Genomic DNA, 112,844 nt, shown 5'->3' with positions numbered 1-112,844 from the left:
TAGCTGGGATTACAGGTGCCCGCCACCCCATGCCTGGCTAATTTTTACATTTTTAGTAGAGACAGGGTTTCACCATGTTGGCCAGGCTGGTCTTGAACTCCTGACCTCAGGTGATTCGCTCGCCTCGGCCTCCCAGAATGGTGCGATTACAGGTGTGAGCCACCATGCTGGCCTGAGTTTTGAACAATAGGAGAGCTCACTGCCTCCCAGAGGCCCTTGGGATGGCGGAGTTGGAGTTGTCCAGCTGGGACCAAGACCTCTGAGGGAGGAAGAGCCAGGGGGCTAATCCACATCCAAGTCATCCTCAGATGTTAGGAAGAGCACAGTATCTGTTGTCAGAGAGAGCCCTGGCACCATCACTGATTTGCCCTGTGGCCTCTGTGTCCTCGGTTTTCTCATCTGTGAAATGAGATAACCTGACCGGAGATGCTTCTGCTGTAAGCAGCACTAGCATTTTATGTACCACTTAGAAAAGACACTGCCAATTAATTGTGACAATGCCTCCTTATCACTTAGAATTTTTATTTTCTATTTATTAAAAGGCTCTTTGAGACTTAGACATAGTTTTTAAAATTATATATTGGCAGGGCACTGCAGCTTACACCTGTAATCCCAGCACTTTTGGAGACCGAGGCGGGAGGAGGTCAGGAATTTGAGACCAGCCTGGCCAACATGGTGAAAACCCATCTCTACTGAAAATACAAAACTTAGCCGGGTGTGGTGGCGGGCACCTTTTATCCCAGCTACTCGGGAGGCTGAGGCAGGAGAATCGCTGGAACCTGGGAGGTGGAGGCTGCAGTGAGCCAAGATCTTGCCACTGCACTCCAGCCTGGGTGACAGAGTGGAACTCCATCTAAAAAAAAAAAATTGCCAGGCATGGTGGCTCATATCTGTAATTCCAGCACTTTGGGAGGCCGAGGTGGGCAGATCACTTCAGGTCAGGAGTTTGAGACCAGCCTGGTCAACATGGTGAAACCCCATCTTCATTAAAAATACAAAAATTAGCCAGGTGTGGTGGTGCACACTTGTAGTTCCAGCTACTGGGGAGGCTGAGGCAGGAGAATTGCTTGAACCGGGAAGGTGGAGGTTGCAGTGAGCCGAGATCACACTATTACACTCCAGCCTGGGCGACAGGGCAAGATTCTGTCTCAAGAAAATAAAAAATCATATATCACCCTTGTGCACACACAAAAAGGAAAATCTGGGTAAGATAGATTAGGTAAGGAGTTTCAAAATCTCATAGTCAGCATCCAGCCCACTGAGGTCACTTTTCTGCCCAGAATCTTCATTGTCCATATTTTTCCATGCAATATCATCTTCCATCCCATTAAATGCTTTGTTCATACAGCATTTCTTTTTTTTTTTTCTTTTTTTCTTTTTTTTTTTTTTTTTGAGACGGAGTCTCACTCTGTTTCCCAGGCTGGAGTGCAGTGGTGTGATCTCGGCTCACTGCAAGCTCTGCCTCCTGGGTTCACACCATTCTCCTGCCTCAGCCTCCCGAGTAGCTGGGACTACGGGCGCCTGCCACCATGCTCGGATAATTTTTTGTATTTTTAGTAGAGACGAGGTTTCACCGTGTTAGCCAGGATGGTCTCGATCTCCTGACCTCGTGATCCACCCACCTTGGCCTCCCAAAGTACTGGGATTACAGGCGTGAGCCACCACACCCGGCCCATGCAGCATTTCTTGAAAGAACACTCCACTATTGTCTCCTGGATTTCCTCCCAACCCACTTCCTCCTATTCTGCAGGTTTTGCCCCAGGTGCTTTCTTGATCTTATCAGAAGGTGTTAATGGAAGGTTTTGGGAAACAAGCAGGACTCTGGTCCCTTCCTCAAATGGTCCTTAAGTCATTTTTGATGAAATACAAAGGGGGTGCAGTTGTCCAGTTAGGCCACTGGAAATAATGACCAGAACCAACTAGGTCAGGGCTACCACCTGATCAAACCCTTAGCAATTGTGGGACGCCATTGATTTAAAGATGCATCCTGATTTCAGAGATACCATAATGTGAAAAAAGGCATGTCATAGAATGTTTAAAAACATTGCAATAAGGCTAGACGCAGTGGCTCACACCTGCAGTCCCAGCACTTTGCAAACTGAAGTGGGGGGACCAGTTGAACCCAGGAGTTTGAGATCAGCCTGGGCAACATAGTGAGACCCTAAGTCTCCAAAAAATTTAAAAATTTGCCAAGCATGGTGGCATGTGTCTGTAGTCTCAGCTACTTAGGAGGGTGAGGCAGGAGGATCACTTGAGCCCAGGGGATCGAGGTTGCCGTGGGCCATGATTGAGCCACTGCACCCCAACCTGGGTGACAAAGCAAGATCTGTCTCAAAAAGAAAAAAACTCACAGGGTTTTATGTGAGGATGAAATGAGGTAAATGAATGATGGTCCCTGACCACAGGCCCCAGAATGCTCGGCTCAGCACGGCCCCTCCCTTGGCATTGCTCAACTCTCCCCTGACTCCTCTCAGCCCAGGCTATTGCCCTCCCTTGCAGGGCCAGCTCAAGTTTATAACGACAATCGCTGCCCCTTGCAGACGTGATCTCAAAGCCATAAAGGCTTTTACAGTTTCACTCTCCCCCCTAGATAAGACTGGGGAGCCCTTCCCAAGGCCGGGGAGCAATCTCAGAGCCACAGGGGGAGGGGCCGGGCGTTGCACAAGTTGGGAAATGGAACAAGTTTTATGGCCCCAACTTCGCTAAAAATATCACGTTCTCAGATCCTTGGCTGGAATCTGCTAGTGAAACCTCAGCACCTGCAGTGGTATTCACTCATTCATTCTTCCACTCATTTGATACAAAGGGAAGAGTGTGCAGGACACACCAGCATGGATATTCTCACTTCACCACTATTATGCTGTGTGTGGACCCAGGGCAAACCACTTTCCTCTCATCTGTATAGCAGGGCTAGTCCATTTCACCTCCCCAGCAATCTCAGTAAGGTGAGTGGGTAAGACCAGTATGTCAGCACACTTAGCACCTAGTAGGTCTGCAACAAATTTGCTTGAATCCCTTTCGTTCACCAACTATATTCATCTTTTTTGTTTTTATTTTTTACAACAGGGTCTCACTCTGTTTCCCAGGCTGGAGTGCAGTGACACAATTACGGTCACTGCAGCCTCGAACTCCTGGATTCAAGCAATCTTCCTGCCTCAGCCTCCCAAGTAGCTGGGGCTACAGGCACACACCACCATGCCTGGTTAATTTTTTTTATATTTGCAGACATTGCGGGGGGGGGGGTCTCACTAAGTTGCCCTGGTGGGTCTTGAACTCCTAGGGACCTGAGGATTGCTCCAAGCAATCCTCCCACCTCAGCCTTCCAAAGAGCTGGGATTACGGGCGTGAGCCACCATGCCCTATTCACCTCACTTGTTCTTTGCAGCTTTCCCTTTCCCCCTCTCCAACCTCCATGGTGGTGCAACCTAGAGTGAAGTCCTCACCTATTTTCTGTTTCCTCTCTTCACTCTTCAATAAGCCCAAGCAACTATTGGCTTTTCATTTCTTTCATTTGTTAAATTAAGGTATAATTTTCTTTCTTTTTTTTTTTGAGATGGAGTCTCACTCCTGTTGCACAGGCTGAAGTGTAGTGGTGCCATCTCGGCTTACTGCAACCTCTCCACCTCCCGGGTTCAAGCAATTCTCCTTCCTCAGCTTCCCGAATAGCTGGGATTACAGGTGTGCGCCACCATGCCCAGCTAATTTTTGTATTTTTAGTAGAGATGGGCTTTTGCCATATTGGCTAGGCTGGTCTCGAACTCCTGACCTCAGGTGATCCGCCTGCCTTGGCCTCCCAAAGTGCTAGGATTACAGGCGTGTGCCACCGCACCTGGCCAAATTAAGGTATAATTTCCATAGACTAAGATTTGCCCTTTTTAGTGTATGCTTTTGCACGTTTTGGCACATTTATGCAGTCATGTCACCACCATCACAATCAAGATTTTCTCAGAGCATTCCCATCACTCCAAACCCCCTCCCCTGTGTCCCTTGGTATTCAAACCCCTACCCCAGCCCTTGCCCCTGGCAGCCACATATCTGTGTCTATGGTTTTGCCTTCTCCAGAACATCACAGAGATGGAATCATATAGTATGTAGTCTTCTGAGCCTGGCTTCTTTCACCTAGTGTTATGAGTTTGAGTTCCATGGTTTTCTTTTTTTTCTTTTTTGAGACTAAGTCTCCCTCTGTCGCCTAGCCTGGAGTGCGGTGGCTCGATCTTAGCTCACTGCAACCTCCGCCTCCAGGGTTCAAGCAATTCTTCTGCTTCAGCCTCCTGAGTAGCTGGGATTACAGGCATGTGCCACCACACCCAGCTTATTTTTGTGTTTTTAATAGAGATGGGGTTTCACCATGTTGGCCAGGCTGGTCTTGACCTGTTGACCTCAAATGATCCACCCCCTCCTCCGCCTCCCGAAGTGCTGGGAATAGAGCCACCGCGACTGGCCCCATGTTGTTTGTATCAGTAGTTCGCTTCTTTTTATTGCTGAGCAATCTTCCTATTGACTTTTTTTTTCTTCAATAGAGACAGGGTCTTGCTCTATCATCTAGGCTAAAGTGCAGTGGTTTGATCATGGCTCACTGCAACCTCAAACTTTTGGGCTTAAACAATTCTCCTGCCTCAGCCTCCAGAGGAGCTGGGACTACAGGCATGTGCCAGCACACCTACCTTCTTTTTTTTTTTTTTTTTTAATTTTTTGTAGAGACGGGGGTTTTGCTGTGTTGCCGATGCTGGTCTCGAACTCCTGGCCTCAAGAGATTCTCCCTTTTTCGCCTCCCAAAGCTCTGGGATTACAGGAGTGAGCACCATGCTCAGCCCAGTTGATTATTAAACTTCTCATCTATGCTTATGACTTAGACTCTTTATCTCTAGCCCCAACTTTTCCCCAAGCTCTAGACTCACATCCAATGAGTCCCTGGATGTTTAATTGGGATCTCAAACAGCACATCCAAAACCAAGCTCTTTGTTTTCTAACCCAAATTTGCAGCTCCTCCAGTCTTCCTTTGTCAACAGACAGCACCACCTGGCCACAGTTACTTTTCTTCACATACCTTAGTAAGTTCTTGGCTGTTCTACTTCCAGAACACTCCACTCTGACCACCTCTCACCACCACCACCTGTATTCATTTTCTATTGCTGCATAACAAATTGCCACAAATGCAGATGCTTAAAACACTGCCCATTTGTCAGCTAGGCACAGTGGCTCACGCCTGTAATCCCAGCACTTTGGGAGGCCGAGGTGGGCAGATTACCTGAGGTCAAGAGTTCGAGACCAGCCTGGCCAACACAGTGAAACCCCATCTCTATTAAAAATACAAAATTAGCTGGGCGGGGTGGTGCATGCCTGTAATCCCAGCTACTTGGGAGGCTGAGGCAGGAGAATCACTTGAACCTGGGAGGTGGAGGTTGCAGTGAACCGAGATCACATCATTGCCCTCCAGCCTGGGCAAAAAGAGCGAAACTCTGTTTCCAAAGAAAAGAAAAGAAAAGAAAACACTGCCCATCTGTGATCTCACAGGTCTATAGTCCAGCAGTCCAGATGTGGTGTGATTGGGTTCCCTGCTCGGGTTCTTAAACGACTGGGCTGTGTACCTACCTGAGGGCTCTAGGAAAGGATCCAAGCTCATTCATGTTGTTGCCTGCATTCAGTTCCTCATGGTCGTTGGACTGTTACCCTGTCACCATTTTCTTGCTGGTTGTCAGCCAGGGGTCTCTCAGTTTCTAGAGGCCACTTGCATCCCTTGCCAAGTGGCCCCCTTGTCTTCAAAGCCAGCAACAGAGACTCTCCCTTATGTGGAATCACATTTCTAATTTCTCACGTTTCTAATTCTCACGTTTCTAATTTCATAGAAAGAGTTCAGCTCCCTTTATGGCCTCACCTGATTAGGCCAGGCCCACCAAAGAATATCTCTCTATCAAAAAGTCAGCTGGTTTGGGACTTAAATTACATCTGCAAAATCTCTTCACAGGAACACCTAGATTCATGTCTAATTGGATAACTGAAAGAAGGTGTGTATGCACCAAAGGCAGACGTCTTGGAGGGCATTTAAAAAATTCTGCCCACTCCACAACCCTAGTCCATGCTGCCATCATCTTTCACCTGGACCACTGCCCAGGCCACCTGTGGGCATCTCTGCTTCCACTGTTTTCCCACATAGTCCATTATCTATACAGCAGAGAGTGGCCTTTTAAGAACATCAAGCAGATCATATCACTTCTCTATTCAAAAATGAAGAGCTTCCAACTATACCAACAAGAAAATCCAGAATCTTTCTCATGGCCTAGAAGGCTACCTCTGGTCTCACCCCTGCCTACCTCTCAGACTCAGAAAAATGTTCAACAGATAGACACTCAATAAATATTTGTTGAATGAACGAATGAATGAATGAATGAAAGTCTCTTGGATTGGTGCTTTTCTCTACTCCACTGCCACCATCTTGTTATAGACATTACTACCTCTCACCTGATCCAGTGCACTTGTGTCTTCATTGGTCTCCCAGCTTACAGTTGCACCTCTTCGTCTGCCACAAAGCAGCCAGGGTGTTGTTTTAAAGATACAGATCTGGCCAGATGCAGTGGCTCACACCTGTAATTCCAACACTTTGTGAGGCCGAGGCGGGCGGACTGCTTGAGCTCAGGAGTTCAAGACAAGCCTGGACAGCATGGCAAGACCCCGTCTCTACTAAAAATACAAAAAAATAGTTGTTGGTGCCTGTGGTCCCAGCTATTCAGGAAGCTGAGGTAGGAGGATCACTTGAGCCCAGGGGGCAGAGGTTGCAGTGAGCTGTGATTGCGCCACTGCACTCCAGCCTGGGTGACAGAGGGAGACCCTGTCTCAAAAAAAAAAAAATATATATATATACACACACATATATGTATAAATATATATATACATATGTATAAGTATATAAACATACATACACACATATGTATATAAGTATGTAAACATACATATGCACATATGTATATATGTATGTAAACATACATATATAATATATAATATAAATATATAAGATATAAACATATATAATATAAATATATAAGATATAAACATATATAATATATAAATATATAATATATAAATATATAATATATAAATATATAAATATATAATATATAAATATATAAATATATAATATATAAATATATAATATATAAATATATAAATATATAATATATAAATATATAAATATATAATATATAAATATATAATATATAAATATATAATATATAATATATAAATATATAATATATAAATATATAAATATATAATATATAAATATATAAAATATATATAAAATATATAATATATAAATATATAAATATATAATATATAAATATATAAAATATATATAAAATATATAATATATAAATATATAAAAATATATAATATATAAATATATATAATATATAATATATAAATATATAATATATAATATATAAATATATAATATATAATATATAATATATAAATATATAATATATAATATATAAATATATAATATATAATATATAATATATAAATATATAATATATAATACATAATATATATAATATATAATATTATATAATTATTATATTATATATTATTATTATTATATATAATATATTATATTATTAATATAATATATATTATATTATATATTATTATTATATATAATATATATTATATTATTAATATAATATATATTATATTATTAATATAATATATATTATACTATATATTATTAATATAATATATATATTATATATAAATATATATAATAATTATTAATATATATATTATATTAATATATTATTATATATATAATATATAATTATTATATATATTATATAATATATATATAATAATTATATAATATTATATAATATATATTATATATAATATATAATATATATTATATAATATATAATATGTTATATAATATATTATATTTTATACAATATATATTATTATATATATTATATATTGTACAATATATAATATATTATATATTGTACAATATATAATATTATATATTATATAATATAATATATTATATATTGTATAATATAATATATTATATATTGTATAATATATAATATATTATATATTGTATAATATAATATATTATAGATTGTACAATATATAGATTGTACAATCTATAATATATTATAGATTGTACAATCTATAATATATTATATATTGTACAATCTATAATATATTATATATTGTACAATCTATAATATATTATATATTGTACAATATATAATATATTATATATTGTACAATCTATAATATATTATAGATTGTATAATATATAATATATTATATATTGTATAATATATAATATATTATAGATTGTATAATATATAATATATTATATATTGTATAATATATAATATATTATATATTGTACAATATATAATATATATAATATATATAAATATATGTATCTTTATATACATATATACAGATCTGCCTACAACCTTCACTGCTCTCAAACCTCCAGTGGGCCGGGTGTGGCGGCTCATGCCTGTAATCCTAGCATATTGGGAGGCCAAGGCGGGTGGATCACTTGAGGTCAGGGGTTCGAAACCAGCCTGGCCAACATGGCGAAACCCCATCTCTATTAAAAATACAAAAATTATCTGGGTGTGGTTGCGTGCTCCTGTAATCTCAGCTACTTGGGAGGCTGAGGCAGGAGACTTGCTAGAACCTGGGAGACAGAGATTGCAGCGAGCCAAGATCGCGCCATTGCACTCCAGCCTGGGTGACAGAGTGAGAACCCCTCTCAAAAAACAAACAGAAACCTCTAGTGGCTTCCTTTTCCCCGGAAGAAATTCCATACTCCTCTGTCCAGTATTTGAGGTCCTCACCACTTGTGTGCGGACCAGCTGTCCTAGTGAGTGAGCTTCCAGAAGTGGATGAGGGCTTCCAGTGGAACTGGGGGAAGTTTTAGAAACATACTGGAAGGTATTAAGTGATATTGTCCCCAAAGTCTGTCCTTTACAGGCCTTTTCTGAAAGCTTTAAGGAGAAAGTCTCCATTGGGTACGTGTATGCCTGTAACATCTCTGTAATATTTGTCAGTTTTCCTTTTTAATACGAAAACAAGAGCAGAGCTTTCCCTGGGGCGATTCCACCTGGCTGCAGCTGAAAAACATTGTTTTCTTTTCACTAATTTTGCAGTCACCTCTTATTTACGGCAAATGATGCTGGTTTCCTATTTATGTCACTGACCTGAAGTTTAAAGGGAATCATGATGAACTGATTTAATGAAAAATAAGTAATGGAAGTTACAGCGGTCCTTGGGCATGGAGAGGTCAAGGTGGCCTGTGCACGAAGGTTGGAAAATGCCAGCCCTCGTCTTGCCCCCATGCACAGAGTTCCCGCTGCCTCCTCCCACTTGCTGCTCAGTCCTCAGCCTTGAGCGCACTTCTGTCTTGCCTCATTATTGCCGCTGAATCGTCCTTCAAAGCATACACCACTCCCCGAGTGCAGTCACCTCTCCCTCCCTACCACCTCACCAGCTGTCACGTTCACCCCTTTGGCTCTTAACTGCTTCTAATTTTCCCCTGTCCGTATGAAAACTGAAAGCTCTGGGAGGGAGGCGCCTCATGCTATTGCTTCTCCATAATCCCAGGGTGCCCGGCACAGGGCTCTGCCCATCAACATTTGTCATGAGATGAGCTTTCCACCATTCACACTACTCCTGTGCCCACCACGCAGTGACGGAGTCACCAGTGTCTTCCTCGAGGCCTCATGTTGGCCCCTGGAGTCAGACAATGAGCATCAGATCAGCGGCCACACCAGGTATGGAGTGGTGAGCAGCTGTGTGTGGACCTTGGGCAAGTCCCTTCCTCTCTCCTCCTGAGCCTGTTTCCTCTTTGTTGTTGTTGTTGTGGCAGGGTCTCACGCTTTTGCCCACGCTGGAGTGCAGTGGCATGATCTCGGCTCACTGGAACCTCTGTCTCCCGGGTTCAAGCGATTCTGCTGCCTCAGCCTCCCGAGTAGTCGGGACTACTGGCACATGCCACCACGCCCGGCTATTTTTTTTTTTTTTTGTATTTTTAATGGAGATGAGGTTTCACCACGTTGGCCAGGCTGGTCTCAAACTCTTGACCTCAGGTGATCCACCTGCCTCAGCCTCCCAAAGTGCTGAGATTACAGGCGTGATCCACCATGACTGGCCTTGTTTCCTCATTTGTGAAACAGAACCACAAGAATGACAGCCTCAGAGGTTGTTGTGGGAATTAAATTATGTCCAGCCATGTTTGGCAAAGAGGAAGAGCCCAGTAAATGTCCTTGGCATCATGATTTGGTGTCTAACTCCACCATTGTCAAACAGCTGCCTGGGATCCTGTGATTCAGGCCTCTGAGATCACATCCTGGAATTTACGTATGATACGTGGATTTGAGAAGTGTAGATCAAAGGTTATCTGGGTTCCACAAATGAGGAAGTAGGACGATTTCACCAATTTGGGATGACAGGCCATTCACACTGCTTGAAACTTTCTTTGGGTCTTCAAGCAGCCTGTCACCCAGGGTCCCTTCTACTTCTGGTCCCCACTCTGAGCAATGATGGAATGATGGAATAAGAAGCTTCTAGTAGCATGGCTTGGGGAAACAACTTTTCAGAGGCGCTAAAAAGAAGTCAGCCTGGGCAACATAGCAAGACCTCATCTTTACTAAAAATAAAATAAAAAAATAGCCAGGTGTGCTGGCACACTGTACCCCAGCTACTCAAAAGGCTGAGGCAGGAGGATTGCTTGAACTCTGGAGGCAGAGGTTGCAGAGAGCTATGATGGCACCACTACACTCCAGCCTGGGTGACAGAGTGAGACCCTGACTCAAAAAAAAAAAAAAAAAAATGAGGAGCCTTAGAAATTCCAGTTTTTTTCCATTGTTTTGTAGCAGAGAAAGAGGTTTAATTGTAGGGCCACCAAACAAAGATGTAAGAGGAAACCTCAAATCTGTCTCCCCGAGAAGCTTGAGAATTGAGAATTCCATTTTTTTTTTTTTTTGAGATGGAGTCTCGCTCTGTCACCCAGGCTGGAGTGCAGTGGCATGATCTCGGCTCACTGCAGCCTCCGCCTCCTGGGTTCAAGCAACTCTCCTGGCTCAGCCTCCCGAGTAGCTGGGATTACAGGTGTGCACCACTGTGCCCGGCTAATTTTTGTATTTTTAGTAGAGATGGGGTTTCACCATGTTGGCCAGGCTAGTCTTGAACTCCTAATCTCAGGTGATCCGCCCACCTTGGCCTCCCAAAGTGCTGGGATTACAGGGGTGAACCACCGTGCTCAGCCAAGAATTCCCATTTCTTAATCAGGCTACTTGGGTGGTGGAAGCATGGGCTCAGGTCTCGGCTGGGGTCTCTAGCTGTGTGACCTTGGACAAGTTTCTTCACCTTTCTGAACCTCAGTTTCATCATCTCTAAAATGGGAATTTTACTGTCTGTCACCTGAGCTGATGCTGTTTAGCAACTGAAGTAGAAACCAAACCTAAAGCTCCGGCTGCCTGCGCTGAGATTTGAGATTAACCAGGGCAAAGGGCTGATGAGGTGGAGGATCCAAGGGTAGAGGAATTTATGGCAGCCAAGGGTTTATGGTTTTGATATGGGTTTATTAAGCACAATTTAGGACTGAAATAGTCTCCTCTGGCCCCCACCCCCCCATGTCCCCGATGGCGGCAGCATGAACAAGGCCTCCGTTGCAACGTTATCGAAAACATTTCCTGGTGCTGACTAGTGGAGGGAAGGCACAGGGGAAGGCGGGAGCGGCCCTAGGGATCAGGTAGACAGCGAATGGGTGCTCTGAAGCCTGGAGAGTTTAATGGTTAACCTGTTGCTAAAAAGGGGCGCATGAAGAGTTCACTTGTACTCCTCATGTAATGGGAGCTCTCACAGTTACTGTGATCTCATTCCATTGAATCCTGACATCTGCCCTGGAGGGAGATATCATTCCCACTTTACAGATGAGGCTCGGAGTGGTGGAGTGACCTGCCCATGGTTACACTGATCAGCAAAACGTGTGCTTCCCAGACCAGAACTTTTGTCCCCTCCCTTAAGGAAGAGGTGAAAGGATCACCCTGCTCTACCCTCATCCCCAAGGAGGATGTCCCCATATGTAGGCATCCCATGGTCCAGCCATTGCCGAATGCTGTAGTGTGCTGGTGAATGTTAACAACGGGCTCTCCAGGAACAAAAGCCCTGATTTTAGAGTTTGCTAGTCCTTGTGGTGTAAACACTCCGGCAATAACCAATTTCAAGCTATCAGTGTGGCACTGGCAAACATGGAGTTGGGAAGAGAAGCTAACAGTCAGTTCTCACGAGCCAGCTCCAGCACAACCCCGAGTGAATGGAACGCTGTGGTCTGTGGTGGCTGAGACACAAGGCCACCCTCCTGTAATAGTTTAGCCTTGGAGAGAAGCCCAGTGGCTACAGATCTGGCTGGAGATTCTCAAGTGCATCTCTTGCTTTTATTCTTTTTACTTATTATTTATGTTTTGAGACAGGGTCTTGTTCTTTCATCCAGGCTGTAGTGCAGTGTTGCATTCATAGCTCACTGCATCCTCGAACTCCTGGGCTGAAGCAATCTTCCCACCTCAGCCTTCAGAGTAGCTGGTACTATAGGCACACACCACTATACCTGGCTAATTTTTAAATTTTTTTGTAGAGATGGGGTCTCCTTATATTGCTCTGGCTGGTCTCGAACTCCTGAGCTCAAGTGATCCTCCCGCCTCAGCCTCCCAAAGTGCTGGGATTACAGAGGTGAGCCACTGTGCACAGCCCTGTTCTAGAAAAAAAAAACAAAAAACAAAACAAAACAAAACAAAAAAACCACTTGCTTTTATGAAATGTCCCCACAGCTACTCATCTTCCATTGCTGGCAGATTGAGGTGACGCAGCAAAAGGCTCTGTCTTGAACCTTGGTGGAGGATGACAGACCCTTGGACCCTCTTGCCATTCTTCCAGATCTTGCCATTGCACTCTCCCCTCATCATTCCCCTCTTCAAGAAGGGGGATCAACTTTCACTCTCTCGATATACTAAGTACTTGGAATCAAGAGACCAGGGTTAGATGTCCACGTCTGCCTTCCAAGAGAAGTCACTTCCCCCAAGCCTCAGTCTCCTCATCTGGAAAGTGGGAGTAATCATGTCTAACTGCTTACCTCTTGATGTGAAGACTGAAAAATTATAATGGATACAAAAACATTCTGCACATCACAAAGAACTATAAAACTATTCTCATTCTTCCTTTAAAAAATTTTTTTTAACCCCCAAGTAGAACCAGAAGATTCAGTCTTATTTCTGATACCTGAAAGAAAAGATACTTATCCAAGGACTTAGAAAACATATGCGCCATTTATTTTGTTTTATAAACTTTTGTTAAAACACAGAAGAGTAAGAAATGTTTTTTGTTTCTTTGCCCCATCAGGCGGCAGTGATGGGGGCTCAGGGGTCAGCGCAGGACCTAATGACATTCACAGCCACAGAAAGATGTGGGTCGTTCTGATGGGACCCAGTCCGCTTTGATAATTGCTTGATGTAAATTTCACAATTCATCTTAATCAGGGCAGATCACAGAAAAATTTGGCAAAAGTAATTGGCTTGTTAATGACAAGAAATAGAAGAGCGTTCATTTCTGACCCTCTCCTCTCCTCTGTCCACTCTCAGGAGAGCCATGCGGATTTTTAGAAGCTCCTGAGACCTGCCTGAAGATCAGGGTGTCTTGGTGGGGAAATTGTGCCCACGCTTGTCCCCCCAGCAACCCTCTGTCAGTCCATCAGATTTTATGTTTTAGGACCACAACTCAAGTAGCCAAAAAAAAAAAAAGAGAGCGAGAGATTTTCTAATATCATGTCAGCTTAGAGTCAAAAAAGTAAACTTTGTTTTGTGTTTCTCACATTACAATAAAGTTATTAAGGTGGAATGGGTTTCTCCTCCAGAAAGGGGTAGATTCCCAGCAGAGAACTGACCCCCTGCTCCAAAAGATTGTTCCCATGAAGGGCCACTGTTGCCCACAGCACTCCATGGGACATTCTTATCTCAACCTTTCTCCCAAGACAGAGGTCTGAGCAACGCTGGAGGGAGGAGGTGGAGGAACACAGCGGGAATGACCACAATGCCCAGAAATGGTTCCAGCCTCCCTGCCTTACCGCAGACCAGGCTGAGCTGTCTGGCAGGGATTTCAGGGGCACTTGAGTGAGGTGGTGGGGTAAGGCTTGGGAGCTCTGAGCAGGGTGCAGTCTCCACTGGGATTGGGGGCTTGGCTGGGACTGCCGTAGGGATGTGGTGATTCCTCCCTGACACATTGCCCCAGTACTTCTCCACGCCTCTTTCTCATAAAAAACAATCACTAATGGTGGGATTTCTGGGCACTGGGGCACTGCCTCCAACCACTCAGAGGGGTCAGTGTTGAGCAGGGGGCAGGAGTCGGTCCAACAGTTTTCCTCCTACCTAATCACACCTCCAGCCCCATAACACATCCCTTTTGTTCACACTGGTCAGTGGCATTTTCCAGAATGTCCTCAAAGCCACTAAGATTCCACATGGATGACATGCTGGTCGCTCCATCCTGGGGTCTAATGCTTCCAGAATGCACCTTGAGTGACGGTCTCTGGAGCAGCCCTCAAACCCAGGCCTGCTTAGCCCTCCCCTGCCCCCACACTGTGCACACTGTCCCACCCCCATGCCAACAGGCCAGATGAGCCTGACTTCCAGGAAACAGACCCCTGCCACCCCTCCCCTAGACTTGGGGAGTGAAGAGAGAAAAGCTGTCAAGAGTCATGAATTCTCCTTAATATTTATCAGCAAACAGGATGCTCGACCCTAAGTGAATTTTAGTGCAGCCTCAGGCCAATCTTGGTCCTGGGAGTGGGCAGGGTTCCCAGAAGAACGAGTCTGGTTTCTGAGGCTGTAGAAGGGAGCCGGAAGCCCCTCAACTTGATCACGGTGAGAACACAGGGAGCCTTTGGAGAAGCTATTCAGCCACTGTAGTTAAGAGCTCCTGTTCTGATCCAGGGAGACCTGGGTTCAAGTCCTGACTCAGCCACTTCCTAGTTGTGTGAGTTTCAGAAAAAGAATCACTTCACCTCTTAGAACGCAATTTCAGCGTCTGTAACAATCTCTAGGTTAGGAGGGAGTGGGGCGGGTGAGGGCGGGGAGGGAGGAGGAGAATAAAAAACAAAAACAATCTCTAGGTTAATAGGGAGGAAGGGAGGATTAAATGAGATGATGCATGTCAGATGCCTTAAGACAGTGCCTGGGAGTAAGGAAGAGCTTGAGACAGGGCCTGGGAGATTCTTCCTCCTGGATGTCACTCTGATGTGAGGGTTTACCCATCTTGTCCTCTCCAGCCCCAAGCCTCATTACTCTCACCCGCATTATATCATCCACCCCACCTGACCTCCCAGCTTCCAGCCTCCCATCCTCTGCAGAACTGCTGTGTTCATTTTCTGGAAGCCCAGCTCCCTGCATACTCCTTGAAGCTGATCAGGACCTCAGCCTGGTGTTCCAGACCCTATGCTCTCCAGCAGGCCCTCTCTCTTTTCATCTTCCCTCTCCCACACCATTCTTCCTCAATTCTTGCTAGATTCTTACTACCACGAGGCCTTGGCTCAGGCTGTTCTTTGGAATGTCCCATCTCACCTGCTCTACCAGCCAGAATTCTACCCTTTCTCAAAGGCCTGGTGGATGGTCTGCCTCTTTCTGATGCTTTTCCTCTCCACTCCAAGTTCCTGTTGCAGTCGCCAACCTGGGTTTGTTTTCTTTGGTTGAAGGCCTTCAGGGATCCTCACCCAAGTACCCACCCAAGTCCCTGAAGAAGGAGGATGCGGTTGGGTTGGAGGAGAAAGGCGTCTTCCCTCACCACAGCCTTCTAGACCCTGCCTGGTGCCTGGTCCCAGTCAGTGCTTACAACATGTTCCCAGAATGACTGGGGGAATCGTTTCCAAGGCCTCCTTGGCCTCTGGAGAGGTGGTGTTGGAGAAGATGGGATGGCTGAGCAAGGTGACAGCAGAGAGAGGCAGCAGAGGTGGGGGCAGCAGCAGAAGGAGGAGCAAGGTGCCCCAAGTGCCACAATTGGACCCAGCCTCACAGGGCTCTGTCTGGACACAGGGCTCTGTCTGGACACCATGACCGGGGCTAGGAGAGAAGAAGCACCAGGCTAGGGAAGAAGGGAGCTGGGTTTAAGTAAGGCCTCAAGTCATCTCCAGACGGCTGTCCTTTGGGGTGAAGTCGGGGGTTGGACATGGATGAAGGTGAAGGTGAAGGCAGTGGCTCCAACATGAGAAAAGTTGTCCAAGGCAGTAGAGGTCTCCCCAAGTCAAAGTCTCGTTATCCAGAGCAGGGCGTCAAGGGTGGCAGTGGGATGTGGCCCTTAGGCCATGTTCTCGGGCCTTCATCCTTCCCATTCCTGCTCTGGGACTGGTCCTGGCATCACGTCTTCCTTTGCCGTGACCACGTGATCACCAGGTGCTCTCTTAGGGGGCTGGGGGGAGCCAGTGGAGCCCCCAAGCCCCAGCGGCTTGCTAGATAACTTCCTGCTTGGTGATGGTCGGCTGGGGGATGGCAGAGAGGGGCTTGACGATTGTGGCGACGGCTCCCGGCAGGAGCTTATAGGGCTCAGACCCTGAGCCACCTGGCGGTGAGGGCTGTGGGGTCTCAGGGGTGGCTGGAAGGACAAACAGACAGACAGGGGCTGCTCAAAATTCCAGCCTTTGTGGGAGTAAATGAAGAGCCCCAGGAAAGTTCTCCCCTCCCACCCTGCCCCACCTTGACTTAATTTCTTCCTCTATAGAATGAGAGAATTAATTAAACCAGATAATCCCTAAGGTCTTTTATTGCTCAACCTTCTGTGAGTCCCAGCTCATAAAGCCTAAGTTTTATGAGGTCTGGAAGGTCCTACCACCCATCTCCTCCATCATTTATTTGATATGCAGACTTGGACTGCTTCTCCCAAACCAAAGCCCAGGCCTGGCTGTCCCCAGCGGCAATGGGATGGGTGACAGGGATATTCTTTCCTGGGAGAAGGAGCAGCAGTTGATGAAACCCCGGGCCAGCTGGCTCAAAAAATACCATTTCTTGGATATTTAGGAGATGAGTAATAGAAACTAATTGGCCTCACTCTCATGGCAGGTTTGGAAAGCAAATTTGACCCAATCGGCCATCTTTGTTCAATGGAAAACTTTCCCTGAGAACAATGTCAGTAAAATATCATCTTATCTCAGTGGATCACTTCATCCCATTGATAATCTTATCCTTTGAAGAGCTTTGCCCAATGACAAGTTTATACTTTGGAGGTTTCAGAGGATGGTCTAGCCCAGCAGACATCCTGACCCAATGGGTAGTCTCATCTAATTGTCTAATGGATAGCCTTACCCAACTGAGCAGCCGTACTTCAATGACCACTTTTACCTAATGAACAATGTCAACTAATGGAATTCTCACCCAAGAACATCTTCACCCAATGGGTTACCTCATCCAGTGGATTGCCTCATCCCAACAATGGCTTCATTCAGTAAAGGCTGTCAGTCACCTTACTGAATAAACAGCCTCAACAAATGGACAATCTTGCCCTTTATTCCCTACCCTGGAACCCAGAAAACTGTTGCATTCTGGTTCTACCTTCTAGACTCCACCTTCTCCTGCCTCCTCTCTTAAGCCCCATCCTCACCCTTTGCAAGGTAAAACCCCAGAGTTTGCCCACCTGCCTGTCCCCTGGGTCGGGGCCACTCACACATCTGTCCGTTGCTGAGGTGAGTGGGCATTGTGTTGGCAACGATGACGTTGGTTCCCATGTGTTCCTGCATCAGGTGAGGGTGCAGGGGGTGGTGGGCATGGGGTGCATCGCTGGAGGACCCTGCAGGTAGAGAAGGTCGATCAGGATGGAGAGTCTGGGATGCAGACCTCAGGCCTTGGGACGCCATCTTCCCCAGGCGTGGCCAATCAACCAGCCCATCCAATATTGGCAGTGCCTGTTGGGTACCTATTCCTGGGTTAGTAAACTAGGGTGTACCATTCCCATCTATAGACTTCATGAGGGTGTTAAGAGGACCCCAAAAAACCAAGAGAACAAAAGTGAGTTGAAAGGAACAAGGTGCATATAAGGAAGCTCTGAGATCACGTAAATGTTCTAATGAGTAGTGTATTGGTCACATAGTAACATAATGGATGTAATCAATGGCTCTCAAAGCTCCTTGGAGTGCAAGTCCTTCAACCATTTGGTCCCGCCTCACCTTTCAGCCTCATCCCCCACATCTCTGCTGCAGCCAACTGACCTACTTATAGCATCTATGTGTCCCCTGTGTTTTCCTATCTCTATGCTTCTGCTCACGTTGTTGCTTCTGTCAGAGATGATTTTTCCACCCCAAACCCGTTCCATGTCCATAAGCCCAAATCCCAGCTCATATATTTCCTCTCTTTAGAAGCCTCTCCTGATTCTCCTTCCTTGGATTTCTCATAGTAATTTGTCTGTAACACAACTTTTAGGAACAACCACTTCTTCTGTCTATGAGCATTACAATTTCAGAGGTATTTTTCTTCTTTCTTTGAGGGCCTAGCAGATTGTCTGGAGCACAGTAACCGCTTCAAACATATGTCAGGGAGTAAAAATACCACATGGGATATGGTTTAATAATAGCCTATGGTGAGTAATATGACGATGATGGAATTTCAACGCTTGCAAGAGATCTCTACAGTACATCTATTTCAGTGATAAATAACAATTGTTGATAATTAACAATTATCACGTGCCAGGTACTGTTGTATAGCACTTTCCATGTTTCACATAATTTAATCCTCACAGCAATCCTATAGGATGGATACTATTATTAGCCCATTCTACAGATGAGACAACTGAGCCCAGAGAGCTCTTAATTATTTGGTAACAGACCACAGGCTCCTGATCCTGATCTCAATGACACCTGATTCATAATAACCCCATGTTCACAGGGTCAAAGTGAGAATGAAATGAGCTATCACATAACAGCGATTCCCAACTGGGGATGATTTTGGCCCATCAGGAGACATTTGACAATATCTGAAGACATTTTTGGTTGTCACCACTGGAGAAGTGCTACTGGCACCTTATGGGTACAGGACAGAGATGCAGCTGAACAATGTACAGGACAGCCCCGCACAACAAAGAATTGTCCAGTTCCAAGTATCAATAGTACCAATGCTGAGAAACCTCACCCTCGCCTCGTCATCTTCAGTCACTGAAACACCTCCAAAATCTCGAATTCAACATCCCCACTTTGACTTCACCTCATGTCCTTCCAGCTCCCGTAATCTAATACCATCGCTGCAAAAATTCTTCAGCCCTACTGAGACTGTCAATTCACTGACACTCTCTTTTCACTATCACGCCATCCTTTTGTTGTTGTTGTTGAGACAGAGCCTTGTTCTGTCGCCCACGCTGGAGTGCAATGTCATGATCTCAGCTCACTTCAACCTCCATCTCCCGGGTTCAAGTGATTGTCCTGCCTCAGCCTCCCGAGTAGCTGGGATTACAGGTGCATGCCACCATGTCTGGCTAATTTTTTTTGTATTTTTAGTAGAGATGGTGTTTTGCTGTGTTGCCAGGTTGGTCTTGAACTCCTAGCCTCAAGTGATCCACCCGCCTCGGCCTCCCAAAGTGCTAGGATTACAGGTGTGAGCCACCGTGCCCGGCCTCTATCTTTATTTCTCTTTGAGTGCAGCCCAGACTCCATGACCTATCATTCTAATCACTCCTTTGCAGTCATCCTAACTCCTTCATACTCCCCTTCATAGTCAAACCATTTCAAAGGGTTATCTACTCTATCTGCACCTTCCCACTCACTCTCTTTGGAGCACTCTCCAATCTGGTTTCCATTCTCCCAGCTCTCTGACACTGCTTTCAACACAATTGCCAAGAGCCTCCAGCTGTCAATCCAATGGACCCTTTCCTCTCTCTTCACCTCTCCTTTCCTCCCCACTTCTTTCCGTCTCTCTGTAGAGTTTAACACCATTAAACACTCTGTCCTTCAAACACGCTCTTCTCTTGGATTCTGGAATTGCCCTGGTTTTCTCCTACCCCTCTGGCCAGTCTTCTTCCCTTCCCTCCATGGCTCCATCTTCCCCCTGATTCCACAGAGCTGCCTTTAATCTTGTGCTTGAGCAACAGACTCATACATTCAACTGCCTCCTTGATAACTTGCATTTGTAATAGACATCTCATGCTTAATGAAAGTCCACAATGAGGCTGGGCATGGTGGCTCACACCTGTAATCCCAGCACTTTGAGAGGCCAAGTCGGAAGGATTGCTTAAGGCTAGGAGTTCAAGACCAGCCTGGGCAACATAGTGAGACCTTGTCTCTATAAAAAATAAGAATGAAAAATTAGCTGGGTGTGGTGGCACGCACCTGTAGTCCCAGCTACTTGAAAGGCTGGGGTAGGAGGATCTCTTGAGCCTGGAAGGTTGAGGCTACAGTGAACTATGATTGTGCCACTGCACTCCAGCCTGGGTGGCAGAGAGAGATCTCGTCTCAAAAAAAAAAAAAAAAAAAGGAAAAAAGAAAAGAGGGTCCACAATGGATCTCTGAGGTCACCCCTCACTACCACCCCCAGACCCAGTGTCTTGTTGTTTATTTTCTCCTCCTCGTCTCAGTAAATTACTCCATCGTCATTTCTGCTACTCAAAGCAAAAATGTAGACTTTGTCCTTGACTCTTCCTCTTTCTCTCACTCCCTACGTCTGATCAATCAGCAAATCCTGTGGGTGTGGGCTCTTCCTCCAAATAGATGATCAGGTTTATCTTCACTGCTCCATTGCCATGGTCCAAGCCTCCATCATCCATCACATGATTGGAGACAGTGACATTCTCAGGAATCTGCAATTCACTCTCTACCCAACAGAGTGGTTTGTTTGAAGCATTAGTCTGGGATGGGTGTGGCGGCTCACACCTGTCATTCCAGCACTTTGGGAGACGGAGGTGGGTGATCACTTGAGGTCAGGAGTTTGAGACCATCTTGGCCAATAGGGTGAAACCCTGTCTTTACTAAAAATATAAAAAAATGAGCAGGGCATGGTGGCGGGCGCCTGTAATCCCAGCTACTCAGGAGGCTGTGGCAGGAGAATTGCTTGAACTCGGGAGGTGGAGGTTGCAGTCAGCCAAGATTGTGCCACTGCACTCCAGCCTGGATGATTGAGGGAGACTTTGTCTCAAAGAATAAAAATACTTAGTCTGGTTTTCACTCTCCTTACAATAGTTGCAATGAGAATAAAATCCAAATTTCTGAAAAGGCTGACAAAGCCATATGTTTATGATTTGGTTTCTGCCCAATCTCCATCTTCACCTCCTACACGTCCTCCATCTCACAACCTTGCCCTTCTTTCTCAAACACAACACTCTCTCCTATCCGCGGCGCTTGAAGTAGTTTCTTCTTCTTGGAATATTCCTCTCTTGTCTTTTAAGCCTTCCATTTCCTTTCAGCCATTAGGGTCTTAGCACAAGAGTCACCACTTCAGAGAAGTCTCCTGTGGCCTCCCCTATCTAAAGAGGATTCCTTTTCAGTTAAACTCTATCATATTACCTGTTTATTTCAAAATCATAAAATGTGAGGCTTTATATACACATGCACGCACATACGGGCATATACACAGATATCCACGCATCCATACATACTCACACACACACAGCCTCCCCGAGGGCAAAGATCTTGTTCTTTGCTGAATTGCCAGCACTTAGAACAGTGACTGGCACGTGCTAGGCTCTCGGTGCCTGAACAAATAGACCATTGCCTTGTTCCCATTTTTCTGGTGAGGAAACTGAGGCACAGACAGGTTAAGCAACTTGCCCAAAGCCGCACAGTGGGGAAGCCAAGGAGCTGAGGGGTGAGCTCACTGTGTGAGGCCTGTCTCCTGGGGAGTCCCCGCTCCAACCCCGCCCCTCCTGGGCTTGGCACGGACCTCCCAGCAGCATTTCCTGCAACAGGTTGTCAATCTTGGCCATGCCGAAGAGCTTGATGAACTGGATCTGCTCGATCATCTGCCAGGTGATGCTCTGCAAGGTGGGCAGCAGCAGCAGCAGCTCTCCAAAGCGGCCGCGCGAGTCATACTGGCGGTCGTTGATGTAGTCCTCCAAGCTCACCTGCACCTGGGAACGCAGCCGCTTGATCTTCCCTGGATCGCTCAGCCCCTTGGCATCTACAATGGAAGAGGGTGGGCAAGGGAGGGCAGCAGGGTCCAGCTGGAGCATCTGGGGAGTCAAGACCCAGATGTCCCCTGACTTGTGTCACACAAGGAGTCTTCAGCAGTGTGGGCACAAGGATTCAGGGACCTCAACAACCAGGGTACGCCAGCATGAATTATGATTTCCTAGACACAGGCAGAAAAAGATTTCTGCCACATTTCCTAAGGCACTAAACCAGAAGAGAGGGGAATAGGAGATGGAGGGCGGGACTTGAGGAATGCATCCAATAAGCACCTAGCAACCGCCTCATCTTACACACGGGGAAACCCAGACACGGTGCAAAGATAGGACTTGTCCTGGGTCGCACAGCCAGTTGTTGGCAGAGCCACAATGGGAACTTGGGGTTTTGGGCCACAGTTGAGGTCCCCTCATCCAGACCTCAGCAGTTGCTGCTTCTACTGTGTTAGAATAGGCTCCCCTTCCCTGGTTCCTGCTTCCTATCACCTTAGGGACTCAGGTTAGGTTTCACCTCCTCCAGGAAGTCTGCCTTCTACCCTCCTATATCTGTATCCTGTGTCCCTCCTGTTTCCAAATCTCTGTGGCCCCTCCATCACTGCTGACCACACAGGATGTAATTGTTGTGCCATTCAACTGTGAGTTCGGCAGGGGCACGCGTATGTCTTATTTGCCATTTTTATTTTATTTTATTTTATTTTGAGACTGAGTCTCCCTCTGACCCCCAGCCTGGAGTGCAGTGGCGTGATCTCGGCTCACCGCAACCTCTGCCTCCTGGGTTCAAGCGATTCTCCTGCCTCAGCCTCCCGAGTAGCTGGGATTACAGGCACACACCACCACACCCAGCTAATTTTTGTATTTTAGTAGAGACGGGGTTTCACCATGCTGGTCAGGCTCGTCTCAAACTTCTGACCTCAAGTAATCTGCCTGCCTCAGCCTCCCAAAATGTTGGGATTACAGGCGTGAGCCACTGCACCCGGCCTTTGCCTTTTCAAACCCACCACCTAGCACCATGCATAGTCAATATTTATTGAATAGGGCCAGGCATGGTGGCTCATGCCTGTAAGCCCAGCACTGTCAGAGGCCGAGGCAGGTGGGAGGATCACTTGAGGTCAGGAGTTTGAGACCAGCCTGGCCAATATGGTGAAACCCCATCTCTACTGATAATACAAAAATTCACCTGGCGTGGTGACACATGCCTGTAATCCCAGCTACTCAGTAGGTGAGGCGGGAAAATCGCTTGAAACTGGGAGGCAGAGGTCGCAGCGAGCCGAGATGGTGCCACTGCACTCCAGCCTGGGTGACAGACTATATATATATATATTTAAAAATATATATATTTATATATAAATATATATTTATTGATAACTATATGTATATTTTTTGTTAGATGGCTGGATGAATGAATGAAAAAAAAATCAGTGAATAAATTCTAGATCCTTAGCCTAGAAAGGAACTTAAGCGGTCATACAATATTTAATCTCAACCTTCATGGAGGTAATGCATTTATTTCCTCTTTCATGGACAAAGGAAGTGGCAGAAAGAACATTCACCCACATTTCTAGTGGGCTGTCTCCACTGAATCATGCTTATTCATTAGTTCATTTAGGCCACACATGTTTATTGAGCACCTCCTGCATGCCAGGCCTTGAACTAGGTCCCCCACCCCTTCAAATTGCTGGAGGCTGCTGCCTCTGACTCAGCATCAGTGATCCTGCCCATTTTGCAGAACAATTCTGCCAGTCCAGCCTCGTGCTGAGCACTACAGAGGATACAGGCTGGGCCAGGCTGTGGAGGGAACTAGAACTAGAAATCTCACCCTCTGGGATGTGTGGGATAGCAGGTGGTAGGTAAGAATGTGGGCTTGAGAGAGAGAGAAATTGGGATTGACAGGTGGTCTGAAGTTCAAATCCAAGCTCTGCCATTTTCCGGTTGTGTGACCTTGGGCAAGTTAATCATGCCTCAGTTTCCTTATCTGTGAAATGGAGATAATAATAATTCCTACTTCATAGGTACCATGTTGGTAAGTAAGACAATCCACATAAAGTGTTTAAAAACAGCTCTTTAGGGAGCATTCGATACATGGGGCTCATCTTCCACTTCATCACTCTCTCTCTATATAATATATATCACTATATATGTATAAAATATATATCACTATATATAATATATATTATATATAATATATCACTATACACTATATATCACTATATATTATATATAATATATATTATATATCACTATATATTATATATAATACATATTATAGATCACTATATATTATATATAATACATATTATATATTATATATAATATATATTATATCACTATATATTATATATAATATATATTATATATCACTATATTAAATATAATATATATCACTATATTATATATAATTATATACTATATTATATATAATACATAATATATATTATATAATATATAAAATATATATATATTATATATACACACATATATGTATTTTTTTGAGATGAAGTTTTGCTCTTGTTGCCCAGGCTGGAGTGCAATGGCATGATCTTGGCTCACTGCAACCCCCGCCTCCTGGGTTCAAGCGATTCTCCTGCCTCAGCCTCTTGAGTAGCTGGGATTACAGGCACGGACCACCACACACAACTGATTTTTGTATTTTTAGTAGAGACGGGGTTTCACCATGTTGGCCAGGCTGGTCTTGAACTCCTGACGTCAAGTAATCTGCCTGCCTCAGTCTCCCAAAGTGCTGGGATTACAGGCGTGAGCCACCACACCCAGCCTTTTCGTTACTCTTATTACTAGAGGTAATCTATTTGCAGCGTGAAGGACAGTGCCTGGCACACAGTAGGTCCCCTCTAACATGTAAGCAGGGAAGGCAAGCAAGCCTCCGGAGTTCAGGCACCTTTGACGCTGGGAAACAAAAGCAAGTTTTTTACAAAGACTGATGACAAATGCATTCTGTATAAATGCAGGTGCAAAAGTCAGTGGACAGAATGGGGAGAGGAGAGCCAAGAGCCACAGGAGAGGGTAGGAATGCTTTTTCTTCATCCTGCAATGTGAAGGGTTGGGAGATACCGTCTACAGTTGATAGAACAAGAAAGGAAAGACAAAAGCACATAACTTGCAACAGAGACAGAAAAATAGCAATAAAAATATATTGGGAAAAATGGGGAAGAAAAGATGGGAATGGTGATGGAGAAAAGCAAAATCCTCTGCCATCCTAGGAGGAACATTATGATCCAAAATGGATGCATCAACAAATATAAGGCTTTGTCTTTCATTTAGAATTGTTGAAGAAACTGCCAGAGGAAACAATTAAAATAATCAGACATGCTTCTCTTGGGGAGTAGACTTAGAGCTGGAAAAGTAGGATGGGGAGAAGTATTTGCATTTTAAGTATGTGTAGACTTATTTATTTATTTTTTATTATTTTTTAGATGAGGTCTTGCTTTGTCACCCAGACTGGAGTGCAGTGGTGCAATCACATCTCACAGCAGCCTCTACCTCCTGGGCTCAAGAGATCCTCCCACCTTGGCCTCCCGAGTAGCTGGGACTGCAGGTGCTCACCTTGGCCTCCCGAGTAGCTGGGACTGCAGGTGCTCACCACTATCCCTGGCTAATTTTTTTTAGTTTCTATAGAGACGAGGTCTTGTTATGTTGGCCAGGCTGGCCTCGAACTCCTGGCCTGAAGTGATCCTCCTGCCTCTGCCTCCCAAAGTGCTGGGATTACAGATGTGAGCCACCACATCCGGTTCTAGATATTATTTTGATAAATTTTTTTGAGGAAAAGAAGCAAATATGAAAGAAAAGAGGAAGATGGGAAGTAAAGAGAAAGAAGGATGGAGGGAAGAGGTAAAAGAAGGGAAAGCCCAGGCCTTTGGAGTCAGGGTGCCCTGTCAAGTCATATCCCCCCTTTGTTTTTGTTTTTTTGAGATGGAGTCTCACTCTGTCACCCAGGCTGGAATGCAGTGGCGCGATCTTGGCTCACTGCAACCTCCGCCTCCCAGGTTCAAGCAATTCTCCTGCCTCAGCCTCCCGAATAGCTGGGATTACAGGCATGCACCACCATGCCTGGCTAATTTTTGTATTTTTAGTAGAGATGGGGTTTCGCCAGGTTAGCCAGGCTCATCTTGAACCCCTGACCTCAGGTGATCTGCCCGCCTCAGCTTCCCAAAGTGCTGGGATTACAGGTGTGAGCCACTGCGCCCAGCCATATCCTCTCTTCAAATCTTGACTTGCCTCATCTGTTAAATGAAAACGGCCTCTCCTGGCTGTCGTTAACATGAGATGAGGTTGTGAACTCAGTGTACATAACCCAATAGGAGAAGTCTGGCAGAGCGTTCTGGAGAGAGAGTCAGGGATGGCTTAGGAGGTGTTCACTGTACCTGGGTCAAAGAAGATGATGGCTTTGAGGTAGGCATACTCATTGTCATCGATCTGCAGCTCCTGGAAGGGCAGCACCAGCTCGTCAAGGATGCGTATGGACACCCGGCTCATCTCCGCCAGCTCCGGGCAGTGCCGAGGGACAATGTAGTCATTGCCTGGAAGGGTTGGGAGGGAGGGAGGATGGGAAGTCACCTTGGGTTGACCCCTCTCCTCTAGTTTTGGCTTTTAAGTTGGCAAGATATCTGGTGCCTGTGGGAGGAGGACCTGCAGGGATGGTCACTCCCATTTCACAGGTAAGGAAGCTGAGGCCCAGATTCAGAAGATAAGCTGCCTTGAGTCATCCGGCTGAGCTTGGAACTTGGCTTTCTAGGACCTCTTTCACATGACCCAAGCTCCATTTACCAACATGACTCACAAGATCGATGACATTCAAAGGCCACCTGATAGGCACCAAAGCATCAAGGTTAAAGGACCAGATTCTGGAACTGCACTGTCCTGCTTAAATGGCTCTGCCCCTGATAGCTGGTTATAGTTGGATAAGTTACTTAACCTCTCTGTGCCTCAGTTTTCTTATCTGTAAGATGAGGATTAATAATCGAGCTTCCCTCATAGCATTGTTGTATTAAAATAGGTAGTGTTTGCAAAGCAGTGAGCACAGTCCCTGGCACACAGTGTGTGCTGTACAAGCGTTTAAAATAATAAATATGCCATGAAGGCACAGGTGACACGGGCTGGGGCTTTGTGCCATTCTTAACCACCTCTTGCTCCTACTCCAGAAAGAACATCAGAATGCACAGGTAGGCCAGGCGCGGTGGCTCACACCTGTAATCCCAGCACTCTGGGAGACTGAGGCAGGTGGATCATTCGAGGCCAGGAGTTTGAGACCAGCCTGGTCAACATGGTGAAACCCTGTCTCTACTAAAAATACAAAAATTAGCTGGGTGTGGTAGTGCACGCCTGTGGTCCTAGCAACTCTGGAGGGTGAGGCAGGAGAATTGCTTGAACGTGGCGGGTGGAGGCTGAAGTGAGCCGAGATCACATCATTGCACTCCAGCCTGAGTGACAGAGCAAGACTCTGTCAAAAGAAAAAAGGATGCACAGGTAATTCCAGGGATAACCCTGACTGTGCTCTGACTTCAATGCTGGGAATTTGGTGCCTTGCATCCACATTTCCTTGCATCTGAGTGGGGTACCCAGTTGAAAACTGAGTCCTGGAGCCCTCCAATGCAAGCCTGAGGACAGGGCCACTCCTGACTAGCCTCCCTCACCCTTGCATGCCACCATATGAATCTCCTTGCCTGGGTGAGTGCCATGCTAGGCATGCCCTCCCTGGAGCCCTGGCCAGGGCAGGCAGCCGCCTCACCTAGGAGCAGCACGTCCTTGAACACCATGGATCGCTTGGTGGCTCCGAGCAGCAGGTGCTCGCCAGCATGGGCTCTGAGCAGGGCCACCTGAAAGAGAGAAGGAACAGTGTTTGCCATCTGTACCCTTGGGAGGGCTGCCCGTAGCCAACTCAGCGGCGCTGGGCAAGTCAGCTTAATGCTCCCCTCTGCCTCTACCTGCCTGAACCGTGACATGGGCATCATAAAACTACTACCCATAAAACTAGAAACCTGGAAGGGGAAAGAACATGTGCTCAGAGCTGAGAGACCTCGCGCTGACTCTGCCCTTGAACTGCTGTGTCTTTGGGCAAGAAACTGCTTCGTGCTGGGCCTCTTCTGTGTGCCTGATGAAACTGTAAGCAACATTCTGTGTGCTTTTTTTTTCTTTTTTGAGATTCTCAAAAAGGTCTATGATCCCAAAAAGTTCCAAAACTGTGGGTCCCAAATTCCCACCCATGGACCAGCTATGGAGAATTATGAAGCGTGCTTTGTAAAAATACAGATTCTATTTTTTTTTTTTTTTTTGAGACAGAGTCTCACTCTGTCACCCGGGCTGGAGTGCAGTGGCATGATCTCGGCTCACTGCAGCTTCCGCCTCCCAGGTTCAAGTGATTCTCGTGCCTCAGCCTCCAGAGTAGCTGAGACTACAGGCGTGCACCACCATGCCTGGCTAATTTTATTTTTAGTAGAGACGGTATTTCACCATATTGGCCAGGCTGATCTCGAACTCCTGACCTCAGGTGATCAGCCCAACTCAGCCTCCCAAAGTGCTGAGATTACAGGTGTGAACCACTGCGCCCAGCCTGAAAATACAGATTCTTAGGCCCTGAGATTCTGATCCTGATTCTGTATGTTTAGGGTGGCCCCAGGGATCTGTGTTTAAAAAGCTCCACAGTTGACTCTGAAGTGCAATTCTGTTTGGGAAATCACTGGTCTGGCAGATCCCTCCAGGGATCGACATTGCAGGACTCCAGGATTCTGAGAGGGCATTACAAGAACTTGGATGTGGATGTTAGGTCTCAGGGCTGGTCCTTCTCAGAGCAAATATATGAGCACTGGCCCCTGGCAGAGAATCAGCTTGATGAAACCCTTCTCTGCAGGGAGTACAAGGCAAGACTTCTAAGACTGGAGTCATAGGTAGAGGCCCAGCAAGCTCACAGAAGGACATAGCCAGCCCACTGAGAGCCATCTGCTTTAGTGCTTGCCTGAGGACCAAAGGATGGCTTGAAACAAAACAGCACCAGGCTGGTAGCCTCAAGGATCTCATCTTCTCATCTTCAAGGTTGGGTTAGGGATTTTGGAGGTTCCATAGCAAGCCAAACTAGAAGGTTAAAATGCCTTTGTTTGTTCATTAATTTGATTCTTCATTCTTTCAGTTATCAAATCCTAAATGCCTACTAAATGCCAGATACTTTTTAAGACAATGGAGGCACAATGTTTAAAAACGAGAGACAAGGTCTCTAATCTCATCGAACTAACATTTATAGGAGAGAGGATGAACAGATAGTAGAGAACAAATAAGTACACAGGACACAGGGTGATCACAGCATAAAGGAAAGAAGGAAGGAGAAAAGGTGGGAGGAAGGGAAGAAGGGAGGGAGGGGAGTGGAAAGGATGGTGAGAGCAATGGGGCAAGAATGGCTATGTTAGATGGGGAGGTCAGAGAAGGCCTCTAAGGAGGTGAAATTGTTGTTAGAGGAAAAAAGACATTTGCCTGAAGATATTTGGCACAAAATAAGCCTTCAATAAATATTTGAATGAATGAAGGAAGGAAGGAAAGGGGAAATGAATGAATGAATGAGCAAACATCTTGACTTCCTCTCTAGCTCTAGCTGCTCCTGGGCAGCCACTTGTCCTTGCCCCTTCTATTCCCCATGGATAGAAACTTGTGAGGAAAACAGAAAAAGAGGAAACTGCCTGGGAGGGAAAATCCACTTTCCATGACCAGTATGGAGGGAGGCCGAGGATGCTGATTGCCTCCTGCGCACCGGGCACCGTGCAAGTCTTTCATCAGTCACTCCAGTGGCCTTCACATTGCGAAGCAGAAGACCTGGATTTGAATCCCAGTTCTGTGGCTAACTTGCTCTGTGACTTCAGGCAAATTTCTGTCTCTCTCTAAGCCCCAATCTCTTTCTGCAGTTGTATCCAGGCCCAAGAAGCACACCAACTGGGAATCTAGTTTCTGGGGCAATGTCAACAAAATTGGGAAGCCCTTTGGAGGACAATGCCCCCGACTTTCCCAGGGATGCCCCACCTGCATTGGGCAAGCTGGGCTCCTCATACACCAGGAATGGGGAGCTGGGAACCCTTCTGATCCCAGGTTCAACCCCCTGATATGGCAGCTGTTCTGGGGGGTGGGCCGGGAGGTCGGGGTGGTGTGTTAATGATTGTCCTGTGTTATTGGCCACCCATCATTGCTCTCTGAGAATGCTCTGAGCCCCAGCCAGGGAGGTTTGGGTGGGAAATCGAGGTTAACAATTGCCCAGGTTGGGGGTATCTTGTTGCCCTGCTAAGCCCCTGGGAAGGAACGGGAGGGATTAAACATTAATGTAGAGACTCCAGCAGAGGGGACTGGGGCCAGAGCACAAGGAACAGGGGAGAGGGTAGGGGCGGATTGTCCAAGATCCTTGCCCTGTCGACTCTGCTAATGGAAGGAGGAACCATGGAAGAGGGCCCCGGGTCCAGCCCCTGTATGAGGCTGGGGACAAGCCAAACCAGCTTTTTCACAGTGTCTCAATGTGCAGTATTAATAGGTGTTCCAGGAGAATCTTGCCAAAGGAGTTTGAGAAGCCTTGGCCTCTGCAAAGTCAAACAACTGCCTGGACGAGACTTCTCAGAAGCTTTCACAGATTCACATGCATTGTCAGTGTCTTATGCAAAGGTGTGAAACAGGTAAGCGAATGCACCAGAGTCTGTCTCCAAAGCTGAGGAGGTGGCCCAGCCCAGCTCCTCTTCCCCAGACGGGTAACATCTCTTTGGAGGCCCAGGGGTACTCTGGGCAGGAGCTTCATAGGTGGCATCTCCGAAATTCATCTGTCCTCAGACACACGCCACCTTCCTTCAACCCTTTCTTCCCCCTAGGGACATTTCAGTATTCCAAAAAAATGTACGGTGGGAAATATGATGCTCAGCTCAATTGTTTTGGTGGGAAACACGATGCTGAGTTCAATTGTTTTGGTGGGAAACAAGGAAGAAACTAATGTTTAGGGAGACCAGCTCTGGTCTGGCCACTGTGCAGCTTGCCCCATCACCTGATTTTTGTACTTTTCAGACACCAATGTCCTCAATCCTCCCAACCACACTCTAAAGTGGATATTATCATTTCCACTTTACAGATAAGAGAACACTGAGGCTCAGAGAGAGGAACTCATTTGCCCAGGATTAGGCAGACAACCAGTCTTAGAGCCATAGCTTAAGCCAAAATCTCCTGATCCCTGTCCTAGGGTCCCTGTCAACATCCCCCTGGGAGAGCCTCAGGTACAATGGTCAGGAGCTTGGACTTTGGAGCTTCCTGCCAGGTTCTAATCCCAGCTATGCTGGATAGTAGCTATGTGACCTTGAGCAGGTTACTTAACCTCTCTGTGCCCCAATCTCCTCACCTATGAGATGGCAGTAATAATAGTACCTTAGTACCTACCTCATAGAGTTGTTGGAGGAGCTAACTGAGTTAATATTTGTAAGGTGATTTAAAGTTTCAGACACGTATGTGCACTACATATTTTGTTAAATAAAATAAAATCAAGCCAGTCCACTGCTATATCCCAGGTGGGCCAGCAGCCCCCTGGTTGCCCTGCCCACTGCCCACTACTGCCCACCATCCACGCCCATCCTCACCTGGTCGTCCAGGGGGAGCTCGCAGAAAGCCGGGATGTACTTGGCCCACTCAACGAGAACCAGCAGCTGCTCCTTCATGGACTCACACACATCTGCGATGCTGGCAATCTTCTTCGCCCGAATGTCGCCGTTGATCCCGGAGACAGGGGAGGTGATCTTCGAGAGATACAGGGAAGAAAATGTTGGAGATGTCCGGGCCCTCCTGCACTCTCTGTCCCCTGCACAGAGCCCCCTCCCTGGAATCAGATGTGGGGAGGGGGCTGGATAGTGGGTGCCCTCCAGCTCTGAAGGAAGCTCAGGGGAAAAACGGAGGGAGGGAGGAGGCAGGGATGAGGGAGAAGGGCTCCCTCTGGGCCTTCACCTGTTACCTGCCCCCTGCCCCCTCCTCTGTCAGCTTTAGAGCCCCAAGGAGTCTGTCAGCCTTAGAGGAGAAGCAGGGCAAAAAATCATCATCCTTTTCTGACAATGAGGCAACCATGGCTCAGAGAGGTGCTGTGACTTGCCCAAGGTCACTGAGCAAGGGAAGGGCTGGGCCCCACTTTGCCACCTCTCTCCACTGAGCCACTGCTCTGTTCTCTCGGAGCTGAGCTGATTGCAGGCCCTCAGTGAAGGTGAAGACTCTGCTTGGCCTGTGGGATGCAGGCAGTAGGATGAATTAGAAAGTGCCCCAGGGCGCCAGGTTCGATTTCTGCCCTTGCTGCAAACTGGGCCATGTGAAACCGGACTCAGTGTCCCTTCTGTAATATCTGAGGCCCCTCCCGTCAGCTGCTCCAGGGCCTGGCTGGGGAGAATGGAGGTGGAGGAGGTGAGCTCCTCTGTAGTGTGGGGGATCCCTGGGTGGGTGGCAGGATCACCCCGGTACCTGTCGGGACAGGACCTCCGCCTGCAGGAGCGCGTTGATGGAGGGCAGGCTGCTGTCCTCATAGCTTGACCTTCGAGTGCTGATCCGGTCCCGCTCATTTTGGACGGCTGTAAGGAGGCACAGAGAGGTGAGGAGGGAGAGCAGGGATGGAGTGGGGGGTGGGGGTGTCTGTGACTGATGAGGAGTGGGAGCAGGAGGTGGGGGGTGTCCAGAGAACAGGCCCACATCAGCATGTGGAATGAGGGGAGACGGCCTCTAACTCAGCTGGTGGAAGAACTTTCCACATATCACAACTGCCCCCAACACAATGGAGAGGCTATAGGAATGATCCACCCATCAGCAGGGGCGTGCAAGACAGTGAAGACTCAGCTATGGGCTTAAAATCGGTCTTGAGCATTGAGGAGGGGATCTGACTAGATTAAAGATGTTCAAGCTCTGGTCTACAAAAGGGTCCCTTTCTTTCCAAATGAAAGTGAGTAAAGCAAGCAAAACAAATTACTCTGGGTGACACGGAGATGGCCTGGGGATTCCTGAACAAGGGGAGCTGGGGGCTCCAACTGCCTTGATGGTTTTGTCCATCAGCAGGAGCTGCATGTACTCCAGACTAACCTCAGCATCAGCAAGGCCAGGCGCTGTCTCCCTCCCTCCCACTGCTGCTCTGTTCCAGGCACTGAGGGATCTGGAGCCTACGCCCACCGGGGCCCCAGGCTCCACTGCCCGCTCCCATCTGGGTCAGTCCTGGCCTGAGATAGAAGATGATCCTTCCACCATCCCGAGAGTGGATGGGATAGCCCTTGGAGTCCAAGAGGCCTCACTGTGGAATGAGGCTTGGCTGATTGGGAAAGGAGGGAGGATGAAGCTGCACCAGACCCGGCTTCCTGTCTGGAACCTGCCACTCTGTGTGCTGGTGGCAATCGCAGCCTCTCTCTGGGGCTCAGTTTCCCTACCCGTAGGCATTTCCCTGCCAGCCGGCTCCCTGCACTCTTTCTCGTCTCAGGGACTGGCATCAAGCCTGGCCACTTTCCTTGGCTTCCCCTCACACCCCAGTGCTGTCGTGATCCTGACAAACAGACCCACTGCTCCCTCCCTGCTCCCAGGCCCGCTGTCTCTCCTGGATTAGATCAGCCTCCTCCTGGGCTCCGCTTCTGCCTTGCGCCTGCAGTCTGTGTTCCTCTCAGAGACAGAGGGATCCGTTCAAGTCATGTCCCCTGCTGCTCAAAACCAGTGCCTTCCAACCTCACAAGTCCCCAGGGCCCTTCCTCTCCTCTCGGATCGCACCTTTTACCGGCTTCCCCCTACACGCTCTGTCTGCGAAAACCCGCCTCCCCACCTGGACGCATCCGCACGCTTGTAGGCTGCTGTGGTCACTGCCTGGGGTTCCCTTTCCTGCACAGCGCAGCAGCATCTTCATTTCACTCCTGCCTCTGCACAAATGTCGCCTTTCAGACACCCTCTCCGGCCACCCTGTGTAACACAACATGACCCCCACCCTGGCCCTGCCCCCCATGCTTTATTTTTCTTCAAGGCACTTATTGTAGAATTATTTGTTACTTCCTTTACTATCTGTCTCTCTCTGAGAAGGAAAGCTTCAGAAGGCCAAAACTCCATCCTTCTAGTTCACTGCTGTAGTCCCAGCCACCAGAACAGAGCCTGGTTCACAGTAGGTACTCAATAAATATTTGTGCAGTGAGAGAACGAAGGCATTGGAGGAGACAAGCTCTAATTCTTTTTCTTTTTTTTTTTCGAGATGGGGTCTCATTTTGTTGCCCAGGCTGGACTGCAGTGCAGCCTCAACCTCCTGGGCTCAAGCGATCCTCCTGCCTCAGCCTCCCTAATAGCTGGGATTATAGGCATGTGCCACCACATCTGGCTAAATTTTTTTTTTTTTTTGAGAGACGGGGTCTCATTAGGTTGCCCAGGCTGGTCTCGAAAACCTGGCTTTAAGTGATCCACTCAGCCTCACAAAATGCTGGGATTACAGGTGCGAGGCACCACACCTGGTCATAAACGCTAATTCTTATAAGAACCCTATTTCTCCAGGGAACATTGACACCCCAGCTATTCAACTTTCTCTTGATGTTGACACATTGTTAAAATCAGAGAATAAAAGTCAAATCCTTTGCACTTGAGCCCGGGAGTCAGTGGATAGAACAGAAGTCCAGAGGCAAGCAACCTCCTCTCAGACCACCACGTGGACGGGGCCAGCTCAGAGCACGGCTTCTCTGACCAGGCCGTCCGCCCCACCCGCCCACACCCCTCCCACGGCAGCCTCCCGCCAGCACCCGCACCCACCCATCAGGGCGCCGAGTGGCCGGCGGGCGGAATGAAAGGGCTGCTGTCAGCAGCTGCGGATAGGGCTCCTCAAGGTTAGGCGGGCGTTATCAGTGCCCGGCGCGAGCTCAGTCACGGAATGATGTTTTCCAAATGTTTGCTCAGTATTAGCAGGGTCGGGGACCTAATGTAACTTCTATTGAATATTAACCGACCTGGGCAGAGGCGGAGAGGTGATGAGCCTGTCTTCCCAGGGAACTCCTGGGTAGGGGGCTGTGGGGAGTAGGGCAGGGGCTTCCGAGGAAGGTCCCATCAGATGGCCCCTGGCCCATCACCTACGCTCACCTCCTGCAACTCTGGGTCCGCTTTCTGGGCTGGGTTTTTGATGCCAAGAGCTGGATATTTGTCCGGATATTTGACAGCTTAGGCCAAAGCAGGTGTCTGTCTCCCTGGCTTTGGGTTACAGGAAAGAATTCTTGACCCACTGTGTGTGTTGGCCCATTGACCCCCAGGGTTCTCCCTGGATTCTTTGTCCTTCCAGGGAGCCCCTTCCAGCCACGGTGGACTATCCTGTGGCAGAGACTTATAGGCCCATGAGACCTGAAGCCCCTCTCTGTGGTCGAGAGAAAGTTTCAGCCATCTAGATCAAGAAACGTGCCTCCCAAGCTGATCACTGCAAGTTTCACTCCAGGGAGCTTGGTGTCTGCTCAGCTCTGGGGAGCCTGAGTTCTAGACCTGACTCCACCCCGACCCGTCACATCACCTCTCTAGCCTCAGTGTCCTCTTCTGTAAAGTGGGGAGCAGGTAGATTTGATGACCTCTTATAGACTCAGCTGGTCTTGAAATCCTACCTTTCCAGCTCACACTTTCTGGTTCTCAGGGACTATTTTAGGGTTTCAGTCCTCAAATTCTCCTAAGGTCATCAAGAAAAAGAAATAAAAACTTGTCCCAACTCTCCTGGCCAGTGAGACTTCCACCGAGACTTTCTTTTGGCTTTGGGAGCTTCCCAGCAGGCTGAGGAGGGGTGGTGGGGCCTAGAAGACAGGCACAGCTAGGAATACCCTCATTTCCTATGGCTTGACCACAGTGGCAACTGAACACTTTGTCACTCTGGCCCGTTCTCAAAACAACCAAGTGACTGCATGTGTCATGATCTTCCAGGTAACCCAGGCATGTAAACAAACACTAGCATCGACTAACCCACGCTCACTCGCCATCAGCCAACTCTCCTATCCTCCGGGCAGCATGTCCGTTTCCCTGGGCCAGGAAGCAAGCAGCTATTTTCAAGGCTGAGCTAAGGCTGAATAGTCTGGGACTCTCATCCCCCTTCCAGGAGCCTAGTAAGGGGTTTGCTGGCTTTGCAGCAGCTCAAGAGAGGGCCAGGGGCCGGGTGCGGTGGCTCATACCTATAATCCCAGCACTTTGGGAGGCCGAGGCGGATCACCTGAGGTCAGGGGTTCCAGACCAGCCTGGCCAATATGGTGAAACCCTGTCTCTACTAAAAATACAAAATTAGCCAGGTGTGGTGGCACATGCCTGTAATCCCAGCTACTTGGGAGGCTGAGGCAGGAGAATCACTCAAACCCAGGAGGTGGAGGTTGCAGTGAGCCGAGATAGTGCCATTGCACTCCAGCCTGGGCAACAAGAGCGAAATTCCATCTAAAAAAAAAAAAGAAGGGACCAGGGAACAAACACACCCATCCTAGTGGGCAGTGTGACTTGTGCAGGTAGGTCAGGGAGTGAGGCGCGAGACTCATAGGGCTGAAGGGTTCGTTATCCAATGTCCTCATTTTATAGATGGGAAAACTAGAGCCCAGAAGAGACAGAAATGTCCCTAAATTACACAAGTGAAAATGACTCTGGATGTCTAATAAAAGACATTTATAACAACTGACCACACGCAGGACCAGGCCACATGCAGTGGAGGTGGGTAGCCATCCACTCAGGAGGGCTGCCAACCCCTCTTCCATCTGCCTGTCACAGACCTGAACTTTCACTGTGAGAGAGCTGTTCTCTCAAACACAGTGCCCTCTGGATGACACCTATGAGGAATCATAGTGCCTAAAATCTTAGGCTTTTGGGATAATGGAATCACTGACTAATACAACCACAGAAATGTTGGAACCTTAGACTGTAGTTCTCAATCTTTTTCTTGCCTCCAACTGTTCACACATGCATCAGGTTCCCATTCATAATCTTTCCCAGTCCACAAAATGGAAGTTGAAGTGGATGAGACAGGCTTAACCCCATTGAAAACTGGGTTTGGGAGAGGAGGGAGTATTTGCAGCTTAAAAAGCCCCTCTTGCCCTTGGAGAACCACTGATGTCTAGATGTTAGAATTGCAGCGTTCAGAGCAGGCCTTGGGGACCACCCACTCCTGCATCGGGATCAGCAAGCCCAGATTTTCCAAGACAGCTCATGAGCTCAGACTAAGGTCCCGTAAGGATGAGACGTAGAAGATATTTCCAAGGGAGGGGGCAGAGAAAACAGGGGGCCAGGAGCAGATACAGGGGAAAGAGCGTCTACCAAAGCCTCCCCTCCCCTCCTTCTCAGTGGGCCCTGGAGCAAGCTGGGTCCTACGTTCCTGCTTCTGGGGTGTGCTGGGGTGATGGGGGTGAGGGGTGTTTGTACCGAACTAGCAGGACTAGACCAAGGTTTGGCTGGTACGGCACAACTGTGGGCTAGAAGGGAAGGTCTGGGACTAGTAGCAGAGCTGGGAAAGGTTGAGTTTAGAGGAGCAGGAAATGAAGAGATTTGAAAATGAACTCAAGTTACTTTTTTATTTTTTGAGAGAGAGTCTCGCTGTCTTGCCCAGTCTGGAGTGCAGTGGCATGATCTCAGCTCACAGCAACCGCCTCCTCCTGGGTTCAAGCAATTCTCCTGCCTCAGCCTTCCGAGTAGCTGGGACTACAGGCATGCACCACCACGCCCAGCTAATTTTTTTGTATTTTTAGTAGAGACGGGGTTTTACCATGTTGGTCAGGATGGTCTCAAACTCTTGACCTCAAATGATTTGCCTGCCTCGGCCTCCCAAAGTGCTGGGATTACAGGCATGATTCACTGCGCCTGGCCTCAAGTTACTTTAAAGCAGTTAAAAGATTTTTGCTTCCCTTGCTTGGGCTGAAAACAATTTTAAATGTTCCTGGTATCTGGAGAGCATAAAATAATAGACAGTGCTGAAGTGTGGTACAAATAGCAGAAGCTCTGGGACTTCAGATCTTCCAAGGATCAGTTGTGGGGCCCTAGGCAAGTTGCTTAACCATTGTGGGCCTCAGTTCCTTCATCCACAAAAAGGGAGGAATTGTAATAGGTTCAATGGGCTGGGCTCATTTCATTTTCACAACATTTTCCCATATAGGGTTGTCATGAAAATGAAATGAACCCAACCTATTGAAGTGTGGAAAAAGCACAGCCCAGTGACTGATACCTGCTGGTAGCAGGAAGCCTGGCAAGACCTTAATAAATGTTGTGCTCTGGTCTTCTCCTCCTTTGTCCAGGATGGATCTGGGGTCTTGTTCCCATTTTCTAGAATGTGAAGACTTTGGAGATCACGTGATACCCACGAATGAATACTAAGGGAACTGGGGCATTTGTCCCTGGGACCGGAAGCTCAGGCATCGGGCTCCTCTGGCTGTCCCTTTTGTAAAGTTGGGATAGTGAGTACTCAGATGTTTGCAATATCATTCTCTATGCTTGTCCTAATGTTCGAAATATTATATTAAACACACACACACACACAACGTGGCTGCTTTGTGGTGGCGCAGACAGGCAGGCAGGGGTGGTGGTTGCTGGGAGCCTGAGGAGCCAAGAGTGGGAGCTTATCTCTCTGAATCTTTCTCAAGACCAAGCCCAGCCGCTCCCTATGGTCAGATTTCCAGGCCCTCCCTCTTCTCAGCCATTAGCCAGTCACCCTGGGGCCTGCCACTGAGTCATAAAGTGTGGCTACAGTTGTAAATGACTGTCGGGGAGCTGTGGGTGCAGGTGGGGCAGTGGTGGTGGGGCGGGGAGGGCCGAGGCTCACCTTCCTTCTTCATGCCAGCCCGGAAGCATTTCTTGAGCCTGCAGTAGCGGCACTGGTTCCTCTTGTCTTTGTCCACCACGCACTGCCGGCTAAATCTGGGGAGGGCTTTGGATGGTTGGATGGAGAAGACACAACTTCCTCCTCTTAGGACAGAACTAGGGCCCTGGCTATCCAGTTGACCCCCCAACCTCAGTGCTCTCATCTCTTCATCCCGGGAGTTCTCTCTTGAACCCACCAGGAGCTGGAAAGGTGCTATGAACTCTCTAAGAGCCCAGGCCTGTCCTGCTAAACATGGGGAAACTGAGGCTCAGAGAGGCAACATGTGGTCCTGGGTCGCTCTGCTGGTTGGTGTTAGAGCTGAGTTGGGAACCTCGACCTCTCGAGTACCAGAGCCCTGCTATTTCCACCACATCCTATAAAAGCTCAGAACCCATAGCAGGCTCCTGGTTTTGGCTCAGAGTTAATACTTGGTTCACATAAGCCTCTCTCTGGAGGGGGATAGGACGTAGAGGCAGTGCCACACCGTGGTGATGGGTGGGGCCCTGAGTGTTAACCCTGGCTCTGCCAGTGATTCAAGCTGGTTGACCTTGGGCAAATGCCTAGCCCTCCAAGCCACAGCTTCCTCCTCTATAAAATGGGAATAACAAAAGTAACCATCTCACAGGGGTGTTGACAGGTGAAATGAAGTCATGCGCCGATGGGGCACAGTCTTTGTACATGACAAGTGCTCGCAATTGACAGCTGCTATGATTTTATTATTGTCGTTACCCAGAACAGGAGATGCTTTCGAAAGAGGGCTCTCCAAGGCCTTGGGAAGACTTTGGGGTTGGTGGAAGCCCTTGAGGTAGGTGGAATGGCCTGGGGTCAATCTCCTATTTGTCCCAAAAAAAGCACCAGACTGGAAGACGGGCTCATCTACTGAGGCTTCAGGAGAGGCCTCATGGAATGGGAAAAAGAACAATGGGCTCAAGTGGATGGGTAAATACACACAAAGACTTAGTATTGTGCCTGGCACATGATAAGAGCTCAATAAACGGCAGCCAGTAGCTTGATGATCAGTAAATGTGGTTCCTAGAATAGATGCTCTTCTTGGATTCACAAAGTCTTTTACAAAACCAGAAGAGCCTTGAAGGCCCTGAAGGGCAGCTGTCTCTGGGACCTACCCACTCAGGGAGAAGACAGACCTTGGGGCCATGAGCCCAAGTGTGCCCATTTCCCAGCTGAAGAAATTGAGGCTCCTCACCTGCAGGAGTACATGTGGTTCTTCCGCACGCTCCTCCGGAAGAAGCCCTTGCAGCCGTCACAGCTCGAGGCACCGTAGTGTTTGCCTGTGGCCCGGTCCCCGCAGATGGCACACAGGGCGCTGACACCCAGGCTGTTGGGCGCGTTGAGGTTGGTGCCTTCTGATGGGGACGTGTCTGCGCCAGGAGAGAAGGGAGTGAGGCTTCAGGAAGAACAGAATGTCAGGCATCTAAGGGAGCCTTGCGGGGATCTCTCCAGGGCTTCGGCCTCAGCCAGATCTGGGGGCTGTTCCCACTCCATCACCTCCCCACTCAGTGACCTCCTGACTTTTTGGAGCTTCAGTTTCACATCTGTAAACTGGGGCTGGTTGTGACTTCACAGACTTGTTTCTGAGGGTCTGCGTCTCCCTGCGGTGGAGGCCACGAGCCCCAGCTTTCTCTAGGAAGGCATGAAAACCTGGCCCCCTTCTGGGGTGGGAGCCGGCCTCTTCTGGGCCTCATTTTCTCTAACCATAAAAGGGAGCAGTTTGACTGGTCTGTTTCCAAATTTAAAAAATTTAAAAAATTAAATTGTTTCCAAATTTTAAAAAATAGCAGCAGCTGAACCCCCTTTATTTGTCAGCAAATCTTTCAGCAAAGATAGACCCCTTTGAAGAAGACGACAAATGCAATGGGTCAGCCCCCGGGAAAATGCAAGCGTGTGTGCCACACAGTCCACACACATGCACACACGCTATGCACAAGCACACACACGCACCACACAGTCCACACACACGCACCACACAGTCCACACACATGCACACACACACGCACCACACAGTCCACACACACCACAGTCCACACACACCACACAGTCCACACACAAGCACACACACACCTTACACACCACAGTCCACACACACCACAGTCCACACACACGCACACACGCCACACACAGGCACACACACGCACCACACACACCACAGTCCACACACACCAAGCAGTCACACACATGCGCACACACACACCACACAGTCACGCACACACACACCACAGTCCACACACACCGCACAGACACACGCACACACACGTGTGCACACACACCACACAATCCACAGTCCACACACAAGCGCACACACACGCACCACACAGTCCACACACATGCACACACACCACACACAAGCACACACACGCACCACACACACCAGTCCACACACACCACACAATCCACACACATGCACACACACACCACACAGTCACACACACACACCACAGTCACGCACACACACCACAGTCCACACACACACAGTCCACACACAAGCACACACACACACGTGCACACACACTACAGTCCACACACGCACACACACACACCACACGGTCCACACATGCACACACACCAAATATAAGCACACACGCACCACACAGCCCACACGTGCACACAGACACACACCACACAGTCACACACACGCACATACATGCACACATGCACACACACCACAGAGTCCACACACACGCACACACACACAGACCACACAGTCCACACACGCACACACGCCAAACATAAGCGCACACGCACCACACAGCCCACACATGCACAGACACACTCCACACAGTCACACACACACGCACACACACACCACACAGTCCACACACACACGCACGCACACACCCACATCACACAGTCCACGCACACACAGCAGTCCATACAGGCACACACAGACACACCACAGTCACACACACGCACACACACTTACATACACACACACAGTCCGAACATGAACACATGCACAGTCCACACATACACACACACACAATTCACACACACGTACACATACACACACAACAAACACACACATATATACACACATGTGTACACATACGGTACACACACATGAACACAGAGTCCACACATAAGCACACAACGCTCCACACACATGCACACGTGCACACACATACACACAGTCCACACATGCACACACAGTCCACATACATTGCACACACTTGCACACAGTCCACAGACATGCATACATACAAACACATCAACACACACATATACAAATTTGTGCACACATACAGTCCACACATATACATACACATACACACAGTCCACACACACATGCTCACATGCACAAACATACACACACACACAGACACACACACACACACGTGTATTCATAGAAATCCTGAATCCAACCTTGGATTCCTCAGGGGCATCCAGTTAAGACCCAGAGAGGGCCATGCACTATAGGTAACAGCACAGCCTCTGAAGTCCTTCTGCCCAGGGTTCAATTCCAGCTTGCCCACTTTTTAGCCCACTTTTGACTGTGTTCGTTTACTTCTCTATGCTTTTGTTTCCTCACTTGTAAAATGGGGAATGTGATATTCCCCTAGGTTCGTTATGGGGATTCAGTGAATTCTCATATGTGTATGTGAAGTGCTTGGCACATAGTAAGCACTATATCAGTGTTCATGAAATAAAAACTTTTCCGTGTAGGAAAACTCTCGGAGCAGAGGACTTCCAGGCTCCTTGCACAGGCAGACACTGCCGCATCTCATTTCTGCCATCGCAGACTCCCAGGTGTCCCCAGGAGTGCAGCCCCCTCCACTTGGTGAATTATTCCTGGAGATGGGGATAATTGTTAAGCCACGTGGGTGCCCTTTCTCCCTCGGCCTCTCCTCCCCCGACCCCCGGGGAGAGCTGACCCCCACAGCTCCTGGCCATTCAGCAGGAGGCTGGGGAAGTAGCTCCCACCTCTGAGGCAGGATGGGCTGGGGGCTGTCAGCTCTATCATCTCCCCTCTGAGGTCAGCCGAGCACCTCTATTCCACAGGTGAGGACACTGAGGCTTAGCGAGGACAAGTGGCTTCCTGGTGTCATCGCACTGCTTCCTGTGAAGCAGAGCCATGGATTTACGGTCCAGGTTTGCTGGGCTACTCCAGCCAGTGCCACACATGTTGAGGTGTCTGCTGGGGCCTCTAATGAACAAGGAGCCACCCAGGGCTGTTGCTCCATTGGGGTGGGGAGTGGACGGGGGAGAAATATCCTTGGAGCCTTTGAGACACCAGCCCAGGATGTACTCGAAACACTTCAGAGGACAACTTCACATAACCCCAATTCAGACCACTTCAAACTCCAGTGAGGAATGTGGGGACCCTGCTTACAGATGCTCAGAGCCCTTGAGATGACCCCTGTTGGGGCCAGGCCCTTTACCAGGGCTAAGCACCCAGGCACCTCATCTTTTTTATCCTCTGGCCAGCCCTGGGAGGCAGACACTATTATTTATTCCCATTTTATAGGTGAGGAAACTGAGGCTCAGAGAGGAAATTGCCTTGCCACGTTCACACAGGTTGGAAGGATCTATGCCGGATTTGAGCCCAGATCTTTCTGGTTCCAGAGCTGGAGGTGGTCTTGTCTTTGGGACTCCCAGTTCAGGGGCTTGGCCTCTGCCTCAGGAGCACACAGTTCCTGGGCTTGGAAAAAGTGATGGGGGCGGGGAGCAGCCCAGGGCAGGGCAGTGGTCCTCGTGGGGCCACACAACACTCCACCTAGTGCAGCAGCAACTTGTTTGCTATCTCTGGTGTGTTTTTGCCTTGCGCTCCTGGCGTGGTCCTCAGACAGGCCTAAAAGCTGGCCAGCCAGCAGGCCTGGGGGAATGAAGCCTGTTTTGTAGAAGATACAGAAGCCAGGAGAGGGGAGGTGACATGCCCAAAGTCACACAGTGACTGGACGGCAGGGGCAGGCGAGCACCTGCTGAGCTGACAACAGGCAGTGCCCAGCAGCTGCCTCCTTGCCCTAGCTGAGCTGACCACAAGATTCCAGACCTCAGCTGGAGCTGCAGCCTCATACTGGCTGGGTGGCTCCAAGACACAGAAGGAAGCAGGGTGGGAGGCTGACCTCAGCCAGCTGCCTGCCCCCTCTCCTCTGAGGCTGGCCTGGGACCGATGGGGCTCTTCCCTCCAGGAGGGGTTTCCGGGCCTCCTCTTTTCCCCTACCTCCCTGTGGAGAACTGTCCACCCCTCCAGATATGCTCCAGTGATGTCGGAGGGGATGCCTCAATCTGGAGAGACGCAGCGGCAACAAAATCTGCTCAGAGACAAACGGACATGTTGCTGATATGAATCTCACTTGGTGAGTGGCAACAACAGAGTCCTGCATTTGGGTCTGTGCAGTCCTGCACACCAGAGACCGCTGACCCCCGCCCGCAGCACAGGGAACTGCGTATATACACAGCAGGTACAAATATGGGCACACGACAAAACGCCCATACAGGATAAAGATGCAGGAAGAACAGGGCACTCCAACAGGTCCGCATGCACAAACACATGTGCTCTATGACCCGCACACACAGCACACATGTACAAACATCCACAGACACACGTACACACACATACACACTTACATACATAAGCAAGATCAACACGGGCACCTCCTAAGACACAAACACAGACCCACTCAATGAATACAAAGGAAAATAGACCCAGAACTCACACACAGAGACAAATGAACACACATATGCAAATGGGTTCCTGAAGGCATCACCCCACCCATACAACCTACATGGAAACTCACTATCACACACGAACGCACACACAACACACACAGTGCTGACTTGGCTTCGTAGTTAGCAAAACTTCCCTGAGAGCTCCATTTTCCCTAAGTGCCAATTTCCCTAGGAAAGTCCCAAAGACACCGAGAAATGCAGTTATGTCTCCAACCACCATCTCCAGGGATACAACATCCCTTGCCGTCTCTCTGAACCTAGGCCCAAGGGGTTCACGAAGGGGCCGTGCTGGGCTGAATCGCTGGAGCTGGGCACCAAGGGGGAGCTCACCATCACGTCACTGCGCCAAGCGCCAAGCAGAGCCACTGTGAGGCAGTGAGGACTGGAAGGGCCTGGGAGGAATAGCCGGGATCGACTTTTGCTGGAAATTGGCCCTTGCAGGCCTCCCTTCACCCGGAATGCCTGTGATCACTGTGCCTGGGCACATGGGCTTCACTTGGCAACACCCGTGCTGGCCTGTAGGACCAACCTACCATTTTGTATCATTCTCCTCCCACCCCAAAGTTGAGTGCCAAAGATCTGCTCCTGGACCCAGGCACACCTGCCCCCACTGGCACACCTGGGCACATCTGCCCCCACCTACCATTGCCCATCGTCAACACCTGCACATTCTCAAATTCCAGGGTGGTGTAGGCTGGGTCCAGTGCAGCACTGTAGTCGGCCATGTCCATGTCGACGAGGGTTTTGGAGAGTCGCATTCTCCCTGCCTCCACGCCGCGGCCACCTGCCCTGCCCTGGGCGCCCACCCAGAAGGCCCCCGCCCTCCGCCCTCCCACTGCCTCCTCCCAGTGCCCTCTCTGCCTTCCTTTCAAACCGTCCTCTGGGAAGATCTGCTGGGAGTCTTGGCCTAGCCTCTGTGAAGGGGTGGAGGCTCTGCCGGGGAGGGGTGGGGGTTAATGGTTAATCGGTCCCCCGCCGGTGGATAGGCTGGGCGGGGCTGCAGGGATTTGGCTGTTTGTTGGTTTCTGGCTGACACCCGGGGTGCTAATTACAACTGCTGGGGCCCTAACTCACCGATGTTCAGTTATCAATTGTACAAGGCAGGCATCATGACTCACGGGCACTCATTTGACCCTTGACTCACCCACCCCTCCAAGCCATTGTCACCCCAAGTCAGGCATTCTAACTGATACTATCAGGCACTGACAGCCTACCTCCGAGATCCCCTAATTCAATAACTTCCCAAATCATTGACTTCTACCCTCAATGCTTTTGCAGAGATAAGGCTGCCCCATGGCCCACGATTTAGAAACCTAAATCCCAGGCCCCAGATGCCAATCTTCTGGATCCTTGTTCTGGGAGCTCCCTTCCAGTTCCCCCGCAGTTTCCCGGTTCCCCTGGGAGCAGAATGGACTGGAAATTTGGGAGGGCCAGATTCACCTCCAATTCCCCGCTCCTGCTCCCTGTGATCCCACCCTGCCCCTCACCGTCTCCACAGCTCCCAGTGTTTCTGGCCCAGGCTGGCTCCATCTCGGATTTTCCCATCACATTCTCCTGTTTCCCTCACCCCCACCCCCTCCCAGAGCAGGCAGAGACCTGGATTTACATTCAGGCACCTACCGTCTACTAACTGGGACCTTGGGTAAATGATTCTCCTCTCCGAGCCTCAGTTTCCTTTTCTGTAAAATGTACAATCAACTTCAAAGGGTGGTTTGAGAAGGAAATGAGATGGCATAAATCAAGCACCAAGTGGGGCCTGGTAGACGTCCATCCTCTTCCTCCTCCCTCTCCCTGTTTCGTATCCCCCTTGCCATCCCCCTGTTTCTCTCCACCCGTCTCGTACCTTCAGAGTGGGCTTTGTGGGGGTATCGCCAGTGCAGTCACAGGCAACCCAACCCTTAGAAAGTCCTGGTTCCTGGTTCAGCGCTCTGCTGTGGTTGTCCTAAAATTCATCATGACTTTTGAACAAGGGATTGTGCATTTTTGTTTTGGACGGGGCCCTGAAAATTACACAGCTGGTCCTGGCTGCCTGAAGCTCATGGTGCACTCTGTTCTTCTCACTCCCTCCAGCCCTCATTGCCTTCTGTGCAGACATTTTCAAGGGCTGCCAATCAATCTGGGGAAGTAAAGTCTTGATGTAGAAGGCAGAGAGTGAGAGCAGAGGAAGAAAAGCCTGAGACTTGGGAGGCCTGGGAGCCTGTCCTCCACTGCTGGCTGGAAGGGCAGGTTGGAGGGCCTCGGTGACACCTGTGAGCAAGAGTGGGCGAATTAGTGGGAGCACCAATTAATGAGTGAGTGTGTGGGGGAATTGATGAGTGGGTGAATTAGGAGTGAGTGAATTAGAGACAGGGTGAATTAATGAGTGAGTTGAGTGAATGCATGAATTGAGTGAGTGAATGAACGAATGAGAGGGTAAATTACTGAGTAAGTGAGCAAATGGGTGGGTGAATTAATGAGTGAATGGGTGGGTGAATTAATGAGTGAGTGAATGAGTGAATGTGTGGGTGAATTAATGAGTGAGCAAATCGGGAGTCAGGGCATGTGTGTTTGAGTGGTATGAGGAGGCATCTTCATGTTCTTCCCACTGCTAGAAGCCCTTTCTCTGCCCTGCTTAGCTTTATTCTGTCCACTTGATCTGACCTCTGAAGCTGAGATGACTGGGGAATGCTATTGCCTGCAGGGAAAGGGGAGAGGGAGCAACTGTTGTGGAGGACAAGAGAGGTTAGATTTGGTGTCAGGAGACCTGGGTTTAGGAACTAGCTCAGTCACTATTCCGATAACTTTATTTACATCGTCTCTTCTCAGGGCTTCAATTTCTCCCTCTGTAAAATGGAAAGATGATCCTGGCTCAGTTTTCTGTTAGCCAGGACAAGACTCTGAGGGAGGGAGCAAGAGGCAGCCCCCTGCAACCCACACTTTGAGATTTGATAAGGGGCTGAAAGAGACCAAATACTGGCGGGTTCCTCCCATGCCTACCTCAGGAGTATCTGGTCTGGCTCTGCCGGCCTTGGGGGCAGTGCAGGGGTGGGAAGAAACAGAAGATCTGACCAAGGGGTAAACACAGAAGAGATGTGGAGGGCAGCTCCGGGAGGAGCCTCCAAGGGCTGAGCCCAGGCCTCTGCCACCTGCCTGGCACCTATGGCAGGCCACAGGCACAGCTACTCCCCACACAACCCAGCAATACATGGCCTCTTCCACTCTGAGGCACAGTTCCACATTGCTTAACGGGGAATGTGATCAATCTCATGTCAGAATTTCATTGGCAACAAAAATAACAATGCATTTTTCCACAGATGACATCTTAGATTCAATTAAATGAGGTCTACGATCAACCAAGATCAACCACACCATGCCACAGCCATGACCCGTTATATCCAAGAGCTACTAGGTGGACAGCCTGCAAATGAAGAGCTATTAGATACACGAATCACGACATACCTGACTTACCAAATGCACAATCTGCATGACTGCCTAGGAGGCACATTCTAGATTCACATCCCACCACATTATAACCTACCCCATAAGTAAATCTATCCACTCATCACTGTAAATTGCATAATCTATTACATACATGATTCATTCCACCCTTAGCCAACGCCAAACAATATCTTCTAGATACACATTCCTCATATAAATGACGCACCACCTATAAGATCTGCTGGCTCTGTGACCTCAGGCAAGCTATTATTTCTTTTGTTCTTGTTGTTCATTGTTACTACATAGTTTATTTAAACCAAGCTATGATAATACAGCTGCCCAGAATCTTTGTGGATTACAGATGCAAAGTAACTGGAGACGTGTCCTTGCACCTACAGTTCAGTAATAGACAGACAAGTTTGTTACATTTACTAAGTACAGAGAACTGAATACACATGACATTGTACATCCATCTTTTTGCTTTGTATTTCCATTTTAAACATATGTATGTTACAACTTTACATTTTAAATATGACTCCATGTATTTTGTGACAATGGCTAAGAACGCAATGATCCCATGCCCCTGAAATAAGCACACTTTGGTCTGCAATGCAGAATGTTTTCACTGGGGTACCAAACAAACCCTTAACACATAACAGACAAAAACTCCTTAAAAATCAGATTTAATACAATGTTCTTCATGTTAGATAAGGAGAAAGAATGGGAAGTGGAAAAGGAAGACATTGGGGTACTTTAAATGTACAGTGTCTTGAGACCTTGAAAGTTTCAGGCCGGGCACAGGGGCTCACACCTGTAATCCTAGCATCTTGGGAGGCCGAGGCAGGCGGATCACCTGAGGTCAGGAGTTCAAGACCAGCCTGGCCAACATGGAGAAACCCTGTCTCTATTAAAAATACAAAAATCAAAAATTAGCTAGGCATGGTGGCATGCCCCTGCAGTCCAGGCTACTTGGGAGGCTGAGGCAGGAGAATCGCTTGAACCTGGGAGGTGGAAGCTGCAGTGAGCCGAGATTGTGCCACTGCACCTGGGTGACAGAGCAAGACTCTGTCTAAAAAAAAAAAAGAATGTTTTCTTCAGGGGATGAAGAGACGTTGGTTCATGGGTACAAAAATAAGTGAGATAGAAGGAATAAGATCTAGTTCTTACAGCACAGTAGAGCGATTATAGTTAACAATCATTTACTTTATATTTCAAAATAGCCAGAAGAGAAGATCTGAAATGTACCCAACACAAAGAAATGATAAATGTTTGAGGTGATGGATATCTAAATAATTTGCATGGTATGCATGTATCAAAATACATGTGCTCCATATATATATACAATTATTATGTATCAATTATAAAAAGTTTCATTTCCTTCCTCCAAGGGAATTTTTTTTTAACTAGTGGAAAAAAGAAAGCAACTTCATAACGCCCTCCAATGAGGAAGAACGTTATCCTGACAATGCTTAGGTGCTTTCATATGAGCACATAATAAATACAGGAAGTCACAGAGCAAATGTCACAGTATTGGTTTGGTTTTTATTTCTATGCTTATAAAAATATTAAGCTTCTTTCTGTGGACTGAGTGGGTGTTAGCCTGTGGGTATTGGTCTCTGGTGCCTGTATACCAGTGACTATTTATATTCCAAGCCCAGGGCCAGCTGTCTGCACACGGCAAGTTTTTATTTCGAAGCCTTGGTTACTCCTTCTGTACAAGGGGTCTAACTTGTCGTTTGTCGTGAAGATTAAATGAGGGAGTAGATAAGCTTCTTAGCCTCTCTTCCCCCGACCTCTCTTTAGGGGAATAAACCACAGACCTTGTGGGTCAGATAGATCTGGGTTAAAATCCAGGCAGTGCCAATGTACCAAACTCTGTGACCTCAACTTCTACTTTTCTCAGCCTTAGTTTCAGCATCAGAAAAATTGGGTTGATACCTTCTTTGTAGGGATGGTTCAAGCATTAAATGACCATGTGTAGGCATACAGTACAATAGTAGCAATTACTGTCATTGGTCATTGATTCCATGACACACTGGCCACATAATCAGTTGGAATCAGGACCCCTGCTCAGGACAGCTCCAGGTACCACACACCCAGCCATGAACAAGCACTAGCCTCAATGCCATCAATTTAGCAGCTGTTCTTTACCTCTGCTCACCTGCTGTCAGGCCCCAGCTCAAGAGGCAGCAGATTCCAGGGGATAGCAGAGGACCTCAGAGCCCACAGAGGGACCCAGTTGAGACGGGAAGGGATTGCCCTGGGCAACCTGCAGTCGGGGAGGCATGTGTAGGGAGCTTGTGCCTCTGCTGTGGACGGTGGTAAGGGAGCTGCCACTACGAACCACATTGTTTCTCTTTTACATTATAATAAGGTCTAATGTTTACAGAGAAATTTTGTGCTAGCCCTGGTGCTAAAAACCTTCTAGCCTTCTCATATTATCTGCCTGTTGAGATAGGGGCTATTGTCATCCCCATTTTAAAGATGATGAAATTGAGGCTCAGAGAGGTGAAGTGACTTGCCCAAAGCCACACAGCTCGTAAGGGAGGGGCTGTTGTTTGAACGCGAGTCTGCCTCCAGAGCTTGAGGGCTTCACCCCTCTACGCACTGCCTGGATCATGACTCCTGGAATCCCTGAAAGGACTTCGGAATTCTAAGGCACTGGAGCTGGTGGTTTCGCTGCCTCAGTCTTGCAGGGGAACTCAAGGACCCGAGAAGTAAAGCACCTTATCCCGGGGTATAGGCAGGTGCAGGGGCATCCTCCACACGCCTGGCCACCCCAGGGCTGCCTGGCATCTTCACTTCCCCTTGGCGCTCACCACACCATTATCTCCTGTCTTTTCTTCCCCACCCACCACTCCGGGAGCGGTGCAGAGAAAACTGGGACTTATCAAGACAAAGAACAAAAGTCGTGGAGGAAAGAAGCCAAGAGCCATCTCTACTCTGGGGTAGGGCCCTTCAGTTTTGCCCCTTTGAAATTTCAAATTCCAGTTTGTGGACAAAGTCCTAACTATCTCACAATATAGGTCCCCAACCACTGACCAAACTCCAGTCCAGGCAGCCACCAGCTGGCCTGGTCTTGCTGCTTCCTTTAGCGGCTTCCAAGGTCCAGGGACAGGGGGTCTGGGCCACCAAGAGGCTCTGCTAGGCTGTCCCTGCAGCCACAGCCACCCCACTGGATCCCTGCCTCCCATCTGAGAGGATAGCCCTCTTCCTGGAGCTGGGATCTGACACTTGCTGATACCAACGGCAGATACCAGGTAGGTCCCCTCCCTTTCTCTTCCTTGAGCTCCTAAAATGCCACTCATACCACCCTCTGCACTCGGCAAAGGCCACTGTGGCTTAATCAAATCAGGCACCCACAAAGCTTCAAGACTGGAAAAGATGCCTTGGCTAACCCACCCATTTAGTGGACGGAAACACTGAGGCCGTCAGGGGAGTGGCAGCTGGCCACAGACTGAACCGTAGACTTGGGGCCCAGACCTGGGGCCCCTCACGGAGCCTCAGAGGGTGAAAGGGACTTGCTCAAGTCCACGCAGCGGTGGTGGGTGAGCTTTGTCTTAACAACGAGCACTTTCTACTTCATCACAGACCATGAGTGGCATTGTGTTTGTTCACCTGATGATGGGTGGCCACTGGCTTGTTCACCCGATGATGGGTGGCCACTGGCTTGTCACAGGAGTATTTCCGAGAGGAAGATGAGGGAGCTTGGGGCTGAAGGCCAGTGGGTTTGGAAGGAAGCAACATTCATGTGGTTAACTGATAACTGGGCCCCATCCCTGGGCCTCCTTCCTCCCTCCCTGTCCTTAGCCTGATTAAGACCAACTTACCCAGCTGCTAATCATTGCTGAGCCTGTTGATTTTGCCTTAAAAAATTAACTGGGCATGAGTTTGCGGTTTTCCTCACCCCTAACCCTGAAAAGGCCTGGGTGGGCAGGAGGCCTCCAGGGTTATGCAAGAGGCCGCTGGCCTCCCAACGCATAGCCCACGGCCACCTCGGCTGCTCTCCAAAGAAGAGGCTTTGCTCAAGAGTCAACAGTCTGCTTGTTCCCCCCATGCTGGGTCCTGAGCAAATTTGCTCTGTTACCAAAGAGAGATAAAGGCAGCTGGGGGAGGGCTTTCCAAACAGGGATGGGAAGCGGCAGCTTTGAGCTTGGGGTTCTAGAACTCTGCAGTGTCAGAGCCAGGAGAATCTTTAGGAGGATGTGGGCTGGGGTTTTTCAAGCTGGGTTCCGAGGCTCCCAGGAGCCAAGGGTATGCATCCACAGGCCCAGCTTCAACCGGCGACTCCCTTTTACATGTAATCTTAATATTTTATTTGAGGGTTGGAAAACCACTGATCCAGCCCCATCCCCTCATTGCACAGATGGGGAGATGGAGATCAGAGGGGGAAGTGACTTGTCCAAGGACAGAAGGTCACCTCGGGTATTCAGGGGCTCCAGCCAGCATGGGAATGAATGGTGGGCTCTCTGTGGACCCGGGCAATGTCTTGAAAGACATTGGTGAACAAGACGGCTCTGCAAACGCCTTGCCATGCCGTTCTCCCCCTCCTCCCAGGGCTGGCTGGAAGCAGAGAGGTGCCTGAGAGCCATTGGAAGACCCAAGTCAGGGGAATGCACCTGGCTGTGTGTCCCATGGGCCCTGTGAGGATATGACCAGCAGCCAGGCACTGCAAACCGGAGACTACGTTATAATCCATCTCAGCCACGTCCTGTCTCTGGAGGCATCAGCACTTTGGGAGGCTGAGATGGGAGGATTACTTGAGCCCAAGAGTTTGAGACCAGCCTGGGCAACATAGTGAGACCCTGCGTCTATTTTTTAAAAAGATTTTTTAAAATTAAAGACAGATGCCCTGTCCCTATCACAAAAAAAGATGCAGAGCCCTGCCCTGACTCTCTCCACCTCTCTGAGCCTCAGTTTCTTCACCTGTATATTGGGAATTATAATACTTAACTTCCAGGGTTATCATGAAAATGAAATGGAGCAAAATATACACATTGATCATCATGGCCACTGGATATGCAGCTGTTTTAGGAGCTTTGCATGTGTTACTTCCTTGATCCTCCCAGCCACTCTGGGAGGTAGGCAATGTTTTCACCATCATTTTACACACCAGAGACACAGGGAGGTTGAGCCATATACCCATGCTCACACAGCTGATGAGAAACAAGAAGTAGAATTGGAACTTGGGCAGTCTGTCTCCAGAGTCTGTGCCTCTAACTCCAGGGCTACCCTTCCCTTCCAGGGATGCCAGTGAGAGATGGCCAGGAGAAGGGCAGAGAGCAGGGCACTGTGGGAGATGCTGACTGTAAGGCTCCGGAGGTAGGGCAGAGAGTATGGTCTGGAGAATGATCAGGAAGGAAGCCAGGAGGACTTGGGTCTGTGTGGGTGGAGCCTCTCTGCAGGCTGCCTCCTGCCAGGTGGCTTATGACATCTGGGCTGAGGGTGTTGCTGTCCTCCTGTTTATGTTCATCCCTCCTGTTTATGTTCCTGAATTTATCTGCAGGGGTGACCTTGGGAATTAGATGCGGCCTTCCCGGCCCTTGTGGGGCCTGAAGGCTGATGGGAGCCCCTGCCTGACCCAGACTCTGGTTTGGGGAGTGAGGGCTGAGCCCACATCCCAGAAGCCACCCTTGGTCTCCCCATACTCTTGTTCTGAGGGGCCCCAGGGATTTGCCAGGTCACTAAGGTGAAGTGTTTGGAAGTCCTGAGGCTCAGACCAGAGTTACTGCCCTGTACAGTTGTGCAGGTTGCTCACTGCACAAAGGTTCTCCAGCCAAGAGGGCAGGTAGGGATGGAAACCCAGCCCTTGTTCCACTTGCCAAGCAAAGTGCCCATGGAGCTCTGCCTGCCCAGAGTGGGGTGCCTTTTTCTTATTTTCCCTAGGGCTTCATGTGAGCTGCTGGGTGTCCTGCCCCAGCTCTGGTTCCAGCCACTGTGTGTCCTTGGGCAAGGTCATTTCCCTCCCTGGCCTTGGTTTCCCATTGGAGAAGTTTTGTCTAACAAAGCAGAGACTCATCTCTGAAGATGAAATAGAATCATCTGAAACCTTTAAAATATACAGATGTTAGCCGAACATGGTGACTTACACCTGTAATCCTAGCACTTTGGGAGGCTGAGATGGGAGGTTTACTTGAGCCCAGGAGTTTGAGACCAGCCTGGGCAACATAGTGAGACCCTGTGTCTATTTTTTAAAAAGATTTTTTAAAATTAAAGACAGATGCCCAGTCCCTATCACAGATCAATGATCAAATCTTGGGGTAGGGGTGGGGAGGTGCCAGGCGTCTATATTTTTGTGCAGCCAATATTGAGACCCACTGTAGGGGGGCTTCAAATTTGAAGCTGGAAAGCCTTCGATGGCATCAAGTTCTATCACTTACTACAACTTACTAGTTAAAACCTCAGCGAGGTTCAGTTTTCCCATCTGTAAAGAGGGAATGATGATCGTTTCCTCACAAAATCAAAATGCCAATTAAATTAGATAATGTTCAGACAGTGCTTGGCACCGTGTTCCCCAGGTAGGGAGCTCCTGATTCTTGCTACCAAGACTATTATTGTTGTTATGGGCAATTTGACGTTGACAAAATAAAGGGCCTTTCTAGGTCAAGGATTCGGTGACTTGAAGACAGGCCTCCTCTGTTCCTTTGAGTCAATTTCTAGTACCTGGGCCTAAATCTTGACTGCACACCGGTCATACTATTGAGGTATGTGTTATTATTATTATTTAATATTTTACTTAATTTGTGAACATCTTTACATTTAGTTTTGAATTGGTGCTACATTCGCATGGTTCAGAATCAAAACATAAAAGGTGTAAATTGAGAAGTCTTGCTTCCAGCTGTCTCCTGTTCACCTGTTCTCCTTGACTTCCTCACTATGGGGGACCACATCCCTTACAGATGTATCTGCCAAGGTTTCTTTATACAGACCAGACAGCACTTAAGATCATACATGAGTAGCCTCTGCTCTTACACTGTTCTGTATCTTGTTTGGTTCATTTAATATCACAACCTGGAGATGTTTCCATAGCAGCTGAGAGCGAGCTTTGAGGATGGAAGCGTTATCGTCTCCCATCACAGGTGAGGAAACTGAGGCTCAGAGAAGAAACATCATTTTCCCAGTGAGCCAAGGCAATGGTGTTAGAACTATCTCTACCTGGCTCCAGAGCTGGTGTTTATGCCCCTGCACCGATACGGCCTTCCATGAAGCCCGGCCCAGAAAGCTTTGGAGTCTGGTTACATCTCTCCCACGCAGGCCTGGCCTTCTCAGGACAAGAGGTGAGGAGGGGGGCTGTCGGGGTCCTCACTGTGTCTGGACTCAGAAATCCCAAGGAGAGGATGAAGTGTAGAACAAAGAATGTCCCAAGTCATCCAGATAGGTACCCAGTAGGAAGGTGTCCCCTGGATGGAACAGTGGGGGCCCGGTGGCTGTGCCCGTCAGCACTGGAGAACCTGCCAGGAACTCTCTGCCAGCCTCAGGTGGTGCGGGTGGCAGGGGAAGTCAGGAGGAGGATGAGAGGCAGGGAGGGAAGCATGGCCGATGAGACAAGCTCTGGGTGAGGGGATGGAGGGGACCCCATGCCTGGAGCTCAGGAAGGAGGATTTGGAGTTCAAGGCAGAAGTGGCAATGAGATTTTAACCGATTGTTTTCTGCTCAGGGAACTTCAAGGTTCCCTCTGGATTCTTGACCTGCTTCAGTTTGCTGACTCACTGGCTTTGGGCAAGTCATTTTCCCTCTCCATGCCTCAGTTTCCCCAACTGCAAAATGAGAGAGATAAGAGATCTGGTCTTTAGGCAGCCTTGGACTACCCCTAATACTCTACGGGGCTCCTCTCACCTTGTTGAGGTCGTCTGGATTCTCCTTCTCTGATCGGAACGTCATTCACCCATCAGGGCCCTGGACGTTCCTGGGTTAGGGGATGAGGGTACAAATCCTCCACACTGCTCCCAGTCTGGAATCCTCCCCCTTGGTTCTGTGTCTCTCTCTTACCATCCCATCCTTCCTTCCAGGCAGATGTGGAGTCAGGACCATACCTGGTGGGTCCTGGGGGAAGCCCTGGCCCCAGTCCGACATCCTCCTCCTGCTGCTATGGGGTCCCGCACAGTGCACAACCTCTTCATCCTTGAGGGAGCTCCTGCTGGCCCCCCTCAGCACCCCAGACCCTGCGAGGGCCGCTGGGCAGAGTTAATCCCTTAATACTGGTCACAATGAGATTTCAGGGATGGTGGGAGGCGGTCTCCATGGAAACTGCAGACCTGTCCAGGATCCATACAAGGAATTAGCCCCAGGGCTCTGCAAGGGGCTCCTAGAGAGCCAACCCCAATAGGAATGGGAGACACAGTGGTCTGGACTCCTGGGTCCTGCTCTGGCCCCCCTGTTGTCTCTCTGGAGGGCTTGGAAAAAACCATAACTCTTGCATTGCTTCAGTATTCTGCTCAACTGGACAGAGCCATATTCACAGGGAGAGCCCTATCACCTTTCTGAGCGTGTTTCTCCATCCCCCTGTTGGCATTGTAATCCTTAACCCAGTGGCTTTCCTAGAAGAGTGCAGGCTTCAGAATCTGCCAGACCTGAGCTTGAAGCTCAGCTTTTCCCTCCACGACTGTAAACTTAGCCAAGGCATTTCACTTCTCTGAGCCTCAGCTTCCTCATCTGTATGATGGGCACAATAATAGCAACATGGCATCCCTCTTGTGCTGGCTGGTGGGTAGTAACATCCAGTGAATGTGAGTCTCCTTCTCACCTTTTCCTGACTGCCACGCCCACACTGCACATTTGCCCTCCCCAGCCCCCTGCAGCTTCCAGAACCCCGTGGTCTCAAGCAGAGAGCTGTCGCACTTCCTTCTTTGCCTTCTCATCCTCCAAGTCCCATCTTAGTCATCTTCCTCTGGGAAACAGAACGCCGGGGTCCTCCTCTGTCCCCCCATAGCCCCCAAAGCTTTACATCATCATAGTTTAGTCAGATGGTAGTTAGACTGGTTGTCTGCCTCCTCCACTGGACTGTGTCCCGTCTACCGTTGTATTCCCAGGACCCACTTGATATAAATAGGCTGGATGAATAACTGAGTGAATGAAGGATGGAAATCGTCCATCGAAACATTCAACATTTATTCAGCACCTTCTGCGTGCATCGTTGTGGGTGGTGGAGATGCAGCAGGGAAGACCATGGGCAAAATATCCCCCTCAGAGGGGTGCAGATGAGCAAATAAAAATACAGGATGCCCAGTCAAATGTGAATTTAAGATACACAAGGAATACTTTGTTAGTATGAGCGTGTCCCAAATAATGCATGGGACCTGCTTATACTTTTAAAATGTGGTGTTCATCTCACACTCATATGAAACTGGGTGTCCTGTGTTGTGTCGGGCAACCCTACACCCTCCCTCACAGAGCTTGCGTTTTGGTGGAGAGGCGGGTTGCAGACACAAGCAAGTAAATAAATGAAAAACGAAATCAATTACAAACAGTGGTTAAGTGCAGTGAAGACGCACAGCGCGATGTGATAGCACCTGGGGATGGGCAGGACGATCCCCTGAGCTAGTGGCCTTTGCCTGCCCAGGTCATTTTAGCTCCAATGAGATGCCACTTTGCAAAAGTTCTTTGAGGATCTTAAAGGGCACGGTGGAGGCTGCTAAACTTGAGAGAAGGACTCTGAGGAGGGCAAGGGGCGCACCTGAGGGAGTGGGGCTGCTAAGTCTCACTTGATAGACTCCACAGTTTTGCAACTTGGATCTGGGCCTTCACAAACCTTCGCGAACCCGCAGCCCCACCCCTCGGGTCAGCCAATGTCTTCTGTGGGGCTGGGAGCCAGGGGAAGAGGCCAAAGGAACTGTGCAGAGAAGCGTGGCCACCCGGGCCGCAGCTGGGAGCCCTGACACCCTTTGCCGCCCCACCTCATCCCGCGGTTGCCCCAGGGCGCAGGGCAGGGCAGGCACCGCGCTGGGCCGGAGGGCGTCCCGGAGGAGGCGGCCAAGACTCTCCGCAGTGCTGCGCTTTGCGCTTCCTGGGCTCCTCCTCGTGGCCAACGCAGGAACTGGTGTTCAGAAACTTAAATAGCCTTAGGGACTTCACCAATCACAGCAATCCCGCCAATCACAGGCCCAGACGCACTATGTCTCTCCAAATCCAGAGGAGGCCTGCTCGATTCGATCACCAATCACAGCTCGTTAGATTTAGTTACCTAGAAGAACATCTCCCCATCACACACCAGCACATGGCCACGGCAGCAATCAGAACGTAAGATTTTAAAACCAGTTCCCAGGGTAGCAGCTGCTGCCCTTCCACCACCTACTAAACTTCTGTTCCCAGAACCTTGTTCCAATGTACAGGGGGGAGTCTTTGAGGAAGGTTCCAGGCTTTGTGCTGCTTCCATGTGGAAGCAGAAGTTAGCATGTATGGGGCATGTATAATGATATTACTATCATTAAATGTCATCCCCATTATGAAAATTAAGATAGGCAGGGGGTGATGGTGCACGCCTGTAACTCCAGCTTTAGGTGGCCAAGGTGGGAGGATCGCTGGATCCCAGGAGTTGGAGGCTGCAGTGAGCCACGATCGCGCCACTGCACTCCAGCCTGGGTGATAGAGTGAGACTCTGTCTCAATTTAAAAAAAAAATTAATGTGTGGATATAGGAGTGTGGAAAAATTATAACCTTTGGGTTAGACACACCTGGAGCCCATATACTATCTTCGTGAAGTAGGACGACTCACCTCCCCTTCCTCAGTCGTCAAAAGAGAATGACAGTCATATCTACATGTCATATATCATCACCCACCTTCTCTCAATTATTCAAGCCAACATCTTGCAAGTCACAATCTTTGTGTTGTGTTTCTCATGCCTTCCAGTTCATCAGAAAATCCAGTTCTTGCCACCCTCCAAACAGAATCTAGATTTTTCATCTTTCCATCTCCACCCCAGCCAACCTTATGCATCATCTCTGGAGGTCTGCAAAAGTCTTTTCACTTCTTCCCTTTTTTTTTTTTTTAACCTGCCAGGGTTGCGGAGGGGATCTCCCCCCTCTCCACCCCCCGCCTCCCCACCACCTGCCTCCGCCCCACCCCTTCACTTTTTCTCCTGTGGCTTCCCTACCCCCTACTCTTCACTCAGGGGCCAAGGGTGATCTTGTACAAATGTACATTGGCTCAGATCCTCTTCTACTTAAATTTTTATGACTTCCTATGCATTTATAACAAAACTCATACAACTCCCACTTAACACTGTGAGGCCATGCACGCCCTTGTTTTTTTATCTCTCCTTGTCCAACCTCATTTCATTCCTCTTGCCCCCACCCCTATCAGCAGCAGGCATACTAGCCATTTTAAAGTTTTTCTTTCCTGTCTTGGGGGCCTTTGCACATACTTTCCCCTCTGCCTGGAATACTTTTTTTTTTTTTTTTTTTTAAGATGAAGTTTCGCTCTTGTCACTCAGGCTGGAGAGCAATGACACGATCTCGGCTTGCTGCAACCTCCGTCTCCCAGGTTCAAGCAATTCTCCTGCCTCAGCCTCCTGAGTAGCTGGGATCCACGCCCAGCTAATTTTTAAATTTTTAGTAGAGACGGGGTTTCGCCATGTTGGCAAGGCTGATCTCAAACTCCTGACCTCAGGCGATCCACCCACCTCGGCCTCCCAAAGTGCTGGGATTACAGGCATGAGCCACCACACCCGGCCTGGAATACATTTTAGTAAGTGTTTAATGGATATTTGTTGGATGAATGACTGAAAAGGTCTTTCAAGAGGAACTGATAGTGATGTAAACTTCAAGTGCTCGGTGCATAACAGGTATTCAATGAAAATGATTCTATGCATATAGTAGAAATTTTGGAAAATAAAATAAAAACTGAAGATTTAAAAATCATATGTGCTCCAACATTTAGAAAAGTTCAAACTCTTAATGGCTAACCAGGGTTTCTTGACCTAAGCACTAATGACATTTGGGCTAGAGAATTCTTTGTCGTGGGGACTGTCCTGTACATTGTCCCTGGCAGCATGTCTGGCCTCTAGCCACTAGATGTCAGCAGCACTTTTCCCTACCCTCAAGGTGTGATAACCAAAACTATCTCCAGACATTTATAAATGTCCCTTGGGGGTTGAAATTGTCTCCACTGAGAACCACTGTGCTGGGCTTCTACCCCTACAAGAAATTTTCTCTCAGTCATTCAATGCTTCTCAAATCTTGGTGTCCATAAGAATCATCTGGGGCCATTATTAAAAATTCAGATGCCGGCTGGGCGAGGTGGCTTACACCTGTAATCCCAGCACTTCGGGAGGCCGAGGCAGGTGGACCACTTGAGTTCAGGAGTTCGAGACCAGCCTGCCAAACATGGTGACACCTCGTCTCTACTAAAAATACAAAATTAGCCGAGCGTGGTAGCACATGCCTGTAATCCCAGCTACTTGGGAGGCTGAGACAGGATAATCACTTAAACCCATGAGGCAGAGGTTGTGGTGAGCCGGGATCGTGCCATTGCACTCCAGCCTGGTTAACAAGAGCAAAACTCTGTCTCAAAAAAAAAAAAAAAAAAAAAAAAATCAGATGGTGGCTGGGCACAGTGGCTCACGCCTGTAATCCCAGCACTTTGGGAGGCGGGTGGATCACCTGAGTTCAGCAGTTCAAGACCAGCCTGGCCAACATGGTGAAACCCTGTCTCTACTAAAAAAAAAAAAAATTAGCCAGGCGCGATGGTGCATGCCTGTAATCCCAGCTACTCGGGAGGCTGAAGCAGGAGAATCGCTTGAACCTGGGAGGTGGAGGTTCCAGTGAGTGAAGATCGTGCCACTGCACTCCAGCCTGGGCGCCAGAGCGAGACACTGCCTTAAAAAAAACAACAAAAAAAATCAGATGCCTGGGGTCCTACCTCCAGGTGCCAGGACCAACAGTGGGCCTAGTCATCAGATTAAAAAAAAGAAAATATTTAATAAATAGAGGTGGGGCATGGTGGCTCATGCCTATAATCCCAACACTTTGGGAGGCCAAGGCAGGCGGATCACTGGAGACTAAGAATTCAAGACCAGCCTGGCCAACATGGTGAAACCTTGTCTCTACTAAAAGTACAAAAACTAGCTGGGTGTGGTGGTGCATGCCTGTAATTTCAGCTACTTGGGAGGCCAGGGCAGGAGAATTGCTTGAACCTGGGAGGCGGAGGTTGCAGTGAGAAGAGATCAGGCCACTACACTCCAGCCTGGGCGACAGAGTGAGAGTCCATAAATTAATAAACAAACAAACAAATTAATTCATTAAAAAATAGAGACGGGGGGAGGTGTCTTGCTACGTTGTCCAGGCTGGTCTTGAACCCCAGCCTCAAGCAAATCAGCCTCCCAAAGTGCTGGGATTAAAGGCAGGAGCCACGGAGCACCTGGCCCAAGTGTTTAATGAGCTTCTGGGCACTTCTGATACCAGGTGCTCTCAGACCGCACTTTGAAAACTCCTTGAGGAGGCCTCTCAATCACCTGATCACCAAGCCCTGTGTGAGGCTCCCTACCCACCTGGACCCTCTCCTTGAATTCCTCTCCTTTCCAGTTATTACCCTTCCCTAGATAGCAAGTGGTGACAGAACCAAACCCTAGCTCAGCCAAAGCCCAAATTGCCTCATCTCCCTCAGGGAATAGGCAAACAAACAAACAAACAAACAAACAAAACAGATCACAGAGTTCAGCTGAAACCACTTAGGAAATATCAGCATCCCCACCTCCCCACCCAAAAGGACTCCTGAGTTGCAGCCTGAGAGATGTGTCTGCTCATCAGAATAATGTTGTCAGACTGTGTTCTTTCTGGGGGATCATCACACTCCCTTTTCTGGAAACAAATGTTGGCCACTTGGTGGGATGGGCCATCATGATCTACGTCAGACAAATTCAGTGAGTCATGACTCAGCCTATCTCTCTAGACCCATCTTTTATGCCCCCTTACTTATAGTCTCTCTGAGGGCTGTTCTCAACTATTCTATTTCTCTCCTTTCCGGCACATGATGGGATTACATTTTCTTGCTTCCTTTGAAGTGAGATGTGACCATGTGACTTGTTTCAGGTAACGAGATGTGAGCAGAAACAACCTGTGTCACACCTGGGCAGAAGCTTTAAAGGCCAGTGCTGCCCTTGTTGGGGAAGCAAGTATAGATATGAATCGTTCCACAACGCGGAGCGCCCCCTGCCGACCCATGCTGGGCGTGTACTATAGGTGAGCAATTAACTTTGCTGTTCAAACCATTGAGACTTAGGGGTTTTTTTTGTGGTTGCAAGCTAACTTCACTTCACTTGACTGAACACAGTCTTTCCAAAGTTTCACCAATTAATGACCATTATGATTTTTTCATATCTGTAACATTTTTCTTACATCAACTCACTTCTTTTTACTTCAATTTATTTTAGAAAGAAATATTATTACTACCAAATGAAACAGTATCATAAGTAGAAAGCAATGAGAAAATAAACAGAATGAAAGAAATCCTGATATCAAATCCTGACTTAATACTATTTGCCTTTCAAAGCCTCTGGACCTTTGGTCTTTCTTTCTTTAAAAAAAAAAAAAAAAAGGAGCCAGGGGCCAGGCGTGATGGCTCACACCTGTAATCCCAGGAATTTGGGAGGCCGAGGTGGGCAGATCACCTGAGGTCAGGAGTTCGAGACCAGCCTGACCAATATGAGGAAACCCCATCTCTACTAAAAATACAAAAATTAGCCGGGTGTGGTGGCATGTGCCTGTAATCCCAGCTACTCAGGAGGCTGAGACAGGAGAATTGCTTGAACCTGGGAGGCGGAGGTTGCAGTGAGCCGAGATCGCTCCATTGCACTCCAGCCTGGGCAACAAGAGTGAAACTCCATCTTAAAAAAAATGGGAGCCAGGTGCGTTGGCTCATGCCTGTAATCCCAGCACTTTGGGGGGCTGAGGTGGGCAGATCACTTGAGGTCAGGAGTTCAAGACCACCCTAGCCAACATGGTGATATCCTGTCTCTACTTAAAATACAAAAATTAGCTGGGCATGATGGCATGTGCCTGTAATATCCCAGCTACTTGGGAGGCTGAGGCAGGAGAATCACTTGAACCCAGGAGGCGGAGGTTGCAGTGAGCTGAGATTGTACCACTGCACTCCAGCCTGGGGGAGAGAGTTGAGACTCCGTATTAAAAAAAAAAAAAAGAGGTCCCCAAGAGTACTTCTCAATCTTTTGGATCCCCAAAGCTGTCTAAGATTGTCAGAATATTTGAAGGCAGCACAGTATTGAGGCTGAGTGTAACAATTCTGGAACTTGACATCCTGGGCTTAAATTCTGGTTCAGTCATGGACTAGCTGTGTGACCCTGGACAAGTTACTGAACTGCTCTGTGACTGTTTTCTTATTTGCAAAATAGTGACCATAATGATGTGTATGGCATTAGGTCGTGATGGGGATTATTTGTGTTAATGTATAAAAAGGGCTTAGAAGTGTGCCTGGCACTTAGTGAGTGCTATGGAGGCATTACCTATAAAATGATGGCAGGACCCAGATCCAAATAGATTTGGTGAATTATTGTTTGTTTTTTTTTTGAGACAGGGTCTCTGTCACTCAGGCTGGAGTGCAGTGGCGCCATCACAGCTCACTGCAGCCTCCAAGTCTCTAGGCTCAGATGATCCTCCTACCTCAGCCTCCAGAGTAGCTGGGACTACATGTGTGGACCACCACCCCTGGCTAATTTTTCTATATTTTGTAGATATGGGATTTCACCATGTTGCCCAGGCTGGTCTGGAACTCTTGGGTTCAAGCAATTTGCCCCTCCTTAGTCTTCAAAGTGTTGGGATTACAGACGTGAGTCACCCCACCCAGCCTGGAGAAATGTTTGAACTCCATGGAGATAAGTAAAAAATCCTCTGCATTGGTTAAAAATAAAACACCTGGATGATTTATTTATTTAGTGTAGATGGGAAAAACTACCTTAGCAGAAAGTGACATAGCAAAATTCTAGAGGTTTTACTTGGTGGCAGCTGCCCAAACCTCTAACCCAGTCGTATGTATCATTAGAGAGAATGTAGTTCCCAGGTCAGAGGAGCTAAGAGGTCCTTGGCATTCTACTCCTAAGGAGCATATATGGACAATTGTGTTTAGTTTTCATTTTAATATGAATACTTAAAATTTTCCTAAGATGGCAGAGGATGAGAAAGCTATGCCCCTTAGGCCGAGTGCAGCGGCATGGCTCATGCCTGTAATCCTGGTGCTTTGGGAGGCCAAGGCGGGCGGATCACGAGGTCAAGAGATCAAGATCATGTTGGCCAACATGGTGAAACTCCATCTCTACCAAAAATACAAAAATTAGCCGGGCGTAGTGGTACGCACCTGTAGTCCCAGCTACTTGGGAGGCTGAGGCAGGAGAATTGCTTGAACCTGGGAGGCGGAGGGTGCAGTGAGCCGAGATCTCGCCACTGCACTCTAGCCCAGCAGCAGAGCGAGAGTTCGTCTCAAAGAGAAAGAAAGAAAGAAAGAAAGCTATGCCCCTTGAAGAATAATCAAAGATCCAAAAGAGTTCTGGGCTGGGTGTTGGAGAAGAGGAGAGAGAGGTCGTGTAGCAGAGTGGTCAGGGCCATTGCCTTTGAAATATCAGTGGTGCCATTTACATAGCTGTTGGACCTTGCTAAAATCATAAGCTCTTCAAGCCTTATTTGCTTCATCTATAAAATAGGAATCAATGATAGGACCTTTTCATAGATTGCTTTGTGGAGTAAATGTGTTAAACCTTATAAACCTGGCAGGTAGCTGCCCAGCATACAGTTGTGTTATTTACTCAATTCAAAGTACTTTCCTGCCGGGTGCGGTGGCTCAGGCCTGTAATCGCAGCACTTTGGGAGGCTGAGGTGGGTGGATCACTTGAGGTCAGGAGTTCCAGACCAGCCTGACCAACATGGTGAAACCCTGTCTCTACTAAAAACACAAAAATTAGCCGGGCGTGGTGGCAGGCACCTGTAATCCCAGCTACTTGGGAGGCTGAGGCACAAGAATCACTTGAACCTGGGAGGCAGAGGTTGCAATGAGCTGAGATCGTGCCGCTGCACGCCATCCTGGGTGATAGATTGAGACTCAGTCTCAAAAAAAAGGCAACAAAGTACTTTCCTTTGGAAAAGAGTGCCCATTGGCTGGGTGTAGTGGCTCACGCCTGTAATCTCAGCACTTGTGGGGCTGAGGCAGGCAGATCAGTTGAAGCCAGGAGTTTGAGACCAGTTTCACCTGGCCAACATGGTGAAACCCCATCTCTACTAAAAATACAAAAATAAGCCAGATGTGGTGTGATGTGCCTGTAGTCCCAGCTACTCAGGAGAGTGAGACAGGAGAATCATTTGAACCCTGGAGTTGGAGGTTGCAGTGAGCAGAGATCGTGCCACTGCACTCCAGTCTGGGTGACAGAATAAAACTCTATCTCAAAAAAAAAAAAAAAAAAAAGCTCTCACTGATTCCTACACCTTCAGAGAATGAACCAGGACCAAAATGTGGATGCTACAGGGAGGAAACTTGAGGCTCAAAATGGAGATCTTTCTATAAAATACAATTGTTCTACCACAGGAAAAGCTGCTTTATTAAGTAGTGAGTATTCCGTCATTGGAAGTATTAAGCCCAAGCTAAATGGTCAACTGTCAGGGAAGGATGGTGAGAGGATTCCAGCGGGTTAGAGGTCAAATCAAAGAGCGTCTACCAGGTGCAAAAGTCTTAATTAACAAAGTACTATCAAAACCAAATTCATGTTTGGGAAACTGTATATCCACATGCAAAAGAATGAAATCAGACTCTTTCCTTACACCATATACGAAAATTAACTAAAAATGAGTTTGACGGAAAAGTATAAAACCTTTGGAATAAAACATAAGGGAAAAGCTTCATGATATTAGATTTGGTGATGATTTCTTGGATATGACACCAAAAGCACAGGAAATTTTTAAAAATTAGATAAATTGGACTACATCAAAATTAGAAAAATTTGTGCACCAAAGGACACTTGACTGAGTGAAAAAGCAACTTACAGAATGGGAGAAAATATTTGCCAATCATATATCTGATAAGGGGTTAATGTCCAAAATATATAAAGAACTCTTACAACTCAATAACAACAACCAAAAACTTTAAAAATGGACAAAGAGGCCAGGTGTAGTGGCTCAAGCCTGTAATCTCACCACTTTGTGAGGCAGAGGCAGGAGGATTGCTTGAGCTCAGGAGTTTAAGACCAGCCTGGGCAACATAGTGAAACTTTGTCTCTACAAAAAAATTTAAAAATTAGCCAGGCATGCTGCACACCTGTAGTCCCAGCTTACTTGGGAGGCCAAGGTGGGAGGATCACTTGAGTCAAGGAGTTTGAGGCTGTGGTGAGCCACGATCCTGCTGCTGCACTCTTGCCCGGGTGACAGAGCAAGACCTGTCTCAAGAAAACAAAAAAATTGGCAAAGGACTTGAATAGGCATTTCTCCAAGGAAGATATACAAATAACCATTAAGCACATAAAAAGATACTTAACATCACTAATCATTAGGGAAGTGCAAATCAAAACTGCAATAAGAGGCTGGGCACAATGGCTCATGCCTGTAATCCCAGCAGTTTGGGAGGCCAGGGCAAGTGGATCACTTGAGGTCAGGAGTTTGAGACCAGCCTGGCCAACATGGCAAAATCCCAACTCTACTAAACAATATAAAAATTATCTGGGTGTGGGCCAGGCACAGTGGCTCACACCTGTAATCCCAGCACTTTGGGAGGCCAAGGTGGGTGGATCACGAGGTCAGGAGTTCGAGACCAGCCTGGCCAGCATGGGGAAACCCCATCTCTACTAAAAATACAAAAATTAGCCGGGCATGGTGGCATGCATCTGTAATCTCAGCTACTCAGGAGGCTGAGGTAGGAGAATCGCTTGAACCTGGGAGGCAGAGGTTGCAGTGAGCCAAGATTGCGCCACTGCACCCCAGTCTGGGCCACACAGTGAGACTCTGTCTCAAAAAAAAAAAAAAAAAAAGAAAAGAAAGAAATTATCCGGGTGTGATGGCACATGCCTGTAATCTCAGCTACCTGGGAGGCTGAAGCAGGAGAATAGCTTGAACCCTGGAGGAGAAGTTTGCAGTGAGCTGAGACTGCACTACTGCACTCCAGCCTGGGCGACAGAGCAACACTATGTCTCCAAAAAAAAACCAAGACAAACAAACAAAACACACAATAAGAGACCACCTCACACCCGTTAGGATGGATATTATAAAACAACAACAAAACGGACAATAGTAAGTGTTGGTGAAGATGTGGAGAAATTGTAACCCTTTTATGTTCCTATCACTGCTGGTGGGAACATAAAATAGTGCAGCTTCTGTGGCAAGCAGTATGGCGGCTTCCTAAAAAATGAAAAATAGAACTATCATATGATCCAGCAATTGTACTCCCGAGTATATACCCAAAAGAACCAAAAGTAGCATCTGGAAGAGAGATTTGTATACTCAAGTTCATAGCAGCATTATTCATAATAGCCAAAAGGTAGAGGCAACCCAAGTGTCAATCAGTGGATGAATGGATCAATAAAATGTGGTATATGCATACAATGGAATATTATTCAGCCTTAAAAAGGATGGAAATTCTGACACATGCTACAACATGGATGGATCCTGAGGGCATTATGCTAGGGGAAAAGCTAGTCACAAAGAACAAATACTGTATGATTCCACTAGCCTACAGGAAAGTAGTCAAATTCACAGAGACAGAAAGTAGAAGGGGTTTGCCAGGGCCTGGGAAGAAAGGGGAACTATTTTCTTTTCTTTTCTTTTCTTTTTTTTGAGACGGGGTCCCTCTCTGTGGCCCAGGCTGGAGTGCAGTGGCGCGATCTCGGCTCAATGCAACCTCCACCTCCCGGGTTCAAGCGCGTCTCCTGCCTCAGCCTCCTGAGTACCTGGGATTACAGGCACACACCACCACGCCCGGCTAATTTTTTTGTATTTTTAGTATTTATTTTGTATTTTTAGTAGAGATGAGGTTTCTCCATGTTAGCCTCCCAAGGGGAGCTATTTTCTAATGGGTACAGTTTCAGTGTGGGAAGATGAAAAAAGTTCAGGTGATGGATGGTGTTGATGGTTGTATTACAATGTGAATATATTTAATGTCTCTGAACTGTACATTTAAAAATGGTCGGCTGGGCGTGGTGGCTCACACCTGTAATCCCAGCACTTTGGGAGGCTGAGGTGGGTGGATCACCTTTGGTCAGGTGTTCAAGACCAGCCTGGGCAACATAGTGAAACCCTGTCTCTACTAAAAATACAAAAATCATCTGGGTGCGGCAGTGCATGCCTGTAACCTCAGCTACTCGGGAGGCTGAGGCAGAAAAATCACTTGAACCTGGGAGGTGGAGGTTGTAGTGAGCCGAGATCACGCCACTGCACTCCAGCCGGGTGACAGAGTAAGACTCTGTCTCAAAAAAAAAAAAAAAATACATGCATAAAAGATGTTTCTAAGAGTGCTAAAAAATGCCTACAAATTGATAAGGAAAGGTAAATAATACAATAGATAAATGGTCAAAGGATACAAACAAGCACACTCATGATGTAGGAAGCTCAAATGGCAAAAGAGCCTCTCCTTCTCTAGTAATAGAGGAAATGTAAATTTGAAAGTGAAGCATAATTTTACATTCAGTATCTTACAAAATCAAGTGCTGATGAGGTTGTAGAGCAACCAAAACTCTGTAACTATTGTTGGAAATGGAAGTTGGCATTCAAGAATGAGCAGTTTAGCAACATCTCTTAAAAGTGTTGATATCCACTGTCTAAGATACAGAAATTCCATCTCTACATGTTACCTAGAGAAACTCTCATCCACAGGTATAAGAATACTCTTTGGAGCATCATCTGAGATAGTGAGCCAAGATCGTGCAACTGCACTCCAGCCTGAGTAACAGAGTGAGACTCCATCTCAAAACAAACAAATAAACAAAACAGAATAAATATACTCAGGATATTTACAGACACTTTTATTTTATTTTTTGTTATTTCAACTTTGTTTTTCACCTGCCTCCCAGGTTTAAGCGATTCTCATGCCTCAGCCTCCCAAGTGGCTGGGATTACAGGTGCCCACCACCAGGCCTGGTTAATTTTTATATTTTCAATAGAGATAGGGTTTCACCATGTTGGCCAGGCTTGTCTCGAACTCCTGATCTCAAGTGATCCACCCGCCTCGGCCTCCCAAAGTGCTTGGATTACAGGCATGAGCTACCGCGCCCGGCTGCATGTGTTTTTAAACATTGCCTGGCCCGTTATTTCAACTTTTATTTTCGAATCAGGAGGTACACGTATAGGTTTGTTACAAAGGTATATTGCATGATGCTGGGGTTTCCAGTATGAATGAATTCATCACCCAGGTAATGAGCATGGTACCCAATAGGTAGCTTTTCAACATTTGCCCCCTCCCTCCCTAACCCCTTTGGTTTCCCCAGTGCCTATTGTTCCCATCTTTATGTCCATGTGTACCCAAGGTTTAGCCCCCATGTATAGGTGAGAACATATATTATTTGGTTTTCTGTTTCTGCATTAGTTTGCTTCGGATAATGGTTTCCAGCCATATCCATGTTGCTGCAGAGGACATGATTTCATTCTTTTTTATGACTGTATAGTACTTCATGGATACACAGCATTTTATCTATTTTATTTCTTTTTTATTTTATTTTTTGATAGAGACAGGGTTTCACCATGTTGCCCAGGCTGGCTCTTGAACTCCTGGGCTCAAGTGATCTACTTGCCTCGGCCTCCCAAAGTGTTGGAATTACAGGTGTGAGCCACTGCACCCAGCCTACACAGCATTTTAAATGAGTGGTCTGGTGCAACTTGTGTCATCATGAAAAGATCCAGAGACCTATTATGAGGAGTAATAAAAGGAAGTTGCTGCAGGATATGTACAGTATATCATTTAAATAAATTTTCCAGATAAGCAAAATATAGCCACGTATGGTAGAACTGTGAAAATGTGTCTGGTAATGACACATTACCAGATAAATACCAAATACACATGATAAATACCAAATGGTGACCATGATCACCACTGATAAGGGTGGCAGGGTGATGGGATCAGGAAGACAAGGGGCTTCAACTCTAAGTGTAATGTTTAATTTGTCATTAAAACAAACAAACAAACAAACAACATCCAAAGAAAACATGGTCATGTAGTAAGATTTGACAAAATTGAGTGGTGGATACATAAATGTTCATAATATTATTCTCTATACTTCTCTGCATATTTGTAATATTTCTTACTTTAAAAAAAGGAGAAATGAGATTATAAAAAAAAGTCAACCATCTTCCTACATACCAGTGACAGACAATTTGGTAGTATAATTTTAAAAATCATACAATTTGCACAATGACAACAATTTGCACAATGACAAGCAACTGTGGAAAAAAATCTAGAAATCTATATATATATATTTTTCTTTGAGACAGAGTCTCAGTCTGTTGCCCAGGCTGGAGTGCAGTGGCATGATCTCGGCTCACTGCAACCTCCGCCTCCCGGGTTGAAGCAATTCTCCTGCCTCAGCCTCCTGAGTAGCTAGGATTACAGGTGCATGCCACCACGCCTGGCTAATTACCATGCCCGGCTAACTTTTTTTGTATTTTTAGTAGAGACAGAGTTTCATCATGTTGGTCAGGCTGATCTCAAACTCCTAACCTCGTGATCCGCCTGCCTCAACCTCCCAAAGTGCTGGGATTACAGGCATGAGCCACCATGCCCGGCCCTAGAATCCTATTTTTTAAAAGCAACTAGGAGTATATCTAAGATATAGCATTTCTCTGTCTGAGAGCAGGGAGAGTTTGCATAGGTGTCAATGTCCTTCAAGGGACTCTTGAAACTAATTCAGGGCCCTATACACTGCAGGCATTTCTTGGAGTGGCCAAGGTATTGTCATGTGTTAAGAATTCTGAGAAGTTCTCGGATAATGAAATTTGTGCAGCTTTCTTTAATTCAGCAGTTTTCAAACATCTAACAATAGAATCCTTCTTGTCTGAGGGGCCTTGCCTTAGGAAAGGCTGCCCTAACAACCTCAAAGTTCCCTTCCAACACTCACAGTCCACCATTCTAGTCTTGGCTCTGCCACTAACTTACTGTATGACTTTGGCCGAATCACCTTTCCTCTTGGGGTCTCAGTTTGTTAAGTTATTAACACCCTGGGTGACAGAGCAAGACCCTGTCTCAAAAAAAAAAACAAAAAAATTTCCCTGGCAAAAAATTTATGACTAAATCCTCCAAAGCAATCGCAACAAAACCAAAAATTGACAAGTGACACCTAATTAAACTAAAGAGCCTCTACACAGCAAAAGAAACTATCAACAGAGTAAACAGGCAACCTACAGAATGGGAGAAAATATTTGCGAACTCTGCATCCAACAAAGGTCTACAAGGAACTTAACAATTCTACATGGAACTAGAACCTACAAGGAACTTAAACAATTCAACAAGCAAAAAACAAAGAACCCCAACAAAAAGTGGATAGAGCACATGAACAGACACTTCTCAAAAGAAGATGTACAAGCGGCCAACAAAGATGAAAAAATGTTCAACATCACTAATCATCAGAAAAATGCAAATGAAATCGTGAGATACCATCTCACACTAGTCAAAATGATTATTAAGTTTCTTTTTTTGTCCCCACCCTTGATATCTGAAGAATGGCTGTCATTAAAAAGTCAAAAAAATAACAGATGTTGGCAAGGCTGTGGAAAAAAGGGAACACTTATACACTGTTGGTGGGAATGTAAATTAGTTCAGCCTCTGTGGAAAGCTATTTGGAGATTTCTCAAAGAACTTAAAACAGAACCACCATTCAATTTAGCAATTTCATGATTTGGTATATAACCAAAGGAAAATGAATTCTTCTACCAAAAAGACACATGCACTTATATGTTCTACACAGCACTATTCACAATAGAAAGACATCAGCCAAGCACAGTGGCTCACGCCTGTAATCCCAGCACTTTGGGAGGCCGAGGCGGGCGGATCACCTGAGGTCAGGAGTTCGAGACCAACCTGGCTAACATGGTGAAACCCCGTCTCTACTAAAAATACAAAAATTAGCCAGGCATGGTGGCACATGCCTGTAATCCCAGCTACTTGGGAGGCTGAGACAGGAGAATGGCTTGAACCTGGGAGGCAGAGGTTGCAGTGAGCTGAGATTGCGCCACTGCACTCCAGCCTGGGTGACAGAGTGAGACTCCATCTCAAACAAAACAAAACAATAGAAAGACATGGAATCAACCTAAGTGCCCATCAGCAGTGGAATGGATAATGAAAATGTGGTACATATACACTATGGAATACTATGCAGCCATAAAAGAGAACAAAACCTCAACCAAGTTCAAGGACAGTGTCAAAAAAATAAAAAAGAGAACAAAGTCGTGTCCTTTGCCACACCAGGAATGGAGCTGGAGGACATCATCCTAAGTGAATCAACACAGAAACAAAAAGACAAATACTGCATGTTCTCACTTGTAAAAGGAGGCTAAACATTGGGTACACGTGGACATCAAGAGACGAACAATAGACCCTGCGGACTTCTAGAGGAAGGGCAAGGGCTAAAAAACTGCCTGTTGGGTACTATGCTCACTACTTGGGTGATGAGCTCAATCATAGCCTAAACTTCAGTGTCACACAATATACCCATGTAACAAACCTGTACATGTACCCCCTGAATCTAAAATAAAAGTTTAATTAAGGCCTGGTGCAGTGGCTCACACCTGTAATCCCAGCAGTTTGGGAGGCTGAGGTAGGTGGATCAGCAGAGGTCAGGAGTTCGAGACCAGCCTGGCCAACATGGTGAAACCCCACCTCTACTAAAAATACAAAAAGAAGCCAGGCATGGTGGTGCATGCCTGTAGTTCCAGCTACTCAGGAGGCTGAGGCAGGAGAATTGCTTGAACCCAGGAGGCGGAGGTTGCAGTGAGCTGAGATCATGCCATTATTCTAGCCTGGGCAATGAAGCAAGACTGTCTCTAAAAAAACTAAAAAGTTTAATTAAAAAAAAAAGGGTGTGTATAGTTTGATCTCTTACCTTTTCCCAGCCGTAACACCTCATGTTGGACCCCACGTTTAGGGGTTTATTAGGGGCTTTTTAGGGGTTTGGTTTTATTTCTCCTCCCCCAGTTAACTGTTTCTTACTTAACTAAAGCAGGTTCATGGTAGAGGAATTACAAAAATGCAGAGAAGGATGATTTAAAAAGAATTAAACTAGGCTGGGTGTGGTGGCTAACACCTGTAATCCCAGTGATTTGGGAGGCTGAGTTGGAAGGATCATTTCAGGCTAGGAGTTTGAGAACAGCCTGGGCAACACAGTAAGACCCCATCTCTACAGAAAATTTTAAAACTTAAAAAAATTAAAAAGTAAACGTTAGACAGGCATGGTGGTGTGTGTCTGTAGTCCCAGCTACTTGTGAGGCTTAGGCGAGAGGATGGCTTGAGCCCAGGAATTTGAGGCTGTAGTGGGTTTTGACTATGCCACTGCACTCCAGCCCGGGTGACACAGCAAAACCCTATCTCTTAAAAACAAATCAGATTTACTCCAAATGCCACTTTGGGCTCTTTATGATGACAGCTGACATTTATAGAGCCTTCATGTGCAAAGCGCAGTGCTAGGATATCTCGTTTAACTTCTCATTGAAGTGGAAGTCAAGTCTATTCTTATCCTTATTTTACAGATGAGGAGACTGAGGATCAGAGAGATAGTCACCTGTCCAAGTTCATACTGTGGATGTAGCTCTAACCCAAGCCCTCCTGACTGCAGCACAAATTCTCAGCCACTACCCTATTAGCCCCTTCATTTGAAGCTGTCTTCATCATTGCCAAGATTCCTTTTCCTCCCGGCCCCCTAAGTCTTCAGGATTCCCTCATCTCATCTCCCCAGAGAAGCCATGACACCATCTTCTCCAAAAACAAAGTCAGCGCTTTCACTGTAGATGGACCTGTGTTCTTCCCCAAAACTCAGTCCACCTCATCTCCAGAAAAACTATATGACTTGTCCTGGAGAAGAGGGGGAAAAAAAAACTTCTTCCCACCAACTCCACCTCCCAAATTACTGGATTTGGGGTAAATTTACAGGCTGGAGACAGAAGAATGGATGTGTATTTAGCTTTCAAATTGACTATTGTTTTATGTGAATGTCTGATAAAGAAAACACAATGGCTGCCAGATGGGGGCTGGGAGTGAGATTTCTCATGTGGAGAATTCTAGAAGACAGGCCTGGAGTTCTGGAGCCTGGATCCTCTGGACAGACAGGTGGCCAGGCAACCAGGGTGGAGGCACCAAAGATAACTGTGGGGTGGGGAGAAGACACCAGCCCAAGAGATTTGACTGGGATTGGTCTACGCAAGAATGGAAAATGGAGGCAGAATGAGTTAGCAGCAAGCACACGTACGCTGCTATAGAATCTGAGGGACCCGGCCAGTGCTGGCCAATAGAAATAGAATGTGAGCCACAGACATAATTTAAACTTTTCTTGTAGTCACTTAAAAACATGGTAAATCTATGAAATAGAAGATTGCTCGTGCAAATAAATGAACTCCGCTTTGGTCTCAGTGATCAGGGGTCCCACACTCAAGTGCCCTCAATACCCAGAGAAGTAACTGAAATAAATGGAACAGATAGGGTGTGAGCAAAGTTCACACGTTCCTCTAAGAAAAACAATACAGCAAACATGGTGATTTATGTTCATTAATAAGTTTCCGTATGGGGACACTAAGGAATAGTGGGGACTACGGCAAATTAGAGGAAGCATGAGAATCTAAAGTGGCTCCAGGAGACTGTTGTCTCATAGGTATCAGTGTTGCTAGACCTTCACTTTTTTTAAAGGAGGTGAAAGTTGGGATTTTCTTTAATTTATTTTTTTGACAGGGTCTTGCTCTGTCACCCAGGCTGGAGTGCAGTGGCGATCTTGGCTTACGGCAATCTCCACCTCCTGGGTTCAAGAGATTCTCCTGCCCCAGCCTCCTAAGTAGCTGGGATTACAGGCATGCTCCAGCATGCCTGGCTAATTTTTGCATTTTTAGTAGAGATGGGATTTCCCACTGTTGGCCAAGCTGATCTCGAATTCCTGACCTCAAGTGATCTGCCCACCTCCGCCTCCCAAAGTGCTGGGATTACAGGTGTGAGCCACCACGCCCAGCCTCTAATTTTTGTATTTTTTGTAGAGATAGAATCTTGCTGTGTTCAAGACCAGCCTGGCCAACATGGTGAAACCCCGTCTCTACTAAAAATACAAAAATTAGCTGGGCAGTAGCGGCACGCGCCTGTAATCCCAGCTACTCCAGAGGCTGAGGCAGGAGAATTACTTGAACCTGGGAGGCGGAGATTGCAGTGAGCCCAGATCGAACCATTGCATTCCAGCCTGGGCGACAAGATTGAGACTCCGTCTCAAAAACAAAAAGCAACAACAAAAAAAATTGTTTGAAAGCCACTAATCTGCCCATAGCCTCTAACTTACAAGTAAGGAAGCTAAGGCCTACAAATGGCAAGTACCTGAGATCCTGTGTGTCAGGGCTAGAGCTGGGACCACAACCTGCTCCCAGCGCTGAGCCCTGCAGGCAGCTGGGTTTGCCTGGGAAGCTGCCCAGGGGAGCACCCAGGCCTCCCTCCAGTTTCTCTGGCTCTGCCCAGGGCAGGGCCGCCTGCTCTCTCCCTGTCTCCCCACATCCTCCGCCCTTCCTCATGCCTGTTTGGACAACTTTCTGACCTGCTCCTTCACAAACTCTGCTGGAGGTATGGCTGCCTCCACTGCTTGTCCCAGAGAATACAGAGGCGTTGGCAGTTTGGCGGCCCAGGCTTAGCCAGGCCCATGGCAGACAGTCGTCAAACAGTGGCTGTCTGGGGAGAGAGAGGTCTGTTTACCCAGGGCAAGGCCCAGGCAGAGGCTGCCGTTTCCTCCCTCCACTACTGGCCCGTCCAGCTGCTCACCCTACTGACTCAGCTGTCCCCATCTGTATTTGCTCATTCCGCAAATACTTATGGGGCGCCTACTGTGTGCCAAGCACTGTTCTACATGCTGGGGATACAGCAGGGGACAAGACAGCCTAACTCCCTGCTGTCATGGAACTTCTGTGAAGGAGACAGATGATAAACAGATCAAGGAATACGTAATTTCAGCGCTGTAGAGGATAATGGAATTGCTATCAAGGGATGGAGGTGGGGCAGGCTTAGATTTGGGTGTTCAAGGGAGGCTGCTCTGAGTGGAGGACATTTGAACTAAGGCCCTGACAATGAGAAGAAATCAGCTATGCAAAGATCTGGGGAAGAGGCATTCCTGGCAGAGAGAACAGCAAGTACAAAGGCCCAATGGCAGGAGTGTGCTTGGCGTGATTGAAGGATTGTCAAAAGGCCAGTGTGGCTGGGCGTTGTGGCTCACGCCTGTAATCCCAGCACTTCGGGAGGCCGAGGCGGGCAGGTCACAAGGTTAGGAGATCGAGACCATCCTGGCTAACACGGTGAAACCCCGTCTCTACTAAAAATACAAAAAATTAGCCGGGCGCAGTGGCGGGCGCCTGCAGTCCCAGCTACTTGTGGGGGCTGAGGCGGGAGAATGGCGTGAACCCAGGAGGCGGAGCTTGCAGTGAGCCGAGATCGCGCCACCGCACTCCAGCCTGGGTGAAAGAGTGAGACTCCGTCTCAAAACAAACAAACAAACAAACAAAAAAACCAAAAGTCCAGTGTGGCTGACTGCCGTGACCAAAGGGAGAAAGACGAGAGACCATCAGACAAGAGTCAGAGCCTGTGAGAGCCTTTTGGTCAAAGAAAAGAGCCCAGGGCCGGGCGCTGTGGCTCACGGGAGGCCAAGGTGGACAAATCGCTTGAGGTCAGGAGTTTGAGACCAGCCTGGCAACATGGTAAAACCCTGACTCTATTAAAAATACAAAAATTGCTGGGCATGGTGACACGCGCCTGTAATCCCAGCTTCTTGGGAGGCGGAGGTTGCAGTGAGCCAAGATCGTGCCACTGCACTCTAGCCTGGGTGACAGAGTGAGACTCCAACTCAGAAAAACAAAAGAAAGAAAGAAAGAAAAAGAGCTCAGGTTGTATTTGAAGGGCGATAGAAAGCTGTTGGAGGAGTTTCAGCTGGGATGTGAAACATGGCTGTACTCTGACCTTCTCTAACTCTGCCCCATTCCCTTCATGACTTCCTGTCCCAACTGTTTCCAGGTACATTTGAGATTGTTTGAAATAGCGTTTAAATATTTTCTTTTCCTTTTAAATTTTCATTTATTTATTTATTTTCCTTTCTCTTTTTTTGAGGCAGGGTCTCAGTCTATCATCCAAGCTGGAGTGCAGTGGCATGATGTTTGTTCACTACAGCCTCGACCTCCTGGGTTCAAACGATCCCCCCACCCATCCTCCCAAAATGCCGGGATTACAGCATTTTGAGCCACTGTGGCCGGCCCAGTTTTTTTTTTTTTTTGTTTGTTTGTTTTTTTTTTGAGATGGAGTTTTGTTCTTGTTGCCCAGGCTGGAATGCAATGGCGTGATCTCAGCTCACTGCAACCTCCACCTCCCACATTCAAGAGATTCTCCTGCCTCAGCCTCCACAGTAGCAGGGATTACAGGTGCCCGCCACTATGCCCGGCTAATTTTTTTGGTATTATTAGTAGAGACAGGGTTTCACCATGTTGGCCAGGCTGGTCTCGAACTCCTGACCTTGTGATCTGCCCGCCTCGGCCTCCCAAAGTGCTGGGATTACAGGCGTGAGCCACCGTGCCCAGCCTCTTGGTTGTATTTCTAAACATCATGGTTATACTGACTTCTCAAGAAATCAAGACTTCTTGATTTTTTAGTTATAGACGTAATGTGTTAACTTGCTAGTAAGAAAGATCCTATACAACTATATCCCAATTTGGAGATAAATCAATATTTTAAATTGCATAACCACATTACTATTATGGCTATTACTCACAGCTGACTTTGTCTGTATGTGAACCAAGGTCTTTCCATGCACTGTTTCAATTAATCTTCACTGTAACATGGTAATGTAGCTTTGGTCAATATCATTAACAATACATACTAACATTTTACATTCAAGGAACTTTTTGCAGTTTGCAGGACACTCTTGCCTCTATCCCCTTGAGCAGCAGAGCTACCCTGAGGGGTAAATAGAACTAGCATTATTAACCCCATTTTCAGAGGAGGATGTGGATCCCAGAATGATACAGAAAATTCTACCCATCCCAGTAGGGCCCAGTGGTTCAAATAAAACCCATCTTCCTGGCAGGGCCCGGTGGCTCACACTTATAATCCCAGCACTTTGGGAGGCTGAGGCAGGTGGATCACTTGAGGTCATGAGTTCGACACCAGCCTGGCCAACATGGCAAAATCCCATCTCTACTAAAAATATAAAAATTAGCTGGGTGTGGTAATGCAAACCTGTAATCCCAGCCACTCAGGAAGCTGAGGCACGAGAATTGTTTGAACCCAGGAGGTGGAGGTTGTGATGAGCCAAGATGGTACCACCGCACTCCAGCCTGGGCCACAGAGTGAGACCCTGTCTCAAAAAAAAAAAAAAAAAAAAAAAAAAAAAAATATATATATATATATATATATATGTATACACACACACATATGTATACACACACACACATATGTATACACACACACACACATATATATATATTTATGTCTCAAAAAAAAAAAGCCCATCTTCCATCTAGGGAGGAAGGAGTGGGGGACCCTGGACAACTGCGTGAAGGAGAGGTAAACTCTCCTCTCGTGTTTTGGGTCGATAAGCTGGTATTGCCTTTTCTAATACAATCCTTGATGTTGAATTCTAGCTACGCCTCTCATGCGCTGCGTGGTTTTGAGTAAGCTATTTAGTCTCTCTGAGACTTTGTTTTCTCAGAAATGGGTATGATGACAGTACCTACCTCAATAGACGGTTGTGAGGATTAAAGGAGTAATTTATTTATTTATTTATTTTCTCACTTTGTAGCTCAGGCTGGTCTTGAACTCCTAACCTTAAGTGAGCCTCTTGCCTCAGCCTCCCAAAATGCTGGGATTTAATTGTGCACCACCATGTCTGGCCAAGGAGTTAATTTTTTTTTTTTTTTTTTTTTGAGACGGAGTGTTGCTCTGTTACCAGGCTGGAGTGCAGTGGTGCGATCTTGGCTCACTGCAACCTCCGCCTCCTGGGTTCAAGCGATTCTCCTGTCTCAGCCTCCTGAGTAGCTGGGACTACAGCCATGTGCTGCACCCAGCTAATTTTTGTAATTTTAGTAAAGACGGCATTTCACCGTGTTGGCCAGGATGGTCTCAATCTCTTGACCTCATGATCTGCCTGCCTTGGCCTCTCAAAGTGCTGGGATTACAGGTATTAGCCACCGTGCCTGGCCAAGAAGTTAATTTTTTTTTTTTTTTTTGAGACAGAGTTTCGCTTTTGTTGCCCAGGCTGGAGTGCAATGGCGCGATCTCGGCTCACCGCAACCTCCGCCTCCTGGGTTCAAGTGATTCTCCTGCCTCAGCCTCCCGAGTAGCTGGGATTACAGGCAAGCACCACCACTCCTGGCTAATTTTGTATTTTTGGTAGAGATGGGGTTTCTCCATGTTGGTCAGGCTGGTCTTGAACTCCTGACCTCAGGTGATCCACCCACCTTGGCCTCCAAAAGTGTTGGGATTACAGGCATGAGCCACCGCACCCAGCCAGGAGTTAATTTTTATAAAGTGCTTAGAATAGTACCTGGGCCATGCTGTTATACAAGGATGAAAAACAACCTAGTGCTAGAAAACAAATGAGCCGGGTCCCAGATCTGGGCCTTCCGATGCCAGGTTTAGTGTGTGGCCCCCAAGCCCTAGACACTTGTATTTCTCTTCATACAATTGTTAACACATCTGCCTTTTACCTGTACTTTATTTATCTATAATTGTTTACTTGATGTTTTCCTTTCTTTTGAAGATATACATTAATTTTTAAAAGGTATTTTATATTAATGCTTTAATATGCTATGTATAAAATTTTCTAACATACAATAAATGCACAAAGATTTAAAAGTGTTTGTGGACTACCTACAATTGGCCCCTGTACTTTGTGGGTTCACCTAATACAAAGTATGCTGTTTTTTTTGTTTTTTTCTTTTTGACACAGGATCTTGCTCTGTTGCCCAGGTTGGAGTACAGTGGCGTGATCTTGGCTCACTGCAATCTCCACCTCCTGGTTTTAAGAGATTCTCCTGCCTCAGCCTCCTGAGTAGCTGGGATTACAGGTGCGCGCCACCATGCCCGGCTAATTTTTGAATTTTTAGTAGAGATGGGATTTCACCATGTTGGCCAGGCTGGTCTTGAACTCCTGACCTCAAGTGATCCGCCCACCTCGGGCTCCCAAAGTACTAGGATTACAGGCGTGTGCCACTGCGCTCGGCCAATAGGGACATTGTGAGAATTAGGAGTTAATATGTGTAAAACCCTAGTAAGTACTCTATAAATTTTTGCTATTATCACAACATCAAGCACAAATCCATAAATATACATAAATAAAACAAAAGTTTCAAAAACATACATATCTTACTCTTACTACATGAAATGCTCTATGATATCTTCTATTTTATTTTATTTCATTCTTTTGTTAAAATGTGAAATTTCATAAAGCGATACATTGATGATTTGTGCCTTTTTCTGTTTTGAATGTTATACTTCAGTAAAAATATTTTTTAAGTCCAGGTGTGGTGGCAATTTTTCTGCCTTGACCTCCCAAAGCACTAGGATTACGCTCTGTCACCCAGGCTGGAGTGTGGAGTTGTAATCTCGGCTCACAGCAACCTTCACCTCTTGGGCTCAAGCAATCCTCTTGCCTCAGCCTCCCGAGTAGGTGGGACTACAGGCGTGTAGCACCAGGCCCAGCTAATTTTTGTGTTTTTTGTAGAGGTGGGTTTTTGCCATATTGCCCAGGCTGGTCTTGAACTCCTGGGGTCAAGTGATTCACCCACCTCAGCCTCCCAAAGTGCTGGGATTACAGGCATGAGCCACGGCGTCCGGCCAAATCTTACTTTAGTTATAACTTATTGTTTTAGTCTACTTATAGGTCTAGTAAATTTTAAGAATTTCATTTTCTCCAATATTTTACTTTGAAAAATTTCAAACTTTAAAGTTTGAAAGACTAGTATAGTGAGCACTGATGTATCCCTTTGCCTAAATTCACCAACTGGTTGCATTCTGTCACATTTGCTTTATTGCTATCTCTGTATCTATCTATGCACTTTTTTATTGAAACATTTTATGTAAAAAAATTGTAAAGTCCAGGTGCAGTAGCTCACACCTGTAATCCCGGCATTTTGGGAGGCTGATGCAGGAAGATTGAGGACAGCAACACAGCAAGACCTGTCACTACAAAAAAATAAAAATAAAAAATTAGCTGGGCATGGTGGCATGCACCTGTGGTCCCAGCTACTTGGGAGGCTTAGATGGAAGGATTGCTTGAGCTTGGGAGGTTGAGGCTGCAGTGAACCATGATTGTGGCTCACTGTAGCCCACATGACAGAGCAAGACCCTGTTTCAAAAACAACAACAAAACAAAAACAAACCAAAAAAAAAGAGATACTTTTTAAAATTTTATATTTACACTTGTTATACATATTTAACGTGTGTGTGTGGAGGGACGTGTGAGCATGACCCTACTGCACAGACGATCAACTGTGTACCAACTAATTCACGCTCCCCTTTACAAACTTTACAGCTAGTCCCGCCCCGCTAGGGACCACATCTTCCAGACCCCCTTGCATTTGGCAAGGGCCATGTGACTAGTTCTCACCAATGGAATGTGAGTAGAAGTGAAAGTGTCTTTCTGGGCTAGGGTGACCTTCGGGGTCCCTGGATGACTATGCCACAGAGGTCAATAAACTTCTAACTTAAAGTCTGCATTTGCTTGTTACATAAGCTATATTGTCTGAACTAATATAATCCCAATAAATTGAAGGACCGGCTGGGCACGGTGGCTCACACCTGTAACCCCAGCACTTTGGGAGGTCGAGGCAGGTGGGTCATGAGGTCAGGAGTTCAAGACCAGCCTGGCCAAGATGGTGAAAGTCCGTCTCTAGTAAAAATACAAAAAGTAGCTGGGCGCGGTGGCAGGCACCTGTAATCCCAGCTACTCAGGAAGCTGAGGCAGAGAATTGCTTGAACCCAGGAGGCGGAGGTTGCAGTGAGCCAAGATCGTGCCGCTGCACTCCAGCCTGGGTGACAGAGCAAGACTCCATCTAGAAAAAAAAAGAAAAAAAAATTGCATGACCTATTCCTGGGTTAAGATTGCAGTTTGAAACACACTGGTGTGGTCTTCTGATTTTCCAAATATTTTTGAACTGTGGAGACCCTCCATTAAATATTTCATTTAAAAGTCAAAACAGAGTGCCGGGTGCAGTGGCATGAGCAGGTAATCCCAGGGGCTGGGAGGCTGAGGCGGGAGGATTGCTTGAGCCCAGGAGTTTCAGGCTAGCCTGGGCAACATAGCGAGACCCCTGTCTCTAAAATAAAATAAAAAGAAATATACAAAAGTCAAAAAGAAGTGTCTCTGATGGAGCCAGAGGTTGAAGGGTGGGGAGAGGCTAAGCCCTAGTCCATTTGAACACGTCCCTACCCACATTACCCTCAAAGGGAACCCTGCAGCGTCTTTCCTGACTCTTAGGACCCAGGGAATACTGTGTGACAATGACTGAGCCAGATGGTTGTCATACCTCCATTTCTCAAAAGAGGAAATGGAGGCTGGGTGCTGTGGCTTACACCTGTAATCCCAGCACTTTGGGAGGCCGAGGTGGGAGGATCACAAGAGGCCAGGAGTCCAGCCTGGCCAACATGGTGAAACCCATCTCTACCAAGACTACAAAAATTTGTCAGGTGTGGTGGCACACACGTGCAATCCCAGCTACTTGGGAGGCTGAGGCATGAGAATTGCTTGAACCCAGGAGGTGGAGGTTACAGTGAGCAGAGATAGAGCCACTGGGTGACATTGAGACTCTGTCTCAAAAAAAAAAAAAAAAAAAAAAAAAGAGTAGATGGAGAAACAGCAGGAGAAGGACTTGAGTGAGGTCACAAACAGCTACCCAGGGCCAGGGCCAGAGCCATCTCCCAGGTCTCTGATGAGGATAGGTCTGTCCCCTCCCTTTCTATGCCTCTCATCTGCCTCCTCCTCTGTGAAGGAGCCACACAGGCCCCCATCTATGAACCAGCACCCCCAAGAGGAGACCCTGGGCATCCCAGGGCCCCAGAAGGCTTGCAACAAAGCCTTGTCCTTACTCTCCAGCCAGAGACAGTTGCATCCTGGGACCAGTTATCTATTCCTTACTCATCTCTGTTGTTTCTACAACAGCCAAAATGATGCTAACACCTAGTAAGCATCCAGTCCTTTGCATATAGTAGATGCACACACTATAGGTATAATAATAATAATCGTTCAAATTCACATAGCACTTTCTATGTGCTAGACACTCAGCACTTTACAAATATTGACTTTATTTCTCACAACAACCCTGTGAAGTAAATGGTATTATCATCAACCCCATTTGACAGATGAGGAAACTGAGGCAAAAAAGATTGAGTTGGCCGGGCGCAGCGGCTCAGGCCTGTAATCCCAGCACTTTGGGAGGCCGAGGCGGGCAGATCACTTGAGGTCAGGAGTTCAAAACTAGCCTGGCGAACATGGTGAAACCCCATCTCTACTAAAAATACAAAAAATTAGCCAGGCATGGTGGCAGGCGCTTGTAACCCCAGCTACAATCCCAGCTACTCAGGAGGCTGAGGCAGGAGAATTGTTTGAACCCAGGAGGCAGAGGTTGCAGTGAGTCAGGATCATATCATTGCACTCCAGCCTGGGCAGCAGAGCAAGACTCCATCTCAAAAAAAAAAAAAAAAAGAGAATTGAGTCATTCACTCAAGGTCACACAGCTAGTAGGTGGTAGAAGGTGGTAACCTCCTTGGATGCTATTATGACATAATAGCTGAAAGAATGAAGATTTGGTGTCAGACTAGATTTTAATCACCTATTTGCAAGGCGATGCAGGGAAACGTGACTTAACAACTCTGAATCTCAATTTCTTTGTTTATAAAATGGAGATAATATTTCCTACTTGGATGGGTTATTGCAAGGCTTAAAAGGGAGAAAACATATCAAATAGCCAACATCTTGCCCATTACATAAAAGGGGCTTAAATGAAAACAAATTCCTTTCGTTATCATTGACCCATCCTTATGCTACAAGCATATGAGTCAGGAAAAATGGAAGGCACAATTCCTTCACTTAAGCATCTCAGCATGCTTTTTTTTTTTTTTTTTTTAAGACAAGTTTCCCTCTGTTGCCCAGGTTGGAGTGCAGTGGTACAACCTCGGCTCACTGCAACCTCCACCACCTGCGTTCAAGTGATTCTCCTGCCTCAGCCTCCCGAGTAGCTGGGATTACAGGCGCCTGGCACCACGTCCAGCTAATTTTTGTATGCTTAGTAGAGACAGGGTTTCACCATGTTGACTAGGCTGGTCTCGAACTCCTGACCTCAAGTGATCCACCCGCCTTAGCCTCCCAAAGTGCTGGGATTACAGGTGTGTAATCCACAATAAGCCACCATGCCCAGCCTCAGCATGCTTTTAAGAATAAGATTAATCAATCATGAAACAACCAGACAAGTCTCAAGATACTTTCAGTAAAGGATGGAATTAATTGCAGTCAAATATAAGTAAAATCAGAGCAGTGTGTGGCCAGGCTCCAGGCCTTTTCATATGCTGTTCCCTCAGCTGGGAACACTCTTCCCCACCATCTCTTCTCCCGGCTGACTCCTGCTAAACCGAGGTTCCAGCTTAGATATCAGTCTACTCCTCCAAGGTCAAGAAGTCTGTGACCCCTTCCCCTTCTCCTAAGTCCCTCTGTATCCCACAGTGCCTTTGCTGTCCTTATCATGGCACTCTGTCTTTGGTTGCTGCTGGCTTGTCTGTCCTCCTGCCAAACTGAGCACAGTTTAAGATCTGAAGCAAAGTTGTTTTTTTGTTGTTTTTTTGGTTTTGTTTTGTTTTGGTTTGGTTTTGAGACAGAGTCTGACTCTTGTCGCCAGGCTAGAGTGCAGTGGCGTGATCTTGGCTCACTGCAACCTCTGCCTCTACCTGGTCTCTAACTCCTGACCTCAGGTGATCCACCCACCTTGGCCTCCCAAAGTGCTGGGATTACAGGCATGAGCCACCACATGAAGCAAAGTTTTATCCTCCTGTGTTTCCCCAGTGCCTTACAAAATGTCTTAAATACCATAAGCCTCCAGTGGAAGATTGTTGAAGAAATGAACAAATGAACAATGAATTAATGAATACGGGAAGCTTCTGGGTTGAGGCAAGATGCACTCTGGATATTTAGTTCCTCTGTTTACTAAATGGGAAAAAGTAAGGCAATGGTTTCCATACCTCAACTGAACTGCATACCCTAAATCACACAAGGAGCTCAAAAAATTACAGATTCTTGGAACTCACCCCAGGAGACTGATTCACTGGGTCTGGAGTGGAGCCCCAAAATTGTTTAAAAAAGTTTCCAATGTGCAACCAGGTTTGTGAATCATAGGGGCTGAAGACTGAATTGATGTAGGATGGGAAGGTGATGTGGGAGGGGAGATAGGGGAAGGGCTGGAGAGGGGCCATATTTTGAGAATGAAGGGTGGGAACAGCCATAGCCTGATATTGGACACAGTCCCATAGCCAGCCAGCATCTGGGGTCCTACTCGATTTTGGGCCTATCCACCCTTCACAAGGACACGGCATGTTTGTTATAGCTTCTATTACCTTTTCTCTTTCATTAGCTCATGGAATCTTCACAACAACCAAGGCTCATTTGATGGGTGAAGAAACTGAGGACCAGAGAAGTGAAGCAAAGCACCATCATCATAGAGCTTCAAGGGGCAGAGCCACATCACCAAACTGTCTCCGACAATGGCCTCTGATCTGTCCTCAAGCTGATGCTATTGGTCAAAGGGACTAGGCCTACATAGCTAGGAAAAATTAGGCTCACCTGGCACTTAAAAACAGATATACAGTATTGCCCTGATGGAAGATTGTTGACATCCCCTATCTCTTCACTTGTCCTGTCTAGAGCACTTGAAGACGCTGCTATTCCAGGCTACCTCAGCCCACCCCTTCTTATCCATCCATTCATCCATCTTTTCATCAACCCACTCATCACATCATTTGTCCATCCATCCTTCCCCTAACCACCTACCCATCTATCCAGCTACTTATTCATCCATTTATCACATGCACCTACATATCTTTCCATCCATCTACTTACCCATCCATGCATCATCCTCCACACCCAACCATCCACCCATAACATCTTTTTATTAATCCATCCACCCATCTATCCACCCAGCCATCTCCCCAGTTACTCATTCATTTGTCTCATCCATCCAGCTATTTCTCCCTCTATTCCATTCATGCATCCCTCCACCCATCTATCACATCCATTCATCACATCACATTCATTCATCAGTCCATTCACCTATCCACCCACCTAAACATACATTCATTCATCCATCCATCTTCCCATTCATTCATCCACTTAATTAATCTTCAATCAAGGTCTACATGGGATCAGGCCCTGTGGAAGGCTGGACTATAACAAAAAGAATGAGATAGATACAGACCTTTCCTTCAAGGAGATTCGAGGTACTTACAGAAATGAGCAACTACCAAAGAAGCAAAATAAATAACCAAGGGAAACTTGTTAAAGGGAAAATAAGGGTAGAAAAGTAATAAGGCCAGGAGTCAGGTTAGCACACAGATATGCATGCTTAGCATCTCATCCTCAGAGTTACTCAGGGTAGTACCAGATTGGCACTGAGCAAGATCCTGGCACTCAAAGCAGAACAACACAAGAGTCACAGTCTACTCTACTCCATTGTGGTAGACACTCCCCAGAACTACCTTGTTCTCCTATAACACAGTGGGGTTATATGTGCCCCAGGGTACATTTGGCTTTCTGGAGACATTTTTTCTTTGGCAAAACTGATGGGAAGAGATGTTACCGGCATCTGGGGAGTAAAGGCCAGGGATGCTGCTTAACATCCTACAGCGCACAGGACAGCCCCTCACCACAGAGAATCTTCCAGGCCAGAAAGTTAACAGTGCTGAGGCTGAGAAACTCATTTATACCAGAGCCTCAGTTCTGTTTGGAGCAGGAGTGTGCCACACCCCAAGAGAAAAATCACTGGTCTAGGTCCATCTTGGCTTTCCCATCTCTTTCCACTACATACTTGTCTTCCCAGCTTTCCTTGAACTAGGGGAGTCTGCCAGGAGGTTTCTGGGGAAGTTTTGCTTTTGGATAAAAGAAACAAGGGCACTGAGGAAAACCTCTTCTCCTCCTGCCTCCAGCTTCAGACACGTAAGTGCAGACATGATAGCTGAAGCTGGGACAGCCAGTTTGGGTTATAATGGGGCAAATACAAGGACCAAAGACAACGCAGTGAGGAGGGCAGAGAGGAAGGAAGGGAAGAGAGTGGGATCTGGCTGACATTGATGATCATCGTTGTAGCGCTGTTTTAAGCCCATCATTTCACTCATCCAACAAATGCTTATTGAGCATTTCTTCTGTGCCAGTCACCATGTGAGACACTGTGAGACAAACAAGGCTGAACAAACTACCCAGGTCCCAGAACTCACGGAGTTTATAGTCTGGTGGGGCAGCCAGACACCACAATTCACACCAGCAACTATCTGATCAGAGCGATGATGAGAACTGCAAAGCCAAATCCAGTGTGCCGTGGAAGCACCGGAAGTCCAGGGAGGGCCAAGTCCACCCAGCATCACCACACCAAAGAGCAGCTCTTTAGAGTCCTGCTAAAGCTCAAAAACATGAAATCACAACGAGGATTTCTTGCGTGCTTGCTCTGGACCCAGCACTGTTCTAAGCACTCATGGATCCTTCCATTCGATCCTCACAACAGCCATGTCTTCCTCTGCCTCTAACTGAGGCTCTGCTACGTGCCATGTCCCTGACCCACCAATGCACCTCTACTATAGTCATCTTAGGAGATGATTAATGTTATCCCCATTAGAGAACCCCAGAAGAAGATTTTTTGTTTGTTTTTTGTTTTTTTGTTTTGTTTTGTTTTTTTGAGATAGAGTCTTGTTCTGCTGCCCAAGCTGGAGTGGCAGTGGCATGATCTCAGCTTAATGCAACCTCTACCTCCCAGGTTCAAGTGAGTCTCATGCCTCAGCCTCCCAAGTAGCTGGAATTACAGGCGTGTGCCATCATGCCTGGCTAATTTTTGTATTTTTAGTAGAGACGGGGTTTTGCCATGTTGGCCAGGCTGGTCTCGAACTCCTAATCTCAAGTTATCTGCCCGCCTCAGCCTCCCAAAGTGCCGGGATTACAGGCATGAGCCACTGCACCCAGCCTGGGAGAGGGGTTTTGTTTCCTCAGAGCACTTGTTTCTTTTCTCAGAAAGCAAATTTTTCTTTTCTTTCTTTCTTTTTTTTTCTGGAGCCTTCCAGCAGACTTCAGTAGCTCATTTTACAGATAAAACATGTGAAGCTCAGAGAGGGGTAATGATTTGACTCACAAGACCACACAGTTTTTTGTTTTGTTTTTTTTTAAATAAGGTAGATCTAGGATGCTAACCCAGGTGTATTTTATCAAAAATATCAAATCAGGGTCTTTCAGCCACTCTCACACACATACACATAGGCACACATCCACTGCAGTGAATGTTCCACTGCCCCAGGACAAAAGTGCTCATTTTTTGTGGATGTACTGCAAGGTCACTGGAGTTCTCCTTTCTCTGTCCAGCCATATCTGTGGCCTAGAGCAGAGGGCCAGCAACAGCTGGATTGTGTCAAGTCTCGAGTCAGATGACATTTTGTTTGTTTGTGTTTTTTTTTTTTAATCTTGAACCTTAGTTTTTTCTTCTGTCCTTGGAGATTACAATATTATTTATCTCAGACAGCCGTTTGGAAAATGAAACAGCTGTCTGAGAGATAATAGTAGAACATTCACTAACCCATTCATCCATCCATTCACCCACCTACCTGTCGATAGAAACAACCATTCTAATAATTGCTGAATGTTTGCTATATAATGAGTATGACACAGGAGCAGAGATGAAGAGACATGAGGACATCCTACAAGGTGCAGAGACGTGGGAGACAGTGAAAGGCTGTCAGGTTATATTATTGTATCATCCTTTAAGAGACACTGTGGGGCCTTCTGTTCACCCCTAGCTTAGCCTTATGACCTGGGCTGTCCTTCCCCAGAAGCTGTCTGGCCCCTTTGAGAGACAATGTCTTCCCCTAGCCACAGGTTCAACCAAGTCATCCATTGGCATCTATACTCCAGGTCTTAAAATTGTGGATTAAGGGTGGCCTCACCCTTAATCTCCTCTATGCTATCTCCTCTAATCTCCCCGCTCTCTGGGAGATAGGTCCTGTTGTTATCTTCATTTTACAGATGAGGAAATAGGTTCAGAGAGGGGAAATGTCTTGCCCAAGGTCACACAGCTGGTGTGTGGGATGGGTTCCCAGGCTGTTGGTTTCTTCAGCCTCTGCCATTTCCAGTGCATCACATATTCCTGTTTGATAGGGGTCAAAGCAAAGAAGATTCTCCCTGACTAGAGTCAGGAGATCAGGCCCTGATTCTGTCATTCCCTGGCCCTCTGTCCTCAGCAATTGATGACATAAATGTTGATTGTGTCTTTGCAATGCACGTGGTATCAAGGGCTTTACACCCTTGTTCCCCACGGCATCCACCATGATCTTAAGACACATCCTAGTCCTGTCTCCACTTCAGAAAGAAAGCAAGAGGCACATGAATGTTGAGCCGTGTGACAGAGTCACAACTAGACCCCGAGGTCTACTGGATTCCAGAGACCAAGTTCTGTGCGGGTGTGTGATTTGAACAGGTTTATAAAAGGCACCCAACTTTTAAAAAATCCAAAATGTGTCCCCAAAAGATAAAACAAACATTCTCTTGAATTTCCCTCCTCAGAAACAAACCTGTCACCAATTTTATTGTGTCATTCCATGAATTTTCTATGCGTGGAATGTACACGTATACGCGTGTGTACATATATACATCTATATCCGTTTCGCTATCAGCAACTACACAGTTCTTCAGTGTACCGTTTTCACTTAATTTAACTGAGAGGTTCTTCCCTGTCACACACAGATGTGCGTTGTTTCCTTGAACAATGGGATAGCATTCCACTGTAAAGACGTCTCACGCTTTATTTACCGTCTTCCCTCTGCTGAGGGACATTGGGTTGCTTCCAATGTGGGGGTCACCCTAAGGAGTGAGCCTGAGCCTTTCACTCTCAGTAACACATGCTTTCTAGCCCTGCATCTGAGTTTCACACGTCCGCACAAGATATTCTCATTTTCCAACGCTCCACCCTGCGCGGCGCTTTCTACCTCCTCCCCATTATCCAGAGCCAACGGGAGCGACAGAGCTGCCCGGTCCCACGCCCAGCTTGATAATGCACCAGCAACGTGACCTAGGCCCAGCAAGCCTCTCTTGGTGGACCTCAATTTGCCCCGCATCGAAACAGGACGGTGCTTCCAAGCCCCACCCTCTGTGGGGTTTTGGAAAGACCCCTGAGATGCATTCCCAGGAAGGCCTCTGGACAGACAAAATGAGCCAAGCCTCTGCCCCAGGGCTTCTCGGCCCCTCCCAGCACTTCTCGCACCAAGCAGGCCATGCCCCGGCTTGGGAGCTTAGGGAAGCAGTCACATTGCCTCCGTGGGGCTTCCTGCCCTTCCAGAGGAGCTCCAGGAGTCGCTTTGGGCCCGTAAGAAACACACGGGGAGGTGTCCCATGGCCTCCCAAAGCTGACCGCAGTCCCGCCCTGTCCAGTCTTCCCCCAGCCCCACTTACCGTAAGAACTCTCCACTGGAGCCCCGAGGGGCGAGTTCACGCTGACCATGGCCAAGCCCACCCAGCCGGAGAGCTGGGGGCATGGAGGAGCAGGGGCCCACTCACAGCAGCAGCACAGCCACCAGGAGCCCGTCCACCAGGAAGGCGGTGAGTGCGGCCAGCTGCCACCGCCCGGTTATCTTATTGATTCTTCTAATCACCCAAGGTGGGTGGATACGTTAAAGAGTAACCAGTCACTTAGGGAACCTGCGGCTGGGGACTGTTGCTGTCTCCATGGCAATGGCGACCTGGCCAGACCTGAGGTCCACTCGGGTCCTAGTCCTGCACTCTGGGGTTAGGGGAACCCAGAGCCAGGTGTATGGGGACATCAGTCCCCCAATTTGAGGACAGGGCTGGAGCAGAAGGGGCTGGAGAGGTGAGAGTCCAACCTGGGTTGGGTTTTATGGCTCCAAACTATGGGTGTGTCACCATGCAGGAAGTAGTGGGAAAACCGAGGGAGGGGCAGAGGAAAAAAGGAGGGTGGAGAACTGTGTTTAGTGAGTGCCTACTGGATGCTGGGAGTTGCATACAGGCGTTACCATATTTAAATTAAACCTTGAGATGAAGAGACTGAAGGACAGAGAGAAATTGCATGCCTGGAGTCTCACTGCTAGTACATAGAGGTGTTATCTTCCTTTCATCTAACATATTTATTGAGCACCTACTATGTACCAGGCCTTGTGCTAGACTCTGGGGATATGGAAATGAGCAAAGTAGATGTACCCCCGAAACTTGTGGACTAATGGAGGAGACGGACCTTAATCAGATCGTCATTCAAAGATACTATTACAAACTGGTGGGTGATATGAGGGGTGGAGAAACATGGGGCTGCCTCCAGGCCAATGGGACAAAGTCATCCTGTCTGGCGTCTCCTCTGGTCTCCTTCCCCATTCTAAATTCAACCTGCTGCTGAAACTTGCACACCCTGTTTTAGCTCCCTGGCATGTTAGACACCTGCCACCTAGCTTTTTTTTGGAACAGCCCCGTTTCTTTTGTCTCAGTTTTGGATCTCACCACCTGCTTGGGGATTCTGAAATCAAGGTCATGCATCCTGTTAGAGAGAGCTGAAATGAGAACAGTGAAACAAATTCTGGACTCAGAAAAATCAGAAAACTCCAGCTCTATTATTTTCTTGCTGTATGTTTTTTAGTAAATTATTTCATTTCCTTATAGGAATACCTAGCTCATAGTTTGCCCTGCTTCTAAAATAGCTAATTGATAATATTCCTCTTCTCTTCCCATAGTCTCTTTTTTCAGCTTTATCAATCACCTCAGAGGGACCTTCAGCCCCTACGGATGGGCATGGGTTGCATTAAAATGTCCTTTCTTTTGTAAAACAACAGTGATAACAAACGTTAGATTTTGGGGCCGGGTGCAGTGGCTCACGCCTGTAACCCCAGCATTTTGGGAGGCTGAGGCGCGCCGATCACGAGGTCAGGAGTTTGAGGCCAGCCTGACCAACATGGTGAAACCCCGTCTCTACTAAAAATAAAAAAATTAGCCGGGCATGGTGGCAAACGGGAGGCTGAGGCAAGAGAATCGTTTGAACCAGGGGGACAGAGGTTGCAGTGAGCCAAGATCGCGCCACTGCACTCCAGCCTGGGCAACAGAGAGAGACTCCATCTCAAAATAAATAAATAAATAACTGTTCGATTTTTTTTTTTAAAAAGTATTAATATTCTTGGTCGGGTGTAGTGGCTCATGCCTGTAATCCCAGCAGTTTGGGAGGCTGAGGCAGGTGGATCACTTGAGGTCAGGAGTTTGAGACCAGGCTGGCCAACACGGTGTAATCCCATCTCTACTAAAAATACAAAAATTAGCTGGGTGTGGCAGCGAGCACCTGTAATCTCAGCTACTCGGGAGGCTGAAGGAGGAGAATCGTTTCAACCTAGGAGGCAAATGTTGCAGTGAGCCGAGATTGCACTACTGCACTGCAGCCTCGGCGACAGAGCCAGACTCCATCTCAGAAAAAAAAAAAAGTATTAATATTTTTATATGGGGGTGGGGGAGGTTTGCTAACCCTATGTCAATTTCCCAAAATGTTCTGGAGATTTAAGTGGTACGTGACCCCCTGCATGAAGTGGCATCATGAGGTCACGTAACTAGGAAGGAGCCAACACAGAACTGGAATTCAGCATCATCTGACCCCAAAGCCCATGCTATTTCAACAGGTCTCACATTGCCTTCCTGAGCACCAGGATAATGAGGATGACAACTACTGGCATTTATGAACTCTTTAGTTTGTCAGCATTGTATATTCTTAACGTCATTGAATTGTCACTGTCAATATTCCCATTTTACAGATGTAAAAACTGGGATTCAAGAAGTTTCATTAAATCTGTTCTTTTTTTTTTTTTTTTTCTGAGACAGAGTTTTGCTCTTGTTGTCCAGGCTGGAGTGCAATGGCGCCATCTCGGCTCACTTTAACCTCCGCCTCCTGGGTTCAAGCGATTCTCCTTCCTCAGCCTCCCAAGTAGCTGGGATTACAGGCACACAGCACCACGCCTGGCTAATTTTGTATTTTTAGTAGAGACGGGGTTTCACCATGTTGGTCAGGCTGGTCTGGAACTCCTGAACTCAGGTGATCCACCTTCCTTGGCCTCCCAAAGTGCTGGGATTACAGGTATGAGCCACTGTGCCAGGGAAGAGACAAGCAAAAAGTGCCACTGTAAGGTGGGAATTCCACGTGATCTCTTCGGTTTTCCATTTCTGATACTGCCTTCGAGAGCCCATTCCAAAAAATAAAGTAGGAAAGATATAGTCTAAGAACAATGAACTCACAACAGTGTCCTTAATTCTCTTTTTTTTTTTTTGAGACACAGACTTGCTGTGTCACCCAGGCTGGAGTGCAGTGGTGCAGTCTTGGCTCACTGCAACCTTCACTTCCTGGGTTCAAGCAATTCTGGTGTCTCAGCCTCCTGAGTAGCTGGGATTACAGGCGTGCCCCACCATGCTTGGCTAATTTTTGTAATTTTAGTAGAGACAGAGTTTCACTGTGTTGCCCAGACTGGTCTTGAACTCCTGGCCTCAAGCTATCTGCCGCCTTGGCCTCCCAAAGTGCTGGGATTACAGGCATGAGCCACCATGCCCGACCTCTTAATTCTCTTATTTCACTCATTTCCAGCATTTAGAAGCTAGTACTCACCCCATGCCTCATTTATCTCATCTGTAAAGTGGAGCAATAGTATACGTGCATGCACTTGTGCATTGATCTAGCCTTCTGCAGAGCGGGGCCCAAAGCGCTGTTAGTTCCTTCCCCTGGTCTTCCAGTTGAGCTGGTTTTCCTCTCACCCATCTTCCCCCACCCAGTTCCCATTCCTTGTGTTTTGACCCTCTTGGGAGCCAAGAGAGGGAGGGACCAGAAAGAGCCACTACACTGGATCTCAAAAGACTTTATTGGGGGTGGAATGGGAGGGGGTGACATGCACAGGATGAGAAAATTCATTCCATCCAGGACAACGTAGGGACTCCATGGAAAAGGGCCTGTTTTCCATCCCGGGTCTTCAAAGGAAGAGCTCTCCAGCCAGGCAGGGAGTGGGCCCCAGCTGCAGGGCAAGGTCTGAGGGAGGAGATTTTACTATCTCTGGAGACAAAAGGACTTTTGTGTGCTATGATCCCTGGGTGGGATGGTGGGGGGAGAGGGGAAATGGTTTATTGGAATGAGAGTAAGATTATATGGGAGAAAAAGAATCAGAGATGCAGAGACCAAAACAAAAACAGGCAGAGATAGAACGGACAGTAGACAAAAGAGAGAGAGACCGAGGCAGAGATAGAGAAAAAAAGGCCCAGAGAGAGTCCCCTCAGGCCAACTTTGGTTTTCACTTCTCAGTTCTGAGAGCCGAGGAAGCAGGAAGGAGCTGTGAGAGACTGAGCTCTAACCTTGGCCATCAAAGACAAGCTGTGCAGCTCTGGGTAAGTTACACCCTGCTCTGAGCCTCAGTGTACCCATCTGTAAAAAGGGGGGCCTGGACTCTGTCATGGCTCCAGTACCATGCAGTGGGGGTGGGGGGCGGATGTCCACAAGCCAATTTCAATGTTTTTCAAAATCATGGGCCTGAAATGTGCCCAACTCAGGGAGCGAATCACAAGTCCTCAAAGGCTGCCCAGAAACTGGTTGACTGTTATGAGACGAATGAAAGCGGGTTTCCTTTCTTTCTTTCTTTTTTTTTTTTTTTTTAGAGACAGAGTCTCACTCTGTCCTCAGGCTGGAATGCAGTGGCTGGATCTCTGCTCACTGCAACCTCCGCCTCCCAGGTTCAAGCGATTCTCCTGCCTCAGCCTCCCGAGCAGCTGCGATTATAGGCGCGAGCCACCACTCCTGGCTAATTTTTGTATTTTTAGTAGAGACAGAGTTTCACCATGTTGGCCAGGCTGGTCTTGAACTGTTGACCTCAGGTGATCCACCTGCCTCAGCCTCCCAAAGTGCTGGGATTACCGGTGTGAGCCGCCGCACCCAGTGGAATTCCTTTCATTGGATGGACAAAGTCATTTGGGTTTGACAAAGCCTGAGAGTTACAAAACCGAGGTGCCAGATTTTTTATTTGTTTGTTTGTTTGTTTCTAAATAGAGATGGGGTATCGCCAGGCTTTCCAGGCTGTTCTCCAACTCCAGGACTCAAGTGATTCTCCCACCTCAGCCTCCCAAAATACTGGGATTATAGGTGTGAGCCATTATGCCTGGTCCCAAGGTGCCAGTTCTATGCCTTCCAGCCTTGGTTCTCTGAGAACTGAATTAGTGAAAGATGCAGGGCTCTTTCCCAGAGGCCCAAGAAAAGAAAGATGCAACAAGGAAAGAAGGAAGGCAAGGAGGTCATTTTCTTTTGACCCATGTTGGACATTTAAGAAGGGGATCTAGGAGGGAAAATTCAATAGGGGGTGATTCTAACTCATATCCTTTAAAGAAACAATTATTTCTCCACCCAGTTTTTTGAGGGCAGGACATGGAGGGTCAGGCCCAGCTGGAGGCGCACCAAAGCCCAGAGAAAATTCAGAACCACGTGAGCTTGTTGGATTTCAGCCCCTTGAAGCACATGTTGCTATTGCAGCTGCCTTGATAACTGGGGGGACAGGAGGAGCACGGCTTTCCCATCTTGTACGGGGACTCGCCAATCCAGTTGCCCCTGGAAGAGAAAAGGACCCAGGGAGACAGAGGAGCATTAGGTGAGTAACCTTCACACAGATGTCCAGATCTCAGCGCTGCCACTGACCAGCCCTGGGGACCTGGGGCAAGTCACATCTGCAAGCCTTGGTTTCTTTTTTTTCTTTTCTTTCTTTCTTTCTTTATTTATTTTGTTTTGCTCTGTCACCCATAGCTCACTGCAGCCTTGACGTCCTGGGCTCAAGCAATCCTCCCAACTCAGTCTTCTGAGTAGCTAAGACTACAGGCACATGCTACCATGCCCAGCTAATTTTTTACTTATTTGCAGAGGTGGGGGGCGGTCTCCCTATACTGCTCAGGCTGGTCTCAAACTTCTGGACTCAAGCAGTCCTCCTGCCTCAGCCTCCCAAAGTGCTGAGATTACAGTCATGAGCCACTGTGCCCAACCTGTAAGCCTTGGTTTCTCCTGTAAAACCAAGAGAAGAGCCTCCTCTCTCTCTAAGGAATTCAGCAAAGATCACATGTATGTATGCACCTAGCACTGTGCCTAGTTAATTAGTGGCTCCCTTGTAAGGGTTGATTTTCTTATTCTTTTTGTTTGTTTTGTTCTGAGAGGGAGTCTCGCTCTGTCACGCAGTCTGGAATGCAATGGTGCGATCTTGGCTCACTGCAGCCTCCGCCTCCTGGGTTCAAGCAATTCTCGTGCCTCAGCCTCCTGAGTAGCTGGGATTATAGGCATGTGCCACCACACCTGGCTAATTTTTGTATTTTTAGTACAGACAGAGTTTCACCATGTTGGCCAGGCTGGTCTCGAACTCCTGACCTCAAGTGATCTGCCCACCTTGGCCTCCCAAAGTGCTGGAATTACAGATGTGAGCCACCGCGCCCAGCCTTTTTCTCCCTCTTTCTCCTTTCAAAGCCTAAAATTGTTCCTCCAGCTCTTGCTCATGGCTGCCTAATAATCTCACCACTGGCCTGTGGCATTCTTTGCCAAGCCCCAGTGCCTTGTTTTCTCACCTTAAATGAACACACCTTTGAGCAGAAATATAATCTTTTTTCTCCAAACGTGATTGTTGAGTGACCATGAGTGAAATCAGCTGAAGTGCTCAGAAAAATACTCACTTCTGGTTTCCTAACAGGACTCATTCAATCATTTAGTCATTCAACAAACACTTCTGGGTCACCTATTGAACATCAGGATTTGTGCCGGCTGCTGTCAGTCCACAGTTCTCAAAAGGTGCTCTCAGAAGTTTGGGGGCAGGGAGAGTGGGTGGTGGTGATACCTGGGATGACATGGAGTTCTTTTTTTGTTTAATTTAACCACTTAGAAAAAAGTTCTGCTTAAAAAAACAAAGGATTGCAATCACTATAGTAGAAGGATATAGAAATGAAAACGGTCGATTTCCCACGCCCGAGTTTATAACTTAGTTCTAGTCATGGCCACCATTTATTTAGCATGTATTATGGGCAAGGCACCACAGAGGCCTATTTGTTTTATTTATTTTATTTTATTTTATTTTATTTTATTTTATTTTATTTTATTTTATTTTATTTTACTTTGAGATAGAGTCTCACATTGTCGCCCAGGCTAGAGTGCAGTGGCATGATCTCAGGTCACTGCAGACTCCGCCTCCCGGGTTCAAGCGATTCTCCTGCCTCAGGGACGCACCGCCATGCCCGACTAATTTTTGTGCTTTTAGTAGAGATGGGATTTCACTATGTTGGCCAGGCTGGTCTCGACCTCCTGACCTCAGGTGATCCACTTGCCTCGGCCTCCCAGAGTGCTGGGATTACAGGCGTGAGCCACCACGCCTGGCCTCACGTTATATTTTAATCCTTAAATTCTGGAGCAGGTAGCATTAACCTTAAAGGGACTGGGCTTGGTGGCTCGTGCCTGTAGTCCCAGCACTTTGGGAGACTGAGGTGGGCAGATTGCTTGAGCCCAGGAGTTCCAGACTAGCCTGGGCAACATGGCGAGACCCCCGTCTCTACAAAAAACAAAAACAAAAAACAAAACATAAGCCAGGTGTGGTGGTGAACACCTGTAGTCCCAGCTACTGGGGAGGCTGAGGTGTGAGGATTGCTCGAACCAGGAACGTGGAGGTTGCAGAGCTGAGATTCTGCCACTGCACTCCAGCCTGGGTGACAGAGCTGGACAGAAGAAAAGAAAGGAAAGGAAAGGAAAGGAGAAAGGAAAAAGGAGAAAGGGGAAAAGGGAAAGGAAAAAGGGAAAAGGAAAGGGGAAGGAAAGAAAGGAAGGGGAAGGGGAAGGCCGAAGCCTGTCAAGATAAAAAGATGTATTCAAATGCTTAGTAGATGCATTGCAGAGGGGAATCAAACCTAGGCCTGGTAATAACAATAGTAACCAATCTGTATTCCCCACTTATGAGCCTGGGGGCATTACCTGTGTTATCTCACTCAATTCCCTCAATTCCAAGATTGGGTATTATTTTATTCCCATTTTGCAGATGAATAAACAGGAATAGAGAAGTTAAGTAAGATCACACATTTGAACCCTGGTAGTCTTGGCCCCAGAGGCTAAAAATCTTAACAACTATACTGATAACACTCAATGCTTCAAACATTTGATATGTCAACAAACAAACTAGAAAACTTGAGCCTGGGAGGTTGAGGCTGCAGTGAGCTGTGGCCATGCCACTGTACTTCCGAGCCTAGGTAACACAGCAAGACCCTGCCTCCAAAAAAAAAAAAAAAAAAATTAGACGCTATTTGTAATGAAATTTGGTTTCTTGTATTTTTCTGTGTCTGATAAAGCTGGGCTGTAATGTGACACATTGTCAATAGATGCCATTTCTAACAAATAACAAGTATCCTGTTTTGAGAATTTGTTTCAGGCTACTAATGACTTCAAGAACATCAGAATAATACAATAGAAAGAATTTGGAATTTGGAATCAAAAGACTGATTCTTCTGAACCAGCTCTACTACTTGTTGGCTTTGTGACATTTGGTAAATTACTCAACCTGCCTGAGCCTCAATTTCTTAATTTGTAAAAAGAATGTCCTCCTAGGGTTCCCCCCTTTTTCCTTCTTTCTTTCATCTCTTCAATGAGATAGTGTGAAAGTAGTTTGTAAATGATTAAAGGCTACGTGACAGTAAAATGTGGTTATTATATAATTTTGGAATTCTAGGGCAGGCACGGTGGGTGGCTCACACCTATAATCCCAGCACTTTGGGAGTCCAAGTAGGGAGATTGCTTGAGGCCAGGAGTTCAAGACCAGACTAGGCAAAATAATGAGCCCCCCATCTCTACAAAAATGTTAAAAATTAGCCAGGTGTAATGGTGCATGCCTGTACTTCCAGCTACTCAGGAGGGTGAGGCGGGAGGATTGCTTGAACCCTGGAGTTTGAGGCTGCAGTGAGCTATGATCTGGCTATTGCACTCCAGCCTGGGCAACAGAGCAAGACCTCGTCCCCCCCCAAAAAAAAAGAAAAAAGAAAAAAGAAATTCTAAATATCATGTTTACTTAGAATTTGTTCTTGTTTTGTTTTTGTTTTTGTTGTTGTTTGAGATGGAGTCTTGCTCTGTTGCCCAGGCTGGAATGCAGTGGTGTGATCTCAGCTCGCTGCAACCTCCACTTATGAGGCTCAAGCGATTCTCCTGCCTCAGCCTCCCAAGTAGCTGGGATTACAGGCACGTGCCACCATGCCCAGCTAATTTTGGTATTTTTGGTAGACACGAGGTTTTGCCATGTTGGCCAGGCTGGTCTCAAACTCCTAACCTCAGGTGATTCACCCGCCTCAGCCCCCCAAAGTGCTGGGATTGCAGGTGTAAGACACTGCGCCTGGCCTGTTCTTGTTTTTCTATGAGAATCTGGAACGTCTGCAAGTTTCATTACGCTTGCTCCCTGTTTCCAAGAGGCTTATATGCAGGCATCTCCTAAACTCTCCCACCCAGCAAACTGGAGAAGCTAAGCACACTCATTCCTCCTTCCTTTTCTTTGGGATCTGCCTGCCTGCAGGGAGCATGTGTTCTTGGCTGTATTTTTCTTGTCGTGAGCTTAGAGGGCTGGCACTGTACTTGTAAGAAGGGGCCTTTGGCTATCCAGTGTTACCTGCCACTGGATGTGTAGGTCTAATTCAGTAGTGAGATATTTGTAAGCCTAGTTGGCTGGTGTATCGGCAGATCTAAGCCACATTCTCCACTACTGACTTCAGCAACACTGTCTTTCCACCTGTGTCAATCCTGTCTATTTCCCAGTGATTCTCAAACTTGGGTAAAGGAAAAGGATTATTGGGCTGGGTAGGGTGGCTCACGCCTGTAATCCCAGCACTTTGGGAGACCTTGGAAGGAGGACTGCTTGAGCCTAGGAGTTCAAGACCAGCCTGGGCAACATAGTGAGACCCCGTCTCTACAAAAAATTAGCGAGGCATGGTGGCATTCACCTGTAGTCCCAGCTACTTGAGAGGCTGAAGTGAGGAGGGTTACTTGAGCCCAGCCAGTCGAGGCTGTAGTGAGCTGTGATTGTGCCACTGTACTCCAGCCTGGGCAACAGAGGGAGACCTTGTCTCAAAAAAAGAAGAGAAAATAGGCCAGGCGCAGTGGCTCACTCCTGTAATCCCAGCACTTTGGGAGGCCGATGCGGGCAGATCACCTGAGGTTAGGGGTTTGAGACCAGTCTGGCCAATATGGCGAAACCTTGTCTCTAGTAAAAATACAACAATTAGCTGGGCGTGGTGGCAGACGCCTGTAATCCCAGCTACTCGGGAGGCTGAGGCAGGAAAATTGCTTGAACCTGGGAAGTGGAGGCTGCAGCGAGCTGAGATCATGCCACTGCATTCCAGCCTGGCTGAGAGAGCAAGGCCTCTTCTCAAAAAAAAAAAAAAAAAAAAAAAGAAGAAAGAAAGAAAGAAAGAAAAAATGGATTATTAATTGACTTTTTTTTTTGAGACAGTTTCTCACTCATGAGTGAGCATGATAATGGCTCACTGCAGCCTCAACCTCCTGGGCTCAAGTGACCCTCCCGCCTCACCCCTCCCCCAGTATCTAGGACTACAGATGATCACCATGGCACTCAGCTAATTTTTTTTTTTTAAGAGTTGGGGTCTTGCTTTGTTCCCCAGGCTGATCTTGAACTCCTGGGCTCAAGGGATCTGCCCACCTTGGCTTCCCAAAGTGCTGGGATTTCAGGCATGAGCCACCATGCTCGGCCTTAGTAAACTCTTAAAACTACCCAAATTATATGGTATTGAGGGCACTTAGAATGAAGAAGGGATATGGAGCGTATCTTTCTTTGAATTCTCAGGACCCACCCGCCGGCCCCAGGGCCCTCTTTGCCTTGGTGCAGGCACTTACTTAATGGCATAGTTGCAGACCAGGTATGCCGCCCGATGCCAGGTGTTGCCCCAGACACTGATGCTACTACAGGTGTGGATGGCGCAGCCCAGCCGATTGGAGGATGCCCACACCATCTGGTGAAGGACAGAGACAGAGGGGGCTATGAGAAGGGCTCAGTGGGACCCAGGCTCCCTGGGGTTGTACAGTTGCATTAGGTGAGGTCTTCCTGGGAGAGATAGTCTGCCTGTTCCAAGGTGTTGGGGGAGGAAACGGAGGCATTTATATTGTAACATGATGTTTCTCAATCTTTTCTTTTTATTACAACCAACAGTAAGGAATAATTTTTATATTGTTACAGGTGTACAAACAGACACACACATATACACAATTTGAACAAGAGTTTTACAAATCACTAGCCTTATCATGTTACCATGTGTGATATATTTTCTTTCTTTCATTTCATACTGCACTCAGTCAAGTGCAGTCGCGAGAAGGAAGTTGGATCTGTAACTGACTGTAAACAATCAATTGAGAGAACTCACTACCTTCAGACTAGCCAATATATTTTCTTTTTTTTTTTTTTGACAGTCACTAATGTTTTTATTTATTTATTTATTTGGAGACAGAGTCTCGCGGTCTCCCAGGCTAGAGCGCAGCGGTGGTATCTTGGCTCACTGCAACCTCTGCCTCCCAGGTTCAAGTGATTCTCCTGCCTCAGCCTCCCGAGTAGCTGGGATTACAGGCAACCACCAGCACACCTAGCTAATTTTTTGGATTTTTAGTAGAGATGGGGTTTCATCATGTTGGCCAGGCTGGTCTTGAACTCCTGACCTCAGGTGATCTGCCCACCTTGGCCTCCCAAAGTGCTACGATTACAGGCATGAGCCACTGCACCTGGCCAGCCAATATATTTTCTATACTTTTCTATTCATTTCCTTTTTAAATTATTATTATTTTTAGAGAGGTGGGTCTCACTGTCACCCAGGCTGGAGTGCAGTGGTGGGATCATAGCTCACCACAACCTCAACCTCCTGGGCTCAAGCAATCCTCCTGCCTCAGCCTCCCAAGTAGCTGGGACTAAAGGTGTGCACCACCAAGCTTCACTTTTTTTTTTTTTGAGACGGAGTCTCGTTCTGTTGCCCAGGCTGGAGTGCAGTAGTGCAATCTCGGCTCACTGCAACCTCTGCCTCCTGGGTTCAAGTGATTGTCCTGCCTCAGCCTCCCGAGTAGCTGAGATTATAGGCACATGCCACCACGCCTGGCTAATTTTTTGTATTTTCAGTAGAGACGGGGTCTCACCGTGTTAGCCAGGATGGTCTTGATCTCCTGATCTCGTGATCCACCCCCTTGGCCTCCCAAAGTGCTGGGATTACAGGCGTGAGCCACCTTGCGTGGCCACGCCTCACTATTTTTAAAAAGGTTTTTAGAAATGAGGTCTTTCTATGTTGCCTAGGCTGGTCTCAAACTCCTGTGTTCAGGAAATCCTGCCATCTCAGCCTCTCAAGTTACTGAGATTACAAGCGTGAGCCACTGCACCCAGTCATTTTCTTTCTTTATATATATATAACTTTTAATTTTTTGCGGGGGGGACAGAGTTTCGCTTGAACCTGGGAGGTAGAGGTTACAGTGAGCCGAGATCTCACCACTACACTCCAGCCTCGGCAACAGAGTGAGACTCTGTCTCAAAAAACAAACAAACAAAAAACAAAAACAAAAAAGATTCACCTCAATTCATTGTGCACACAACTTTCCAGGAATATGCTTCTTTGGTGAAAAGAAGCTCATAACGGTCTTTGTTTGCATTCTTATTTCTGCTCCACACATTCCTTTTCTTCTAAGGCGCCAGGATGTGTTATCCCAGGGGCCCTCAGCCCTGACGGAGGAGTACCTGGGTATAATGGGAGCAGGTGGGGCCATCGCAGTGCCAGGGGCAGTGTGGGTTACAGTCCCTTGGGGCCGGAAACAAGTAATGCCGCTTCTCCTCAGACCAGGACTTCATGAGATCCACTACGGACCGGTACCTGGGGAGGCGGGGGACACGGAAGAAGCTGGGTGAGAGGATGGAAAAGTGGCTCGGCCGCCAACTTGCTGGTGACCTTGGGTGATCACTTTGCTTCCTTTCCCCCATCTCAGTTTCCTATCTATCTGTGAGCATGAGGGCAGTGGCCCTGCCTCACAGGCATGTTCTGAACCCATGTGAAGTGCCTCCCTGTACCTGGCAAGTGGTAAGTCCTCAAAAAAGGATAGGTGTTACTGTTATACAGAGGGCCGGGCAGGAGGTGCATCTCAGACGGGGGAGCTTGCATTTTTAGGAAAGGAAGGGCTCCTCGGATGATCTCCTAGGCCTCTGAGATGTGAGGAGAAGGCAGATACTGGTGTGTCACCCAGAGATAACCTCTGCAGTCTGAAAAGCCATCTGGGAGGACCTGAGGGCTTTTTCTTTTTTTTGAGATGGAGTCTCGCTCTGTTGCCCAGGCTGGAGTGCAGCAGTGTGATCTCAGCTCACTACAGCTTCTGCCTTCTGGGTTCAAGAAATTCTTGTGCCTCAGCCTCCCAAGTAGCTGGGACTGCAGGTATGCACCTGCATACGCCTGGCTAATTTTTGTATTTTCAGTACAGACGAGGTTTCACTATGTTGGCCAGGCTGGTCTCGAACTCCTGACCTCAGGTGATCCGCTCGCTTCTGCCTCCCAAAGTGCTGGGATTACAAGCATGAGCCACCGCACCCGGCCTCTGAGGGCTTTTTCTATTACACATATTTGACAGGGGCACAAATATATAAAAATATACATGAATGACTAAAGAGGGAGAAAATCTGGAAGAATGCACATTCATAATTTACGACAGCACAGCTTCGTGTCTAACACTGCTTTCTTTCTCTCTGTGAGCCTCTCAAATGGTGGCCATGGGTAGGGGTGGAGTCTGGCAGGAAGAGTTCAGCGGCAGGGGAGAGGGAAAGTGAAATGGAGGCAGGACTGAATCACCCGATGTCTGCTCTGTAGGGCTCTGAGTGACCATTCACGACTCTCAGAGGCTGGTGCTGGTTGTGACCAGTGAAGGACATGAAAAAACGCAGACAGGGCCCTGAATTTCCACTGAGCTCACTTGAAGGGACTGGCCTTAATTCTTTCCCACTCTCCCCGGGGTGATGGCAGAATGGCGAGGATGGGAAGGTAGTTGTTTTTCTAACATCCTTATTTGGCAAAATAAAAATCTGACAATTGTGTGGCAGTCTCACAGATTTCTTTTTGCAATTTTATAGGCCTGTGAAATCCACAAGTCTGGAAAGAACTGAGCTAGGCTAACAACTTTGTTTTACAAACAGGGACACCAAGGTTTAGAAAGTGGAAATAACTTCCCAAGGCTACCCAGATCAGAAGGTCCCCGGAATCTGACTTGAGAGTCAGAATGGCGGTGAGAAGGTCAGGCCAGAAGGGTGGGTTTGCCATTCTCAGACTTATCTTTATTTTATTTTATCCCCTTATCTTTATTTTATTTTATTGACATTATTATTTTTGAGACACAGTCTCATTCTGTCACTCAGGCTAGAGTGCAGTGGCGCAATCTCAGCTCACCACAACCTCCACCTCCCGGGTTCAAGTGATTCTCCTGCCTCAGCCTCCCGAGTACTTGGGATTACAGGCATGCGCCACCACACTGGGCTAATTTTTGTATTTTTGGTAGAGACGGGGTTTCACCATGCTGTCCAGACTGGTCTTGAACTACTGACCTGAAGTGATCTGCCCACCTCAGCCTCCCAAAGTGCTGGGATTACAGGTGTGAGCCACCGTGCCCAGCCCCCTTATCCTATTTTCTGAGTCTTCCAATCCCTCCTCACTTTCCACCACAATCTGTGCACTTGTTTGTTCTCAAACCAAACAAGACTTGCCTCAATTCAATGTATACACAACTTTGTTAGGGTTTTGCCTGCCCCTTCTAACTAGAATGCAGGCTCCCTGCAGGTGGAGAGCTTGTCTGCCTTGCTCGCCACTGTATCCCAGTGTCAAGTGCAGCACCTGGTACAGAGTAAGTGTTCAATGAGTATTTGTTGAATGACTGAGTGAAGGAAGGGCAGAGGGTCACTCACTGGCCAGAATGGATGGAGAAGTTCTGGCCCACGTATCTCATCAGCTGTGAAGGCCCATGTGCCCAGATGCACTGGGTGGCCCAGGCTTCGGCAGCCCTGGCCAGCTGCTTGTCCCAGACCTGGGGAAAGAAAGGCAATGAAATTCCCCAGGGGAATAGCCACCATCGTCACAACTGTGTCCAGAGATGCACATTTACCTGGTGCCATTTCTACCCCATCTCCCTGGAACCCTGCAACAAACCCACGTGACAAAGTAGAAGACTGAGGCTCAGCTCGCTGATGACTTGAAGGGCAACCATGAGTCCATACCAGAGCTGGGGTCCACACCCAGATCTCTTGACTCTGAGCTTGGGCTCTGCTCTGAGCAGGTCCCAGGGTGTTCGTACAGGAGTTCTCAGCAGTCCCTAGAAGTGACCGAACCCAGAAGGATGAGAAAATAACTAATTCTTAAATTGTACTTACAGTATTTTCTTTTTCTTTCTTTCTTTTTTTCTTTTCTTTTCTTTTTTGAGACAGGATCTCACTCTGTCACCCAAGCTGGAGTGCAGTGGTGCGATCGCAGCTCACTGCAACCTCTGCCTCCTGGTGCAGTGGGAGGTGGTGAGGTGGGAGGCGATCCTCCCACCTCAGCCTCCTGAGTAGCTGGGACTGCAGGCGCATGCCACCACACCTGGCTAATTTTTGTAGAGACAGGGTTTTGCCACGTTGCCCAGGCTAGTCTCCAACTCCTGGCCTCAAACAATTCACCTGCCTCAGCATCCCAAAGTGCTGGGATTACAGGGCACTTCGGGAGGCTGAAGCAGATGGATCGCACCCGGCCTTGTAGTATTTTCTAAATGTGTTTATTTTAACATTAAAAATGTTTAAGTCAAAAGCTTTTTTAAATCGTGAAAATATGCATAATTTTAATATGTAAGATATCCGCCTGGGCACAGTGGCTCACGCCTGTAATCTCAGCACTTTTGGGAGGCTGAGGCAGGCAGATCACTTGAGGTCAGGAGTTCGAGACCATCCTGGCCAACATGGAGAAACCCCCTCTCTACTAAAAATACAAAAATTAGGCCGGGCATGATGGCTCACATCTGTAATCCCAGCACTTTGGGAGGCCGAGGTGGGCGGATCACCTGAGGTCAGGAGTTCGAGACTAACCTGGCCAACCTGGTGAAACCCTGTCTCTACTAAAAATATAAAAATTAGCCGGGTGTGGTGGCGGGCACCTATAATCCCAGCTATTCGGGAGGCTGAGGCAGGAGAATCGCTTGAACCTGGGAGACCGAGGTTGCAGTGAGCTGAGTCCATATCATTGTACTCCATCCTGGGCAACAACAGTGAAACTCTGTCTTCAAAAATAATAATGATAATACAAAAATTAGTCAGGCATGGTGGTGTGTACCTGTGGTCCCAGCTACTTGGGAGGCTGAGGCACGAGAATTGCTTGAACTCAGGAGGCAGAGGTTGTAGTGAGCCGAGATCGTGCCACTGCACTCCAGCTTGGGCAACAGAGGGAGATTCCGTGTCAACAACAACAAAAATAGATAACCAAGGAGGAACAGTAGAAAGTCTCATCTCTCTCCTATACTTCTCCCCCAACCCCACCACCCTGCACACCGTCCCAAGAGGCAGTCACCACTGCTTCTTGTGTCCTCTGTATACAGGTATATATTCTATACCTGTACAAGCAGCTCTCTATATATACACACACACACAGACACACACACACACACACACACATATATATATATATAGGCAAATGGCAGCATATTCTATTCTGCACCTTGCTCTTTTGTCTTAGTGATTATTCCCCATCACTACATGGTGAATGCCCTCCTCATCCTCCTTAACAGTTTTGTAATTTTCCAATGTATGAATTCTCAAAGTTTTATAACCAGAAAATATGTCATTAAAATACTAGTTCCCTTCCATCTCTGACTTCCTGGGATTCTCTGAGATAGGATTTGTTCATTCATCAAATATCAAACAACATCTCTAGGCACTGAGGACTCAGGGTAGCAAGGCAACAAGGCCTTCAACAAGTCATTGATTATTACAGTCCTGGTCGGTGTGAGAGTGAGAAATGGGAGCCAAACTTTCTTGTGGCAGTGAGAGAAGGGCTGCTAGGGCAAAGGCTGTTGAGTTGGACAGCCTGTTCTGTGAGTAGAAGTCAGCTAGGGAGGGAGAAATGGGGCATCCAAAGAGGGGTCCAGGTATCTACCAGGGTTGTCTGGCCCAATCTTTTTTTTTTTTTTTTTTTTTTTAGATAGAGTTTCACTCTTGTCATCCAGGCTGGCAGGATCTCGGCTCACTGCAACCTCGGCCTCCCAGGTTCAAGCGATTCTCCTGCCTCCACCTCTCAAGTAGCTTGGGATTACAGGCGCTCACCACCACACCTAGCTAATTTTTGTATTTTTAGTACAGACTGGGTTTCACCATGTTGGCCAGGCTGGTCTGGAACTCCTGACCTCAGGTGATTCACCCACCTCGGCCTCCCAAAGTGCTGGGATTACTGGCGTGAGCCACTGCTCCCGGCTCTCTGGCTCAGTCTTTTAGGGAGAGCAGACGAATGCTTCCCTCATGCTACAAAGGGGTAAAGTGAGGGAAGGAGCAGGCTAAACATCAAACCTACATGTTCAGGCCCTCCCTGGAGTCCCTGGTGAGATATTGAACCCTCTCTGCTCCATGCCGCCTGCAATCATTAAACACCTGTTGGGGCAGGTGCCACACACACACAACAGGTGCTCAATAAATGTGCCATTTGTTTGAAAAATGGAGGGCATTCTAGGTGCTAACGAATGAATGAACAAGTCAATGACTCCCCTGCACTCTAGCTGCCTGCCGTCCCGGCTCCTATTCCCGCCCCTCCCAACACTGTATTGCCTCCTCACGTTATCTTATATACATTAATATCTTGTTGTTCCTGCTTGTTTTCTCTTATTCCCACTAAAATGTCACCTTCATGAAGGAAGGGGCCTTGTCCATTCTGTTACCAGCAGTATCCACAAGGCTTAGCACGGTGCCTGGCTGCAAGTGTACTCCAAGTATAAGTCAATGGATACGATGAAAAAGTTAAGTTTTCAGGCTATCGAGTGGCATGTGTTGGTCTTTCAGGGGGCAGACTGGCAAACTCTTTCCCTAAAGACATCTCTGGGTGGGCTGGAAACCCATCCCTCTAGGCTGGTTTTGGACAGTGGCCCTGGGGGAGGAGCTGTAAGCAAAAGGTTGGTGCCCTCCTTTGACTTCTTGGGGGCTGGAGTGAGAGCCACCAGCCCTGCCTCTTTGAGGGGAGACATCCCAGCTTCCTCTGCTGGTCAGCTGCTGGTTTTCCTCAGCCTGAGATTCCCCAGTACCTGTCCCCACTGCTCCAAGCCTGCCTCCAGGGGCTTGTGGAGGATGCTGTGGGTGTGTCAGTCAAGACCTTAGGGTAAAGAGACAATAGCATAGAAAGCACCAGCCACGCACCCCATGCAGGTCCCCAGTGTGGGGAGTCAAAATTCTTGGGTAGGGGATTGTGATGGTTACCGTTGTGATGGTGCCAGGTGGCAGCAGGCAGACCTGGATTGAAATCCTGGCTGGGTGACCTCGGGCAAATTAATTCTCTGAGTCTCAGTTTCTTCCTCTGGAAAATGGAGATGATACTCAGGTGCAGTGCCTGGCGCACAGTGGCGCTCCTTACATAGTAGTCCCATGCCTGACTCACTGGAACAGCTGTGCAACCTTCTTGGTTTCCTCATCTGTAAAATGGGCAGATTAACTCCTGCCCTTTCCACAGGTCGACACCCAGATACTGGCTAGTGGGGCCAGGCAGGCAAGTGGTCCAGCTCTTCAAAGCCAGTCATTCTAGGCCAAGATGAGTCCGGCTGCGTTTGCCGGAAGGGACACTGCGGGGGGTGGGGGGCAGGTACGGGGACTCACCATGTATTCCATGTTGGCGGCAGGTGGGTACACGCTGGCCCGGATGTGGTTGTGATAATCCAGTAAGGCATTCATGTCTCTCACAGAGATGTGGCGCTTCCGGCGGTACCTGGGCACCTCCAGGCCACTCAGGAGCCGCACAGCCGTGCTCTCAGGCTGGGCCGGGGCTGGGGTAGCATTAGGCATTATCAAGGCGTTCACTGCCTGGCCAGCCCAGAAGAGCAGGCCTGCCAGGCCCACGGTGCTGGGCAGCAGGGGCATAGCTGGATGGAGGAGTCACAGCTCTGCCTTGTGCAATCAGAGCCGGCTGCCTGGAAGGGGCAGGCACGAGAGCACCAGACCCTGAGCATTCTCCAACAGTGCCGACCCAGAGGATGCTGCCTCCTGGGAACTTGGCAAAGACCTCCAGATGCAGCTCTGGTCCAGATGCCCAGCACCCCTTCCTTTCCACCCCAGGGGACTGAGTGGGTTGGGCAAGGGGAAGAAATGCCCAGACAGTGGCTAATCCAGACATGGCCCTGGGGTGAGATGGCGCCACCACTTCAAAGCCAGTGCTCTGTCCCTCCAGCCCAGGAGACAGACAGCAGCCCTCTCCAGTCTAGACATCCTCTTCACCAATCCTGCTGGAGCGGGCTCAGTCAATGCCCTCGGAGGGCAGGGCCCACCTTACCCCAAGGCATATTGCAGGGTCCTTTTGTCCCTGCTTTGCTGCAATTTAGGAATTGAGAATGAGACACAGAGAAAACCCAATGGCAGAGAATGAAAGAGGCAGAGAAAAAAGAGAGCCCAAAAAGGGGACAGAAAAAAAGAGTTACAGAGAAAAAAGAATGAGAAATAGAAAGGTAAAGAGATAAGAGAGAATGAGAGAGAGGCAACAATGTGGCTGGGGGAGGACAGAAATAGACAGAGAGAGGGGCACAAACAGAAGAAAGAGCAAGAAATCGACTTAGAGAAGAGACAGAGAAGCATGAGAGACCAGGCAGGAGGCTCCAACGGTGCGTACCCAGGACGGGCAGCCCAAGCGGTGGCAGGCGGCAGCCCAGGAGGCCGGGGACCTCCGCAGACACCCTGGCCCACCTGGCGGCGCAGCGACTTTAACGGTCCCCTGGTGCTGTTGGCATCTGACGTCCCTGGCCCCACAGCCCCTTCCCCTTCCAGCCAGGCCAGACTCCTGCAGGGAGGCTCCGCCTGCTGCTTGATGGACTTTTCTCTCCCGCCCCTCTCTCTCTGCTTTCACCTGAAGCATGTAGGGCTGGGCTGGGCGAATGGTCAGGGTAGTGATGTGGCAACAGGGCAGGGATTCCAGGAAAAAATACTCATCTCCTATGGGAGATCCCAGACCCCGAGGCTTCTCTCTGCCTTCCACATCCTGACATATTAAGGCCACCTTGCATCTGGAGAGTATTTCCTGACTGTTTTCCCTATAACACCCTCCAGCCTTGGAGTAGACAGTTAATATGGCCCATCTAGTGAGCCCCTGCTATGTGCCAGGCCCAGGGCTGAGTGCTTTACACACAAGCCCAGCCAACCTTCAGAAGCAGGTACTATAGCTCCCCATTTCATAGATGAGGAAACTGAGCCCCAGAGAGGAGAAAGAACAAGCCCAAAGTCAAGCCAGCCAGTCTGCAATCATGCCAGGATTTAAGTCCAGATCTGACCCCAGGCCTGGTTAGTATCTAAAAGGATGCCTTTTCCTTTTCCTTTCCTTTTTTTTTTCTTTCTGTTTTTTGTCTCACTTTGTCGCCCAGGCTGGAGTGCAGTGGCGCAATCTCGGCTCACTGCAACCTCGATTCTCCTGCCTCAGCCTCCTAAGTAGCTGGGGCTACAGGTGCACACCACCACACCTGGCTAAGTTTTGTATTTTTTAGTAGGGATGGGGTTTCACCATATTGGACAGGCTGTCTTTCTTTTTTTTTCTTTTGAGACAGAGTCTCGCTCTGTCGTCCAGGCTGGAGTGCAGTGGCACAATCTCGGCTCACTGCAACCTCCACCTCCCAGGCTCAGGTGATCCTCCCATCTCAGCCTCCTGAATAGCTGGGGCCACGGGCACGCACCATCATACTTGGCTAATTTTTTTGTATCAGCCAAAGATGCCATTTTCTAACCAAACCAAATATAGATGCATAAGGAAAAAAGCCTAGGGTGATGTTCGTTATGATGCCACTCAAACACAGCCTATTCATTAGCAAATGAATTAAGCCCACAAATCTGGGTTCAAATTTCCCTTATCCCACCCCCTCACTAACTAGGTGTTGGGCACGTTACTCAACCATTGTGTGCCTCATCTGTAAAATGGGAGAAATAGCGGTGCCTACCTTGTAGCATTGCTGCGAAGACGAAATGAGTGAACATTTGTGGAGCCTTAGTACAGTGGCTGGCACACTGTGTGCACTCTAGGAATGTGTGTGTGAATGTGTTTGTGTGTATGTGTGTACTTGTGAGAGTATGTATGCACTTGTGTATGTGTGTGCAAGTATACTTACGTGTGTGTGTTTGAGTGTTCTTGAGTCAAATGTGTCCCCAGGTGAATGTATGAGTATGTAGATAATGGACGTGTGTGCGTGTGTGTGTGTGTGTGTGTTTAAAGTCTCAGACTCTGAGTTGCTGAAGTCCTAGGTTAAGAAAGAGTTCAATTTTCTCCTCTTTCATTACTTGTATTCCCCAAAAATAACATGCATTACTTTTGTAATAGAAGGGGATAGACTTACAACAGAAAGGTGTTATATAAAAAACACAGGTGAAGAATTTGCAATCCTCAGACTACTCTTCTATTAAGCTCTGAGGATTCCCAGGCTGAACCTAGTCTCGGGGCAGCAGGCCAAACCCTGGGCCAGCTGGCGAAGCAGGGCTGGGGGCTGGGACTGGGCTACTCCAGACGGGTCCTCTCCAGACATGTGGAATTCCCACCACAGGCAGCCCAGACAGTGCGGCTGCCAAAGCACACACCTTCCTGCTGGAGCAGTGACCTTCCTGCTGGATGCTGGGGAAGGTGGGGAGGGCAGAGCAGTGAGGGGTGAGGGCTGCGACCCCTGACCCCTATGGGGGCTCTCCCACTATGCCAGAAGGACAAGAGAGACTCGTTCGATCTAGCCCCGTCTCTGCCTCCAGTGTGCTGGGTGTCTTAAGGCAAGTTCTTATCCTTCTTTGGGCCTTGGATGCCCCACCGAAGAAACTGAACTGAAATTGCTGCCCCCACTGAAGAAGGCTGTTCCCAGTTTCTCTTTGATAGGTTCCCAATTCTGGCTCTTCGGACAACAACAGGTGGGATCTTCGATACACCAGGACAAATTCTGCAGCCCAGGGAAGGCAGACACAAACAGCCATGGCACTTAGGAACCCAGGAGTGTCAACAAGTAAGCCCGGCTCTCTCAGAACGCATAGCACAAGCCACTCCTATGTAACTGGCACTTTGCACTGGCTCAGAACTTCACATCCTCAATTCACTTGGGCCTCACAGCTCCCTTTGGGGTAGTGACTCCACCCATTGTATAGATGAAGGAACCGAGGCACACGTGAGCCTCAGTGACTTGTCCTAGGGATGGAGACTGTTTGTGTGGTAACCTGGGTCCTGGCAGTGAACGT

General features: G+C 47.6%; 2 protein-coding genes and 2 long non-coding RNA genes across 13 annotated transcripts; 2 read left to right on the top strand and 2 right to left on the bottom strand.

Moving 5' to 3' along the window:
- Window positions 1–11,579: 11,579 nt before the first annotated feature.
- On the bottom strand, window positions 11,580–91,025 carry HNF4A (hepatocyte nuclear factor 4 alpha). 9 transcript variants are annotated; one of them, XM_057300802.1, is made up of 11 exons: window positions 45,238–45,378; window positions 44,112–44,202; window positions 40,140–40,314; window positions 38,897–38,991; window positions 32,605–32,711; window positions 31,743–31,898; window positions 27,890–27,977; window positions 26,526–26,681; window positions 21,909–22,145; window positions 17,686–17,838; window positions 11,580–16,650 (listed from the first exon to the last, which is right to left on the bottom strand). In XM_057300802.1, the coding sequence occupies exons 1-11, from the start codon at window positions 45,376–45,378 to the stop codon at window positions 16,508–16,510; spliced, it is 1,542 nt and encodes a 513-aa protein (XP_057156785.1). In that variant the 3' UTR covers window positions 11,580–16,507. The 9 variants fall into 9 exon arrangements, 6 of the variants coding, with proteins under 6 accessions (XP_057156785.1, XP_034802932.1, XP_034802933.1 ...); XR_008622248.1 differs by lacking the exons at window positions 44,112–44,202; window positions 45,238–45,378 and adding an exon at window positions 90,832–91,025 and having other exon boundaries at window positions 14,770–15,034; window positions 15,627–16,650; window positions 17,716–17,838; XR_008622246.3 differs by lacking the exons at window positions 44,112–44,202; window positions 45,238–45,378 and adding an exon at window positions 56,071–56,195 and having other exon boundaries at window positions 14,770–15,105; window positions 15,627–16,650.
- On the top strand, window positions 51,044–89,949 carry LOC130541046 (uncharacterized). Of its 2 annotated transcripts, XR_008955088.1 has the most exons (4): window positions 51,044–51,297; window positions 54,640–54,741; window positions 62,063–62,212; window positions 68,828–68,969. It is a non-coding gene; the product is annotated as an uncharacterized LOC130541046 (long non-coding RNA). The 2 variants fall into 2 exon arrangements; XR_010110998.1 differs by lacking the exons at window positions 54,640–54,741; window positions 68,828–68,969 and adding an exon at window positions 85,769–89,949 and having other exon boundaries at window positions 51,088–51,297.
- A 417-nt stretch (window positions 91,026–91,442) lies between the features above and the next one.
- On the top strand, window positions 91,443–99,189 carry LOC130541056 (uncharacterized). The gene is made up of 4 exons (XR_008955097.1): window positions 91,443–91,666; window positions 94,700–94,782; window positions 95,793–96,029; window positions 98,823–99,189. It is a non-coding gene; the product is annotated as an uncharacterized LOC130541056 (long non-coding RNA).
- On the bottom strand, window positions 95,411–111,797 carry R3HDML (R3H domain containing like). Its single transcript, XM_003825924.5, has 5 exons — window positions 109,263–111,797; window positions 105,354–105,472; window positions 103,155–103,287; window positions 101,285–101,400; window positions 95,411–95,989 (listed from the first exon to the last, which is right to left on the bottom strand). The coding sequence occupies exons 1-5, from the start codon at window positions 109,521–109,523 to the stop codon at window positions 95,857–95,859; spliced, it is 762 nt and encodes a 253-aa protein (XP_003825972.1). The 5' UTR covers window positions 109,524–111,797; the 3' UTR covers window positions 95,411–95,856.
- Between the last annotated feature and the right edge of the window lie 1,047 nt (window positions 111,798–112,844).

This window comes from Pan paniscus, chromosome 21 (assembly GCF_029289425.2).
Source record: "Pan paniscus chromosome 21, NHGRI_mPanPan1-v2.0_pri, whole genome shotgun sequence".
Lineage (NCBI taxonomy): Eukaryota > Metazoa > Chordata > Mammalia > Primates > Hominidae > Pan > Pan paniscus.
The sequence above is the reverse complement of the archived record's forward strand: the minus strand, read 5'-3'. Positions and strand labels throughout refer to the sequence as shown.

Excerpts from the sequence above, each read along its gene's own strand:
- HNF4A (XM_057300802.1), bottom strand. The coding sequence starts at position 45,378 with ATGCGACTCTCCAAAACCCTCGTCGACATGGACATGGCCGACTACAGT. Across the intron at positions 44,203-45,237 it reads GGGGGCAGATGTGCCCAGGT|ATTTTGTTGCCGCTGCGTCT; the intron begins GTGCCAGTGGGG and ends GTCTCTGAGCAG. Across the intron at positions 17,839-21,908 it reads GCAGGAAATGCTGCTGGGAG|GGTCCTCCAGCGATGCACCC; the intron begins GTCCGTGCCAAG and ends CTCTACCTGCAG.
- R3HDML (XM_003825924.5), bottom strand. The coding sequence starts at position 109,523 with ATGCCCCTGCTGCCCAGCACCGTGGGCCTGGCAGGCCTGCTCTTCTGG. Across the intron at positions 105,473-109,262 it reads CCGCCAACATGGAATACATG|GTCTGGGACAAGCAGCTGGC; the intron begins GTGAGTCCCCGT and ends TTCTTTCCCCAG. Across the intron at positions 101,401-103,154 it reads CCTGCTCCCATTATACCCAG|ATGGTGTGGGCATCCTCCAA; the intron begins GTACTCCTCCGT and ends GTCCTTCACCAG.